Raw genomic sequence first — 121,818 nt, 5'->3', positions numbered from 1 at the left:
TTCCCCTCAGAAGTGATCTCTTCAAGGTCAGGTTGAGAGACACCAACAGAGCAACATAGGTGAAGCTGTTCCTCAGCTAACTGCAACAAACCAGGTCTTGGGGAAAAAAACCAGAGGGGTTAGGTTCTTGTTCAACCAAACATGTAAGCATATTTTTATGCTCCACTCACATAAAATCAGGAACATGCTTCAGACCTCTGCTGAATCTGGCATGCAATTTTCCAGCAAGGTTAATACCACACCTCCTGAGAGCACAAAGTTTCTTGCTGAAAAATGTTGGAAGTCAGAGCACCTGATTTCAGGCCAATGCAGTTAGGACCTTTTGCAGACTGTGACCTGCTCCTCACCCTGAGGATAGCAGTGGAAATACTTCACCTTGATGATGAATGCCTAAACATTTCTTAAATTTGACAATGTTTTGAAGATGCCTTAGGTTTTGTACTAACAAGTTGTTCAACTGTTTAGATAATTCAGAAAGGAGGTTTCTCTAATGGATTTTTAAACTGGATGGCTGAGGGAGCAGCTTGACATTTTCCTTGGGGAATTGGTGATATCATAAACCACAGGCTTTGCTGTCATGGTCTGTGGAATTGTTATGGGAACAATCAACGAAATTATTACAATATATAGGTGTTTAGAGGTAGTGGACAGCTGTGTTAGCAAAAAAGGCAGAAAATGATTCAACAAAACAATCTGTCTGTTAAATAAGAATGGAAAATTATAACTATTATTTTTTTTTCAATTACAGGGAACCTTTAGCCATGTCATATGTACATTTGGAAGTGTTGATGTGAAATGTGTTTCTTCTCTGATAGTGATAATTTTTGAATTCTCTTAAGTGTTTCAAGCAAAGCTGTGCTTTAAGACAGAGAATTTTAAAGTGGTACCTAGATACTCAGGTATGTGTTTTGTTTTACAGTACCGTCAGTGTCTTCACAGGTTTCTTAGTTGTGGTGAGTGATTTCTGCAGTTAAAAGAAACTTTGTAAGGAAAAATAACCAAAACCTGAATTTGTGTAAGTACAAATATATAACAAAGCTAATCTAGATAAATTATGTAAATTGTTTAATAAAAATGTTTACCCTCTGTTTCTTGGACTTAGTCTGTTACGTATACAGTTACAATTAAATCTTCGAATCCCTCTGTAGGTTGTTCAACAGGTTGACAGCTGGTAGAAGAATGAAATAACATTTCTCTGTGCCAGAAGGCATCTGAAAAGCTCTACCTAAGGATCAATTTCAGCTGATGGTGCTCCCAGTTTTATGCAAATGTTACACGAATTTCTAGTAGACAGATGTAAGAGCTTAGATATGATTTTCAGCTAAAATACTGTGAATACTAAGATCAAAGTCTTTAGTTTGTTTTTCTGAAGCACTAAACACTAGCTTCAAAAATTGAGATCCTCCTCTGGGTTCTTCATTCCCAAACTAGCTGAAGACTCTTGTTGTCTGGCTTTGCCTTCCTGGCCATCTGCGGAACGAGTCTGGTTTGCTTAAGTCCATGAAATGAATGTGACTGTGTAACAAGACTGACTGTACCTGCTGCTGAAAGACAAGCACAAAACCAATGTCAATGAAGTGTTTACTCTTCTTTGGAAGGGATTTGTTTGAAACTGGTTTCCACACAAAGCTTATGCAATTCTAAACGTCCACATCTTTTCTGTGATTTCAGTTTCAGTTTGAAATTAATGTCCATCCACACTGTGCATGCTTTTAATCTGGTAGTTTTGTGTTATAGACATTCTCTCAGTCTTCTCTGGCTGTAAAGAACACGGCTGTTTGACAGGAAGGGTGTTAGACTGGTGTTTCTGATGATTTGTGTAGAGCTTTTTAGCTGTCCTGTTTTCAAAGTCTATGCTGCTTATATCAGTATATAACAACACCAACGGAATTGATAAAACTTTTTTTTCTAGATATATTGAATGTTCACAAGTGAAACAGTCTGTTTTCTGCCCTCAAAGGTCTAAATGACAAACCTTCAGTCGATGTTGTCATACCTTGAATGCATTAAAATTAATTTGTGGCTTTCAAAGCAGCCTGTTTGTCCACTGTAACTACATTGATTTGATGGAACTAAATTTCATCACAGTAGTGTCTGCTGTATGGTGACTAGCACTGTATTAAATCCACAAACCCAGACTAGGGATGGCAAGGAAATGTCCTGGTTAAGTGAGAGGCCCTCGCCTGACCTCTCACACCCCTGACATTGGTGACATTCCTATGGGGCACTCCAGCACCCTCTTCTTCCTGCCTTTTTGTTGAGCATTACCTCATGGAAACTCATCCTCCCTATTTTTCTCCTCCCTTTAGGTGCTTATTGCTTTGGTTAAAATGAAAATCTAGCTTAAATTTCCTAATGACATTTTACCTGATACTTTTCCTAACATTTATATTGAAATTGAATTAGAATGCAAAGCCAGTTGAACAAACACGTCCCTAATTCATTATGAAACACACTTAAAGACGGTTTTATTAAATTATATGTTATTCCATGCAAACTGACCAATTCAAAGGGAAGAAATAAATGCAAACATCTAAAACCCCCTTCTATTATGCTATTGAAGGGAAAATGTGCTGTGGTGCTGTTTTAAACAAGCTGAAGGACTAATTACCATCAAATAAGATGCAGAAGGAATATTTTTAGAACAATGGACTCTAATTAGTCCATTGCTCTTTGAAATAAATCTGAGGACATCATTAACACATCTTATTCCATTAATTGTAGCTGCTCTGGGTTTGGTGCAAGTGGGTTGGTATCTTGTGACAGTTGCATTGCACAGAGGGGAAAAAAAAAAAAAAAAAAAAAAAAAAAAGAGTATTTTTATTAGGGACAGCTGGCTCTACGTCTACGTTGAAAGAGAAATTTGGGCGTTACAAGGAAGCCGCTGGCTCGGGGGTGTTTCGGCCCGCCGGCGCCAGGCCCCGCTCCGCGGAGCCGGAGGGCGAAGCGAGTCCGGTCCAGGCTTTCCCGCCGGCCCCGGCCGCAGGGCTGCCTCGGCGGTCAGCTGCAAAGCCCGGAGCGGGATCGGGGCGGGGGTCGCGCCTGGAGCGGATCGGCTGGGGCGGCCCCTGTCGCACTCCGGGCACCCCGAGTCCCGCCTCCGGCCACCGAAACCCTGGAGAAAAAAAAAAAAAAATTAAAAAAACCCACGCCACAGTAAAATACATGAATAAAGAACCAGTGAAAACCTTCCCGCGACCCCCTTTCCCCTCAGCCGGAAGCTGGCCCGGGCCCTGCCCGCCCCCCTAGCCCGGTGGGTCAGGGGGCGCCGGGGAGGGCCGGGCCGCGCTGGCCGCTCGCCCGCGTCGCTCCCTGTGCCTGTGCGGGGCCCTAATAAAGCTATTTTGAAAGTGACCCCTCGGCCAGAGCGCGGGGAGGGAGCAGCGAGCCGGGCGCAGCTGTCCGGAATCATGACTGAAGATGACGGATTCCGTGGTGGTGGAGGGTCACGTCAAGTTGAGAGATGGAAAAAAGGTCCCCGCTCCCGGCGCCCCTTCGGCCCGGCCCCGCGTCGGGCTGGGGGTCCCTGACCGACGCCCCCCCTCCTCAGGAGGGGAGAGAGCCCGCCCTTCCCCCCTCGGGCCCTGGCTAACCCCTCTCCTTTTGCCTCTCGTTGCAGTGGAAGAGTAGGTGGCTGGTGCTGCGCAAGCCCTCCCCGGTGGCAGGTAAGAGGGGGCCCGTCCTGGGCGGGGGGCACACGCACAGGCTCCGGGGCGTCCTTGCCTCCTCCGCCCGACGGTGAGGGAGCGGGCTTTGGGGCGTATAGGGCTGCCCCCGGGGCTAGCTGCCGCCGGAGATCGCCCTCGGCGGGGCTCTCCTCCCGCCGTCGCTGCTCGCCTTTTCTTTTTTAATCGGGGGAGCGGGGAGTAAGTTATCTGGCGACGGAGCAGGCGGCCAAAAATAGGAGGCGGTTACCGCCGGAGCCCCCCGAAGGCGAGGGGAGAGCGCGGAGAGGAGCCGCGGGGCTCCGCGTCTCCCCAGGGCCGGGCGCTCTGCCCTCGGCGGGGGCGGTCGCAGCCCCGGCGCCCCTCGGGGGCTGGCGGCGGCCCGGGCTGTGGCGCCGGGGCCCTGCGGCCGGTGTCCGCCGGGAGGAGCGCCCCGGGCGTCGTGTCCGACGTCGGGGCGAAGGTTTTAAGTAGCTTAAAGGTGCTGACTAAACCGGTGGGAAAGGGGGCTTTTCGAGGCACAGCTGTTTGGTTTTAGTTCGCGTTTAAAATGCCTTTTTTTTTTTTTTTTTTTTTAATTATTATTTCTTCAGGGTGATTGGTGGCTGTAAAAATAGCTGGCATTGTAAGCTCGGTAGTTATTTTCGATCAGTGTTTTGACATAAAATATCACTTCAATTTAAAAATAAAATGACATTTTGAATTAAAAAAAAAAAAAAGAAATCATTTCCATGCTTCTGAAGGGGAAATTGAAAACGTTGTTCAGAGTTGATGTTTTACTGCTGGAGAGGGAAAAGTAGGTTTCAGGTTTCCCCATCTGTTCATAACAGGGAACACATTTGGGCCCCAAAGTTTATCTTCCCAGGGCTGAATGTTGCCTACACTTAGAAAATGTGACTCTGCATTGCTGCAGAATGGATGGTGGCATCTTTTCCAGGTTGTTGCTGGTAGACTGAAGGTTTTTAGTAATTGAAGCTCTTCGGACCTAACTCTTTCTTACTGGAGGTGTTACAGTTACGTGTCTTAAATGCCTGTATCCCAGCTGAATCCGTTAAACTTCTCTGCATATACAGGCATCTGTTGATCCTAAAGCTAGGTATTTAGACATGTGAATATGGGCCTGGTTTTCTAACATGAGTAAGCAAAGTTTGAAGGGGGACAATGAGGGAACTTGTTTTGAGAACTTACTGATAATGTAGCTTATTCCTCAAAAATAGTATTTTTATTCTAGCTAAATCAGCAAGGTTTACCAGAAGAAGCCTCCAGTCATTTGCTTTTCTCTGTCTGTAAACCATAGTCGTTCTTTCTTCAGACACACAACTGTATTGCAGAATGCTTAAATATCATACTGGCAGCTGTTTTTGCTAACAGGTGCATGAAAACAATTGGGAGTCCATGCAAAGCTCCACTTTAGGTAGCAGACAGTTCAGTCTTTCAGTCATTTTTCACCTCTTTGGAGATTTGCCAGTCCTCTGCCCAGCTGAGAGCCGCAGGGCACCTTGCCAGGGCTCAGGGCACCACACCCCAACATTCATAAAATGGTGCACAGGGGGCTTTCTCTTTTGTGGTATGTAGGTCAGCTTAAGTTGTGGATGTTACAGCTTTGATATTGACCAGTCATTTCATTTACAACAGAGTGCCATGTGGTAGGAACCAGGGGGAAGAGGAGTGCTCTTGTTATAAATGCAAAAGGTGGGAGAGGTCCCTCCCCTTTTTCTTGTCTTTTGGGTTTGCTTGTAAAATGTGCTTTTCCCCTGGGACTGTGGCACTTGAATTACTTTCTTCCATGGCATAGTTACTGTAATAAACACCTCCAGGAAGGGGTTAAAACCAAATGGTGACACATGGAAATATTTAAAAAAAGAAAAAAAAAAAGGTGTGACACATAATGATTATTTCACGGTGGCTACTGTGTAACATTTAACTAGGAAACCTGAGCTGACACTAACAATCTGGCAGCGTGGTCTGCTCGCCATTTAGTAGTTGAGTAATCTGTGAACTACTGTAAGAATTTCATTTGTGGTTCAGTATGTTCTAATGGAAATATAGATGACAATAGCCTCTCGGTCTTTGGCGTTTGTGATGTGAGCAGCTATCATAGTGTAACTCCTAATGTTCAGAATTAATGAGTCAGTCCCTTCCAGACTCGGGAGAGTATCTGAAAAACCACTGGATTATTGAAAAGTAAAATAGGGAAGACTTTTTACTTGCCTGCTTATTTCTGAGCCTGCAGATTACCCTTGAAACATGCCTTCAGTGTTTGCTCCCTGAAAACAAGGGCTGCGGACTACCTGGGGGTGCAAAAAGGAAATGGAGTTCTTACGTTGACTTGATCAGACTGACCCTGCAGTCATCTAAAGCACCTTTGCATTGAAGCAGAGTACTGAGAAATGTGTTATGTTCTATGTTCCGCCTCATCGTCTCTGACAGTTTTGTTTCTTTTAGACTGTTTGCTCATGCTGGTGTACAAGGATAAATCTGAACGAGCAAAAGGGCACAAGGAGAGGAGCAGCATGACCTTAGAAGACATCTGTGGCTTGGATCCTGGGCTCTCCTATGAGGGCTTGAATCACACGCTTGCAATCATCTGTCTCTCTCAAGTTGTGATGCTGGGATTTGAGAACAAGGAAACAATGTATGCGTGGGATGTACGAATCCGCTACAGTTTGGGGGAAGGTAACCTTTATCTTCTCACATTTTTATTTACCCCTCCTGCCCAGGGGAAAAAAGCAAAGAAAAGCCTAGCTAAAATGCAAAATACAGTTAAGGAAAAGACTGTCACTCACTTGAGAATGAAGAGACTGGTCTTCCTCTTACAGCTTAAAGCAGGTGTCCCTTATGATAAGGTTTGGTTACAGTACTGCCCAGCTAACCCCGAGAGCTCTTAACTTAGTTTTTGGTTTTGGCACTGAAAGTGTGTAGCTTTTAAGCAAAGCAATTACACTTCTACTTCTAGTCCTGCAATTTACTTGGAGATTTTGACAGGATTCAGAGGAAGCCTGAATTAAGAGAAACAGAGGCCTGAGTAGGACGTGGCTAGTTCAGTCCCAGTTTTCTGAGCTGCCTACTGTGTTGCATTGATAATGCTTATTGCTGCTAGTGTCCCCTTTCAGGAAGAGACATCTTGTAATAGTCATCAGACACAGCCTTTCCAGCTAACTTCACTCTTATGCAGCCTTTTATTTTATTTTCTTGGTTATAGCAGCTCTAAAATGTACAGTGGTGAGCGGAGAGTGATCGTATTGGTAATCCATAGTATCTGTCTTATGTTTGTTTAGTCATAACTAGGGAGGGAGAGTAGGTGTGTGGGAGACACACATTAGCCATCTTAATCATTTGTTACATATGCTTTGCCATCTGTTGCATTTGTGGACTCGTTCCTCTGTAGTACATACATAGAAAGATAGCCTGGGAATTTAACAATAATAAAATGTAGAAGTATCAGAAGAGAGATGTATGGATGTACTGCTTGGAGCTATCAAATGTGAAGCCTTGCATAAGGGGAAGGTTGGGGGGGGCGTTTCTGAACAATACAGGCATGAGTAGCTGGAGTAGTTGGTACACTTTGATGTAGCTGTATTGTGTTCCGGTTCTGTTTCTTTACTAGATTTGAGATCTATGTACAACATCGACTTGTCCTTAAACCTGAAAGAGAATTTGAATTAGGCAGGGTAGGTATGGTTTTTTGTGGTCTTGCAGATGCTGTACTGGGATGGAGGAAGTATTTAATCTCAATCTGGGCGTGAGGGTTATGGTTGTGGTAGGATGAAATGCAGAAGCAGCGAAGAGGATTTTCTAAAGAAGGCTGTGAGTGAGGTAGGAATAGAGCCTATTGGATGATGATGTGTGCAGCCATGGAGTAAAGATGGAGCAGGAGAGCATGTGTGTGGAGGTGAAGAAATGAGGAAGTAAGAAAACAAGTGTAATTGGTTGAACTGGCAATACTTTGTAGAAGGTTAATTGCAAAAAAGCTTAGGGGAAGGAGCATAGACCAGAGTATAGACAATTTTTTCAGGGTTTCATCTTTCAGTGCAGGTTCGGTTAGGAGAAAGTCAAAGTTAATCTAGTTTGAGTAGACAGAAATAGAAAAAAAATGAAGACTTAGATGAAGAGAGGATAGTGACTGTTGTTTTTTCTTAAAGCGTAGTAAGGGTGCTTTGGAAGTAACGTGGCTGGATGATAAAAATAGACTATGGACAGATGACCTCAGAGTCTGGGAAGCGCAAAAAAAAAAAAAAAAGTGAAAAGAGTTGATGCTGTTCTTGAATGAGGACCACAGAATGGAGGTGTTTGCACTGGAGTTCCCAGTGTTTTCTCTCCATTTTTAGCAGATGAGGTAGATGTGATTCCTGGAATCAAAGAACCGGGACTAAAGGAAACAGTGGAATTAAGTGAGTTTAGGTGTAGGTCAAGAATGAGACAGAAGAGTGCTTGAGCCCACAACTCATTCTGAGGAAGTTGGCATGCTGCAGGTCAGTGAGTAGCTGTGAAGAAGAAAAGATTAACTGAAGGAAATGAGGAACTTAAATAGTACCTTTTGTTCATGGGTATATTCAGCTCTGTATCTTACTAATTTTTTTTCCCACAGTAGGAGAAGTAGATGGCTAGGGAGAATTTTGGAAAAAATTCCAATTTACCAGGAAAGCAGCATATGGCAAAAGCTTCATGTCCAGATCTGTTTTTTTCCTCTGCTTTGGCTTTGTTAGCATTTGGATATGCTGTTTTTTTAAACAGTGGTCTAGAATCTGAGCTGCAGCTCTTTGTTTTCAGCAGCTGGTGTAACTTGCAACTGGTTGTGTGAAGGGTGTGCTCCATTCCTCATTTATGAAGCAGAAAGATCCCTGATCCTTCTGTGCCCATGGTTTAATTGCCAGCAAAGTACTGGGCACAGTTAACTGGGGAGAGGGGTCCAAATGATATTAAAGATTCCTTACTGTACGTTATTCATCAAGATAGTTTTGGTATCTTTTTCATAGTTCATGTTTAAGCTAGTTCTGTAATAACAGCATGCCCAAAAGGGGACATTGTGTGACTATTGATTTGCTCCCTAGCAGTGCTGCTGGCAAAGCTGTAAGTAGAGCTGTGGTTAGTTAGTTCTATCTCTGTCTCCTTGCACATTTCACTTGAATGACTTTGTGGCTAATTCTGCTGGAGCCTTAGGGAACTTACCAAATGCACGTCATAGATGTGGAGTTGACTTACAGCTAAGATGGGAACTAATATAGCAAGTATTTAGATGAGAAGCAAGACTCAGGCCTAGCTGAAATTCATGATGCTTGAAGAAGCATAGGCAAGAAATGTGGAAGAGTGGTTTTAAGTGAGACTACCTGGAAGTTACCATGTAGATTTCATAGGCAGGTAGCTGTTTGTATAATCTTTGATGGATAACGAAAAGGTAAGCCTATGTGCTGCTTGATCATTCTTCTCCACTGAAAACCTCTGGCTAGAAATTTAACAGTGCTGATGCTTCTCTGTGCCAAGACAGATTTATTTTTTTTTCCCCTCCTTTTTTGTCTAATCACAAGAAACTAGAGGAGTAGTGGAGGTCAAAACAGTTGAGAAATAAGTACTTGCTTACTTAAATTGCTCCCTTTGAAACACTGTGAGATTTGAGGCCTTGAAGTGCTCCCAATAGCTTATTATTCAGAATGCAACAGCTCTGGAGGAGAAGATGGGAGACCGGCCTAGAACAACTGCTACTTTAGGTAAGGGCTTTTGCAATATAGGGGATGCTGGAGTTTGGATTTGAACCTGAGTTTCGTAAACTTGAATGAGACTGGTGTTTCCTTTTCCCCCCACTTTTTTGAAGTTTAGGCTGTGAAGTATGAAGAGTTAATTGACATCTAAGGGTGTTTATTACCTATGAATTGCTTAATTTCCTAGTAATTTTAAATGTCTGGGCATCTGCTATCACCAACTCTCAAAAGGTTCACAAAGGTGGGAAAATGTAATTTTCCCCACTTCACTGCTAGGGAAGGAGTGAAGCAGTTCATTAAAGGTTGCAAATGAGTCAGTGACAGAACTCTGATTAGAACTTGCCTGCTTCTTTGAGCCTTGGCTCTTGGGCTCCTTGCACACTGTGTTCTTTATGTGTGTGCATGCATGTAGGAAAGGGGAGGCACAGGCTGTTTAGAGGAGACGGAAAGAAACTTGTGTAGTGATGCAAGGATGGAAGAGGTAACTGAAGCGTGGGCGGGATAACTCACTAATTTCAGATAAGAAGTAGTCTGGAAGACTTAGGATAAATTAATGTAGCTTTACAACTTAATCATTTGTAGCATTAAGCCAAGATACAGTTTCTTTCCAATCCTAAACTGGCGTAATAGAGAATAATAGCTTATAGCTACTCACATGGGGCTATCTGGGCTCTACTTCGAATCTTTGTGCTAGATCCTCATGGTGTGGGCAGGGGTTGGTCTGCATACAACTGAACAGAATGACTTATGTAATGTAAGTCATGGTACTGTCCTTCTATTTTCTCTAGTAATTCTTTTTTCTTCCTTATCTGATAGTTCATAGATTTCAAGTTTTTGTAGCACCTGGCACTAAATTAGAGAGCGGGCCTGCTACCCTGCATTTCTGCAATGACATTCTCGTCCTTGTAAAAGACCTTCCTCCTAGTGTCATGGGGCAATGGAAGCTATCAGATCTGCGTCGGTATGGAGCTGTCCCAAATGGATTCATCTTTGAAGGGGGTACCAGGTGTGGCTTCTGTAAGTACAAATGGAAACTGTCTTCTAAAAGTTGTTTGAAACCTTTTGTAGAAATGTAAGTGCTAGTCTTGTTCAAAGCGGAGATTGCAGAACCAGCTGCGCTGCTTTGTCATCCAGGCAGCCTCATATCAGAGGGTCTGTTCTACCGAGTAGATTTCTGCAGGCTTCAACCCTGCAGTATTCAGTAAAAATCTGGCTATAGAGTCCCGACTGAACATTGCCCTGTGGCTCTCCGGAAGATGTTTAGTCAACTGTTGCTATTGGACATGGAGCAAAAATAAGGTAATGAAATTTTATGGCTCATCATGCAAGAGATAAGGCAAAATGGTTTAACATTCAGATTATTAAATTATGATTAATTATTTTGTTATTTGCAGAGGGAAAATGATACAGAGCTTTGAGGTTACAGGTGGCATCAAGGCTTTCGCTGTGTAAATACTAATGACTAAATCCTGTAGAAGACTTCTAGCTCCTAAAAGCTAGGAACTTCTGTCTGTTCCCTTCCCTGTTTGTAGCTTTGTTACTTTGTTGGACCATGAGATTTGTGGCGTTAAAATGAAAGCTAGCAAGCAAAGTGAAGCTAGTTTCTGTAGCCTAGTAGCTAAGATACACCTTTAGATGGGGAGAAATCTCTGGTTCTAATGTCCAGTTCGGGACTTCTCACATTCTCACTTCAGATGAAGTGCAAATCTCCTGTACAAGAGCTGAAAAGGAAAGATAATTAATGCACTGGTATAGTAACATCTACATCGTTAGAAAACATAAAGCTTTAACTTCAAAAGCAGGGTTTGAAGCCATACTGAATTGATGATCTGTGAGTGCAAGTGGGTATGCAGAGCGCCAGTTTGGATGTGAAGTTCTTTGACTTGCATACTGAAATGTGAAAATAACGGATTTCTTCAGTTTCCAAACTGAAAAAATAGAAGGTTTCAGAGTTGATCCAAATCTAAAGATATTCTTCCTTGGGACTTGTGGCAAAATTTGGGGAGAAAGGGGAAAGAAGTTATTTTGACTGTTTTGCTCTAGTGAGGGGTTTTCATTTTTTTCATTTTGTCTATTGAAAAATACAGAGCTGAGTTACAAAGATATTAAGTATGGACTCAGCTGTTGTATCCTGATATGTGATTTAAGACACTTGTTTTCAGTGGGGAAGATTCTGATTCAAGTCTTTCCCTGCTTAATTCAGAGGTTGGGGTTAAAGAAGGGTTTCCACCATCTGAAGGAATGGGTCATAGGTGTAGCCTGTGAGGAAACAAATCCATTTTCTTTTAAGGTTACTCTGTTTCAGTTTAAACTGAAAATATTAATCTGAAATAACTTTCTGTCAATTTTTGCTTAGTTGTTTGCTAGTACAAATGAATGCTGTAATTTATTTTGAAAGATCAATGGTGTTTTAGTGTAGAGAATTTGCCGTAGCAGTTGCGTCATTAAAGTGTGGATGAGACACTGCTGATCTGGTTATGCAGCAGCGTTACAGAATGTTAATTATTACGTTTCTGCAATACAATAAGAAGCTAATTTTTTTAGAATGAGATCAGAAAGAAGCTTCCAGTTTGGATGTCACAAATGCCTAAATATCACAGAATGCTTGAGGTTGGGAGGGACATGTGGAGGTTACCTTGTCCAGGTCCCCTGCTCAAAGCAGGGTCAGCCAGAGCAGTTTGACCAAGACCATATCCAGTCAGGTTTTGAATATCTCCAAGAGTGGACATTCCACAACCTCTGTGAGCAACTTCTTCTCGTATTCTGGTGTATCAGCTGTTCCTCCCAATTTTGTATCTTCTGCAAATTTGCTGAGGGTGCTCTCTGTCTGATCATCCAGGTCATTAGTGAAGATGTTAAACAGCATTAGCCCCAGCGTTGACCCCTTTCATACACAAGTAGTGATCGGCCTCCAGCTGGACTTTGCGCTGTTCATCATAACCCTTTCAGCCTGGCAGTTCAGCCAGTTTTCAGTCTGCCTCACTGTCACATATCTAGTTCTTACTTGCTCAGTTTGCCGTTGAATATATTATAGGAGATGGTGATGAAATCTTTGCTAAAGTGAAAGCAAACAATATCTACTGCTTCATCCACCAAACCATTCATTTTATCAAAGACTATCAGATCGGTTAGGCATTATTTCCCTTCTATGAATTCATACTGACTATTCCCAGTCAGCACCTTGGAAATGGCTTCTAGGATTATTTGCACTATCAGCTGCCCTGGTCTGTGGTCACCTGAATCCTCCTTCTTGTCCTTCTTGAAAATAGAAGTGACATCTGCTTCCTGCCCCCCCGCCCCGACCTCTGGCACACCATTCTGTACCTCAGTCTCCATGACCTTTCAAAGATAATAACAAGTGTCCTTGCAATGACACTAACCAATTCCCTCAGCACCTGTGAATGCATCCCGTAAGGGCCCATGCGCTTGAGTATGTTCAATTTGTTTATATTCTCCTTAACCTGCTCTTCTTCCACCAAGGGAAAGTTGTTGTTTTCTAGATTTTCCCACAAGTTTCAAGGGCCTGGGATTCCTGATGAGGGAATTGAGTCTTGTCAGTGAAGACCAAGATGAGGAAGACCTTGAGTACCTCAGCCTTTTCCATGTCCTTTGTCAATGGGTTCACCATCTCATTCAGCAGTAGGCTGAGGTTTTCCCTAGTTTTCCTTTTGCTGCTGATACACTTGTAGAAGCTGTTCTTGTTTCTTTTCACATCCCTCCCCAGGCTCAGTTCCAAGTAGAGTTAGGCTTTCCTAACCCCATCCCAGTGTGATTGTACAGTGTGTCTGTATTCCTCCTGCACCACCCTGGTCACCCTACTTCTACCCTATGTACTTTTCTTTTTATGTTTGAGTCTTGTATGGAGTCCCATGTTCATCCGTGCAGGCTTTCCTGCCATGTTTGCTTGGCTTGAACTTGCAGGAGGTGATCCTTGAGAATCAGCCAGCTCTCTTGGAACCCACTTCTCACAGAGACTGTATCACGTGGGATTTTTCCAAGTAAATTCCTGAACAGGCCCAAGTCTGCTCCTGCAGACTGATTCTGGGAAATGGGAGTGAAGATGTTATGGGGTCCCTAGATAAGCAGTTAAAAAAACCCAAACTGGAATAATTTTCCAAGTGTATTGCCTAACTGGAGAGGACACTAAAACATCACTAGAAAAGACGAAGTGGTGGTAGTGTTGCCCTGCATGTCTTTTCTGGTTGCCATACTTCTATGGAGTGGGAAGCTGGGCTTCCTGGCCTCCTTCAGCTTGCAGGGCTTCAAATCTTTGTTTTCCTCTTGAGGAGCATTTGACATGGGCAGAAAGAAAGCAGCCCACTACAAGGCCTGGAAGTTGCCTCACTGTGTAACCAAGCATGCAGATATCACCAGGATCAGAAGAGAAAAATGGAGTATGTGGCTGTAGCCATGGGGAGCACAACTGCAGGGACAGACCCTAGATGCTGGTCACTGCTCCTGAGCTTCAATGCTTAGTTCCCAAGTGTAGACCTTAATTGTATAAGAAAGCCCAGAAATAATGGGGTGTATAAATAGCCGTTTTTAAATGTTCTTTAGTTAAATTGTGGAATTTCTTCTGTAACTTCTTCTAGATTTGATGCAATTGCTGTGCTCCAGGAATTGAAACTGTGTTGGGCTTGCTGAGTGGCTGTATCTTATCTCCACATTGCAGAAAACCTAAATGGTTCAATCTGTGGGCCAGGGTGCCAGATGCATACAGAAGGTGGATGGATGATACAAATGTGAAACTGTACATGATGGACCTTGAAGCACCTGGATTACCCATGTTATGCCTTTTTTTTTTTTTTTTCTCCCCTTAAGCTTACACTAATTTCTGGTGCAAAATGATACAGGTGTAGGAAGGAACAAATATGATCCCTGTCTTTCAAGGGGAACTTTTCTGGTTCCAGGAAGATATTCTGCATTTCTTGATATACCATTAATTAAAATGGTCTCTGAAGTTGTGGTGAGGTGTACACAAAGAATCTGACTTCTGAATGACTGTCAACTGTTTCTGAAGGTCCAACACAGTTCTGAACACTGGTGTTGTCATGACTCTCTAATCCTTTAGAAAGAATCTAAGTGTGAATTAGGCTTAAAATGTGGCCTTGAGTTTTGTAGATCTTTTTATATCTATGATCTTTTTAATGTTTTTAAAATTTGCAACCTAAATTTGTGTTTTATCCTAGATTGTTGTGGTACCAGCATGGTCCTTTAGTGTCATGTTCTCTCTCTCTCCGTGGTGCTTATCTCCCTAATGTCTAGAGCATTTATTTATGCTGTCTGTCACTTTTGCTATGTTAAACAAACTCAGCTGTTTATCTTCCTGGTAAGATACAGGAGCACATCAGTAGCTCTCCTGTGTACCTGGTTTTTTAAGTATGAATTAATTTTATTTTTTTTTTGTTGGTTACAGGTGACCAGAATTACAGACAAGTACTTTGGAAAGTGTCCCACTACATTGATGAGCATCATATTAATGTTTGGGTTTTTTTCTTAAGAAATGTCTGTCTTGATAGCTGAGAACCTTCAGTTGCCCTGAAAGGGTGTTTTTGTCTCTTCCCCTGCATATGTGTGTTCAAAGGGAAGAACAGCATATTTATTTTGGTACAGAATAACCTGCCATGGTTGGAAACTCTTTACATAGTTAGTGCAAATTTATCTTGTTAAAGGAGCTGATGCTCTTAACTGAGCATTTAGACATATCTGCAGGCATAACAACATTTAAATATGGGTTTAATCTAATATTTGATTTAATACTGCCACTAGAAGAAAATGCTTTTTGTAAATAGGACCTAAATAAAAATACAACTCTGGTTATTCTTAACAGAAAAGTATTGGTAAAGGGAAAGACCATCTTTCATCAGGTGTCTGACTCTTACCTCATTCCTCTGAAATCCTTGAGGAATAGGACAAATAAGTAGCATTCAGGAAAAAAACCTGATATGTTATTACAGAAGTTGTTTTAATTCTTAAATGAAAGCACTCTCCATTACCCTGTCATAGAAACATCATATAATTTTATGTAGACTCTATTATTAATGTTACTTTCCTGTAGGTTAAACCATATCTTTGCTCACATTCTTCCTGTGAAGCTCTGAATGCAGAGGATTAGTGAATTAAGTTTTAAATATCACTGTATTAAATACCTTACTGAAAGGAACTGGTGATCTGGTGGTTGGATTGCCATTCCTCTACATAAAAAAATCCCATGAAGCCCCAAACAGAAGCAGAGCTTTCTTCTTTTGGATATTTCTGTGGTAGAACTGAGGTCTAAAAGGATATGAATCTGTTTTAGCTTTTTGTTCCTTGCTTCCTCAAAACAATTTTCATAAATATAAACCACTTAATTATGGTTTTGAATGAGTTGCTCAGTACAGGGTTTGTTCAACTCCGAAGGCTTGGTGCTCGATCCAGGTAGCCATCTGAGATAATGGTGAGATTTCAAACATTAGATCTAGGTGCGTTTTCAAGATGGTTAACACCAGTTTATTCTTAAATAGGAAAACCAGCATTTACATTTTGAACTTCTCTTGCTTTTAACATCGTAATTGTACTGCTAGAGATTAGAAAATCCTTTCCTCTGCTTCTGACAGCTGCAAATAAGTTCATCTCTGGGGCAAAATTTGGCTCCCCCTGTCCTCAGCCTCTCTGTACTGAAGCTCGATCATGTGTACCATTTGCAAAAAAAACAGGCACCTGGGCCTAGGAGTCAATTAAGAGGTTTACTTAGAGGAACAGGCCGGAAAAAAGGAGCCTCTCACTTTCCTAAATTGCTAGCTCAATTAGTGTGCACTGATTAAAATGACTGGTTGCCAGGAGAATCTTGACTTTTGGAGATCAGTGTGAAAAAATTCAGGTAGGGTAATAAAATAAATAAATAAAAAATGTTAATAAATAAATAAATAAAATGTTAATACTATGAGAACTCAGGCTCTCCAGTGTTCAAGTACTTCAGGATTAGCTTCCAGAGCCCAGTTTGAAGCTGCTTCATGCTTTCTGACAGCATCTCCTAGAAAAGAGGAACTTGTAGGACCCTTGGTGCCCTTTGAAAGAGTGAATTATACTGCGGCTGCTAGTTGCAGGATAAGCAGGAGTATTTCTGTGATTGTTTTGGTGAAATTAGGTGCTTCTTTCTTTCTAAGACTTCTGAAAGTGGCTTTTAAAAATCATTCTGAAATGGTGGAAGTGGCTACCAGCATATCTGCAAGGGACAAAGGAGGAGAAGAGTCATATAACAAATGTGAATTTATTTGAAAATTAGAAGCAGCAAAGGTGGTTGAACTGGGGCAGTATCTGGAATTTCTTGAAAGATTCTAGGTTGTGTAGATTAAAACTTCTGTTTATGTGTGGCTACTGTTCTGTTGCTGTCTCCTACTTAGGCCTACTGCAGACCACATCTTCTTTTAGCTTCTTTTTAGTAGTGAAGCCCATGTCTTAGGTGGCAATAATAGGAACGCTCGTTGTCATTTTCACCAGAGAGAAGAGCAGCCTGAGCAGCGTGTGATACCTTCTAAAGTGGGTTGCTCAAGGCCAGGATTGAGACATGCTGGTTGGACAACATATAGCCATGGACTGAGCTGCCATGGTTCATACCTGTCCTGTAGCTAGAAGACTTCAGGCTCTAGCATTGGCTGGCACCTGTCAGGAGTAATGATTCATGGGAAGGGACTGACTCTTCCTCTCTTTCACACACAGTACAGAGATTTAAGTAATTTTTTTGTTATCATGCATTTGAGGATATGTTTGCCCATGGGTTACCTTTTTTAATATGATGAATTAAAATAAAACATTAGCAAGATTTAATAATCCTTGGGAGTTCTATGAAATTGGCAACTTCTCTTGAATGTTTGCTTTACTGCTAACTGTCACAGAGGACTGGCTTAGCGTTTTAGCCTTGTGTAGGTGATTGCAGGCTGCTTTTCACCAAGTCTCTTACCCCATGGAGAGAGTGAGTGAGTAAGCTCGTCAGTCTAGTAAACAGCTGCATGGTATTACAGTGATGCATACCACATATTCTTCGGCTTCCAAATGCTTGTGCACCAAATCTGTTCCAACACATGACTGAGATGTGTGATTTCTAATAGTGAATTTTTCAGCTTTCTCAAGAAAGCAGAAAAGAAATGTAGTTGCTGGCTTTTATGTATGCTTTTAAAACATAACTTTGTTAAGCCTTACCTGTTCGTTCATCTCACGTCATGTCTTTTGCAAGGTTGTCCAGACTTCTTCCTTCCCTTGCAATCTAGCTCTACCTAGCAAAACAAGAAAAAGACCGTTTCCTGTGAGAGTCGATCAGTGATTTGGTGATCATGTGAATAATAGAATCTACAAAGGAATATTTCATGCATATGTGTATGTTGGATTTGTGTCCATGTGCACATGTGTGTACACTGTTTGCACTAGTTATATAAAGGCTGTCACATTTGTCTTTGGGATTTCCAAATCTGTGATAGTTCTTTGCAGAAATCGTCCTTTGAGTTAAGCAGCCGGCTTGCATGCACACATTTACTTTTCTGTTTCCATTAAAGTCAAAGGCTTGTAGAGCCTCTTAGGAGTTTAAGTAAGGCTTTTGACAATAGTGATAAAAGAACAAAGAGGTATGTACAGAAATATTTAAGGGAATCTTTTCCTGAATGGCAACATCGATGCTAGGATTCCACTGAATTATCAAGCCACATAGCATATCGCTGTGCTTGAGATATGAATGTCCTCTGTTATGTTGTCTCTATATCCTGCTTGCTTATTGTGCGTGGCTTGGGAAGGTCATGTGTTCAGTGTCCAGCAAAGCCTTTTGTTGCCCTGCTCCTTCAAGAAAGGCATGGCTTCTGGCATTTGTGTGATTTATAGGGGAAGAGTTGTACCATCTAAGATTAAGCAAACTGATTTCCTGAGACTCCCTCTGCTCTGTGGGGGGAGAATAAGGCAGCTCAAAGGAAGAGCTGAGTTTCAAATCATTCCTGAATACATAATTTGTATCTGGCTTTTTCTCATACAGTGTTCTCTGACTCTTTGGCATCTCTAGGGGAGGGGAAACGGGACAAGACTGTGAGTGAGTCACCACTGGAAACCTTCATACCTGTCAGGCTGTGTGATTAGTGTTGCAATCTCCTAGATAGTCTTTGATTCTGGAGCCAGGGTGTGTATATGTTCCATTAGGGATCGTGGGACAAACTTGTGTTTAAAAACAATACTAGAAAAAAATACCACAGGAACGCACGGTTAAGTAGGCTTTACTCTGGTTTCTGTTTCATGAGCTAGCATGTATTCATCTTTTCAGTTGCTTAAACATAGCTTAGTGTTCTAATATTTGTCTATCCTGAGTCTCAAGTAATATATTTGAGACCTTGTACTCTAGAAATGATTGGCAAGCCAGCCCTTAAGTATAAATTTAACTTCTACCAGTGAGTGAATTCTAATTCTAGTTGAATTTATAGCAGCTCACCAAATGAAATAGAATACTAGGAGCAGGATTTCTGTTTCTTTGGCTGAAGAAGTTTTGATCAGTAAGATCTGAAGAGGAACAAATGTGGTGGAGTGACAAATTGTTACGAAGATGCTGCTGACAAAGTTGTCTTGAATAGATTTAAGCAGAGCAGGCTGTGACATAAACTGAGAACGGCAAAAGAGTGTGGGTCAGAGTATGCTTTTCCTAGAGTGGTCAGTTTACTGCTTGCTGGCTTTATCTAATTTAGTAAAATAGTTAATTTGGTTTGTGGTCCACTTTTTATTATCTCCTTTGTTTGAAACCCATAGCCCTTTGTCAAGCAGTCAAAAGTGTATCCATTGCTTAAGTGAAATGTGAATATCCTGTGGATATGACAGGGCATGTGTGGAAAGTGATGGGGATGCAGGCATTCTGGTTGAGAGCAGCTATGAGTAAAATTAGCAAAAATACGTATGCAACTTGGAATTGTCTAGAGATGTGCAAAAGTCAAACTCGTGTCTGGATTAGGGGCCCAAGTGACTAGGAAAGTGATATGCAAAGCCCTACTGTAGGTCTAAGATTTGGTATTGTGATTTTTCTAGTGTGCATGGCTCTGCTGAACTGGCAGCACTTCTTCAAGGCCTATTTACTAATTTATTTTCCTTTTGTGTCTGGTTATAATTTTTTTTTTTTCCTGAAGTCACTGGTTACTGGGGTGGTCTTTTGCCTGATGTTTTAAGATCATAATTTTTTTTCTTGATTTAAATAGTATTTGGACTGACAGTTCTGGAATAAAGTGTTCTGTGGAGCACTTCTAGTCTTGTGTATTGTCTATGGAGCCATATATCATGCAGCTCAGAACTTGTTTGTTTATTTAGTGATTCTCATGCTAATTTTGCTTGGGGCTGTTCTTAATGAATGGAAAGCAAAATATCAGAAGAGAGCACAGGGTAAAGATCTGATGACAACCTGTGGAGTTGTGTTACATTCTATTAATAATAGACACATAGGACTTGGTCTAGGAAAATTTATACTGTAATACAGCAATATATCCAAATCCTAATTCAATGGAATATAAAAAGCTGCTCTTGGTTAAAATTGGGTAAAAGTAGAATTAACTTGGTTTATTTTGATGAAGACACTTCAAGTATCCCTGACACTTGCATAGCTAAGATTTGATTTACAAAATTTTAGGGGTAAGTAGGAGTGAAAGACCCAAACAGCTGTTGACCATACAGCTTGTATTTTGGCATTGCTCGAAGTGCCTGAATCTCAGAAAATGAGCATAAATTGTTAGGTAGCTATTGAATTCATGTGTATGTTTGTGATATAGGGTGTGTATGCTGACCTGAATTTTTTTCTTTTTATTTCTTTTCTCTTGAGAACATACCTTGTTGATTTCTTTTCACGGCTTGCACTTAATACTCTCTTGATTGCTATATTATAAATAGCTTCAGCTAAATATATTTCTAAATACAGAAATTATATATAGAAATAATAAGGTGAAAACACGTATTTATGTTGTGCTTTCTTGCAGGGGCTGGTGTTTTTTTCCTTTCTTGTGCTGAAGGAGAGCAGATCAGCTTTCTGTTCGACTGCATCGTCCATGGCATCTCCCCGACGAAAGGCCCTTTTGGTTTGCGTCCAGTCCTACCAGGTTAATATAGGGAGTATAGAGTACTGAGCAAAGCAGAAACTTGCCAAGTCTAGCACTTATTGCGGTGATTGTAAGAACAGCTTGCAGGCACTAAGGGTGTAGAAAGTGCAAAGTGGCTTTTCATTCGGAGATGTCACAGTACAGATTTGTCAGCTGAAAGTACCAAGTTTCTCCCTGCTGCTCTGGCTCATTCATATTTCTGGTGATATTGCTAACTTTAGCCTTCTATTTAACAGTACTAAAATATGGCAATTTGAATTGAAAAGAACCCTAACCTTTAGTTCTAAACTTACATAGTTCAACTTGGATCCACGTCTGCATTATGAGTTTGATAATTTAATGGAAAACTAACTTCTGGGGCATTTTGAGTTCATCCAAAACACTTAGAACTAAGTCTTGACATCCTTAGAAAGCTTTGTCAGGCCTCCACATCACACTTAAGTTTTGTGGCTTGAGCTTCTTTTCTGATGTGCAAGGATGAAATTCCTTTTCCTGTTTCCTCGTAAATGCTGCATGTGCTGTAATGTTCAGAGAGGACATTAGATGACATCATAGTAAGCCCTGTTGCCTTTTGACTTAGGCAGATGAAGAAATATAATATTGCGTTGGAATTAATGTGTCAAACAGGGCAAGAGTGTGGAAATAAGCTTGAAGAAAAATACCCGAATTGGCAGTGGGATATAGCGGGAATCAGCTGCAAGAATGGTGAAGGATGAGGCGAGATTTGTGGGAAATACTTAGAGTTTCTGTTTAAGTGTTAGGCAGTTAATAGGTGTTTGACAGGGTTTTATTGCTGTTACAAGATCAAGATAATTGCAGGAAGGAAATGTGATGGAAAAGATTAGATCTGGATGTGAAACTTCTGAAAATAAATTATGAAAAGTTAGTTAAGGTAAATGCAGCAGCTACAAGGCTCACTTCATCTCTTCTTTCCCATAGTTGTAACACCTAAATAAATAAAATAGTCAAGCAGAAAAGTGGGTAATAAAACCTAATTCTTCTTCTACGATGATCTGTGTGTGCATTCAACAGAGTCTTTAAAAAAAAAGGAAAAAAAAAATCAACAATAGAAACCCAGAAAAGTGCCAATATTTAAAGCTTTGCTATTGAATGCATATTTTTCTGTATATCTAAAACTGTATTACACATATACGACTCCTAAATCTTTAATTTAACAAAAATTTATGCCCAGAAGAATAAGCCTACAAGCAACTATTCTGTTGCCTTTTTATTTTTTATTTTTATTTATTTTAGATGGCACATTCTTTGAAAAATCTTTTAGAGGCATGTAGAAGTAAATCTGCCTTTGCATCTTGGTTATCTGGCGTTTGTGAGTTGTTATACGTAGCCACGTAGCACATTCCCTTCCCTCCTTCAAGAGCTCTGACCTCACTGAAGTGCATAAAGTGGACGTGGACAATCCTGGGGATGGTTTGGTGATCTTTGTAAGGGAAGACCTCTTTTCTGAGGTCTTCTTCATTTGTCTTCTGTGCTTGATGGACTTGCTGCTGAAATGAGGTGAAGATATATTCAGCTGCTCGACTTCACCTTGTTTCCCTGGACAGGAGCGGTGTTCTGTCGGGAGCTGTGCTCACGTTCTTGCAGACTCCTCTGCAGCGCTTTTCCGAGCTACTTGGACCCCTCTAACATACGTTTTCCTCCATCTTTACCCTTGTGTCTCCCAGTTTGTTATTGCCCCCTATGTACACATCTCTTCATAGAAAATTTTTATTTTTTGTGTTGTCCTTCATTTATTACCCCATGTAGAAGCTTGCACAGACCTGTTTAAGGCACGTGCACATGTACGATACTAGTGATTCATCCATAAACTAATTTTCCTTATCAAGTATGCTGTTACACAGAATGTATTGTATTGCTTGAAAAGGTCAAGTCTCTACCAGTTGCGTGCTGTACCTGGCAAGAGTACTGAAATTCACTCAACCTTTTGAAAGCGTTAGTTATTAAGTAGATTAGTCATCTGCACACCTCAAGTAACTTCATCAAAACTTCCAAACTGGGGATTCTACCAAGAAACATCTAGTCAATGTTATTCATATTTACTGCAGTGCAGAGTGCTACACAGCCTCAACTGTGCTTTATATTTGCAATGTTTTTTTGTAGCTTTTATAGGAAGCAGCCTTCTTTGGCTGCTTGCTGTTGCCTGTACCTTTCCAACTTAAACATGAAATATGCTTGAATAACGTTTAGGTATTTTCAAGAAAGGAAAACACACAAAGGGCAGCTGTACAGGGAAAGGAATATAATGCGATGGAAAAAAAAAAAAAAGTCACATTGACAGTGTTCGTGGACGCCAACACCCACAGCACAAGTATAATCCAGAGATGTTATGCAGTCAACATCTGCTTACTCTGTCTTTGGAAAAAGTAATGAGTGAAGCCGGTGGCTTCATGTACAAACAGCTCTACTATGAGGTTAAATGGAGTGCTGAAATATTTAAGTGTTAGTGTAAAATTAATAGAAAATGGTAGAGACTGGTTTAAAGAGGACTGGAAAATGACCAGTTTTCTTACTTTTACTTGCCATAGGGAATCTTTAAACATATGTAAAATGCACAGTATCCAAAAGGAGTTTGTAACCTGCATGTGCCAGCGATGTTTGCTCAAGTACAATATTCACATCATCTTTTCAGGATTGTAGTTTTAAGGAAATAAAGTATATTTTTTTAAACTTGGTGTTATAACCTAGATATATGATTACTCTTTGCATTTTATTATGTCATCTATAAAATATGTGATGAAAATTCTGTGCGTGCAGTGGAACTCAAACTAGACTGACCATTGCAAGGTATCAAAATCTGGTCTAATCTCTTAGAGCTGACCTGCTTTGAGCAGCAGGTTAGACTACAGAATTCCAGAGATCCCCTCCAACCTAAATTATTCTGTGACTTTTTGGAAATGGGTATCAAATGAATATGAATATTCCCGTGATAAAAATAACTATGTGTACATCCAAAATAAAATGGAAAAGGAAAAGAACATTAGGTGTTTTACAGTTTACTACTGTGTGGTACTTATTTGGGAGTCCATTAATTCTGCAAAATTGTACCAAAGTGCTCCTATTGGTAGCTCCCGTTAGCAGATTGGAGGTTTTGTTTTGTTAAAGGCTGCATGATCAGATCTCAAATTTAAGATCTAGGGCATTGAGTGGGAATGCAAAGGTAGTGTAGGTATCTGTGGATGTTTCTAGGATAATGTAGCATTTTAAATAAAGGACTCAACTGAGTGACAGGGTATCTTTGGATGGCTTGTTTTCCCCAGCTCCTAGTTGGAAGATAATTGCTGTAGTCGTCTACTTGCATAGTCTCTGTTTTTTCTTTTTTTCTCGAGAAGATATTTGGAAAACAGACCAGAGAATTTTGTGTTCTTGTCTTGACAGAAGTCTAGGTATTGGCTTAGTAATGAACCACTGATTGCATGGTTTGTAATCTATACTTAATTTGCATGCATATTATTTGGGAAATGTTTGTTTATCAGGTGTGTGTTGAATTCCTTCTTTTCACTAGCAAGATTCATCTTGAATGGCAAACATGAACACAGCAAAGGCCCAACAGCTGATGGGTGCTATCTTTGATCAGTGGGCAGATCAGTACTCTCTAAATCTGGCTAAGACTATGGGACAGTCTCGTCCTGCAGACTGGAAAGACCCCAAGTGTAATGTTGATAGTCTTGATGCTCTCTTTTAATTTTGGAAGCTTTTTCAGGCTGCTTTGTGACTGACTGGAGAGTGTGCAGTGCTGCTTGCTGAGGCTCTATCTGATGCTCTTTCTTTTTGTTGAAGCTTGATACACCTTTGGCCATTGCAAGACAGCTCTGTGGCTGCCTTCTGCAGTATCTGTACCAAGTGGATCCTCCTCAAACTTTTAGGACATCTTTTCATTCCTCCAGACATCTTACAAGGTGTGGAGATGTTAGCATGAAGGTGAGGGTCCAGGCCTGATTTGCAAATGTGCCTACAGTTACAAAAGAAGAAAGAAAGGACAGATGTTCAGCCTAACTTATCTAACTTTATTTAATGAAATAATTAACCATTGTTGCATTTTAAAGATGCATATAATCGAGCATAGCTTAGGTAGCTGCTGACTTAACTTGATACAATACATTTTTTCCTGACAGGTGCTTACTGAACATGCCTGGAGCGTTGAAATACTGTGACACTTTATTCGTATGTTACCAAAGTACTCAAAATCTCCCACGATGAGCAGCTGATGTGGCTTTAATGAATATCCACCAACATAATATAAAAATAAAATCACCATCAGAGGCGTTTTTAGTCCAGCCAAATTTGATCTAATCCTTCCCCTTTGCCCCAAAGCAGCATTTAAGAAGATTTCAATGATTGCCTCACGAAAGATTTTTCTTCATAGCAAGGGATCCATTTTTGTTTGGAAAATGATAAAACACTTTCTTAATTGAAGGACCTGAGTGAATCCCAACTGCCTCGATTTCATGGGAGTAAATCACATTATAGGATACATTTGTTAAGAGTTTGGGAAATGAAGGTACTAACTGCTCTTGGAGTTGTTGGAGCTACTGTAGGATGTTGTGTGGGCAGAAGCTGTCTGAACTTCCTTGGACAGCTGTCTAATACCGGTCACGCTGCTTCTGTCCTCCTGAGTTAGTAATATGGCAAATTACAAAGCCTCTAAATAGCAGTGTAGTATCGTGCATGCACAAGGTATAGGATGATGCCAACAAATCCAACTTTACTGTTGAAAATCCCCTTGTTTTTCTAATTTTTTTAGGTGATACTTGTACACTTGTATGACAAGAGGTCATACGTTATGCCCTCCAGTAAGGACTGGTCTCTAAAAGGTGGCTGCCAGTGACTTCAGTCCTTAGTCTGATCTTGTAGCAAAACCTCCTGATTACTGCTTGGTATTCTGTAACCAAAAGTACCGGTATAAGAATCTGCTGCTTCTGGGGAATAGTACTGTGTGTGTTTTCTGTAGAAGTCTTGCTTATTAGCAGAGAAAACTAAAGGCAAAACAAAGACTTTAGTAAGATTGATGGTCAATTATTTTTAACATCTGCCTAAGACTTAAAGTCTATATATGTTTGGCAGGTTTTGAAGCTGTTTCTCTGGATATTTACTAGTACTTGCTGAGAAAGGGTTCTTCTAAGTAATCTTCCACAAAACTAAGCAACGAGAGGTCACAGCACCTAACTATGAACCCAGTTTTATACACACCTTTTATACGTAGGCAATCCTCAAGGGGAAATTTAACCAAAAAATTATCAGTCCTGTTGGACAAAGAGTGTGCCTGGAGATTTCATGGTGTTGGGTAAAACCTGTTGTGTTCTGTAGCTGATAGGGAATTTAGCTTCTAGAAGCAATTGAACATGTGAAATGCAAACTTGCTGATTTGCTTCAACTTCCCTCCTACCTCCCCATCTTGTATTTTATTATAGGCCATTTTTGCAACATCAGTTGTTTGACCAGGGTTTTTTTTATCTTTTGCTGACTGTAAGAGGGATATCAGTTACTAAAAAACTAATAGTTGTGTATGTGCCCTAGTAATGTGCTGCAAATTTATATTTATCAAGTAATCATATTTTGAGGAAAGTGGTAAGATCTTTCCTACTCACAGTTCTTTGCTGTGGGAAGGGTGAGTGTCTGCTGCATCTTGGTTTGAATAATTTGCTGATCTGTTATGCCAACTTTATGCTCAAAGTGTTCATAGAACATTTTTGTTGAACCTTTTTGGACATAAGGGCATTTAGCTAGATACAGCAGAGTAACTGGAGCAGAGGACATTCAAAAATAGATTCAAGTAGCAGCCTGTAACGCTGTATGCCACTGAGCAGATCCTTGCATAGACCTGTCTGGGTTGCACCATAGGTGCTGGTGGCCAAATCGTGTATTTTCCTTTGGCAGAGGTCCATTTGGAAGCACTGGGGGTTTCATTTAAGCAAGCAGTTAACAGGTTTGAACTAGTCAATGCTTAATCTGAGTTGTATTGCAGGGGAAATAGGAATGGAGACCTAACAACATAATCCATATCAAACGGTGATCTTTTCTGTTCTTAAAGTTAAGTTTGGAAGGTGTCAGACACTGACATCAAGCACTGTTTGAGCTGGGAGGCACAGAGGCCACAGACCCTGTTTGCCACAGGCGTTGTGGCCTTGTCCCTGTTAGAACTTCTCTGATTCCAACATACACTGTTGTAGAAGGACTGTGTGTGTCTGGCGTGTTCTGCTAATCTTATCCAGAGTGCAGACTGCTAAAGAAGGAAGCCCCCTCTACTTGAGCAAGAAAGTTCAGCATTGTCACTTCTGTTTCTGTGACATACTCGGATCTATCCAGGGCAGATCAGAAAGTGAATATGGTTAAGGAGGATAGATGTGGCAGCTTGTTTCTCAGGTAGTTAATAATGTAGAGACTCCCATGGATGTTCAGCTCACCTGGCAATGCTCCTTCCCCTGACTGTGAGCTTGCTTTGACTGCTGTGTTGACAACATCAAACCCAAGTCTTTTAAAATTGAAAGACGTGAGGTGAAAATGAAACTTTTCTTCCATCCTTTCAACTGGTTTTTAGCTTACTAATTCAACCACAGCCACGTGTAGCCTCTTTCATCCTTTTTTCCACTCTTATTAAATGATTCAATGATTAAATGTTTTTGTGGTGTGCTACTACTATCCAGTTGATCAGATATATAAGAGCAGCAGTTGTGAGGAAGCTAATCTTTTTTATCTGTCATTAATTACTTTGCCTATGTAATTAATAAGAGCTATTGAAACTTCCGATGATGAACAGGTTAGCAGTCCATACCCTTTGCAACTGCTGAACATGACACAATTGTCAGTGCTGTTTGAAGAAATCTGTAAGATTTCTCTTGAGGTAATGGTTATGATCACTTCCAACACCTGGTTTAACTGTTGTGCCTGGCTGAAAACAGAATGGTTTAGAGGAAACTGGCCTGTTTTACTGATGAAAGTTCTTCTGTATTCTGCATAACTTTCGGTCTTTCTCTTTCTGTTGGAATAGAATGAGCCTTCTTCAATGAAGTAATTTCAGCTGGAATGGCAAACTCGCTAAAATATATGGGGAAAATCCCTGACAGTACGTTGTAGGAGTGGTTTTTACCATTCTAACTTGTCTTGTATTAAATATAAAGACAGAGCCACAAGGTTGCTTATTTCATCTTTGATTTCTGAATTTAATGACCTTCTGAACATCAAACTTGAAAGAAATGTCTTTGTAAATAGGTGATCTGGACTGGAAGGTATCAGATAGTTTAATCACCATAACTCTGAGTTTATGATGTAGATTTGTAAATTTGTAGGATGAAAAATTTGGTCTTTCTCGATGATAAAATTCCCAATGAGTTCAGTGAAGTCAGGACACATTTTACAGGTCACGTACTAGTTTTCAACTCCTAGACCTGCTGGATGCTAATTATCTTTGTAGCTTTTGCCTTCAGTTCTGTGCTCTTCGAGTTTCTGTCCCTGATGGTAACCTTACTGACATTGGGTATAATCCCTGAAAGTGTTTGACACTTGAAATTGTAACTTTCTATGTAGCATTTCTGTAGGATGTGCTTGAAGGCAGATTGTCCCATACATTTTCCAATCAACATTTTCCCTTTCTGTAGTAAAAGATCAAACAGAAGAATTCTTAAGAATTTAAGAATATCTAACATTCTTATCTAACATAAGAATAGGTCTTTTTTCTCTTCCCTTCTTTTTATGTATTTTCCATGTTTCTTCTTTTTTATTTATTTATTTTCTATTTATTTTTAAAGATCCAAGTCCAAACCCAGCCTATTCAGAAGAAAGATTGGCTCACGAAGCTTTGCAATTAGAAAAGCGCTTGAGCTTGCTGTCCCATACAAGTCGCCAGGGCAGTGGAGGTAAGAAGTTATCTTTAATAAAATAAAAATAAATGCTGTTCCTTCCTTCCCAGGCTTTAGAAATGAGCATCTGTATATAATTATAAGATGCTGAGCTTAAAAGAAAAATAGTAGTTACATGGTCAGGATACTTGATTTGGGTGCTGTTGCTTGTGGGGTAGTTCTTTAACAGCATTGTCTTAAATCCATTGGCATAGATTGGAGTTTTTCAACTGAGCAGAGTGAGTTTTGGATCCAACACTATTAACACAGAAACATATTTTAGTATGCTGAATCCTACTGAGTTTGTGCATATGTAACTTCAAGGGAACTGTCTGTGTCAAATTTGGTATCTGCCTAAGTACTTGACTCACTGCAGCCTGTGAGATGGACTGACTTGTATAGTTCACACATCAGGCTTACAGCAGATTTTTGCAGTGAAACCTAGGACTCCTGTGCTTTGGTTCTGTGTTACTGTTCTTGCTCTTTGTGGTGCTCTCTGTGCATGCCCCTTCTGGAGTTGTTTGTGTATCGAAGTAGAATTGGTGTCCATCACTGGATTTGTACAAGGGCCTATGCCCTGAGCTGCCACTTGAATTGTTTAATATAGCAGGTTAGGTCCTCAAAACGTCTGCTTTGCTTTTGACTCTAAAGCCTACAAGCCTAAAAATGCCCCTATGAAGATCCTCAGGAGCTTAATTATGTGCTACTATACATGTCCATGGCTAGTCTTGACCCTAGTGAGTAATGTCGTGTATGACTAAATTCCACTTCCTGAGGTCTTTCTTAGTATATAACTACTAAGTTTGACTAGACTGACGGAAAACAAATGAGACTTGATAGAGAAGCGAGCCTGTGTGGTGTGGTTTTTTTTTTATTTTTTTTAATTTTTTTTTTATCCAGTCACTCTGTTAGAAAATCTGGCCCCAACTCTGTATACATTCTCTGCTTGAGATTACTTGAATTTATGATCTTATTCTCCTAAGAATGTTATAATTGTCAGAGCATGAGGAATCCCAGAATAAGATTTTCATATTCTGTTATTTGAGTTTTGCATAGGAAAATTAAGTATTTGTGTTTATGGGAGATATTATAACAAGAAAACTGTCCCTGTAGCTTCAGTGGGAGGACATTTGCCTGAATCTGGAGATCTAGGTTCTGCCACTGCCTTGGAGAACATGTAGCTCTACATAGTTAGAGCATTTTCTTCAAGACTGTGGGAGGGCTTTCCTTCCAGAGTTCAAAACTGACTAAAATATTTGTCTAAAAGAGAAGTGATTTCAAATAAATTCCATAATCTTATTTTTTACATAAAAATAGATGGTTTTGTAAGCAGAATAACTTTGATTTAACGGGTATACTTTTTCTTCTGTGCATGTTGCTGAGAACTACACTAATATTTTTGTAATTCGTGCCTTCTGTCTAGACAGCTGTATAATTTAACCTCAGGAGTTACACTTCTGCAGGCCTCACAAGCCAGTGTCATGCAATGGGCACTGGGGGAAAAGAAAGAGTTAGATTTCACAGGATAAACTTTGCTATTTTCTGATCGTATATATCAAGAATTACTCTGTGAAGAGCAGGAGAATTGTTCTAAAATTTTTGCTCAACAACTGATTATAGCAATAGCCTAGTAACACGAGAAGCTCAGGACACAACTTGCAGTGGACCCTTCTCCTTTCTACCCCATTTGCCAACTTATTGCCCAAGGTTTAAAACTAATAATATTAATTAAAATTAATACCTACCAAATGATCCTGCTGTTGGTCTTTGTTTTCACATTGATTTTATCAAGAAGGAAGAAAATAACATTGTGGACTATGTGTGTCGCTACAGGAAAGTGATTTTTTGTTTGTGTGATGTTTGTGTTTTATCCTCATGCCCTTTCATGCCAGTGTTTAATGTTTTTCTTCCATATTCTGTCTTGGATAGCAGTAGTTACCTGTAAAAGTGCCCTTCTTGAAAGTATTAGTGCAAAATAATCTTGCAATATGTGCATAAGTGAATCATGGAAGATCTTTTTGTATATGGATATGTAAAAAAATTATAATATTAATATTCTCATTTTTGTTTGTTACGCTGATGTATGGTTGCATTTTGGGATGGATATTGTGGAGAAGTACAGTGTAGGAGAGCTCAGAGGAGAGAACAGGACAGTCTCAAGTGTGATTTTATTTTTGTGGTCTCTTTAACATTCACTTTGATGTCATTCAGAGAAGATTTAAATAGAAAAAAGTACAAATAAGATAATAATTTGGTTGGTATATGGCTTTGGCTTACAGTAACAAGTTTTTCTTCAGAGCATCCTCAGCTATTCTGAGCACAGGACTTCGTGACTAATCCCTGTGATATAAAATAGGAGTACCTAAACCAAAACCAATTATCTGTACGGAAGTAAAATGCAGTTGAAAAGGGGAGATCTTAGTACATAAGCTCTAAAAATTTAGCCCTGAGTGCATTATGTTCCACTGCGTGGTAGGGTTATGGCAAGGCAACGTACTATTTGCATTTTATTTTCCCATGGGGATAGGAATTATTTCAGGATTTCTGGCTTTCTGACAGAAGTTCCCCTTACAAAAAGCAGATGGAATCTCAGGGTCCTTTCTGTTTGTACGTACTTGCCACGCTTCAGTCTGTTGATTGTGTTTTAAACATAGGTTGATGTGTTTCCTTCTTTTCTAGGAGATGATAGAAGTCTTTCAAGCTCATCTTCAGACACCAGCCACTCGGATGTTAGTGTTGGGAGCAGATTGACAATTTGGCCTGAACAGTCTTCAGCCAGCACTTCTCAAGAGAGTCATGGACTGGCAGCTGCAAAGGGCATTCATCTTGGGGAAGAAAAGACCCTTCCAGAAGGGGCACGTGGCACCACTAAACCACCTCCAAAGCCCCTCCTATCCAGACAGCTACAGGAAATAGGTCGTCAGAGTTCTTCTGACAGTGGAATAGCTACCGGTAGTCACTCTTCTTACTCTGGAAGTTTCTCTTCCTATGCTGGGAGCTTGGACATTTGCCATGGTGATGAGTTTGGGTCATTGCTAAGCTTGCCATTGAACTTTCCTTCGGATCAGAATTTATGTACTTGTCCTCACAGTGAGCCCCAGAGAGGCTTGGGATCAGAGTATCAGGTTCCCAGCTCTCTCAGACATATTTACGATATACCCAGGAGTTTGTTACAGGCAGCTTCTAAAGATGTGCAACCGAAGAGTGCAGGTTCCACGCTACCCAAGGACCAGGCCCTGTCATCTCAAGGTGCTAGTGACCCAAAACTGCTATTACCACGCTTGGAAGCACGGAGGGTACCTGAGCACAGCCAGGACAGAGGGAGGCCTTCATCCTTACTCGCAGAAAGCAGCAAGGACTCAACCGATGAGACATATATGGATTTTGTTTCAAGGCGGTCAGACACAAAACCACAAGGACAGGTGTCAGACTCCAAAAGTAGTGAGTTGTCACCACCTAGTGGGGCCTCAGCTGACCCCTATGACACATGTATCCCCCACCTTGGGATGACAAGAGCTCTTTTTTCAGCTTGTCCAATCTGTGGTGGACTAAAGGTAAATACCTAACACTGAGCAGATGCTAACAAGCCTTTCTTAATATAGCATGGCTAATTAATATGACTTAAGATGCAGGTCATAGGTACTATTGCTTCCTTTATAATTTGAACAGGTAATAACTTTTGTGTTGTTTATGCTCAAGGTGAGAGACTTAGCACATGGTTTCCTCAAAATCTGTTCCTGATCAAGGAAACACTGAACAATATAGGCCATCAATCATTATTTTTAAATTGGCCAGTTTTGGCTTTGGGTGTATGTGAGTGGTTTACAGTGACAGGGATAGAAGCTTCACAGGCACTGAGAAGGCTGAATTTGTTATATAATAGTAGTCTAGCATGAAGGACATTGATCTGTCTTGCTGCTGGTATTTCAAAGGAAGGAAGGTCAAATAGTATGTGCTGCTCTTAAGGTGACCACAGTCAATATTTTTATTTTATTGATTTTTTTCTTTCTTTATCATTGTAGTTTGAGCATGCCTTGCATAAGAAGCCAGATTAGCAAAACTTCTCACTGGGGAAAGAAAAGATAGTCAAGTCAGCATGGCAATCCATAGCAGATCAACTAATCCAATATTATAAATGACCAATGACAGATACTTCAGAGGAGGTAGAAAAAAACTCACTAGTGGTCTACTACCAGGACAGTATATTTGCAGGAAAAATTATTTTTGATCACTAATCATGTAAAGACTTAAAACCTGAAGTATGGAGATTCATATGCCTTTCTAAACACATTTGCCAGTATCTGTTACTATGACTTTGATAGTATCATAAATTCTCTTTGAACCCTGCTAAATTCTTGGCTTTTAATGGCAGTAAGCTTTATACATTAATTGTACATTGCATGAAGAAAATGCATCTGTTTTTATCCATTCTGTAGAAGATTTTCTTTGTGACTGTGTTTGCTAAACTAGAAGAAAGTAAAGCTGCTTGTGTTGATGAGCTGTTGAAGGCTGGGAAGGTTACAGAGAGTGCTCAAGTTAGGGAACGTGTGAAGTAGGGATTCAGCAAGAGAGACTTTTGTTTGAGGAATTAAATACTGCCGTTGAAGTGTGTACATTTTAGTTGAACATGTGAGATTACATAAATCACTGCTATGGAAAGTGCCTGAGTGTATAGTTATGAAAGAAAAAGTAAAACATTATAAACTTGAGGGATTATTTTCTTCTCATGAGGTGTTTCATGTGTCTTCATCATTGTCTGCCTTCACATACCTGAAAACTAGAAAATGTTGTCCGCCTGAGGTGTTTGTATAGCCTCCGAAACAGCACCTCGGATGTTACTTTGTCATGTACTTGCAGCATTTGGGGGTAGGGAGACACTGGTGTGGCTGGCCTTATAAAGTTGTGTCTACGCTGATCAAGAGGATAAGTGTTCTTCCAAGACCATCCTTGCCAGCTGTCTGCACCAAAGGCCCTCACCAGCCCTCTAGCCTAATTCTGAAAGCTCGGCTGGATGCAAGGGCCTGAGATTCAGACTCCCACTTCTGTTCGTGCTGCAGTGCAGGCAGTGGGGTGCGCAGCAGTGTATCTGCTGCCTGTAGTTAGAGAGAAGTTGGGGAAAATGCACAAGACTGATTCCTAGAAGGGCTCTGCTCTGGGATCAGAAAGCTCCAAGATGGCTTTGTTATAGGCAGAGAGGAAAGAATTAGTTAAGGTCCAGTTAGTTTATATGGTCTAAAAGTTTCTGGATTACGTGAATTGTCAGTTTGGATATGAATTTATCCAAGTTTACCCTGGGTATCTGTGGCAGACAGGAAGCTGAAAGTGAGTATTCCATTGCATATCTTTAAAGCCATTAAAGGCTAAATTATGTCACTTTAACTGCCCGTTGACCCCAACAACATACACACCCACATCTTTTATTGCAAAATGCTGTCAGGTTTCATGGTGTTTCTAGTTGCCCTAATAACACCAGTTGGCAAAAATTTCAGGTTTTATCAATATTTAAACAAATTTAGTGAGGGAAGCACTGGTGCAACCCTCTTACTAACTTATTTTAGCATGAGATGTGCACATCTGCTTCTTATCTTTTTTTTTTTTTTTTTCTGACCCATTTGTAAGCAGTCAGGAAAGAAGTCTCATTAAAGGGAATGGTTCATGGGTTTGTTTTTACTTTTGAAAGAAAAAATAACCTTTTGATACATTGTCCTGAACTGTTAAGATGAGTTATTTTAATGGATACAGTCTTTGGCTTTTCTCATGATGAATACAGTGAAAGCACAAGTCCATACGCTGTAGCTAAAAAATAATTCTTATTCCTTGCGCGCTGAACAGAATATGTTTAAGATGCAGTTAGGGCCAGGAGGAGCTGATTTATGGATTAATGAAGACATCAGGTTTTCACATTTATTCAAATTCATGTTCAAAAGGCTTTAGTGTGCCAGTGTTTGGAGTTCCTTTGCAATTTCAAGTTAAGCTGTTAATTAAACCGCGTTGATAGTTTTTTAAATGCCTACTATTTAAAGTGAGTGAGTGACCCAGTAGAGGAAAGTCTTCAGCAGTCATAAAGGATGTAAGCATTGGTTTGTTTTCTGCCCTGTATGTAAACTTTGGCAAATTGAGGTTAGCTTTGGGCATGTTGTCTGTATGTGTTGGAGTTCAGCATGCAAAGAGTTGGAGACATGTTGCAGGATGAACATATGCACATGTGGCAGGCATGGTGGCATTTGGGATTGACTTGGTTAAGACCCACCTGCTCCACCAATGACAAGGGTGATGATGAACATAGGGAGCACATACCCTGGGAAAGTGCCAAGGTTCAAATGGAAAATAGGGCAAGGAAGCTTTCTGTTTCACTCAGGATGAAGAATAGAACCAAAATGAAGAAAGTCACTAAGTATTGCTTCTATTATTTCTATATGTGGAATTTCATATTAGACATTGGGGATTAATAAGCAAGCATGCAGGGTGTTTTGCTTTCTGCTGTATGTTACTGTAGTGTGCTCAAGATGTCCTTCTTTACAAACTTCACAAGGTGTGCCTTTGCTATGTAATTTTTGCCTAGGTGATTTCAATACTATAGATAATTGCAGAGATGAAGTCTTTGTGTATTATAAGTATATTTTAAGCTCAGAATGTGCATTGTTATGGGATTTCTTAGTAAGCTGTAGAGATTTATTATTAGAGTTTACTTATTACATTTTCAACTACTTAGCTAATACTAATTTAATGAATAGAATTTCACTGTACGCTTATTGCTCTGTAACTTCATTTGATGCTGTAGTTTGAGAAATTATGTCAACCTTTTTTATAGGGTATCTTTTTTTTTTTTTACACCGCCATTGTTTGTAAATTTTCTTAGAAGTCTGAAAAATAAAATTATTTTCGAACTGGTTTTGTCCTTTTCCATCTGACAAGTACTGGTTTTAGTTTTGCTTTGCTTTTTGTCTCTTGACCTTCATCTTCTTGCAAGTTGAATTAATATGGCATGATTATGGCTGTCTCTTCATACTACCTAGTGTTATACTCAAATCATTCTTGACAGCCTAAAATGTGCCTATTAGTAGGAATTACTTTTACATGTGTCTAGCTCACCCTAAACTCATATTTATGTCAGTGTGAGTTCTTATGTATGTAGAAATATAGCCTTGATTACTGCCTTGATAGTTAACTTGCCATGATAGAGGAGAAAAGAAAGTGTCAGTTTGTGTGTGGCTGTTATCATCAATCCTGTATTAGTATTCAGCCACCTACTTTAGTTGCTCATTTAAAAATATCAAAACCTCCTTGGAGGCAATGGTCCCAAATTAGGAGCCTGTCTATCCAAATCCTCTGTGAGGTATTTGTATAGTTCCTGCTACCGCAGTAACTGTGTGCCTCAAACTTGGAATCTCCCAGCATATCTCTAGTAAGTGGAAATATGGGAATGCTGTGGTCACGATGCGTAAAAGAGTTCAGGGGCTTTGTCATAGCAGGATCCACAGCGCTGAGTGGCTAAGAACCCTTCCCTACACATATGGGGAGATCTGGTACCTGCCTTGGGGGATGTGGATCTTAGTTTAAATGTGGAGTTGCTTTGATTTCCTCTGTTAGTCTGTTCTGTAGAAACGGCTTTGTTTTGAATTACAATGGTAAGGGAAGGCGTGTGCGTGTCTGTACTGTGGTCCTTGAGCAGGCACTTTACTCGGTGTATTTAATCATGCAGCACCATGTCCCCGCAGGGCTTGTTAATCACATGCAGCCTTTTGTGAGTGCAGAGTCTCTGCGTACATCAAGAGCTACAATGAATATCTGTGATTCCATTGTGCATTTTAGCCCAGGGAGAGACTGAGCCTAGAGAGGTCTGTTTTGTGGTCTTGCCTGGACTGATTTAACTAAGGTCATGAACAGCCTGTAACTGGGTTGGGAATATAGCTTGGTCTTCCAAATCCTGTACAAACCCCTTAATCTCAGATTAAGCTGGTGTGTCTCCTTTCATTGTAGATGCTGCTTTGGAAAGTCATAGAAGAGGAGGCCTATAAGGTGTAAACTTTTATAGCGAGATTCAAGAAATAGCTGCAGAATACCTTGCCACATCCATGTAACTGAGAATGTTTTCTTATTTTTTTTTTTGGCTTTTAATCAGGTTCTTTTCTAATGTAGTATTGAAATAGACACTAAAGAAATCGCAATATATTGCTCTGTTACAGCTTTAATGTAGCTATTTTTTTCCTGTTGGAGCCATTACCTCTTTCCCCATGAGACTGAACAACTTACGTGTTTAACTTGTAGTGTGTTTATTTCCCTGCTTTCTCTGAAAGTATAGGAACACAATTATTCGTAATTACACACCTTTTACATCTCTTTTCAAATATTTATTTATATTTTTTAATTTTACGGTGTTGATGTGTGATGCCATAGCATTTTATGCTTCCGCCCACCATCAAAAAAGCTGCAGGCTGTCTAAATTCTCAGTTGAGAAGGATGCATTTGTCAGCTTCTACAGCATTGTTTCTACTCTAATCTCAGAGCTCTGGGCAGTTAGACAACACACACACTGTCAAAAATATAACAGCAACAGTTTGCACCTCAGAGGAATCTGGAAGTCAGTTGCCAGTATTATTGACCTGAGTGACAGTGAGTTTGTGAGGCTCTCGTGTGCTTTAATGACCATTGATTCTGGGTATTATTGGCTTCTGGCATGAATTGGAAAACTTGCATTTGTGCTCTCTTCTTTTAAGATTTGGTGCCAATTGTTTTTCTTGAAGTCCTGACTGTGATACATTAACCTGCAGTGAGATGCATCTTCCATAACACGTATTGCCACTAAATGAGGTGACTGTACTGGACAATGATTTAGCAACCTGGCATTTTACTGACGTGACAGTTATTGTAAAAGGCTCTGAAATTTTTACAATAAACTAGTGTTATTTGGGGGCTTTTTGCAGATTCAAAGGCATCTTTAAAAACACCAATTCCCCCACAACATCTTTCTGAAATAGAAAAAATCAATGATCATTGCTGTCCTTGACAGTGAAATGCAGTCATTCCTGGAGCTGATTGTGCTGACAAAAGCACACAGCACTGTGCAAATCTAAGCTTGGCGCAAGAATATATTTTCTAGCTGAAACTGGCAGAGGAAAGGGGCATAAAAGAGGTGGGTGTGGTGTCAGGCTTAGAGCTTGATTTGTTTTGTTTTCCTTTTTGTAGTTTTGCCAGGACCCCAAGTCTATCACAGAGTTAACTCCCATCCTCTTACTAAGGTGCTGTTGGGTCTGCTTATGCACTGTGTTGAGATGTTGCTTATCAGCATTTTACAGGGGAAGGGAGATTTTTGTTCATGGGTTGTTTTTTTTTTTTTTTTTCCCCCTTCTCAGTTTACCACTGTTATTTTGCATAGTATTATAATGCTTCTTGGCAATAGGCTTCACTCCCAAATAATCAAGAGACCCAGCTTCCTTTTACTTTGCTGTTGCTGGTAAGAAATCATACGAGTGACCTGTTTTTTTCCAAGGCTTTGCTTGGAGGAGGTTACTTAATGGGTATGACTTTGGATTTGAGACATCACAGAAAATACAAAACGTGCCAACCCTGCCCAAACTGTGCAGATCTGACTTGCTTTTGGCCCTGTAGGAGGCTGCCTTACCTCTTATCTAAAAAATAATATTGAAGATACTCTCCATCTGTCGTGAAAGAATCCCTACAGCATTTGTGCTAAGAATAAATGTTCTAATCTAAATTCAGAATAATAAGAATTAAGCTCTCAGCACTTCTTGGGGTCAGGCACTAAGTGGAACAGATAATCTATGGTCTGTAATGGGAAAAGAAGTGCCCACCACAGAAGCACTGGTAAGTGAAGTGATATTAATAGTGTCAAGAGAAGAGAGCATCTTTCCTACATGAAGGAATGTAGACAACGTAGCTCAGCAGAATTCGTTCTTCTGTACTAAATAGAAGTGTTGCTGGATTGCTTTTCTGTCAGAGAGCCAGTGAAGATATTGAAAATTGCAGCATTGACCTTTTATACCCATCAGAAAGAACAAATGGGAAAATCTACTTCCTCCCCCAAATACAATCAAGCTGGATAATAGCTTTTATTATTACTACAACTGATGGCTACTTCTTCCGCTGTTGGGAGCAATAGCTTTTCTGAAGAGAGAGAAAGAAATGTTTTGAAGGAGGAGCAGTCTGACGACAAAAGCTGGAAAAAATTACTCCTTTTGGAATGTAGGGTTTGTGGGGTTTTTGGTTTTGATCCAGTTGTAAAGAGACTCATCAGATCGCTTGGAACATGGCCGAAATGGGAAGATGGAAGGCTTTTTTTCTTTGTCGTCTTTTTTTTTTTTTTTCTAAATAGAAATCTGTTTCTTTCTGGAAAATTCTACAGATTCCTATAAAGTGTTAGCAGACAATTTCTATCTTCATTTTCTACAAGGGAGAAAGTAGAATTCACCTGCAGAGGAAGAAACCACAAAAAGAGTTTAGGAAAGCATGGATTACATTGAGCTGAACTCAGAGGGAAGCGAATAACTCCAGTGGCAGCCCTGAATTAACATTCCTAGATTTGATTGCCATGTGGTTCATCTCCTTCTGCAAGATCACGAACAAAGTTACTTTAAAAACCCCTCAATTCTTGACTTGCATTTCTGCATAATGTTTGTAATATCTACCGACATTATATTTTTGAGATCATGCATTAAAGAAGGCTATGCAGAAAATAATTCTGTTTTGATTAACAGTCACTGACATCAAAGTACTTGTGTGGCTCAGAAGGAATTGGTGAGTGTCAGTAGGATAGCAATCATTTGGATGGGATGTCTGGAGGGTTGACAGCAGCTCACTGTGAGCAGATGAGAGGATTGAAAATAGATGCTCAGTAGGGGTGACCTTTCCTACCAACGCTTTTTGACAGAGCCACTTAAAACTGGAAGTATGCAAATTAGAAGGATGAAATGTGTTCCAACAAACTTACACAAACTGAGCTTAAACATGTCCAGAACCCATGACAAGATGTATGAGTGGAATTAGTTTTGGTAATTCAAGGTGCCCAATGTATTTATTGCTTCAAGATATCTATGGAAATACTCTCAGTCTGGCTGATAATATCCCATATGGACTTTTAATCAGATTAGATCCTTAAGGTATCAGTCATTTAGAGGCTCTGATGTAGGAAAATTCTTACTGTTTCTGATACAACCGTGCAACCCTATACCAAGTTGTATTACTTTGTTCATAAAGAGCAGATATTTTTTTCCTAATACTGGCTTAGTAAAGTTTAATAACATGGTAACAACATCTTCGTATGCGTAACGTGATTTTCGCATTTATTAGCAAAAAAATGGCAAGTGTAGCAACAAATCTACTGAATAGAAAATCGTTTATTACCTGCTCCACAAAAAAATACACTGAAACCAATTTAAGGAATGAATCTCTGAAGAATGTTTATATGTTTGGAACAGAATGAATGCTTCCCATACGCAGAAGAGTTAGAAAGTGTGGGTAAGCCGTTCTGGTATAGAAATGCCTGCCAAACGGTTTTCAGGATGGACTGGTTTAAAGTTGCCTTGCTATTTTATGTATTGCTTTATTATGCATAGTTATGAATGCTTCTGCTGAAATGCTAGGGAACTTGTCTAAAGAAGAAAAGAAAGAGAACTTTTTAAAAGTCCACGTAGTAGATGGGACTGCCAAATCTACCTCTCCTGCAATTGTACAGTCCCAATAAAAATGTCCCACTGAGGTCAGCAGAAGCCTTGTTGCAGACTTCAGCAGGCTTCCTCTGACACTCTTAAAAGCAGGGCCACTGAAATCAGTGTAATTAAAACATTTCCTTCATAAGAGAATCGGGCTGTGTGCGAGTTAAAAGAAATAAGATGGATCTTTTAGATCTAAGATGGAGATTTCAGTCCCTGTCCCATAGTAGAAGAGTGGGGGTTGATTGCTCTGGACCTCAGGAAATCCATACAAAACTTTGGTGCTCTTGCCCTGCCTGCCTTTGTGTTGGATGCATTTTACAAACCTGTGTGCTGTGCTATAAAGCTAGTTGTCTACTGCAGACTCCTGGCAGGAATTCGTGATGGCAAAGTGCAGATGATGGTGTTTTGGGCCCTGTCTCACTTTAAATACAAGGAGAGTCCCAGGGTGTGCAAGAGAGGTAAGAAGCTTGAGATTTGGACTGGTCTAGGAATTTTGTGTTATGGTTTTATTATTGTGGCTCTGACCAGCTTACCTCAGTCTAGTTGTATAATATCTGTATCTGGATAATATTTACTTCCCAAGGTTATTGTCAGGGCTGATGGGATGGTGTTTCAACAGTACTTTGGATGTGGACAATTCTATCCAAGTGCTAAAGATTATGTTAAATGTGATGTTTTCCAGGCTGCAGTGAGAGAGACAGAAAGTTGTTTGCCTTTCAAGTGAACTGTGGACAGAAAAGAAACTCATTAGTGATTTACTAAAGAAGAAAATCGACCTGTCAGCATGGAGCAGCTGCTCTACAATTTATTTTTTTTTATTTTTTTTTTTTTTGTCTTAATGCTGGGAAGTCTATCACTGATTTTTATAACTTCAACAAATAGTTTGAAGCAGTTTTCTATTTAATGAAATATCACAGAGCAGTGGCACTGAATACATTGTTTCAATGGATTTTTTGTGTGTGTGTGTGTGTGTGTGAAATTGAGTTTGAAGAACGGGGTCTTTCAAGAACTGCAGAGTTACTAGAAAGAAGTTACTAATGCAGGAACCTTTACACTCAGTGGATTCAAGAAGTCTGCAACTGAGGACATGGCAGCTGAAAGTCAGTTCTTTCTAAGCATGGGATTAGCCTGAGGGTTGAGCAATTTTTTAGCATTTAGGAAGGAGCAAAAGAACGTGCTTGAGGATATGACTGAAATTCAAGCCAAGTTGTAACAACAAAGGAAGAAAACAAAACCGTAACTGTATTATATTTTCTTAATGTATTTTTTTCCTTAAATCCTTATGGAGAGGCATATTGCATCAAATCTAATTTTGCAAATTTTTTTTGATGCAATGATTTTTTTTTTCTCTTTAATTTTTGTTTTTAGGTTAAAAGCCATTTTGCCTGAATAGGGAATAGGTAAAACTCTGAGTTCTTCCCCAGTAAGAGGTGTGAAAGCAAACCACAGGGAACTTCTGGAGCAGTTCAAACTGTCTGAGGATCTGCAGTTAAGTATTTCAGCTAGTCAATTGTCCCATTTTAAGAAAATGGATACTTACTGTTGAGTTTCCTTGATTCTGGCTAAACTCAGCTCAAAGTGTAGGAACTCTGGGTCAGAACCAAGGTGACTCAGTGAAATCTTAAAGATGCTGCACCTGACCAACTTGAGCAAATCTTTTTTACAGTGTAAAAAAGGCTCTTGGTCCACTTTTTTAGCAGTTGCACACAATCTTTTCTGTTCCATTCCTAGATGACATTGTGGGAGGAAGGCCTTCCTTGCTTTCTGGCCATCCTTGCTAGTGTAATAACATTTTGAATCTTGAAGTGTTGCTTGAAAATCTGTGGCTTGCTTCAGGGAGTAATTCAACTCATGGGTGTAGGACAGAAACGTGGGGAAAAATGTTATGTGGAGCCACTGTTGTTTTTCCATCCCTTCTGCTTCAGCTCCAGTGAAGTTTGATGCATTGCTACGTCTGTGATAACACTTGATTTTTGTGTGTGTGTAACAGTTAAACTGAGCTTCCTTGGATGGGATGGGGGATGTTAAGATCAAAATGAGTGACTGTTAATGTGATCCATGTGGTAAATGACAGCCAGGATGGGATGAGTGAATACCAGAGCCTTATATACAGAATCTAGGTTGCAGTGAAGTGCCTTTCCTGCACACAAGCTCTGCTTGTATGCCTTTCTTTTATGTATTTCCGTGTTTCCTTTCCCAAAGCAGGGTAGATGAAAGAAAGCAGTCCTCCAGACTTTCTCTGAAGTAGTTCAATCCTTCACAAATCCGAAGGGTAGATGGGAAGGGGCTTTAAAGTTGACTGTGCTCCTAAGTCTTGTCACATGAGGATATTGGGCTATTCGCAGTATAAACTGCAGCAGCCAGCTGTCAATCAACTGAAATGACTGTTTCAACAGCTGGGAATCAGTGGGACATGAACTCTGGCTGTGTTCCCTCTCCCCTAGCCACATCCTCTGCAGCAGTCTGGATTCTGTGGTATCCTCTGCTAATTCAATGCTGATTGGAAGCAATTTTGAATGTACAAGAAATTTGAGCCTGGAAAATATTAAGGAAATATAAACCTTTTCCAGATCTGGTTTATTACAAGGACGGAGAAGTGCTAAGTGGACTATATCAGGGCTAGTAACTGTATACTTGAATCCTCTGTAGCACGAGGAAAACATTTCCAGATGAAGTTTGCCAATTCATCTCATTCCTTGAGACACAGAGTCAAGCAGAACACACGTGCTATGGAGATAACTGCTATAGAAAGCTTTGGAAAACTACAGAAATAATTATACCTAATAATTTATAGCAGTGCTCTCCAATATAGGAGAAGCCTGTGAGCAGTCCCCATGCATAGTTAAGTATCTGTATCCTTTGAAGCTGTGCAGCTTAATTATAGTTTCATTACCTTTGACAAACCATAATTTCAGTGATGGGCTGGGGACAAAGGAAAACACTTGTCTTAATTTTACTATTTTGAGCTTTGTCTCCCTTATTTGCCCTTCTAGTTCCACCCATTTCGTTCTGATGATGATAATTGATTAACTTGTTAATAATTTTTTTTTTTCTGGGAGAAGTTGACTAACCTTAGCTGTAAATGTGAGGTTGAAAAAGAAGGGAAATGAATGCAAAGATCATATTGAGAGGCTTTCATTTTTATTCTTCATTGGCTCATATTTAAGCTCACTCTAGTTCTTTCCCTGTGTGGAGCAGGATGCACAGGTTATAACAAGGATTCTTTTCTTCGTGTCTTTATGTGGAATGGGCTGGAAGGAAGGAATCAAATAACTAGTCTAATGTAAATTGGCATAGCTCCATCAGCTGCAAAACAGGCTCAAGTGTATTTTTAGTGCAAGCACAAGCTAAGCTCACGCTGTGGAACAACACTCTTTGGGGAAGTAGAAGGAGGAAAAGACTTTTCTTAGGGCAGTCCCTAGGTGAATGTTTCAAAATGGTAATTACAGCTTAACATAAACTTTCTCCATCTCTGAGAATCTGTAGAGGTGGGTTTAATTTGTCTCTAACATTTGAGATTTCACTTTGCCAGCTTTTGAAATATTTTCACGTTTGAGCCCTTCTCTATTTATTGTTTGTCACCGTAGCTGTGGATTTGTACTTAAACTCTTTGTTTGCAAAAAAGCATCCCTTTTCTTCATTAATACATGACTTGGATTTTAAATCTTGTTGCAAGCAGAAAACTTGAGTAAAAGGGGTACTTTATACAGTTTTGTATAATTGGTGGAATTAATTTTCTGTTAATCAGAAACTTTTTGACAAGAACAGTTGTGATAAGATACTTCTCAGTACAGTGGCATAAGAGGTGTTTTTCATTGAAAAGTGTAAAATGTCCCTTATGCATGTTGGTTGAAACTCATCCACTTTCCTCATCGGAGAAGGAATGTTTCAGTGACCAGAAATGAATGGATTATTGGACGTTTCGTCTTACATGTCTCTTCTAGTGTAAGTTTGCCATAAATCCCTCCTTTGCTAATCAAGAGAGCAAGGCTGCCTGAATCCCTTTGTGAGTACATGAGTGCATATGTGTAATATTAATGATTGTCCTTTTCATTTATTTTCAGTCTCTCCAAGCTTCCTGCTAAACAGGACTTTTGTATTGACTTTTAAAATCCTGAAATGGGCTAACACTCCTACTGCAGCACAACTCTGTGGTTTCTACTGGGATGTGCTATTCTAAGAAAACGTAGAACAACACTTCCCATTTGTCAAGCCCTCCTAATTTCACCGGTATTGCGGCAGTACTGAGCTGCTCAGTGGTGCACAGTCAGTCTTGTGAACTTTAAAATACAAAAGAAATGGGTCGTGTGAGGTGTTGCATCCAGTCTATGTGCACCTTTCCTTCTACATGTTGGGCAAGAAGAACGAGATATGAACACCACACTGTCTGTTAGCTGCACAGCAGAGTCAAGTCTGCTGTTATTCACACCTCTTTGGTCCCTATCTGAGCCTTTTTTTCAAGGTACGGTAGTTTTTGCTGGAATCTCTGCCTTCAGTGGTTTTTCACTTAGTGCAGAATGAGTGGAAATTAACAGATCTACTGTACAAGGAAGCCCAGACTAGCAAATGTGGGGAAACTGAGTATATTTCAAATATCAAATGTTCTTGTAGTAGTGTAATGCTACCCCCTGTTGGAAATTAGAATGTACAGAATATATGGCATTGAAGCCTCTTTGAGTTTGTGTGCATTACTTTGTTTCCATTGCATTTGATAGGACATTAGAAGTGCCAGTCTCTATGTAAAAAGAAAAAAAAAAAAAAAAACCACCAACAGGTTTTTTTGGTGTAAATAGGAAAGATGTTTTCCTACCAGTTATCAGAACTAAACTCAGTTTAAAATAATCTTCTTTTCATGTTAAAATACAGCTGTAGGCACAGATGCCTGCAATTTCACTCTTTCTATAAGAATACAAATACATAACCTATTACAGTTAATGTTGATTTTTATTGTTCATAAACATCTATCTATTCATAAAGGCCTTGCCACTTCTAAAAGAGAAACACGTCCTGTCTTTTTGCTTGGCTAAAGCTCCTGTACACAGTATTAGTCAGCTGTATGCTGAATAACAGCAGTCGTACTCACCTGTGCAAATGTGAATGGTTAAAGCAGTGCTGTGGGTGCACTGCTGAACCTTCAACAGTCAGAACAAATGTATGTTTGAACTCTTTTGCGTAAGCATTACAGCTGGAGTTTCTGTATATACCTTAGGAGAGGTGGTTTAAGTAACAGGAGCCTCGCTGAACAAGGCTCTGCAAAGGGGAAAAGGGGATGTAATGTTGCTATGAAAACACCTCTAGAATGTTGACAACGCTATCTTAAATCAGAAAATCTGTTTGGTGTCTTATCCTTAAATTAAAAATTTTTGTAAACATCCAGAACAGATCTTCTGCCACTGTAAATCCGAACAGCTCAACTGAGGAGTTAAGAATATATGATACGCTGAACTTTACGTTGTATCAGGGGTATCTGCCTTGGGTTGTAGACCTCCCAGTTGGAGAAAAAGAAGTTATCACTTCTGAGCTGAGTGTATATAATGGTTTATTTTAATGGCAATTGTCTAAGGAGTCATTCATGTCCTGAAGGGCAGAATGATTGTTATAAGATATATCTCGTGAAAGATGAGGCAGTGAAGGCTGATGTTAATACATTTTATTATGTATCTAGCACCAAAGAAGAAAATCTTCTTTACTTTGAGGGTGGCAGAGCACTGGAACAGGCTGCCCAGGGAGGTTGTGGAGTCTCCTTCCTTGGAGCTATTCAAAACCCACTGGGGCATGATCTTGTGCAACCTGCTGTAGGTGAACCTGCTTTAGCAGGGTGTTGGACTAGATGATCTCCAGAGGTCCCTTCCAACCCCTACCAGTCTGGGATTCTGTAATTTACAGGTGTGTTTGTTCAGGGTTCTGTGCTCTGAAATCAGGAGATGCTGTGCCCCGGTTGTCAAGTTTGATGAATATACCCTGTGACATTTGCATATGGTGTTTTTATTTTTTGTGAATTGATTTTAATTCCTGCTGTCAATTCTGGGCATGTTTATCAAATACATTGGATTAAAATTGGTCTCAGAGGCAATTTGCTATGTCTGGCTTAGCCATTTTAGCTGAATTCCTCCTGCTATGAAAGTCCTCCTGTATCATGAACTGGGAATGGAATATGTTCTGATCATGCTCCAGTGTCTTTGTGCTGTGAGGTCTGTCAGGAAGCTTAGATGAGATCGTCTGTTCAGCAATATTTGTAATCATTAGCGTCTGCCTTTTCATTTTAGTTTCTTATACAGAACTACCTAGAGGGTTTACTACTGCAGTATCTCTCTCTCTACAGCTGTCACTGTATCTGTCCTTACAAAACCTCCTACTTTACCTCCTAAGATAATTAACTGCTTCTACCTGTGTAGAAACTAGTGCTTCTGATTTTTACCTGTGGTTAAGTAGGACAGACTCTCAAATTCACAGAAGTATTTAGTACGCTTGTTTGATCTGGAACCATCATAACCATTTTTTGAAGAACCATGAGAAACTCAAACCTTATGGAATTAGTTTTAAAAAGTGTAAGACAAAACCAAGATGTGTGTTTGAGGCACGTTGCAGAGTATCTTTATTTTATATAGGTTTCTTAAGTTGTTGTGATTTTGGGCATTTCTCTGTAACCACAAGCTGTCTAACTGATATTGGTGTTAGGATAGTTTATGATGGTGTTGTGTGCCTTCAGACTTTGCCATGTACTTGGAGTGAGTGTTACTGCTTTCGGCCAGCTGTATGTACCCTTGACTTTGTTTTTTGTCTAGAAAGTATGCAAGCTTGACTTGTTGTAGTGCCTGGAAACAGACGAAAACGTTACTGGTGTGTTTACACCAGGTGTTTTGTACCCATTGGATGGTATTGCATAGCTGTTTCCTAGAATTCTGTCTGAATACTTTTGTACATAAAGCGATACGTACGTGATCTTAAAAGGATGTTATTTAGGTTGAAAAGTTAAGCCCCTCACTGTTAAGGAACTAACAGATTTACAGTTGCTCATGCCGTCTTGACTTTACCCACACACGTATCCTTCTCGTGCAGTGAATGAGGCAGATGTCCTGTGGAAAAAATTGTATGTGACCATGTAATTGCATTACAGTCCAGTTGTTCAGCAGACTCCTAGTGTGACTCTTTGGTATGTAGTAATTCTAGGTCTGGTTTTGAAAACCAAAAGGCAAGAGCAAATCATGTGCCTTGTTGCTGTGTCAGCTTCCCCATGCCCATACATTATCAGTAGTAGAGCCTGAAATGTGACCCTTCGGCATTGCAGCCGAGACTCCTGCCATCGGAATTTCAGGGCTGTTGCTGCTAGCTGGCAGCTGGAGATGGGTTTTATCTAGGGTGGAGGCTGGGCAGCTGGATCCAGGTACTGGCTTTTGTGGTAGCCATGGTGGAGGACTCGGCCCAGCTTTTCTTTCTCTCCCTTGAGGACAGTTTCAGAGTATGCTAAAGGCAAGGCTTGTCATTTTCGGAGCTAATGGTCATATTCTGATGCCAAAGGTCGCATTCTGGATTGAGTGACAAATGGCTCGTGGCTGCGGATGGCTGGGAAGCTCACAGCAAGAAGCAGAAGGCCCATCTCAACAGAAGTGTATCAAAATCAGAACTGAAGAGTTCCTCTGTAAAAACATGAGAGAGAGAGAAGATGGTACACACATCTGGACTGGAACGAACAATACGTTTTGTTCTTTCTCATCTCTTGTTTAAACAACACCTGTAACTTATAGAGGAGTTAACTTGTGGGATAATCTCAGCTCTTTGGAGATGTATTTTAATGTGACACAGAGCACGGCTTGCCAGTGCCGCTGAAATCGCCAGCTTCATGCTTCAGAAAATAGCTGATGTTTGGTCTTGGCTGAGTGAACTGAGATGCTTCTGAACTGACTTCAGCAGTCTTTCTGTAAGCCGACAGTTGGCTTGCGACAGATGAAGCTGAGTAATCAGAAGTTTGTGCCTGAAATTGGAGCCCTGCACCTGAAGCATGCCATGGACAGGAGTTTCTGTTTCATTTGGAGTTGTTACGAAGGATCAGAGAGTTTAATAATTTTGTGTCTTTTGTTCAGAACCGGATCAACTGCTGGGCATTGTGAAACAGCCCATCAAAGCAGATGACCTTTAAAGGTTGCTCCATGTGTTTGTATTTATTGACCTTTCCTGGGAATATTTTTTTTCCCCTGTGGCAGCCTAAGCATTCCAGCTTTAAACTTTTCTGGTGATTTGCTCCAAGTGTTAGTGTTAGTCTTTAATCCTCATGAGGAAAGTACCTTAACTGTCAATTTCATTAGGGACTTTTTTTTTTTTTTTTTTTCCTGAAATATCTGAGTTTTGCATAACTTTGGACATGTTCAAGACTTCCATTTTCTAAAAGCAATTGACACTTTTCTGTTTTTGTGATGCTGATTTCAAAATCCTCATTCAGGATTTCTCATTAAGTCCTTTGCTCCTTTGTGAAGTTGCTGACAGTTCGAGATGCTGTTGTCATAAACTATATAATGCAATTGTAATCTGCTGCCTTCCATTACGTACAAACTACGTGAAGCAGTCAGAGGGATTGTGATGAAGGGCCACCAGCTATATACAGCTATATACAGCAGGCATGAGGGTGTTTGTTCATTGTTAGAGAAGTCTGCTTCACGGTTTCTACTTTTGAGGGACCTTCCTCTGGATTTTGAGTCATGATTTTGATGATTTGCTCTTGAAACACTGAATGTTTTGATCCATGGCCTTGGTACTGCACAGTAGCTTTAAATTAAAGGAAGGGAGAGGAGAAAAGAATCTCTGAAAATTAGGCAGCTGACCAATTTTACAATCCATCCTCTCTGTTTATGAATGCATTTTTGGTATGTGCGGAATAAAAATCTCTAAGTGCAAATAGTTGCTTCTATTACTGTTGATTATGAATTCTTCTTTCGTAACAAGAAGAATCTGGGAGCCTCTCATTTATGTTGAGCCTTTCTTCTTCCAGTCTGAGGACCCAGACTGGGGCAAAACTTCATACATGTGCTTAGACTAAAGCAAATGACACCTAAAAATCATAGAGTGATTTGGTTTGGAAGGGACTTTTAAAGGTCATCTAGTCCAACTCCTCTGCAGTGAGCAGGGACATCTTTAGCTTGATCAGGTTGCTCAGAGCCTGTCCAACCTGGCCTTGAATGTTTCCAGGGATGGGCCATCTACCACCTCTCTGGGCAACCAGCTCCAGTGTTTCACCATCCTCATCGTAAAAAATGTCTTCCTTATACCTGGTCTGAATTTATGCTCCTTTAGTTTAAAACCATTACCCTTTGTCTTATCACAACAGGCCCTACCAAAAAGTCTGTCCCCGTCTTTCTTTAATTATTGAAAGGCCACAATAAAGTCTCCTCGGAGCCTTCTCTTCCAGGCTGAACAACCCCAGCTCTCTCAGCCTGTCCTCATGGGGGAGGTGCTCCAGCCCCCTGATAATTTTTGTGACCCTCCTCTGGACCCGCTCCAAGTCCTTGTCTTTCCTGTACTAAGAACTCTAACTCTTACTAGGTTCAGAATAATGGAGCTATAAAAAGCTGCCAAACTTAGCTGAGCTGAAAGAAAAGCTTTATTTCTAAAGATACACAAAGGGAATTACATAAGCTGCGACTGATGAGGTGTGTCTGAAATGTTGACAGTTATCAGGCAAATGGCATTTCATTCCTCATGCCAATGGTGATGGAGCCCAGCTCAGCATTACAATCTACAGAAGCTGATCTACTTTTTCTTGGAAGTGTGGTTTCCTCCTTTTTAGGAGGAAAAACATGAAATAAAACTGTTTTGGTTCTTTGAAAATACATGCTTTATATGGAACAGCTATCTATCAGTTCCTACCCTTAGAACCAGTAATGGGAGGGATTAGTCTTAAGACAATATTTTCCTTCTTTCTTTACTGTCCATCTGACTCGCAAGCTCCTGGCTCATTTTTACACCACAGAGATGAGCTTACAAAGGAGTTGTTGTGCCTTTTGTTACTATGAATCTGGCCAATCTTCCAAAAATAGGAAATTGTGGAGTACAGTATCTTTGCTCCTTGCTGTTGAGCTTATACTGAAAGGTCTGGACTTTGGGCTGATCTTGTGTCCAAAGACTAAAACTCCTGTTAGCAGCAGTGGAGCAGGATTGGGTATGTAGTCCATGGAAAGTGATTTGAGTATGTAGAGAAAGGTAGACATACTGCTCTTTATATGGGACAGTATCTGTGTCTGGTAATTTTTTAAAATGAGAACTGATCTGGTAAATTATGTATTTATTGAAAGTTTCAATCACTTTAAATTTCATTGAAATAAAATGAAACTTCAGAAGAAAAAAAAAAGGGAGAGAAAGACAAATATATACCAAATATACATGGAGGGGGAAAAAAAAATCCCATTGTAATTGTAAGAAGTATTATGTACTATGATGGTTATTTGCACACACAGAAAGACTGTTTAACTGTTCAGGGCAACAGAGCTAATCTATGAATAATGATCCAGCATATCAAACTAGTGGGTTCTCCTAACATCTATCATTGAACCCTACCCAAGATATTTGGAAGCAGAACATCAAAAATGAATGTCATCTGACAGCAGCCAGATCACTACCAGAGCTAAAATAGCCCTGGACACGTAGTTCATGATGTGTGATACCCAAGTGCTACGTATCCGTTTACTGTGGGTGTTGTAGTGGTGAGGTTGCTTGAACTGACAACCATGCATCGCATACTTCAGCACCCAGCTCTCGGGTCACAGATAAAAGAATCTACATTAGAAAGATATTTAACTTACATTTATGAGTGATATTATGAGATATGCAGGTCTTAGGTACTCGCTTTGTTAGTTATTGTCTAAATATCATAGCAGGCATAACAAAAACATATTATTTGTGTGAGGTCATTTACCCCTTTTCTTCTTTGGTGTACTCATATGGCAGGTTGAGATATGTATTATACTTTGCATTTGAAAACCATGCATTTACATTTGTACATTGTGCCATAACCATTAAAAAAGTTTCTCCTACGGACAAAAGCATGTATTGTGTGAGTTTTGTAGAATTAAAAAAGATAGCTTTTAAGTCTCTGATGCTGTTCTTTCTACTGAGTTGCTGCAGCAGTAGACACTGTAAGTTAGTGAAGCCTCTGCCTTACAGAGGACTGCAGCAGGAGGCCTCAGAGTTGCAGAAATAATAGAATATGATATACTGAAATGGAAATTAAGAAAACAATCTTATAGACTGGAAAAATCACTTGATAACAAAAGACTGGTTTTATTTTTATTATTATCTTAGACTCATTTTAGTTATTTGTTGTCTTTCATCTGTTCTCTATAATTTCAATATTTTATCAGTGTCCCACGTCTGATGTAATTTCACTCATCTAACTTCTGTTTGCCTCTGCATCTTTCTTTGTCAAGTATAATCTCATCTTCTAATAATGACTTTGAAAGTATATTTATTTGGTATTATCTGTCTAGCCTTTATCAGTTTTCTCATCTTACCTAATTTGTACGTTTTGTGAAAATCTTTTTAGAATTTATTTTATAAGAGTGAGTAGGAGTTCCAGCATGAAATAAGACTTCATTGTTGAACAAACTGTACTTAACGTTAACAAAATGATCTCTCTTTAATTTTCAGTTATTTCCATGTCATATATGATGCACAGAATAAAAGGCAAATGATGGTTTGAATTCATGCTCACATTCAGAGGTCAGAAAGCCCCACTGACTGATTTTAACTTGCATTAAGCAGCAGATCACCAAAAAGTTTCTGCAACTGAGATGTTTTTAAAAGTTCCACACTGCTGACTTTTTAATCCTCGTTCTTGCAGAAGTGCTACAATTGTGCATCGCTGAGAGGAGGGAAAACCAGCAAAACTTAATTTACAAGTAAATCAAGTAGTTATAACTTGAATTTAGAGGGGGAGCAGAGCTGTTTAGCAAGTAGGAGCTATTTTGTAAATAACAACTTTGCTGTATGGTGAGAAGACAACCAATAGTGATAAAAATATTCAGTTTATTCTTTGTTTCTTTGCATTACTGTGGCTTGTAACATCTGTAATGATGAAAGAGGACTCCTTTCTGGGAGATTACGTATAAACAAAGAACCAAAATGCTGTTTGTTCTTCAAAGAGCTTTCAATCTCCTTTCAGGTTTTCTGCTCTCTATCCTTTATTTCTATCCATGTTTTTGCCATAATTTAGGATATTCTGATGCGTAATGCCTTTATGGAAAGAGAGTTAAAAATATTTTTCTGACTTGCTATCTAGTTTCATGCATCAAGCCCATGCCCTGAATGACAGCAAGGCTGTGCAGATTCGTGAATCTAGTGACAAAGGTGAGGAAGATAAAGATAATTTTTTCCCCTCTCAAAACAATTTTTGACTGATTTTTGTGAACTAACATACAGTTACCGCCCCATGCCCCACAAAAAATGGCTTTGTTTTTAAGAGCAAAAAAGTTGCCAGAAAGTTGAGATCTTTTCTTATTAAGAAGATTTGGTTTGTATGCATTTCAACATGGCAGTCTGCCACTTTCTATTCCATTAAGTAAGCTAGCAGATGCTACCTTCAGAGGCAGCATAATCTGCTTTACATCTGCAGACAACCAAAGTCAGGGAAACTATTTTTTGGTATTCTGTATTAGTAAACATCTAAGAAGTTACTGGGGGCAGGAAAGAAAAAAATTTCCAAGCCTGCTATAAATAATAGTGACAAAAAATTGATAGAAATTCTGTTATAATGGAAAAATATTGTTACCTAATTATACAGAATTCTGCCTGTAACGGCCTCCAAAATCCTCTGTTCTTTATCTGTGCAGATACTTCTGCATATTCCCCAAATGAAAGCAGCAACTTCTGTGGTGACACACAGTAACTATAGAAACAAATAACATCGACTATCGTTAAACTAATAAAATGCTCTTTTTCTGAAATGCTGTGGGATGCTTTTTCTCTTTCAGAAATGAAGTCTTGGCCATGTTTCTGATTTCCTCCCCCTCCCTCTAAACAGTTGCTCAAATTCAGTGTCTCATATTAAAATATAGAATCATAGAATAATTTTTGTTGGAAAAGACCTTTAAGATCATCAAGTCCAACCATTACCTAACACTACCAAGCCCACCACTAAACCATGTTCCTAAGCACCATGCCTATACATCTTTTGAACACCTCCAGGGATGGCGACTCCACCCGCCCACTCCCTGGGCATCCTGTTCCAATGTTTGACCACTCTTTCAGTAAAGAAATTTTTTCCTAATATCCAATCTAAATCTCCCCTGGCGCAGCTTGAGGCCGTTACCTCTTGTCCTGCCATTAGTTACTCGGGAGAAGAAACCGACATCAGCCTCAGTACAACCTCCTGTCAGGTAGTTATAGAGAGCAATAACGTCTCCCCTCAGCCTCCTTTTCACCAGGCTAAACAATCCCAGTTCCCTCATGTGCTTCTCATAAGACATGTTTTCCAGACCCCTCACCAGCTTCATTGCCCTTCTGCTCAGCTAGCATAAAAGCTCAAGTAAATACTGAAGCTGTTGATTCAGTGTTTGCAATAGGATTGGGCAGAAACATGTTGTATGTTGCTATTCCACTGTTGGAAGTTGTTATGTGTTGCAGATTTCAAAACTGTATTTAAAAACCAAAACACCTTACCCCTCCCCAATTGGTCCAAGTAAGGTCTTTTAATGTATATTTTATTGGCTGAAATAGAATCAGCGTAATGTTCTCTGATCTTCTGGTTCATTGCAAGGTGCATCAAATCCAAAGGAAGCCTTTCTACTTAACTGAAATTGGATCTAGTTGCTAGCTCTGACAGGTTTTTTTTTGTGATGGTCACATGTAATGAGCTTTATATTTTAATGTTTGCCTTAAGAAAATGTTGTGCAGGAGTTAATATGACCTGAACTTCTACATGGATAATAAATAAATAATCTATTTTGGTTTATATTGAGAAATTTTGGGAAGTCAACCCAAGGCATGTATGGGGGAAGATAGATGTAATGTACATGTAAAGTCCTAAGTGCATCTGAAAAACCACCACTTGGTAAGAAAGCATAGGAAATGGAGCATTATCATGTCACAAGTCTGTGTATTGGGGTGAAGAGAATTACCTTCAGGTGTCAATATAAAATGGAATTTCAATGCTTTGGAACTGAGCGGTGTTATTGCTCAGCTCCAATAGGTATATAGTGTTTTTCCAGTTCAGAGGCCAGAAGACGCACTTATATAGATAGAAAAAGAATGGATGTGATGACAAAGTCTACTCCTCACCAAGATCATAGAAATAAGAGACCTCTTTAGTAGAGTGGTGATCAGTATCACAGACCAGACTGACTTCACAGCCTACCTTGATGTTGCCACTCAGGAGCAGCTTTGAAGCCGTCTCCACAATGTCTTCCAGATCAGCTTTGAATAGACAGTATAGCTGGGGGGTAACCTGGCCTGCAAGCATGATTTGGAACACGCTTACTCTTAAAGTGTGGGTGGGCACTGGTACTCTATGCCTGACTGCTTTGGTGTGCCCCAGCTGCCGTTGTACCACCATGGGTACGAACAATGTGAAACATCTGAGATGGCAGAAAGCTTTTCTAGAAAGTCCCTGATGTCACAGGTGGGATTTGTAGGCAGTCTGAAGTCAATTTAAGCTCTGTGTTGGTTTTATGGAGCGGAGTCAGAAGCACAGCAGGCTTCAGTCTGCTTGCAGCACCTACCATTTTAAGCAAATATAGGCATGGCCTTAATTTACATCTGTTAATCCTGTTACTCCAACTGCATATCATATTCCCCTGAATACCATATTTTCTTGCTTTTTGCTGTTTAATTCAGGACTGATTCAATACTGCTAAGCTTCACCGTGCCTGCTACAGTTGTGGTAAGACACTGAAAGCCCTTAGTTAGCCTTTACAAAGGTACATGAATGTTTAGCAACTTAAACATGTTTTGAACACCTTCAGGTCTACGTACCTTTGTGTCTATTCTGGATTTTAAAACCACTTGTTAAGCTCTTGTGATGGTGAGGTGATTTCTCTGCTATTCTTCCTATATTTTGTGAAGTTTCTATTTCTTGTAAAGATTTTTCATTCTAAAACTTTCTGTTTTCTTTAGGGAACATCAATATTACAGTCTGGAGTCTTACCAGCTATACCAGGTAGGAGTCATTTAGTTATTTGCTTTGTTAAAGAATAATGTTTAAATCTCAAATTGTGATGAGAGAAACAGATTTATGGAAGCAGAACTAAAGACTATATTGAGAGGTATCCTGTTTATGGTTGGTTTTACTGCTGCAATTCATGACTGACAATTATGAAATACATTGTAATCTGTGGTATCTTTAGTTGCAAAGATAAATATATTTGGTTTTCCCGTTTTTTTTTTGTAATCTAAAGAGGTTCAAAGTTGTCAGTTTCTATATGAAGTTGTTCAGTGCTTTTTATACTTACATAGTTGAAGAATGTCAAGAAAGCATTCTTTTTAGCCTATATTAAGACCAACAGGAAACTTGATTTATATGCTCAGTGTGTATACCCAGGTTCTAAATAACATAAAACCATAGGAATGGATTCTTACCAGAGGCAACATGGAGACGCTTCTCTCATGTCACTGGAGCTCCCGATTGACCAACAAATTCAGTAACAGGAGGAAGCTGAGTATCTGGCCTGGAAAGATTATTTGGGCAAAGGTAATATGCTGACTATCTTAGCATTGTAAATATCAGTAGAATCTGTTGGTCATCTGGGTTGCTCTCTCTGATGTAGCCAAACTGGTCTGGCAACTTTTGTATCATCATTTTACTTCAACGATAACATTTCATAAGCATTTGGTTTTGTGTACTGTCTCCATCTTAGTCCTTGGCAAGATCTATGCAAAGGAGTTGTTTAGTGTCTTAAACATCTTTATATTCCTTAAATTGTTTACCTGATTATTCAGCAGATCCATTAAGTTTCTCAGATTGCCTCCTTCCAATAGACATAAAACAGCTCTTTGCGCTTGTGTTTCTTTTTTACTTTTGAAAACCTTGGCAAATACCTAAAGAAGCGTAGCTGATTGATACTCGTGTGAACAAAGCTAGTAAGGTATCTAGGATCAGGGGGTGTCTCTGGAGAACGTTATAAACAATTATATTCCCTTGTCTGTCTTAGCAGGATTAAATCCAGAAGCATTTAGGAGATCTTGTTCCTCATTATTCCACTTCAGTCAGTGGAATTACTCTTGATTTGTAGAGGTGTAAGTAGAAGCACAATTTGGATTATTAACTCTAATTTTATCTTTCTTTCTGGTACTCAGGTTTCTAGTCCTCTAATCAACCCAAGGAAACCAGAGCACTTACGATTAGAATGTGTGTAAATACAGGGGAACTTGGGTCTATAACTGCATGTGGTGGGCACAATATTATTTCTGCATTAATTTCAGTGGCAAATTAATTGTAGATACAAACAATGTCTGACAAAAACTTAATCTCAGACTATGCATGCAGATGAGGGGTTAGCTGTTTTGATAAAACCAATCATTAAGCAAATTGGATATGTAGAAATACAAGACAGATTTTTAGATCAACAGAAAGGGAAGATAAAAGACTGAAGAAATTTGAGTGGGTGGGTTTTCCTGTCTGGTACACTGGGAAAATATTGTTTAATAAAAGAACTGAATACTTATTGGAATAAGTATAAGTCCTTTAGGCAAATGCAGTGTCTACAGCCAGTTTTTAGCTGTCTTTGTGGTGTTTCAGCTCTCAAATGCTCTCATTGTATATTGTAGAAATTTATTCTTCAATACCACACTATTTTTCAGCATACAAAAGAAACCCAGGTTTTCTCTGTCTCATTGCGTTTTTATTATCCTCAGATATTTCCTTTTAAAGTATTGTCTTTTATATGCGTAAGCAATTAAAGTATAACTAAACTTAGCATTGCAAAGCTTTCAAAATAATACTGTAGCCTTTGAATGTTTTTCTTACACCATCTTTAATCCAAGCCATTAACTGAAGGTCCCCGTGTGCTGAGCAGTCATTCAAAGAGTTCTGTTGGACTAAAGGAGCAGCATTAGAACTTTTACATGTATCTCTATTTTGATCTTTTAATCCATTGTTGAGGATAACATAAGAGCACGCTGATTTGAGATAACTACTTTAAAAACCTGCCTTGTGCATGTACGTGGCGAGATACCTCTACTAGCATGAATGATTGTACAATGACCCAATGCACAGTTATTATGTTTGCTAGTGTAGCAGGCCTCTTAGTCATAAATGCATTTTTTTTTTTTTAATCACAGAAAAGACTGTATTGTATTTTCATTCAAATACACTATACTAATGCAAACACACTTCTTCCAGTGCTACAGGTGCCCACATGTTCTGTACAATATTTTTGCACTTGAATGCCTCTGTAGCAAGAAATGGAGTTAAAGAGTCTTGACCAATTGTTTAAATATTTTTTCAGTTTATTGGTAGTGAATGTGGCTGATGATACTATCTTTCTTTTATATATATATCTCTCTCTCTATATATATCTGCTGAACACTAGGCTCGGCAACTTCAGAGAAATGTGTCTAATTCTAATGTCAAGCGGAAAAGTGTTAATGCGGCGACAATTCTGAGTTGTATTACTAGATGGAAAAACACAAGTTGGCGTGAATAATTTAATTCTGATTTAAATAATTTGTTTGCCTTGATTATAAATAACTTTGTAAAGATTGATTAGAAGGAGAGGCTAAATTAGATTGCTTGCATTTGTAGGAGGCAAGTGTTCCCATTGTTATCATGTAGTACATTTGTAGTAGAGATCAAGGTAAAGGATTCTTTGGAGTTGTATGACGTGGGAATGCCTGCTTTTCAGTATAATAGACTGCATTTATGGTTATTGTGGACCTTAAAATACCATGAACCAGGATAGATGTTCAAAAATATGATTCTGCTTTCCTGATTTCTGAGACTGCTGGACTCTGGAGGCAGCTAGGTTTAGTGCATTTGGTCTAAGAAGTTGTCATGGGACGAATACAGAGTTTCTCATGAATGCTTAAGAAATTCTGTAGCATCACCTAGTGGATGCAATTTCAGAGATATATATGTAGGTCCTTTTCTCAGGAGCTGCTTATGTCTTTTGAATTAAGGGATCATGAATGAGATGCACATTCACTGTTGACAGGTGGAACCAAAAGGCAGCACATTCCTTTACAGAATGGTGAGATGAAAAGCTTGTCATTATCTTGATTATTTTTCTGATACTGTAAATCAAAGCACTGTAGGAAAAACAGGGCTTGTCTAGCTCAAACCTCTGCCCTGAGGTTAGGATGTACTTCTGTGTGTCTGACAGGTGTTTGTTTTGTACCTTTTGTAATGAGAATCCTTAAACCACTTTAAATCATCTGAAGGCCTTTGCTATTCTTACATTTAGAATGTATTTCCTAACAGTTGCAGAGTTTCTCGCTGTGATTTAGGCCTGTTACTTAAATCTCGTGCTCCTCTCTAGTTCATTGCCACAGCTTAGATAGGAATCTCTAGCCCTTACTTAATGTGTCTTCATGCTCTCCTCCAAATTATTTGGATTTTCTCAATTGAGTAGAACTCAGTCACAGCTCTCCTGTTTTATCAACGATGTTTAAACCATGAGGTTGTTCTGTGGGAAGGGAAAAAATGCCACTATTTCTGTCCTCGGTTGCCAACCCTTCCAAGTGAACTGAGCAGTCTGAATCCCAAGACTCCTATTTAGAGAAGCTAAATTGAGAGCTGGAATGAGTTTACAGGAGTGCTTAGGGTCCCTCTGCAATCTCTGGAGAAGACATTTCATGCAGGCTTTATGCACCATAGTTCAGAAACTTTTGACCTTCCCTTTAGCTACAGGGAAGCTGATTGCCGACGCATTCCCGAGAGCCAGACCCAGTTTTGGGCATTTCAACACTCAAATTAAACATCTGTAGAGGGAGGTGTGATCTCCCTGTTCTTCTGTGCTGCAGGCTCTGGCAAAAATCAAGAACTAAACGGGAAAAGAAGTTAACAAATATCTTCCCATGGAAGTAGCATACTTTACTATTGTTAGGTTTTGTGACTTTTAAATTACCTTTTCTTAATTTTTGTCCGTGCAGTTCCATTTTTTCCATATTTCACAGGAGCAAATCCATTAGCATTGCAATAGACACTTCTGGTATCTGACAGCGTCTTTGCTTGTAATGCTAAATCTACACAATGCTTGATGGGAAATGTTCTGAGAGATGAATTAAGGAATAAACGTAAACGAATGTTGTGGATTGGAATTAAGCCGAAATGTCAGTTGAATGCTGACTATGAACATTGGATCTCTATTAAATTGTTCATAGGTAGATAGGGAGACAAGGTAGGGACATAAAGAGAAAGAATAAAATTAAGGATGTAACAGGTGATGGGTGCTGAAATTTAACTCAACTGTCTGACAGCTTAGCTTTTATGATGGAAAACCAGGCTTTCTTTCACACATTTTAAATTTTTTTATTGCTAACCTGTGCAGCCTGATACTTCTATTCCAAGCTTAGGAGTAAGCTTTCCAGGAATCAATTGAGAGCAATGAGAAAGAAGAATCTAGGCCATACTGTGCTGGTTGTTGTTGCTTAGGTTGAAAATAATTTGTAATTCACAAAGTGTTTTTTTGGGAAATGTGTTGTCAGCTCTTCAGATGTAGGAAGACAAAGTACACTATGATACTTTTATTGAGCCAGTAAAGGGCTGTGTGCCGAACAGTGTCTGCCATAAGTGTGTCATAGCTCATAGGGCTAAACGCTGTAATAGAAGAGCGTTATTATAATGAGAAACTGTTTAATAACACCCTGCCATAATATGGCATGCTCTTTCTTGATTGTGCTTTATTTTATAAGTGCACTCAAAATAATTCTGTACAAGGAAAAAAAATGGGAGCTTAGAAAATGTAAGCTGATTAAAATACATATTGCTTTTGCAAGCTAAACCTTGGCCTTAACAACTATGCGAATTACCAGGGGCCTGACAGCAGGGAAAAAAAAAGTCACTGTGGTGAAACCATATGCTAGTAAATGATCCACATGCTGCTGCTTCACCCTCTGGGCTGAGTAGATCCAGCAGTTTTCCCTGGTTTTGGGGTGACAGAAGGTGGTAAGTCTGTGGCACAGTGACCCTCTAGTCCTGCCTTTTCTGTATTGCTGATTTGCTTCCCCATGCCTTCTCTGACACGGAAATCTGGGGAAAGTACATATCCCAGCCTTCTATAACGCAAAAGTGAGGCACCTTATTTGCAAACACATAGTGATTATTTCAGCTTTTTTTTTTTTTTTTTTTCTATTAAGGATGCATATTATGAGACTTTATTTCTTAGCTAATGTAGATACTGAACTTCAGATGCATCAAGATTTTTGGAGCGAATGTATGTAAAGCATCTTTGAAGGTGTATTTTTCAAAGAATAGACACTGATTTTCTTGATAGGGAAAATAGTAAAGAAGCTTAATGCTTCTGCATTTTTAAGGATGGGAGTCTGGGCTGGAGTGGCTCTATGGCATGGGTCAATGAATAATAGCTAGAGGTAGTTAGATCCTCCGTGATTCTTTTGGACATGCTAAATAGGCATTTTTGTGGAGCAATATTTGAACAGTCAGCGGGCTTGAGTGCATTTCTAATTTTGAGTGATTCTACTACCTCTGAAGTTGACTGTTTGAGAGATGAGGCATTTCCGAATACAGTCAAATCTGTAGAGCAGGTGAGTGTTTTTAAGCATCCCCTTCAGCTTTTATATGTTGCAGATAATGCCACTTGTATAGCAGAAAATATATGAAATCACTTTGAAAAATGAAGAGTAACAAACTTGGGAAAGTTTTACAGGGCAGTTATATGGCACCAGGAAGTCTTTTACATTTAGATGAAAAAACCTCCTGGTGTACTTGCAGTATTTCTCCTGTCAATCGGTAGCTCTAGCCTTTGGATGCTCTTTTAAGCAAGGTGTCTGTTTTCAGAGGAGGAGAAGGAAATGTTGCTTGGCTGAGTTGATCAAAGTACTTCATAATAACGGTAGTTTAAATTCAACAAGAAGCAAGAATTTATTGCAGAGCATAGTGTCTTTTTTCTGTCCTGACTCCTTGGCAGCAAATCTAACATCCCAGACCTGCAGAGTTTGTGACCTACTCTGTGAAGGCAAAGCAGAGGCTGGGCAGTAAGGAGTGATCACCTGGTAAATGCAGTGTAGTGTTGCATGTGTCTGCTCACTGTCCACGTAATGATAAGTGACAGGATTTGAAACAGTAAACTGGGCTCACTTTATAGCATGTATTCCAGCTTCCTTCTCTGTTGTTAATTTTTTTTTCATGGCGCTCTCTTGTAGCACATGTGCTGTAAACTGTGCTTATTTTTGAAGAATGGGCATAAAGAAATGACTATGAAGTTAGAAAAATGTTTCAAATAGTGGTTGTCTTCATTGAGCTACATCAGACGTTTGAGTCTAATCATATGTAATAATGCAAAATATTCTGCAGCTTATTTTCATTTTGTCACATTTTAAATGCCTTCTTCCTCTTACACATTGAGGAAAGTAGAACAGAAATAACTCTCTTGATTAGCTACTCAGTTCTAACAAAGGCTTGAGTGAGTCAGCTACACAGAACTGGATGGCAGGGGAAACAGAAAAAATTATTCTTAACAAACCCTTGTAAAATGAAAAGAATGATGGAAGGCAGCGTCTCTCTCCTGCTGGATGCTTTCTATGTTCACAAATTTATCTTGCTAACTTGCTTTTTGCATTCCTGCAAGTGTTATCCTAGGATACAGAAATGAGAAACAAACCAGTTTATATGGCAGCTGTAGAGAAGAAGGACGAAAATATCTAAGTCGACCTCTGTTGACATGTGTTTATATGATGCAGTTCAAAGCTTCAAAAAAATTACTTGAGAGACTATGTAAATATTTATTGCCAGATTTGACAATTAGGAAAATGCAACAGGTCAAATCTGAGCCATCAACATAGTTCTTTTAAACAAGCTCCAAATGGGAAAACTTCAACTTGACCATAAATGGATTGGAATATCTCATTGTTTTAAATCTCCTTTCCTGTCCTCTGTGCTTTTCACAAATCCTAAAAATGTTGCTTAAAAATTCACGTTTCCTGTGGAATGATTTCTGTTGAATTATATTAAGTTTTTGAGGGAGAACCGCCCCCCCGACTAGTTTTGTGATAAAGCTGTAGTCTTTCTTCAAAGTAAGGTGAGGCTTTCAGCTGCATAAAGCCTATTCTGATATTCTTAATAATGCAGAGATAGGATGGTCTGAGGTGAGAAAAAGGAAAATCAGTTACAGTGAAAATATATCAGCTACCCCAGGGCTGTCCTATTTTTGCATTTATTTTTATCAGCATTCTTGTTAAAAAAAAAACTTCAAATAATGTTTTTAGTGGTTAAGTCCTCACAAGAGTATGTAAAGGTTCTACAATCTGATCTCATTTGTTAAAATACAAAATCAGTTTGTCAGTGTGGTATGCTTGAAAATGGATTTTATAGCCTTGGGTTACCCTATGTATGCTTTTATGTACACAAAGCTGACAAAAGTAAAGGTTTTGGTTCAATTGTGCCCTTCTGAAATAGGTGTTTATTACTTGTTTAATCCATTGTCCTTATTAAGTGAAATAATCTGTAGTTTTTATTTGTATTTATTTTATAAAAGTGTAGGAATAATTTTATAAACTTAGAAATTATTAGATTTAGAAAAAATTGTATGAATGTATACTTTATACATGGAAAAAATTTAAGAAATTGCCATTTTCTTTAGGTTCCTAGGTCACGCAGTTTTCTTAGATATTTGAGACTGCTATTTATCTCACAGAATTTCTTCATGTTGCATAAGAATTATGGTAATTTCTGGACACTATTTTAAAAACAATTTGCAGAGAATTGTCTCACCTGTTCAAAGACTATTCATAAGTTTAGAAGAGAGTCTTCATTTAATACCTGATCCCCAACACACAGCAGCACATGGCACAGCTGCCCTGTCACCAGTGGCAGGGTTACTCATAAGCACAGCCTCCTACTTTATTTCTGTTAAGTACCATTTACTTGCACAAGAAGTTCCCTCGAAATTATTCATGTGAGGATGTAAATGCCACTCATCTTGATTAAGGTGCCCACAGTGACAACAGTAGAGGCAAGACATTCATGGCTGGATAGGGATAATGCTCACTGAACAGGGAGGTATAATGCTGATTAGTTTGCTGTTCAAGTTCAAGGCAGTTCAAGACAACTGTCTCTGCAAGTAAAGTAGTATTCACCACAAACAGGGAGGCCAGTATTCTGAAGTTTTATAGAAGGCATCCTTTCTTTCTAAAGAAAGAAAACAACAAAATTAGATTGTAGTGCCATAATCTCATGATAAAGAATTTAGGAAAAAAAAAAAAATTGCTTAAATGAAGAACAATTACTTGTGTCTTTTAATTCTTATTGAAATTTTTTGTAATGTTTCATAATCATCTAGTAAAGATGCTGATGCACAGCAGATATCTAATAATAGCAACAGGTATTTAGATTTAATATGAATATCTGTCTTTGAAAACAGGTGGTGCTTCTGTCATGGCAGCTTCTGGGTCTTTGAAAGTACATAGAGGGCACAGTCTCCAAGCTGGTAAGTGTAACTGGTTACAAAGTATGTGTGTGCATGTAAATTTAAATTAATTTAAACTTAATTATTTTAAACTGCAGAAAATGTAAAAGATAATGTATGACTTGATTCCCTATTGTAAGACTTACGTATTTCTTTGGGTTTTTTGCTTTGCAGGGTTTTTGTTAGAAAGGCATTGACAGATGGGATAAGTTTAGAAGAGGCAGTGACAGATGAGATAAGTGTCAGAGCATAGGCAGTAATCTTATTTGCAGCAGTAAAATGCTGCCAGCACTTTAACAAAGGGCACCCACCGATAAAAAACCCACCTCAGGCCACGAGAAATCCTGTCACCTGGCAATGACATGGTGGGGAAAACCCCCACCACATTTAATGATACTTCTTCATGATAGTAGAGAAAGAAACAACACCAGAAGATAAAATGATGAGTGTTTGTCATTAAAAATTAATCCAAATATGTTCATTCTGTGGGCATAGCTCTTTAGCTTGCCTTGTTTGAACTGGGATAGAGTCTGAGATGATGAGGGAACCTGGGCATCTTTTTTCAGCTTAATGGTTCTGGAAGCACCAGTGATGTTGTGCAACCTGGCTTCTTCCAAAGATGATGATTTGCACTTGGAAAGCAAAGATATCTTTGGAAGGGCTAGTTTAAGCGTCTTCTACAGAGCTTTGTCAGAAATCAAGAAGTTATCCATCATGCTGGAGGTGGAATTTTAATAAGTCTTCCAGATGCTCCCAAGATCACCCACGCACTTCTCCCTGATTCATGCATTCAAGACAGCTTTACTCCCTCATCGATGTACAGCAAAACAGACTGTTGACTTCAGTGGCCTTCAGTGTGAATACTCGTAAAACTGTCCTAATGTTTATTTCCTTGATGTTAGAAAACGCTGGCACTAACCACTGTTTATACTTTCTGGCATTATTCAGTATGATTATTCAGAGTGGATGGTTACAAGTCAAAACCAGAAAATCATATGCTTTGTTTTCATTGTGCAAATTCCTAAATCCAAAGCCATGGATGGTGTTGCTGTATTCTAGGTCATAAAGGGGGTTATGAGATGCTAACACTTCCTGCAGAACCTGAAACTCCTACTAGTCCTGAGGAACCTGGTGAGTAAAGATCTTTGGAGACAGTTCTATTAGAGGACACTAACATTTCCTATTCCTTTTTCAATTTCCTTCTTCCTTGTGATCTCTTCTAAATCTTTATTTTTGAGGTGGTGCCCTTTGAATACGATAGCTTTATGTGCATGCTCACACACACACACACTTACCTTGGGTCTGTGTTTATGGTGTTGGTTTTCTTTCTGTGTTTTTCTTTTTTTATCTCATGTTTCTGAGAATGATGCCTACATAGGGTACAAAATACGAATAACTAAAACTCGCTGAAAGAAAGGCTAAAACACCAGTTCCAAATACAATTTTCTTCTTCCCTCCCCAATTATGCTATCTTTTCATTTCTGTTCCCTCCACTGCATTTTCTGTTTACTCTTCTCCTGTTATGTGCTTACCTAACTTTTTTTCTTCCTACCTTTTCCCACTTTCTCTTCAAGCAATCACGATTCTTTCAGAATGTTTTAACTCTGCATTTTGGTCTGTTTTTCTCCCAGTTCTCCCTCCATAATGATCTCAAATACTGGTCCTCTGACCCCTCTTGTAAGCATCTTCTGTCTCAACACCCAGAATGTGTTGAAAGCACTGTCTTTGTCCATGGGTCTCTCTGTGTGCCTTGTTTTCTCTGTTGGAGCTTTCAACTGTCTTGTGCTTTTCAAAGAAACCTTTCTCTTCAAACAAATACAAGCCAGTTTTTAGTGTCTAATGAGGGTTTTTTTTTTATTTGGAGGAAAAATGAAAAGCAAAGTATTTCTATGTTTACAAATAAAGCACAGTTTCTGTTAAGACAGGACAGACTGAGAACAGAAGACTTTTCCTTTCCTTCCATACCAGTTTGCCCAACTTTGTTCTTGGTTTGTTTTTTTTTCTTTGAGTTGAGTTATAGCAAGAATATTTGATTGTTGCCAGGGGTTTCTGTGTTCTATGTGCTGCTTTTGCAGTTTTTGCACGAAGCCCCACCAGTTAATACACGTGCGGCGTTTTAGTTCACAGGAGAATCACTTGGCTTGTGTGCATCAGGTATGACATTCAGCTTCCTGAACCCATTCAACTGTTTAGCTCTATAGAAAAGTTTGCTATTTTCATGCTAGCTAGCTTTGAGGAGACATCACTTAAACTCTGCTACATCACTTTAACAGTGTATAGAAAGACTTTAAAAATTATCTTTTCCTTCATGACTATTCATGATTCTGTATCAGTCCTTATGACTGTCATTTGTTTACAACTTTTACTATTTGCGATCAGGGTTTTCAATGCTATGGTTCTGCTGAATCCCTTTTGGCACAGTCAGGCCTAATTCCTTTGAAATACTTGAGGCAGAATAATGGAGAATAATTTCTGAGAATGACATTTGATGAAGATATAGAAATTTCTTCTTTTTAATTTTTTTTTTTTCCTTTTCATTTTGTTCCTAACACCTGGCTTTGGGACAACAACTTGAAGTCTGAGGGTCAGAAAAATGTTCAGTTACTTTGTGGATTTTCCTGTGTTTTCTATACGAAAATCTGTCAGAAACTTCCCAGGCTTTTAAAATTTTGATCTGCATAGTAGACTCCTTTGATTTAAATAGCTTAAGCCTGGAGAAAGTCCATTACCCTGGAACCTGCCCTAACCTCTGACTATTCTTAATGTTGCCTGACTTTGTATGAGTTATCCTTGCTGTTCATAATAGAGCCCAAGAAGAAGAAAAAATCCCCTTAATGGTTATTCACAATTGCTGTTGGTTGGATGTAAGAAGTCATTCTCTCCTGTGCTATGAAAGACTTGATCCCCTACAGCCTCTCCATTAACTTCTCATCAGTGTCTGTATGGGCAGAAAAGCAAAGCAGTGACTTGGACAAATGAAGTTTTGAATGTGGGGACAAGGAGGGGCTTAACGGGACAACTTCAGAGAAAGGGAGAACCTGAAAGTGATACCATTTTTCCTCTGCACTCCTCTGTCCCAAACTGGCTTAACAGCAGAAGGTGTTTAAGGGTAACAACTTCAACTAGACTGGACAAGCAGGTGATTACTAGCCTGCTGAGTAGGACAGTGAGAATGTAACTCAAAGCATCGCTCAAGCTCAGAGGGAATAGAGGTTTCTATTTGTGTCATCTGTAGCCCAGGTAATTCTGGGAAGTCCCTTGGTAGGGACCCCTTGGAAGGGGTTGAAAGCCGGAATGCCTGGTTGGCCAGTGAATGGAACATTAACCTTCTACCTTCTCTCTTAGTTTCACTTCTGACAAGATTAGAATAATTAAAGGTAGGGCTAGAAGAGGTCTTCAGAATTCATCCAGTAGACAAAAAAATTGTCTGTAAGTCAGAATTGCTTTATAGAGAACCGTTTCCTGATAGGTGTTTATCTCTTTTTTTGAAGTTTCTAGATGCAGAAATTCTTCAGGCTCTGTGGGATTTCCTCTAGTGTTCTTGTGATCTTTCCTATTAGAAAGGTTTTCCTGCTGTCTAATCTACCTTTTTTTCCCTGCAATTAAGGTCTTTTATTACTTAGTCTGCCCGCATTTGGCATCATTCTTATCTTTTTCAACTCAGTGCAGGGAAGCTGTCAATGTCTCCTCAAGCTTGTATTCCCCAAACTTGAAAAAGTTCTTCAGTCCCTGTTTTCGGGACATACTTTCTGAACTTCCAGTGATTTTGGTTGCTCTCTTGCAGGTGATAGTTCACATCTTCCTAGAATAGATTGCTTCATATAAGGCTCTACTAACCTGAGTTAGAGCTGAAAGCCTTGCGAGGGAGTGTTGCATACATTGCTTCTGTTTGAAAATTTCTGTGTTGTATTTGCTTTCTGTCACAACATCGTGAGATCACTGGCTGTGGTCTGTGGTCTTCTGCATAGGTCCCAACTTGATCAGTCTCTCAGGACTTTTTCTGTAGAAACTTTAGTCTTCTCATGTCCCATGTACGACTGAGGAATGTACGGTTTGGCAAACACAGTAGATGTTCTGAATGTTTACTTTCAGAACATTTGACAGAACAGTGCGTTTTTATGAAATGGATCATTCGTCACTGCAAACAGTGTCTATAATAACATGTTGCTTATTTCAGAAGGAGCAGTAGGTTATTCAGCTGATGTCCCTACATCAGATCGACCCCACAGTGAGATAACCACCTATGTTAATATTCCTGTCAGCCCTACTTCCAAAAAACAGCTTCATTACATGGAACTGGAACTTCAAGAACCTAGCACAAGCCTAAGAGGTAAGGAAGTCTACAATACTATTTAAACAGCAAAGAATGCAGTAATGCAGAATGTATGAGGAAATCTTAAATTCTTTACCCATAGGCTCTTCCTAACAGAGGAGTTGAACCCTGGTATGTTTGTGAGGCAGTTCTTGTAATTGCCAACTGTTTTGGAAAAGATTTTTGCAGTTCTTGTAATTGCCAACTGTTTTGGAAAAGATTTTTAAGTAATGAGGTTCTATAAGATGTTGCATCCCTCTGACAGGTGCATCATATCTGTACTTCTTCTAAAGTGAACATTTCTATGTCTGTGGAGTTTGACAGACAGTATTTTTCTCCATGTTCTCTAGATTTCCATTGCACGTATCAGGATTACATTTGATTTTTCTTTCTTGGCTTCAGAAACAGGTCTGTGGGTGTAGGTATACAGGGCTTGCTCCTGAAGATACTGACTCTGGAGCCATGCAGCAAATACTTAAGAACAGAGTGTTCTTCTATCTGCCAGTGTTCATCCTCCACGAGGATGTGTGAAAGTACTGCAGAGAGGAAGCCAGCCCAAGTATTTGATTTTATTTTTTTTAATACTTTTGTCTGGATCTCGGCATTTTACTTCTAATGCTTAACTTGGAGAATTAGCACACAAGCATGCAATGTAGCTACCATATATTGTCATTTAGAGATGCATTCCTCCTTACAGAAAGCCCCTAATCAGGATCTGGCATTTAATTGCTCACATTTGGTATTGATGGGTTTTGCAGGTATAGTTTTCAGCTATTGAGATTTTAATTTTTATACTTTTAATTTCAGAAATTTTATTATCTTTGAAATGCTAGCACTTTTTCCATTGTTTTTTTTTTTTTTAAAGTTTATGTGGTTTCTCCCAGACTTTAATGTAGTTCCCTGTGTAACATCCTGTTAGGATGTTAAAGCAATGTTTTATCTTCATTTTAAAGACAGTGAACCAAGAAATTAAGAATGAATTCCATAAACTGACATAAACTTTCCTCAATGTCAGCTACCCTCCCAAGCTCAACTTGTATGACTTTGAAGGTACCTTTCATGACCATAAATATTTTATTTTTTCATACTGAAGTTTTCCCAGCACCTATACAAAACTATTTTACCCCTGAGCAGACTGGAGCAACTTTTATCTCCTTAATGCCAATTATTGAACTAAATTGTCATTCTGTCTGAGGCTGAAGGTCGTTGATCTGGTAAAGGTTCACGGAACGCCTAATCCAGATAAAGAAGTATCCCTGCCGACTGTGCTGCTGAAGGTGTTTTCTTTTCAGATACCAAATGTTGTTCATATACTGTCTAGTAGCCTGCTGATGAAGCCTTCCAGAAGTGGGAGAGCTGTGTTCAATTGTGCCTTCTACTGGCAGGAGTGGGGTGGAGATTCAAACCTGGGGCAGAAATACAAATGGTTCATTTGCTTATTTAAAGAAAACCAGGTAGCTAAAATATGTAGATAACAAAGGTTTTGAGGTTTTTTTTTTAGCTGTGGTTATCATCTTACTCCTTTTATAGAGCTTGCTTTAAGACCAGACCAAGATCATGTAGGAAATCTGTGGAAGAAGTGTCTCAATAGCTTAACCCTGGGTCATTTTTACCCGTAAATATGAGGTGTACAGTCTTTTACAGGATTTCATTTGGTATTTCAGGGAGCGGATCATCCCGATATGCACAGATTGACATTGCAGCCACCGAGACAGCCCACAAAGTGGGAACGCAGCATGCTCAGTGCCGGGAGGAACGCTTGCAGGAGCTAGAGCAGAAGAAGAAAGGGGCTCAGCAGTGACCTGTCTAGGAAAGAACGTTTTGCTCACCATAAATTGTTACTAATTTATCTTCCAAAAGATTCACATTTATAGTAAAAAAATACCCATACAAAATGCTGCCATTGCTTATTGCATTTATACCAGATTCATTCCAGTATCTTGATTCCTATTTGGAAAGCTGGTAGCATAAGGGGTGTGTGTGGACTTTCTTTTTATTTTACTTTTGTTGTAAAGTCCAGGGTTTTTTTCATAGGCAATAACAGATTAAAGTTACCTTTTTCTATAATTCTAAAATCCTGGCGAACCTGGAACCAATTCCAGTGTTTGTCAAATGGTGGCATTTTCTTTAAAAATAAAGAACTTGAATGTGTGCAGATAAGGGAATGTGCGTGTGTGTGTGGTAAGTGTACACATATGTTTGCATGTGTGCATATGTATGTATGTAAGCACACATAACTGATAAAATATATGTATATATCTGAGTATATAAAATATGTAAAACCTCTGTTAATATATTAATGGACTCTTACAAAAGCAAGAAAATTCATTGCCTGATTTTTTGCGGGCACAGTTTTGTTCAATTTATATGCTTATTTATGGACATGCTTATCTTTACCTATGGGTAATTCCGTTTTATACCTCACCAAGACTTCTGTGGCTTTGGCTAAAGTTGCTCAGATTTAAAAGCTGCAGTGTCAGGGATGCATATGTGTATGCATACAGACAAGAGCACACACAAACAAGTTAGTTAATTTAATTATGTCTATAAAGCACTGTAATGTGAAGGGACTTACTGAGTACTTCTGTTCTTAAAAACCCTGTGTCAAACCATAGGCTTTGATTTCATAGTGGCTGAGTACCTGTAATTCTTAGCAATTTTCCTGGAGCTGAACATACGTATAACTTTGAAAATCAGGTCTCAGGTTTGTCATACAGAATATCTTAAAATCAAGGTACTAAAAAGAAACATTCACTTTTAAAAACTGAATCCTTTATTTATATGTCCAAAACTATCCCTAATGTAAACCAGCATCAAAAGCAGATCATCCAGCTTGAATCTAAAACTTTCATTGAATAATTCTCTACTGTCCCTAAATAGCATAGAACCATTTCTATGTAGGAGGATGATATCTTCAGGGATGCTACAGAATTGAGGCACAACAGGATGTTATGTTGTGATATAGGTTTATCCACAAGTCTGTGACATCTCGCTTTTGTATAGTGAGATTGTATGATTCAAAACTTGACTTAGTTTCTTGTGTTGCATTGTCTATGTAATTCTTGTGTTCTATGTATTTGTCCTGATACAAAATGTTATTTAAATAAAATGTTATGGCAGTGGCACTAACTGCCAGACTAACAAGGCAGGGCACTTACGAAGAAAACAAAATTTTGGCCTGCAATAACATACCAGCTTTGGCTTCCAGAAGTTATTGGGAGTGATATCTTGGGTATTACGATTTTTTGACTGTGTCCTCTTAAGATACAATATCACAGGCAATTCTGTTTTTCAGGTATGCATTATAATTTATATTTGTGAGTGGAAGTTTTGTGCCAGTGAGGGTTTCACTAAGTGACTTAGAATGAGAAGTAGGTGTTTGTTTTTGAGGCAGAATTTAACCTATAATTTATTTCAATGTAGCCTCAATAGTAATGTAAGACACCTGAAATCTCTCAAATAAATAAAAATGTGTTTGAGAGTTGACAATTGCTATTGTCATCTGTCCTGTGCTAAGATGTACTTTTGTGTTTGTCAGCCTAGTCTATTTCTGAAGGGAAATGAAATATTTCTTTTGAGATTCCCAGTTTAAAAGATTTGTCTTATTTGACAAATGAACAGTGGTGATCTGCTTTGTAAACACAGATTCAGTACATCTGGAATGGCCTGGACTTATAGCTCCTTGGGACCGGGTTTATCTAACTGAACTCCTATTCACAGAATCACAGAATGTTAGGGGTTGGAAGGGACCTCAAAAGATCATCTAGTCCAACCCCCCTGCCAGAGCAGGACCACCTAGAGCAGGTCACACAGGAACGTGTCCAGGCGGGTTTTGAATGTCTCCAGGGAAGGAGACTCCACAACCTCTCTGGGCAGCCTGTTCCAGTGCTCTGTCACCCTCACAGTGAAAAAGTTTTTCCTTATGTTAATGTGGAACCTCCTCTGCTCCAGCTTGTACCTGTTGCCCCTTGTCCTGTCATTGGACATCACCGAGAAGAGCGCAGCTCCATCCTCCTGACACTCGCCCTTTACGTATTTATAAACATCAATGAGGTCACCCCTCAGTCTCCTCTTCTCCAAGCTCAAGAGACCCAGCTCCCTCAGCCTTTCATCAGAAGGGGGATGTTCCACCCCATTCATCACCTTTGTGGCTCTGCACTGGACTCTTTCAAGCAGTTCCCTGTCCTTCTTGAACTGAGGGGCCCAGAACTGGACACGATATTCCAGATGCAGTCTCAATTCAATTAAGGATCCTCCACTGGAGGATTTGCAGGGTTAAATCTCTTCTATGTGTCCATCTATATTTAATATTCAAAATGAGCATAGCTTGCCTGGTGCACCGAAATGCAGCATTTTCCATCATGAAATAATGAAGCTGCAATATTTCTATTGTAAAAATCTATTACCCAGGTTTTCTACAAAGGCTGCCTTTCTGTATATTGCTCACAATTGCTTGCATTGAATCCTGGACATGAAGCATGGCTAAAGATTTGACACAATAGTAAAGGTCATCAGATATCTACTGGCTTTACAGGAGGGGTCACAATTTTAAAAATATGTTTTCCAGGTTGAATAGGGTTGTGAATCTGTGCATGCACATGGTTCTCTGTGCACATGTATTTGTGTGTGTCACAGTAACTTCAGCTAGGATTAGCCAGATGTCTGTATATAAATCTGTACTTATAGCCTTTGTTAATGTCAACATAATTTTCCTATAAGGTTTTCCACAAATTAAGTATTTTACTTTTTAGGCTTCTGTTTCTCTTTTTTTACGTCACTAGAATAGGACAAATAGAACAGATGACTTTCAGTTATTTTTAAAATTCACTTCATATTCTCATGCTCTAAATTATGTTTAATTTAATTGAAAATTAATTAAACATAATTTAATTATGTTTAATTTAATGTAATGCTGAAGCAGAAGGACAAACCTTACTGTCACATCTGTTAAAAACTTGTTGGTTGTTGGTTTTGGAGGCCTCCTTGTCAAGTTATAGGCCTGACATTTCTGTTAAAGAAACGGAAGTTTTCTCATTTGAACAACAGGAGCTCACAGAAATGGAAAACATTTTTTCCTAAATAAATAAAATAACGTACCTTCGACTTCCTGTAGCAAACCGGAGAAAATAGAATTCAAACCGTAATCCTATGAGCAGGCTTATGCTCCCCATGTAGCTTCCATGGGCTAACTCTAGTACTGCTGTTCATGTACAAATAGTTAGGGGTTTATTCATGTACCTTGCATAAAACCTGTGCATGCATAAGTGATCTAAAATGCAGTTTGTGATTGCTATAGGATGATTCCAGATTCAGAGCTCTTTGCAAAAATAACAAAAGGTCTCCCACACTTTTGGAGATAAACGTGACTTGTAACTTCTGCTGCTAAAAATGAAGTTTTGCTCACTTTTAATTTAGGGTTCTGCCAGAGTCAGATCTCCTCCTGCACTTACCAGGGATATTAGGAAACAGTTACCAGAAGAATAAAACAATGTGATGTGGCTGATACTTCTGTAAGATGTTCTTGAAATACTTTAACATGGCAGAAGTGCCAGTTTGGGGGCAGTGCTCCCAAGTGATAAGAAAACACGCTGTCAGCAAATGCAGTGTTTGGGCATAACCGGCAGTGTGTTGTGTACATACCTCTCTCTTTCTGACAGTCCTACTCAGTAGGTTACTGCCAAATGTAACCTCTACTTCAGTGGGGTTTATGGCGCTGTTCACAAGCTGTTATGGAACGCTTTTATATGCAAGTATTTGGGTGATGGAATTTCTCCAAGTTAACATGTGCTGCAGGATGGAGAGCTGGAGTTTGGAGGCATTTGATTGCCCAACAATGCAAAGAGTTGTCTGGGTTTCAATAGCACTCCAGCACCTAGTCATGGAAAATGCCAGTAGGTGTCTTTAGGCATCTAAATGTGTGTGAAAATCTGCCCCAAGAGTTGTTTTTAGCAAATAGCTTGGAAAAATTCTTCGTTTCCCCCTCTGCTGTAAATGAAAGAGATTTAATTAGTGCAGCTTGGAAAACTATACTCGAATTTGAATTACGAGTGATGACATTTTTTTATGAGATGCTGAAACATGCACCCTTTGGTAAGTACCTTTTCTAGTCTCTTTGGGACAACACACATACTATTGCTAAAAGACCACAGGAAGAAGACACAGAGTTTCATGGGTTACTAGCCCCTCATTCCTGTTTTAGAATTATGCATTTTTTTCAGATGACAGTGCTGTTATATTTTTATGTCATCATTTGTCTGGGAACATCCTCAGCTCTCATTCAGCCAGTCATACAAACTTTATTTTGCAAACTAGGTTGAAAGGAAATGTTAATTTAACATCAAATAGCAGTAAGAACAAACAAAGCAGAGTAAGGATGGAAGAATTAGAAGTTATTGAAAGGAAATTTGTAAGTAGTAGCTCTGCTAATGTGTCTTTTCAGTGTAGGTGAGTGTAACTAAGGAAAAGTGCAATTTTTAAAAATTTGGATGGGTTCTGATGAGTTCAGTTTTATGCTTTCCCAGACCAGCTGTATCAGCTGAATATTCACAAGTCCATGGAGCCTGATGGGATTCATCCCAGAGTACTGAAGGAGCTAGTGGATGTTATGGCACGATCCCTTCACCACAGGTATTGGGAGTCTGGGGAGGCCCCTGCTTAATGGAAGCTAGTCAATGTTATTCCAATCTACAAAAAGGGTGTAAGGGAAGACCTAGAGAACTACAGAGGTGTTAGTCTAACCTCAGTTCCTGGAAAAATTATGAGGAAGATAATACTGAGTATCATTGAAAGGCATTTAAAGGACAATGCAATCATCAGGCACAGTCAACATGAGTTCACAAAGGCAAAATCGTGTTTAACCAATTTGATATCCTTCTACAATAAGGTCACCTGCCTCGTGGAAGAGGGGAAGTCTTTCTGGATATAGTCTTTCTGGATTTTAGTAAGGCTTTCGATACTGTCCCTCACAGCATCCTTCTGGAGAAGTTGTCCAGCTGCGGGGTGAGTGGGTTCACAGTGCGCTGGCTGAAGGGCAGAGCTCAAAGGGTTGTAGTGAATGGGGCTGCATCTGACAGGTGACCTGTCACCAGTGATGTTCCTCAGGGCTCAATCCTAGGGCCAGTTCTGGTCAATATTTTGACCAGATCAATGATCTGGATGCAGGAGTTGAGGGCACCATTAGCACGTTTGCTGATGATACCAAACCGGGAGGTGCTGCTGACTGTCTTGAAGGACCAGAGGCCTTGCAGAGGGATCTAATTAGATTGGAGCACAGGGCTATGACTGACTGGATGAAATTCAACAAGTCCAAGTGCCGGATTCTGCACCTAGGACGGAGTAATGCCGGGCACAAGCATAAATGGGGAGAGCAGCCCTGCAGAGAGGGACCTCGGCAGGTCGACAGAGGCTCAGTAGGAGCCAGCAGGAAGCCCTGGCAGCCAAGAGGGCAAACCGCACCCCGGGGCACATCAAACACACCATAACCAGCCGGTCAAAAGACGTGGCTGTCCCACTGCGTTCAGGGGTGTGAAGGTCCTTGAATGCGTCCAGACGTGGGCAGCAAAGCTGGTGAAAGGCTGGAAGGAATGTCCTGCGGGGAGTGGCTGAGAACACCGCATTGGTCTAGTTGGGAGAAAAGGAGGCTGAGGGGCGACCTCATCACTCCCTACAGCTTCCTGAGGGGGGGATGTGGAGAGGGAGGTGCTGAGCTCCTCTCCCTGGGATCCAGTGCCAGGACATGTGGGAACGGTTCAAAGATGCATCTGGGGAGGTTTAGACTGGACATTAGGAAGCATTTCTTCACCAAGAGGGTGGTCAAGCACTGGAACAGGCTTTCCAGACAGGTGGTCGATGCCCCAAGCCTGTCAGTGTTTCAGAGGCACTTGGAGAAGGACCGTATGCTTTAACTTTTGGTCAGCCCTCAAGTGGTCAGGCAGTTGGACTAGATGATCGTGATAGGTCCCTTCAAACTGAAATTGTCCATTCTGTTCTTAAATCCAGCTGGTGGCTGGTCACAAGTGGAGTTCCCCAGGGCTCAGTTTTGGGGCCAGTCTTGTTTAATACCTTTATCAATGACCTGGATGAGGGGATCAGGTGTTCCCTCAGTAAGTCTGCAGATGACACCAAGCTGGGTGGAAGTGTTGATCTTCTCAAAGGTAGGAAGGCTCTGCAGAGGGATCTGGACAGGCTGGGTCGATGGGCTGAGGTCAATTGTATGAGGTTTAACAAGGCCAAGTGCCAGGTCCTGCACTTGGGTCACAACAACCCCAGGCAGCGCTACAGGCTTGGGGATGAGTGGCTGGAAAGCTGCTCAGCGGAAAAGGACCTGGGGGTGCTGGTCAACAGCCGGCTGAACATGAGCCAGCAGTGTGCCCAGGTGGCCAAGGCCAACGGCATCCTTGGTTGTGTTAGAAACAGTGTGGCCATCAGGAGTAGGGAGGTGATCGTGCCCCTGTACTCAGCACTGGTGAAGCTGCACCTCGAATCCTGTGTGCAGTTTTGGGCCCCTCACATCAAGGAGGACATTGAGGTGCTGGAGCGTGTCCAGAGAAGGGCAGTGAAGCTGGTGACGGGTCTGGAGAACAGGTCTGATGAGGAATGGCTGATGGAACTGTGATTGTATAGCCTGGAGAAGAGGAGGCTGAGGGGAGACTTTATCGCTCTCTAAAACTACCTGAAAGGAGGTTGTAGGGAGGTGGGGGTCGATCTCTTCTCCCAAGCAACAAGCGATAGGACGAAAGAAAATGGCCTCAAGTTGCACTGGGGGAGGTTTAGATTGGATATTAGGAAAAATTTCTTTACTGAAAGAGTGGTCAAACATTGGAACAGGCTGCCCAGGGAAGTGGTGGAGTCACCATCCCTGGAGGTGTTCAAAAAACATGTCGATGTGGCACTTTGGGACATGATTTAGTGGGTGTGGTGGTGTTGGGTTGATGGTGGGACTTGCTGATCTTAGAGGTCTTTTCCAACCTAATTATGATTCTAGGATTCAGGGTAGCCTCATTCTGAGGCTTAGGACAATGATGGTCAGTCGGTTACAGATTAAAAACAACTCTCCTATGGATTTTTCTTTGAAAGGCTGGAATGTAAGTGACAGGAAAATACATGTATTTCATGTTCTGGATTCTGACACAATAAATAGCTTTAGAAGACAGTGGGTAGGTTTAGAGAAGTGCAGCTGCCAAGTAAACTTCGAGTTTAGTAAAAACTTTAAGGTGAGTGAAAGTTAACTTTAAAACTTACTTGCTTTCAAACATTTGTCTACATCAGAGCATCTAGAAATAATTCAAATTTATTATCCCACTGTGTACACAGAGGCGTATGTAACATCACCATTTTACTGAAATAATAAGTGTCAGCTTATTTGAGGAATGTACAGTGAGGGGGTGGGATCAGAAAGCAGATGTAGCATGACAGTAATTTGTCTCTACATTACATTATGCTGTTGTGAAATCCCTAAAAAAAAAAAGCCCTAGCATCTGCTATTGTATAAGTTAAATTTTACTCATCTGTGGGCTGAGCTGGCAATTTATGGATAGTTCATATACAGAAAATAGAGCAGATTGCACGCTCAGAAGGGAACCTGGCCTTTGGATACTGAAGTTTTGTTATGTAATGAATGGCTCAGATTCATCACACATTGGTGTCTCTGTCAGCTACTGTTGGAAGATGTACCCCGTGGCCTGCCTTTGGCTGCTGTAACGCTCTTTGTCCTTTTACTACCAACAGTCAACAGTAAGGGACACAACGTGGCAAGCACAGGAAAAATTCATATTGGGAATTTGATGGAGAAGTAGGTAGGTGTCAGCAGAGAGCTGGAAAGCAACAGTTGTCCTTTGCCAGCTATTCTACTGACAGAAGAAGGGCAGCTACAGGTGACAGGAGAGTGTTTGGGCCAGTGCTGGAGATTGCCGGCTGAATTGTTGGGTCTTGTAAAACGTGTGGTTGTAGCAAGGAAGTGGAGTTTCCTGGAACAGGCTGAAGTTGTGTTTGTGTCCTTGGTCAAACAGAAGATGTGCTGGCACTGTCTGCCAGGAATGGCGTGGAAACTGTGGGATGGTTAAATGCCAGTGTCCACTCTGAAGAGGCAGACTGTCATGCTCCATGTGTGACAATGTGTGTCTCATTGTCCTTGTGTCAAGGCAAAAAATGATTCAAGTTTGTACTGTATATACAGTCTAGATCCTGGACAGAATTATCCTCCATGTTTGGTCTTTCTTCTCTGTGGGAAGTGTATGAAAGTTTAGTATGTATGTTGGGTGAGGGATGGGCCCTGTTATGAAACAGAGAGCACCCTAACTTGACACGAAGGTGCACGTGATTCTGCGTTCAGCTATGCCAGTGTTATTTACAACAGCTGTGAGATGGATCAGGTCTACTGAAAGACCAGGAACTGGTCTTAGCTGAATTTTTGCCATCTCTGTGCTTTTTATGGTGAATGCATGATATTAGTGACCATAAGTGATAGCTGTGGGCATGCATGTCCTGCGGTGACCGGACTTGAAGTCCCAGGTGGGTCGCTTTGGAGCTTTGCTGACACTAGATACTCTTTTCAGCATGTACACCTCTGGCCCAGCCCTCCTTTACAGTGACAACACTTAACGTGTTTAGCCCCCCCCCTTTGTTGCTGTCTACCTGGTTGGGGAACTATCAAAGTGTAGGTTGCAGCCTGCAGCTGGTCTCATCTTCAGTCTGGACTGTGACAGGAACCCTGTCTCTCTGTATATCAGCATAGTGCTTGTCCTGAGCAGTGCAGGAAGAGCCAGACGCAACTGGATAACAGAAAACTGGTGCCCAAGCAGCAAGGTTGTCAATGTGAAAACGCTGACCTACCTACCTACCTACCTACCTACCCCTGCTCTCAGTCTCTGCTGTGTCACTGGAAAGCTATAAGTGGCCAAAGCTGAACAGGATGAGTTGCTTGGTTCCTTGGTTTGAAGGAGATGAAGAGAATTGATGTTTATTCTCACTGTGTGCTTGTGACTACATATGCTCACTCCTGTTTCTTCTGTAATCCTGGACTTGTACTGTAGCAGTACTTTGATTTGGACTTCTGACTGCCATACTTGGGTACACTGGCTGTTTTTTTTTCTTTCAAAGATTCTAGCACAGCTGGTTATACATGGCAGTAAAATAAGAAGGAAAATTATTCCTAAAAACTTCTCTGGAAAATCATGGTCTTATCCTGAATTAATTACTCATGAATGAAAACTTTGTTTCGCATTTCTGCAAAGCTCATTCCTCTGCAGGGGAATGAGGGTCAGTTTGCACAAGACCTGAAATGGTCAATCAGTGGTAAGGGCTTAGTGACACCAGCAAACTGAGGCTAAGGCAAACATTGTCCAAGACATGCATATCCCATATAGATCGTGGTTATTAGCTGCTTGAAGGAGGGCTTGCAGAAGGGTAACTCAAGTGTTTCGGGCCACATTTACCTGTGTGGAAGGTGTTCAGACTGTTGGAATGTGTTTTTTTTGTGTCAGAATCTGTGTCAGTTTGGTACAGATTTGGAACAGATTGGGAAAAACGAATAGCCTGAAAAATTCCTAACAAAAATCGGGAGAAATTTACTGCATTTCCCACTGCCAGTGTTCTGCTGTTGAACTGAAATGAGCAGTAACCCTGGATTCCTAAGCTTTTGCCATGGAAGTCTCTTCTTTCGGAGATGTCACTTTTTGCACATAGTTTGTCTCACTCCCCTTTTGTTTTCTTGAACTTCAAAATGGAATAAATACTAGATTGTCAATGGCCCCAGGAACTGGTATGAATGAAGACTCTACACTGTGACTGGGCATATTTGAATTGTAAGCTGGAGTCCCAGCACTTGGATCTGAATAGAGGCTGGAGAATGGGCTCTTTCCCCATTTACTTAATGGTTTTGGTTCAGATGTCTTCTTGAGGTAGAACCTGAGATTTGAATCTTGAGGTTAGACTCATGGATCTAATGCCAAGCACTGCAAATTACTGGGTTTCATACACAGGTTTCCAGTTCTCTGTGTTTCTTCTTGAAATAATGTAATTCCCTTCCCTCTTTAAAGTAGGTTGCCTGGAAAATTATAACTGCAGAACATTAAATAGCATTTTATTTTAGTAGGACGTTTATTTCAAAGTGATTCAACACTCCTTTTGCCCTTTTGAAATCACCAAGTTTAAGTTACAGTAGACCACTTATTGACAGGCAACCTTTGAGACTAAAAATGGTTAATTTTGTTAAAATGGATATGTGCAGCTTTCTGGTAAGTCAACACATCTGTGAAGTAACAAAATATCTGCACATTATGTTAATGTATCCATTGTTTCTAGGTTCACATGTTAAGAATTAATATCTGTGTACTGTTTTGTTTTTGGTTCAGGAGAGTGCTCTTTTGTTGAGTGGTGGGATAATACACATGAAGATTTGGATATGAAAGTGCATTAAGGGCTCTTGATAAAAGCATTTAGGTTATAATGGTTGCTGTACCAAATATGGCTCAACTTGAAATATTCACTGTGGATGAAAGTTTATAAATTTATTTTGGCTCAGCTGGACAGATTTTATGAACGTTTCCTCTTGATGACCGTGGATATTTGTAAAATAAATCCATACAGTCAATTTTTCAGTAGATTAACAACCCACTTCCCAATAGGTGCTACGTGAACGGCCCGAAACACCTGGTAACCCTGTGTGGTATTTGGAAATGGTGTTTAGAAGCTGTTGTTAGAGAACAGCATGTATATGGAAAACACAGTCTTTGTCTTTCACAGCTCCCTGTTCTTTGTTACAAGGGTCTGTTTGTTCTGAAAGCAACGGTCTGTTCTATTTATTGACTTCTATTTCATGACTTTATTTACTTCATCTATTCCCATTAAATGCTATGAAAGAAAAAATATATTTAAAAATTATTTTAGAACTGCTTGTGTATTACTTACTGGTAGATTTTTGTGTGTGAAATGGCACCTTTTTAAACAAACAAACTCGAAACCCAAGCACCTCTCCAAAGGAGTGCCAAATGATGACCAGGAAGGTCTGTGGATGATGGATATGTTGTGATCCAAGCAGGCGAACTGTGTGTTACCTCTGTCTGGGTTAGTCCAGAGCTGAACGCTGTGCCTGGGCTTTTGACACGTGATCCTGGGTCAGGGCCTGCAGAGGAGCTCTCGGCAGCCTGGCTCCCAGTGCAGTGCTCTGGTTTCTGGGCACTGTGGCATGCGGCGTCCTGGCTGGGCACCTACATTCTTTCATGGAGTGTAACTAACTGCACTAATTCACCTAAACTCAAATAATTAATAAATGGAAGAACTGCAAATATGATGAGTTAGGGCCCCTGCCAGCTCCCTCTAGGGTCATCAGGGTGAGGTACCTGCTGTAGCAGAGCTGCAGACCCTGCGTGCGGGGATCTAGGCAGCACACGTGTGTACGCTGGTATGTCCCTTTAGAAGAGAGCAGATTTAGACTGGATATAAGGAAGACACTGTTTTTTACAGTGAGGGTGGTGAACCATTGGCACAGGCTGCCCGGAGAGGTGGTAGAAGCCCCATCCCTGGAAGCATTCCAGGTCAGGTTGGAGGGGGCCCTGAGCAACCTGATGTAGCTGAAGGTGTCCCTGCTCACTGCAAGGGGGCTGGACTAGATGATGTTTGAAGGTCCCTTCCAACCCAAACTCTTCTGTGATTCCATGACTCTGTCCTAGGTGAGCTGGGAGCTTGGGAGCTGCCTTCTGCTCCCCAGTCAGGGCTTGAAGCCCTTTGATGCCAAGACCAGCCGTCGAGGCAGCCGCATCCTGGAAGCTCAGCTGGTGTCTCTGTCTCTTGCTTTCTGCCACCTTCTGTGCAAAAGCCGCATTACCCTGGCGAGAGGGAGCCCCACAGAGGGAGCCTGACGCACAGCAAGCAGGAGAGCCCTACCAAGGATCCTGCTTCCATCAGCTCCCCAGCGCCCAGACCTGTACCTGCAGGAACCGGGCCACTACCGGGAGCTGGGGCTGGAAAGTCAGATGGCACCTCAGCTTACAAAATGTAAATGACCTCCACGTGGTGAACTTAGCTGCTGTGTCTATTGCCTCATTCATAAGGCACCAGCGTCCCTTGGGAGGGGAGAGGGGAAATCGTTACAGCAATACATCTGCCGTAGTGGCTGTTCCTTTTTTGTCGTGGTAGAATAACGCGATCTGAGCTCCTCTACCAGCACGTAGGACATAGTGTTTATTTTAAGAAAGACTGGATTATTTTGGTCGTATTTAGTATCTTTTGTATTTATTTCCCCTCTCATTTCCACCCCCAACCTATTTAATAAATAAGATCTGTCCCACATGAAATCACTGACACATTTATTTAAATTGAGGTTCTTTTTCAGGGCAGAATTTGACACACCAAATAAAACATAAAATGTTCTGATTTTTTTTTTTTTTTTCCCTGAGAAACGAGTTCTTTCCTGTTTCTTCTGCTCCCACTTTTGCATTTTAAACAGTTTCTCAGATTGGTTTGAAACACTTGGTAATTGAATAATTACAAAAGGATCAGAAAAAAATACCAATTAAGGAAGAAGGTTCGACCACTGTTTAAAAGCTGCTAGTTCTTTCCTCTTCTAGTGCAGTCTCACCTATGACTGCCATTACTCAACTTCCGCTAGGTACAGGACCGTAGGCATATTTCATTTATACCTTTTTTCTTGGCTTTGAATTTTTGTTTCTAGTTACAGAAACAAAAGCTATTTTTTAATTGTTAATGTCTCAAAGACTACCCGCTCTCGTTATTTTGGCCATATGAATTGTCTTCAGAGGCTTTGAAACTGCGACAATTAACTGACTTGTACATGTACTGATGGGTGTGAGGTGCAGACTATAGAAACAAGAGTGAAATCCGACTTCACAACTCACGAGCCTGTGCAGGTTCCCCAGATCTCAAAAAGCAAGGAAAGCCCCAAAGAGCCTTGACAAGAATGGGGACTATTTCTCACACCTCCTCTATGCTGTTGCAGGCTAACTCAGCTACAGACTGTTTCAGGGGAAAGCTGGATTCAGGGGCTGCAACCACAGCTTTTTAACATTTTTTTCTCCTCTAGGTTTGTGTGAACAATCTTTGGGTCTGATGACTCATTAACAACTGTGTTAAATATCTAATGTGAGGCGACTGTGCTGACCCCACTCTCCAACCTTTGCCGATGATCTGTGACTCGTTCCTGATTTTGAATTACTGTGACATGTAAGCATTTCGTCAGCCTCTGGTACCCTGAAGCGCTTGCCAAGCCTTCTCTCTGCTGGAGCCTGCCCGGCCTTTGAGCCCGATGACTGCCATGGCGCGGTGGGTGAAGACATGGCACAGCCGGCGCCACACGGTACAGCCACCGCCCCTGTCTGCAGCCTGCGCTGGAGCAGCTCTGCCCTCGGAGCCAACCATTAGCACGGCTGATCTGACCCTGGTGATGTGTTCCGCGAAGGCAGCCCCCTGTGCCATGCCAAAAGGCGTCAGACCCTCTTCAACGAGCGTATTCTATTCCAGGCACGCGCTGAGGAGGAAGCCCAGCTTTCTGCGCCGCCCCCTCGCGTGGAGCGTACAGCTGCTCTGCCCGCCCTCACTGCAGGCTGAGGCGCTCACGCCCTTTCCCTTGTGCAACAGCTCTCCCCCAGCAGCAGCATCTGAACGTGCTCGGCAACAGCTCCTCCGTTCCTGTACAACCCAGCCAGGACGGCTGGGCAGGAGCTGCTCAGTGCTCGCTTCGCTCCTCTCCTCTGCTGATGCATTTAGTGCAGGTGCTCAAATTCCTCACCCAGGAGCCACTGGGGTGGGCCTCTCCACATCCCAGCCACAGCCACCAAACACCAAACCCACCTGTGGCACGTGGATTTATTTCTTACTCTGCCAAAGGGAAACCCGAAGGACGCGCTGCAGCCTGCACCTGCCACACATAGTACCGAATACACTTCTGTTCTGCACTCGCCTTGAAAAAAAGGATGATGAAGATAAACCTGTAAGACAATGCAGCTAGTGCTGTGTTAAAGGCTGAACAGCCCTTAAAGTGATAGCCTGGGGAAGAAATGGTGTGTAGCATCTAAGAAAAAAACAAACCAGTTTTCTCATAAATGGGTTTTAGCTATTTTTGGGTTTACATTTTTTAGCTTACCACCCAAAGGGCTCATATACCATAAACTACATGAACAGAACCACCTCTGAAGTGACTGCTAATGTAAATGGCAGCCTGTGTTTCTCATGATTGACTGATGCTCTGGTATATAAATAACTGTTAGCTTACATTAAAATAAAAAAGGAAAAAAAACCACCTTATGGCTTCAAAGTAAGATACTCAGGATCTCCAAGTAAGTCTGCTACCACAATTTTGGTTCAGATCTCTTGAACATTATGAAATAGTCTTTATGTACAGGATCAAACTACTTTCAACCCACCATGGACCCAAGAACTGGATAAATAACCTGCAGAGCGGCTGATTCTGACTGAACGGATCTAAAATCTCTCACGGAACACGTACGGCAAGCGAGGCTCGAGGGCAGCTTCCTCATGCAGCCCACTACAGCGCTGCACCGTGGGAGTGACCGAGCTTCTTAACCAAGCAGCTGTAATGATTTACCTGCACTGGACCTTTGCTGTAACCTGGAACAGTTTCACGTGAATCACTCCTTAGACATAAAGGGTCAGCATTATTATTATGGAAAATTTCAACCCTGATGGCTAATGTTTGTCAAAGTTCTGACAGAAAACAGAAAAATCTGGTCTCGAAAGGGAAAGTGACAATCATCTTTACTGGGGATTGTACTGGAATACGTGCTCAGAGAGAAGCTGCTTTAGAAAGCCTTCTGCCTATTCAGAACATAGAAACACATTCTTGTGATGCAAAACTACCCCTCCTGTCTTAAAAACTAATGTGTGAGTGAACTTTAGTTTAAAGGAATGAGCAACAGGCTTAAAAACCATGTCCAGTTACTTCTCAATAAATGAGAGGAAAGAAAAAAAAAAGCCTCACCAGTACCTTGTTTTGATTTTTTAATGACTAAGTGTAACAAAACCAAGCAACCGTGAACAAGATTAACTGTACACATACATTCAGTAACTTCAGACGTGTTAGTCTATAACTACATTGTATGAAGTGACCTCAATACCTGTTTCCTCTTTACTCTTCCTCCCCCTCTCCCATGAAAGAAAGATTCATATACAGTGCAGCTTGGAGCCACTGCTCAAAACCAGCAGAAATATTTTCGTTTCCTTCAGCAGGAAATGTGTTAGGCCAGGCACTGATTTAACTCTGGTTTAACTTCCTGTACCTCAGTGTTTGCTTTCATTGATCAGAATACCTTTCCTGACTACCAGGTTAGTATTTCTTTTACCAGCAGGAATCCTCTGGGAGTTCACCTATTTTTCCTTTTGACATGACTGATTATTTCAAAGTCTGTTACTTGATTCGGATGTAAGGCTTATAGGATCCAAGATGCCCAACTTAAATTTATAATCTAACCATTTAATTTGATAGTGCAAATACAAAACTGGCAATTAAGTGGACCAAAAAAATTTTCTTACAGGACAATGCTGTTCAATCCTTACTATTTCAGAAGGACTCCTTGGTAAATCCTGTTCAAAACCCACATTATCTCTTTTGTGTTCATAGATTGATCCCATGAAGGAGAACAAATTTTTATAACTCATTGTGTTGAAGACCTTGAGAGATTCTGCTGGATAAGTCTTGCAAGTGCTTCTTTACCTAGCAGGAAAACAAAACACAATGAACCACTTTTAGTAAGACAATGAATTATCAACGTATATTCAGATTTTGCTATCAGTGTATGTGACAACCGGAAGAGCAGAAACCAGGGAGATTTCAGGCATTTTAGGTCTACGAAAAACAATTATGCATACCCTGTACTAAACATGGAGCACAGGTGTGCCTTAAACTCCCCCCACAGAAGTCATTCAAATTGCATGGAAAATCAGCACTGGATAACCTACATACCCTCTGCTACTGAGTTAAACTTTCAACATGTATGTACGGTGGATTTGATTTATACAGACCTTATATCCCAGCTCTTTTGTCTTTTCTTCCAGCATGGCATATTTCTCTTTGTTTCTGGTTAGATGGTCCTTATCTCCAGTTCCCTCTACATGCTTCAGTTTCTGGTGTGAAATCTCTAACTGTTTCTGATAATGATGGTGTTTCTCAATTTTTGCTTCAAAGTGTTTCAGCTCTTCCTACAACAACAAATACACACAGCTTCACAGCATCTTCCTTCCAAGGCTTCCTCTCTTTTTTCTTGCCAAAACATCCCTAATGCTACCTTACTAAGTCAAGCACAGAAAGCTTTTTCAGTTCCTTGCTTCTTAAGAATGTCTGGACAAAACATTATCATCACCACCCAGACACCAAATTTTGAAGGCAGGTGCTGACAATGTCCCACTGCACAGTCCTCAAAAGGAGACTGCTGATGGCTGTGAGGTGCTGGGAGACCAGCAGTGAATACCAAATTAAAGTTTATACCCATGAATAGTGGACTGGAGGGAGGGAGACACACACACAATTTTTAAGAGAAGCCTCTTTTCAAAATCAGGGCCTGGATTTGACGTTTTCTGCTCAGACTTAAATGTTTTCAGTTTGCAGTCTGCTATGATGTATCTGAAACAGGATGAATTCATTAACAAACAAAAAGCCCTCCTAGTTTGCCCCAAAGACAGCGGCCAGACTAACTGTGGTGTTCAGGGACGTATCAGAGACAGTCCTCAGATAACCTGGTACCCTGCAAGGGGGATCAAAGAACAACTAGTGTCTCTACCCTCCCATATGAAGGCTGGTTCTTTGGCCAATCAGAAGACACAACTTCAGCTGCTCAAATAAGGCTGAAGTGAATCAGCACGTGATTTCTTTAATTCTGCTTTCACGGACTTTTTAAACAGGCAGATGTTTCCCTGTGATTCTTAGTGCTTTACTTTTGTTAGGATGTCCCAACATTCACACTAACCAGACAGGTTTTGTCTGGTGAAGAGGGTTCGCATGAATGAAGATTTCTACTAAAACAGTAAAATTAACAAGGAGACATGTGTTCTTGCTTATGGAATGGAGTTTTTCTTTTTCACTGTGGCAGATATGAAGGCGAAATTTACCTCTCATGCAATCATACAGTCCTGACCAAAATGTCCCACTGAGGTCAGCAGAAGCCTTGTTGCAGACTTCAGCAGGCTTCCTCTGACACTCTTAAAAGCAGGGCCACTGAAATCAGTGTAATTAAAACATTTGCTTCATAAAAGAATCGGGCTGTGTGCGAGTTAAAAGAATGGATTTTTGACATCGAAGAGACAGATTTCAATCCCTGTCCCAGGCAGCTGAAACTCTCTCACTGCCTTATCTGGAAAAGAAGCTCAAGGTGTGCCTAGCCATGTCTTGGAGGGTAAGACAACATCCTAAGTACATGTAACTCCATGAAGAAGCCCTCATGAGTTACTTCTCCAGGCTATCAATCAAAACCTATTCTGATAAACAGGTCAAGTCAGATGAAAAAAACATTTTCTCAATGCAATTTGAATTAAAAAAACCCAGCATGAACCCCATAAAATTAATTCCCGTAATATTTCCTTTAAAAGCAGTTTTTATCATGGTACTTTTGGGTCAGTTCAAGACAGCTCCCACACAGGAAGTTAGCAGTGCAAGAGGTGGGCATGAGAGCGAAATGGTTGGGTATATAGAGTACACTGCTTCCCAAAGAGGTAATTACATTTAGACATTGGGTGAGAGAGGGAACTCTGGGGCACTGGAAACAAACAAGCAGGGCCTGATCTTTCAAAGATTTAAAACATGCAACACGCTTTGACAGGATTCACAATTTTCATTTTGCTGATTATAACAGAACCATGCCTATGACTAGTTACATACATGTGTCACTATTTGAACTATTAAGAAAGAAGCATGACTTTTCTTTGGTGTCTGAAGAGCCATACAGAAGTGGCTGCACTCAGAGTAACATGGAGTGTTTCTTTACGTGGGAAAATATCTTTCCATAAAAGATCTAACTGGAATTCTACTTACCCGAAAAGATTCAAGTTCTTTCTCAGTGAAATTGGCTGATTTGGCCATGTCCCACAAATCAATCACTCTTGGTTCTTCAAATTCTAAACAAACACACACCACTAAATGAAAACCCGGACTCAATGCTTTTATGCCCAGCTTCTATGAAAGATGAGCATGCTTTCTCACATACATACACAGATATATTAAGTGCTGCATTACTAACATGTCTATTTAGACAAAAAGGGAGAAAAATCCAAGTACTTGACACTATAGTATTGCTGTAGCATATATTTTTTAAAAAGCAAAAAATCCCCAAGGAACTGAATAATGGCATTGCTTGCCGTGCATGTTGTCTCACTTACCTGCTCTCCTGGGGCTGAAGGTGTAATATCCCTTCTCACGTGGGCATGGAAGACAGAACTATCCTCTTTACAGGCTGTCGCTATCCTTTCATTGGGCTTCTAAATAGAACAGGCTGGCTCTATCTCTTCAGCCCACTGTGGTCACACCGTGTACTGTGATCCTGTGCCTACATCTTATTACTTGCCTGCTGATTTTTAATTTTTTAAAAATGAAGTTAATCCCAAATAAGCAGAAAAACCACCGTATCGTACCACTGGTTGCGTCATATCCCTGGTGACTGACTTTACGCAAACGCTCAAACCCCTGATTGATGCTTCTTAGCTTGTCTTTGAGTTCCCTGTGTTTGTTATGCAAGATTTCCTCTTTCACCAGGTTCTCTTCAGATGGGTTGATAACATTTTTGTGGATATCTGTTGAAGGAGGAAAGTGTTATTTATTGTAGGCCAAATCCTGACAGGTCAAAAGCTCCAGAAATCCCTCAAATCTGAGGTTAATAAAAGATGGTAAGCTCTTAGCATTTGAGTTGAGTGTAAATAAAGCATCAACACCACACTTTAAGAAGCAGTAACTTCTTTTGTAGGTCAATAATAAGATCAGTGGGGGGGCTGCTATAACAGAAATGGTTTTTAACTACTACTGGCCACCAGCCAAGATTTTAGTAACGAAATATTCTTCTTTTCCTAAGTTAGCAATATCCCAAGGAAATGGGATAGGGATGGTTGATGAATTCTGCACCCTCTTCTCCGGGCATTTCATGAACCAATCAGGACATGTGATGTTGAAATGACTTCCAGTAGCTTCCAGCTTGGATTCTACAATGCAAACATCAAACTGCCTATGAGCTTTAGAATAATTTGGCTCTAACAATTTTAGCTAGGATTAGTACAGCAAGCTGGATTCAGATCCTTGATGCTTTAATACACCTCAGGCCCAGTGCCCAAGATAGTTAAGTATATCCTCTTGGGCTCCCAGCTGGTGAGATAAAACATGCATGTTCTGCAGACTTTAGGACCACATTTTGCAGCAGTGGATCTATGCTTGCTGCATAATTACAGCCATCGTTGCTAATCTGATGGTATCTTCCCTGCTTGAAATGCAGGCAGTCAGGAAACTGAAATGGCAACATTTTCATTAGCTGGCAAGTTCTTTGGCAGCTAACGCAGAACTAAACCCAGCAAGTATCTGGAAATGTCAGCATCTGCAAGCGGTTCTGACAGAAATGTCAGACTTCAGGAGTTTCAAAGAAAGCTTGGAAACAATGGAGGAAATGGGCAGAGAAAAGACTCGTGCTGATCTCGAAACAGAGAAATGTTCAGGCACCTTCTGTTCTGCTCACGGTCTCCAGCAGAATATTGTATTCACGAATCTTTTCTTTGTGATGCTTAAATTCTCGCCAAAGCTTATCCAACTCCTCATCAGAGAACTTCCCAGAGGTCTTGGCCTGAAAGAAACATGAGCTCATTATGCTTTCCAGGCCAAGTGCTTTTAAGTGCACTCAGCTGCCAAAAATTTTTCCCACATTTAGAAAATTATTAAGTCCAGCTTTTCCTTAAGATCTTTCATTTTAAATCTCTTTGTATTGGTATGAGGTCAGGATTTAGACATCAACAGATACGGTGGCTTTAATCATGTCAAAAGGAAGTTTGCCTCACACTTACAAAGCCTGACTTGCTATGGACTACCCAGTGAAAAGTATCTGCCATTTCTATTCCACGGGAAACAATTTCATATAGAAATAAGGGCCATGGAGCTCCATCTGCAACTGCAAGAGGACTGTTTGCATAAGGGTTGTATCCTGATATTAAGCGCAGTCTTTACTTAACCTTGCTCTTACTGGCAAGTGAAGATTTTATCACTGCTGTGCATTTGCTCCGCAGTGATTTGTTCCTCACCAGACCACTTTTTAGCAATTAGGGAAGCACTTGTCAGACAGCTGGAGCACTACCCACAAATCTGGTGACTTATTTGCCGCAATGCATGATCAAAAGTGAATGTTTTTGATACCTGTTTAGCCCCAGCCCTTTCTTTTGCTTAGGGAATTTTTCTATCTAATGCACTTTACTGCTCCCCAAAGCACATGACATCATGTCCCTTGCCAGAGCTGTATCTAGTTACAGTAATATTTTAAAACCTAGCAAATCTTTTTTCTCTGCTTTACTATCGCTGCTCTAGACTGGCGTAAGAATTCTTTGCTTTACCGGACTACTTGTTTCCTAAAACTTGCATTATTTATTTTTTGAAGATTATGACTTCACCAGTTTTAACTTCCCAGAGTAACTTTTATGCACTAATGCAAATCCTGGAAATTTTCACTTGAATACCAGGTTGGGAAAGTCCTTTTATAACACACCCCACTATAAATTTCACTTTTAAACAGTTTATGAAATAGTTCTATTTTAAATGCATCTTTTTAAAAAGCCCAGAAACAACAATAAGGAAAAGAGGAAAAACACCATAGGTATAGTACCACACAGTGTAAGAGTCACTCAAAGGCAAATCGTAAGTTCCGTGACATTTGAGGGAAAACTCTGTTTGCCCTCGGTGGACCCAGGATCTTACTCTCCATGCACACTGGTGCATGTGTTTTCTTTGGCAAAGAGAACCTGACACGTCTGGTGACCTGGAGGCAGGTGGGATGCCCTCAGGGCACAAAGATGTGAGCTACAGAGCACAGCAGCTTGGCCAGGACTTAGAAGCAGAGTAGCAGAGCTATTCAGTTCCAAGTCTCAGGGCTCTCAGAAGCCACAGACAATGGTTCAATGATGAAACACTGATTTCCTACACTCCAGTTCCTGGAAACCATACTCACCTTGCTCCATAATTTTTCCAGTCTTGGATCATCTAGCGTATCACTTTCTGTACCATCTTTAATGTAGTTGGTATCAGCTAGTTGAGAGTCCTTCTTTCCATTCATTCCGTATTTAGCCATAATGACTGCAAAGGAACAGAAGATACAGAAACATTAAAACCAGCTATGGACCTATGGAAGATGAGATTGGCTACATCCTTGACTTGCAGCTCACAGTGGAAATGATACCAGTTTAAGACACAGAGGTCCCACAGAGGCCTCTTCTGAGAACAACAGAGGCAAAGGAATCTGTTAGCCTCCTGCCTCTTCCTACTGACCTCTAAAGTACTCATGTGTGCTCAGTGTCTGGAAAGAAAACCTGTTATTTAATGGTTCAAACACAAACATAGGTGTCTAACCATGCATGTATCTGATGCAATGTTTAAACTCCTTCTGCAAAGATGTACCTTACCATTTAAGTTGCGTCTGAGTTTGGCTTCTTTCTCTCCATCTTCATCTAGCCCTTCAGCCTTCAGTTTTTTCCAGCTTAGTTCATCTTTTTCTTGTATTTTTAGATCACTGTGCAACTCTGCCAGTTTCACAGCAGAAAGATGAAGCTAACAAGAACAAAGAAAGGTTTGTATTCAGTTACGTGGAGTCACCTCTTGCTGCAGTGTTACCTCAGAAGCCAGTTCAATGAGGAAGCAGTATGTCTAATAAACACAGACCCAGAACTCAGTATTATTTTTAAACATCAGAATGATACTGAAAAGATTCAGCCATTCATTTGAGTGTCAGCAGGTTATCTGAAAGTAAGTAGGAAAAATATAATTATTTTGAGCTAATGCACTAAATTCCTATTGACAGCAGTTCAGGAACCTATGTACCTTACTGTTTCTGCTTTCAGCTTAGACTGTCCTATTAATTAGTCTTGTGCTACTGTATATAATTATTTTAATTTTTAAACTAAGTTTTTTTCCTGTATCTTGCACTTGGCTTACTGAAATAATTTGTTAAAACCCAGAGTAGTTAGAATCACAGGTAAATATAAAATTTATAGAACGCATTAAAACTTCTGATCCCTGTAATACTAAAGCAAAGGAGCAGCCCTATTGTTTTCTTTACCACCTACTTTTGGGCAACTGCTTGATAAAAGTTAAGCACTTAGTAGGAATCACTTTATTTTATTTATGATTTTCAGTATGTGCTAAAGTCAAAAAAAACAGGAAGGAATTTTGCTCATCCAGCTGTGTGTTGCAATGCTGAATTGCAATATCTATCTTTTATGTCAAAACAAGGAGTTCCTTATTTTCAGTACTATCTCCACCATTACCAAAATGAAGGAAAGCGAGTTTGGCACCGGCACACACATATTTCAAAGCAGGTCTAACGGGCATAGTTCTCCTCTTATTTCAGACCCTGCCCAGACATACTGAAAAATCACTTTCTGAAACACAGGCTGGGTGTCAGTTGTACTCAAAAGTGAAATTTAGATGGTGGCAAATTTAGTTCAAGTAGGTGTTGCCTTTCTAAAATCTGGCTCACACATATAAAATTTACTAAAGCTTAGATCTTTACTCTGACAGAGTTAACTTCATTTTACATTTCAGCATCCTAACGTAGATGATGTAAAGCACCTCAAATTTGAACTCCAGAAGATCCAGGTATGAGAATGAAAAAAGACTGTAATAGGAAAAATAAGAGGAAACTGACAATACTATCACAGAATCACAGAATGTTAGGGGTTGGAAGGGACCTCGAAAGATCATCTAGTCCAACCCCCCTGCCAGAGCAGGACCACCTAGAGCAGGTCACACAGGAACGTGTCCAGGCGGGTTTTGAATGTCTCCAGAGAAGGAGACTCCACAACCTCTCTAGGCAGCCTGTTCCAGTGCTCTTCACCCTCACAGTGAAAAAGTTTTCCCTTATGTTAGTGTGGAACCTCCTGTGCTCCAGCTTGTACCTGTTGCCCCTTGTCCTGTCATTGGACATCACTGAGAAGAGCCCAGCTCCATCCTCCTGACACTCGCCCTTTATGTATTTATAGACATTAATGAGGTCACCCCTCAGTCTCCTCCAAGCTAAAGAGACCCAGCTCCCTCAGCCTTTCATCAGAAGGGGGATGTTCCACCCCCTTAATCACCTTTGTGGCTCTGTGCTGGACTCTTTCAAGCAGTTCCCTGTCCTTCTTGAACTGAGGGGCCCAGAACTGGACACACTATTCCAGATGTGGTCTCACCAGGGCAGAGGAGAGGGGGAGGAGAACCTCTCTTGACCTCCTGACCACCCCCCTTCTAACACACCCCAGGATGTCATTGGCCTTCTTGGCCACGAGGGCACACTGGTGGGTCATGGTCATCCTGCTGCCCACCAGGACCCCCAGGTCCCTTTCCCCTACGCTACTCTCTTAACAGCTCAGTCCCCAACCCATACTGGTCCATGGGGCTGTTCTTTCCCAGATGCAAGACTCTACACTTGCCCTTGTTGTATTTCATTAGATTTCTCCTCGCCCAGCTCTCCAGCCTGTCCAGGTCTCTCTGAATGGCAGCACAGCCTTCTGGTGTGTCAGCCACTCCTCCCAGTTTTGTGTCATCAGCAAACTTGCTGACAGTGCACTCTGTTCCCTCATCCAGGTCATTGATGAATATATTGAATAGTACTGGTCCCAGTACCGACCCCTGAGGGACTCCACTAGATACAGGCCTCCAACTAGACCCTGTCCCATTGACCACAACTCTCTGACTTTCCTTCAACCAATTCACAATCCACCTCACTACCCGATCATCCAGACCACACTTTCTCAGTTTAGCTGCGAGGATGCTGTGGGAGACGGTGTCAAATGCTTTCATTATAGTTTATTTCTAGTCTCCATGTTGTTTCTTTTCCAGCTGTCAGCTCGCAGTTGGAGTCCCATTATCACACACTGCCCTATCCCTATCCCCTCCTTCTCCCATCGAGGGAAGGAATATTTGAATACCTTCTTTTGGCACATTGGGAGGCAGCGTTATGGCAGGGGTTCTAGTTTTTGACTAAATACAGAGATCTCCTGCCTCTAATTCAATAGTTCAGGCTGGGGAATGTCTATCCAGGACATAGGAAATCCAGAATTAATATTAACTATATTCTTTCGCCTGAAAGAACTGAACCTTTACCAGCCATTGACCCTAACTTCTATGCTCCACAATATTCAGGAGATGAATATAGGTGTGCAGTGTGCTCCTCCCCTCCTGTTGGAGATGTTCTGCTTAGGTGTAATTAAGTATTTCCACTGTAATTAAATGCTCTGTATTTTCACTTTAGTTATTTTTTTTTAGCTCAGAGTAAGAGAAATTCACGTATCACTGTCAAAATCAAGGTGCTCATCTGGGGATGGTGACACCGGTTTGCTGGTCCTCCCACATGTGACTACATCACTTAGTAAAAATGAAGGTGACAACCACCAAGGTGGAGGGTTTCTTAGTCTCCTGTATCCTGGGAAGATCAACACTTCCCATAACACAAACATGTGGCAGGAGAGGGGAAAGAGATACCTCCTGAGAGAACATCTTACACAGCACCGCTGCTCCCAGCCGCCAGGGACAGCCGCCAGGCAGCGGGGCTGTGTGGGTCCTGCTCTGAGCTGCCCGTCAGGGCCAGCCAGGCCCGAAAACCAAACAGCCACCGCAGCCCAGAGGCCCAACACCAAGCCGGGGCCTGTCGAGCCGACGCCGGGCCGGACAGCCTCGGTTTCTCCTTACATACAAGTCCCCCGCTCCAACCGCCGCCCGCGCCGCTTCTCCCGCTGCACCCCATCTCCTGGGGCGGCTGACGGGGAATGAGCGTCCGAAGCGGCCAAGCCCGACGCTGGGTTCCCCTCAGAGCTCTGCCAGAGCTCCGCCTCGGAGCGCCGCCATCGTCCCGGCTCCTCCCGCGCCGCCTCACTCACCCGCTGCGCCTTCTCCCAAACCTGGTTCAGCCTCACCACCCGGAACTCCCCGGCCTCCCGCCGCTTGGCGCCGGCGGCCGCCAACCCCTCGTTGGCCTCCCGGGAGTACTTGCTGGTCCGGACGACAGCGGCAAGGAGGAGCGCGGCACCGAGAGCCGCCAGAGCCCGCGGCGCCGCCATGTCGCGCTGGACGGAGAACTACGAGTCCCGAGATGCCGTGCGGCTTCCCGCCCTCCGGCCCCGGCCGGGCGGCCGCTGAGGTGCGGGCTTCGTGCCCTCCTCGGCGAGGGAGAGGGAGGTTTGTGGAGGAAAACAGGGTGAAAATCCAGTTTAGGTGAGAACTTAGTGTCTAGTTTGGGGTCTGGGTAGCGTGAGAAGATTTAGGTTTGGGCGGTTTCTCTTCGAGTGGCTTCGTGTCATTCTCCTGAGTGTTTGCTTCACAAAATGTGGAAATGTGCTGAATGTGGCAGGTTTTGTGACTGTTGGTGGTTTTTTTTTTTTTCCACAGCCTGTAGTGGCTACAGAGAAGACTTTCCCGCTCCCTACGTGTCCCTCAGCGAGGTGTTGCTGTCAGCTGTGTGGGGAAAAGGGAACACGATGGTTTAAACACCAGCCCTTTGAGTGAACAAAGTTTTCAGATACTAGCACGGTGTTCAAGAGTATACAGAAAAAGAAAAGGCAGCTCAGGAAGGGCAGAAGGCCGGAATGGGGACCACTTCCCCAGCACTCCCTATGAGGGGAAGAAGGACTCTGTCCTCCCTTGGAGGTGGTAGGACACCTCTGCCCAGGGCAGCACATAGGGTTTGATGGTGTGGGGAGAAGGAGGATTGTGGGGAATGTAATGATGAGTAGATTGGGTTGTTATTGAAGGGTTACGGGAATGGCTCTGAGGTTGGTGGTGTGTGCTGAGAGTGCAGCTCCTGAGCAGGATGCCCCGTCCTGCATGGTGCCAACCTCCATTTGCAGTGCTTCCTTCTCAAGTAGACAGCCAAGAAGTGCAGGAGGCAGTGGGAAGTCTTTGGAGGGGATTAAGTCAAGCTGTATTAAGAAAAAAACCCATGAGGCTGTGAAAATGCCCAATATTTAATCCTCAGTTGGTATATATCCTCCCCGGCTTTAAACAAAATTGCTAAAATTGAGTGCTGCTATGAAAGAAGTGCAGGAGATGCAGAGCACACTCCATGTGGGTGTTTCTGAGGGGAAGGCCGTGAAGAAAGCTGTTCCTTCTCTCGTCTTCTTGATGAATCCTTCTGCACACTGCAAAGCTTGTGTAGTATGGGATCTTCAGCATAGCTGGGCATCTCTGTGTGGAGTTTAGCAAGGTAGTGGTGAGGTTGTTTTCCTGAGCCTAGCTGGTGGTGGAGGCAAAAGTTCACTTCGGATCTCATGTGTGACCTTGAGCAAATTAAAGTGTAGCTCTGTAGTACTGTCAACACCAAGCCTTCAGGCATTATAAATCAGTCCTATGAAAACAAATAGATTGCCTAAAGTATAATGAGATTTCTGAAAATAATGCCTGGGAAGGATTTTTACTGAACTCTTATTTTTGCCTTGTAATATGAGCAATATAAACGTCTTGTCTTTTCTCTTCCACATTTTCCTAAGTCAGTGCAGAGATAGTCAGTCACATGAACCTAGAAGCTGTTGCTATAAGACTAAGAAGTGGATCAAAGTATTGCAGTATACATTGCATGAAGAGAAATTGAAGTGAGCATTGAAGTACACATTGAAATATAGAGACATGACTGGAAAAGAAGCCCATCAGCCTTACCCAAATCTTGCAGAGCTCCCCACATCAATTTTAGGATTTAAGACTTGTTTTAGTCTTAGTATTACAGTGTATATATGTATTGTCGAGTCATTTTGGAACAGATGGTTTTGTCTTGTCTTTCATTTGAAGTATTGATTGAGTTTTCAGGCTCTCTGCAAATAAATTCAACCTCCATGCTGTATAAACTGTTACAGGTTCCTACTGTTTTTCTTGTATTGAGTGTAGTTGGGCATAGCTTTATGCATTTGTTTGCTTGAGTTTTTGAGCTACACTGGGCGAATTTTTAGGAAAAGGTACAGGATACAGCACGGGATGCTGGCTTGTTGGATCTCATTCTCCAGTGCCCTTACATCTGTGTCAAGTGACCACTGCTTGGTATTGTTCTGTATGTCCTGGCCCAAGTGCTTCACCCCCACAAGTAAAAGACAAAATAACTGTATGGACTTCTGTGTAGAGACTTTGGATTTACATTGGTGTTGATGAGGCCAAGCTCATCATGGAGTGCACCTTAGTGTAAATCAGAAACATGCAGTGGGAGGTAATGGGAAATCAACTCCATCGTTTACCTTTCCTGCATACTTTGGGTCAAATTCTTCCTTCATTTTTCCCTAGTGCAGTTGAAAAGCAGCTCAGTTGAATCCCTGGGACTGTGCCAAAAGTGATGTAAGCAGTGGAAGTGCTTAAGCTTTTGCGGACTCTATTGTTTGGATTGTCCAGAGGGCTGTAGCTGAGTTGATGGACCATTGCTTTTTGTGTATTCATTCTTTATTATCCTTATCAAAAAAGAAACATTAACAAAACATGATGTAGACCACTTTCAGAAGCATGTCTTCTCCCCTCTGCTCACTTGAAAAACAAAATTAGAGAAATTTAGAATGAGGTTGACATTGCAAAGCAGTAAAAAGATCAGAGAAAGTCTTAATTAAAAGAAAGACAGAAGAAAGTCTGATGGAATTTATGGAACAGTGCAGGGTTCCTGGTAGAATAAAAAAGAGGCCTTTGAAGCTTGTGTTCAGAGGCTTGAATGTGATTTAAATTACATTCTTCTGAGTACAATGTCAGGAGATCTTTTCCTTTAAGAGTCAGTGTAAGAGCTGGGCCAGCTGCTTCTGGTTTCTTCAGTTTCACCAAAACCAGTTCATTGAATTTACACTTTCCCATATTCTATATACAGCTAAAATTTTTTGTTGGTGATAGAAACTGCTGAGCATTTCAAACACTGTTGCAGAGCTCTGGAAATGAGAGCAGTTGCGGCCTTTCTCATCTCCGTCTTCTATCCTAGCAATATGGTCTGCAGGCTGAGCCTAGCCAGGCAAAATGCAGGGCGGGTGCGATAAGTGTGGCAAGTTTGCACAAGGGTGCTGCTGGCTTTGTCCAAATATGCCCTCACTCGGTCTCTCCAGGGCCCTGCTGAGGGTGTACTGCAGTGATGTCTGTGAACTTTTTGTGAACAATGACCTCAGCCAAAAGTCTGCCCCAGCTGGGAAGTGATGTGTTAGGTGTTTCCCAGGGTGCCTTTCCCTTCCCTCTGGGATACCATGGATATCTCTGTGTAGTAACATGGCCCTACAAGTTTTAGGACTTGTCCAACGCCCTGCTCCTGGTCAAACTAAATTTTAGCAAAGAACAGCACCATTGCCTATTTTTTGTTCCATGCAAGTAAGACTGAGAAGGTCAAATATGAATGCTTGTTTTTGTGACCCCCAGACCTCTCTATAATGGATTATTTTCTTCATACATAAGCATTGGTAAATTTCCCACCAAACCCATCACCTCCTCCCAACCACAACCCTCAACCTGTGTATGAAAAAACAGTTCTACAGGCAGTGGACTAACCTTTCTACCTTTCATTTTTCAAATCCTGGTCCTCATTCTAGCTGTGCCAAGAGCAGCACTCAGGTGAATCAAATCTGAGTTAAAATTTTAGGAGACCTGCTTGCTCTTCCCATCCAGTTCTTTCACATTTCCTCTGTATGGCTCATTATCCTATTAAAAATGCACTTCAACGTTTCATTCTTTAGGACTCTACTTCCAGAAGTGTAAACCTAACCATAACAGTAACATTATACAGAAACAGATAAAATAAAAAAAACCCAACAACCTAATTTCTCTTCTAAGCCATGTTTCTCATTCTGTTTCTGCAAAGCCAACACTTAAGAGTTTCTAATTTGTAATGTGCAATGAATTGTAGAATCCTAGAAAGGTTTGGTTTGGAAGGGACCTTAAAGATCACCCAGTTCCAACCCCCTGCCATGGGCAGGGACACCTTCCACTAGACCAGGTTGCTTCAAGCCCCATCCAACCTGGCCTTGAACACTGCCAGGGAGGGGGCAGCCACAGCTTCTCTGGGCAACCTGTGCCAATGCCTCACCATCCTCACAGGAAAGAACTTCTTCCTAAGATCTGATCTAAATCTACCCACTGTCAGCTTAAAACCATCACCCCTCATCCTATCACTGCACTCCCTGATCAGGAGTCCCTCCCCACCTTTCCTGTAGACCCCTTTCAGCACTGGAAGGCCACTGTAAGGTATCCCCAGAGCCTTCTCTTCTCCAGGCTGAACAACCCCAACTGTCTCAGCCTGTCCTCACAGGGAAGGTGCTTCAGCCCCCTGATTATCTTTGTGGCACTTCTCTGGACACACTCCACCAGGTTCACGTCCTTCTTATGTTGGGGGCCCTAGAGCTGGACGCAGCACTGCAGGTGGGGTCTCCCCAGAGCAGAGTAAAGGGGAAGAATCACCTCCCTTGACCTGCTGGCCACGCTTCTTTTGATGCAGCCCAGGATAGGACAGCAACACCAGTTGCCATTCAGTTTGTGTTTGAAAACTCTGAAAGACAACTGTATCTCCACAATTCCATTGCCCTTTCAGGTTTTTGAGGTATGCAGCATCTGTGAATTTAAGTTCATAAAGTTTTATTTTCCCCCTTTACTCCTAGCCCAAGCCTGAATTACATGATTTATACTTTTATCAGATTTTAGTATAATTATGAGCTCTTTTCATCACTCCTTCCTTCTCTTTGTTTCTGAGGGTGAGAACATCAACAAATAGTGCAAGTTCTGCTTTCCCAGTTCTCTTCTTTCCTGCTCTTGTCCTTAAACTTAACCCCAGCTTTAGCCTTAAATACAAATGAAACATACAGATTATCCTTCCTCACTGATCTCTAGTTTTGCGTATATGCATGATCCACCAGTGAAATGAAATTACTGATACTTAATTTCCTGAAGTATAATATATACTATAGGAAAGTCCTAAGTTGTGTTATGCAAACCTAGACCTATTTGTAAAGATATTCCGTTAGTATATTTTGCAGTCAACAATGCACTCTGTGCTGCTGTGGTCTGAGTAACTTGAATTCTGCTGACTTTCTGCCTATTTCACTATATTTAAAAACAGAAAGGTCTTATGGATATTTAACAGAACCTTAAACATAATCTCGGGACCACTATAAAGATCAAAAAAGTGAAAATAACTGTTAGTATCTGTAGACCCTGATTTTATCCTTGGTTTTGTAAGTCTGCAGTATCCCAACAGTATATCCAAATCATAAACTCATATTTTCCTTTCCTTTAATGTTAACAAGACAACAGTACAAGCTGAAGCCTGAGCTAGGTGACCCATAACTGTTCCAAAATTGATTTAATTACTTTAATATGATATACCCGTGTCTGCACTGAGAACTGGGCGACAAATTATTGCCTACTACTTCTCCTTAACCTAACACTAGTTGTAAACCACCATGAACCAGCTCCTTAAACACTCCCTTTCTTGTCTGTGCCGGTAAAAAGTAAATGTACATTTGTCTTTTGGTTCTAATTTAAATAAATGTAGGACATTTTTATGTAGGGGTGGCAAATAATTTTGAGACTACATTGTCTGGGGTTTTTGCTTGTATGTTTATAGTCTGCTTTTGAGGTCATGCTCCCTTTTAGTTAAGATAGAAGCTGCCCTTTGACTGATCTTTTATCTTCATTGAGATAATATAATAAATACATACTTTGTGCTTATCTAAGTTGGACAAGTGTGTCCAAACTGTAAAAGCAATAATAACTGGCTCTTGGCTATAATATGTATGTATAGTTATAGTTCCATTCACAAAGATTACTACAAAACTCAATGAAAATTTTGAGAATGACCAGCAATTATGACTCTTAAATTTCTTGATTAAGATTAGTTATCAGGCACCTATTATATCTGTGCTATAACTATGCTTTTCCTCATTTAGAAGAAGATTGATCTACATCCAAGCACTATTTAGTGCTTTAGTAAATTAACCACATCATAGTAAATATCTTGGACAGGTGCTCAATCAAAGACTAACTTTTCCTTCCTTATCCATTTGGAAGAGAAGCAATAGTATAATGCCTGTCTAAAGAATGTAGCAGCAAACAAGAAAAGCAAGCTCAGATACCATCTAATTCAAAAGTCCCCCAGTTACAGATTTCTGTACAGTTCTGCTCTCATCTATGAAGTCTAGCATTTTCTACTTTCTGGATTTTTGGAGTGGTATTTTTTTAGTAGTCAGCCTTATATCTGTAACAACCCCACAACTTTGTGGTTATTAAATATTACAGAATAAAAATAGAAGAATATATAAATGGGTCTCCAAATAGTCAAGATTTGCCTGTAGCTTCACCTGAGATACCATGTTTGCATACTAATGCTAGTCCTGGTGCATTGCCTGTTTTTGACAGTGGGTAGATAATACCATTTTGGTGTTAACCACTCTTAGATTTCACCTCCTGAACATCTTGACTTTTTCCCTTGGCCTTGCATGTTAAATAATAGAATTTAGCCAAAGCTGATCTAAGATAACTGTAGATCCTCCATCCAAGGGTTAGAATCAGCTGTGTTGTTCTACAAGAGAATAATACAGGCTCTCTAAATGTCAAGATTTGGTCCCAAAGAAGTGTAAGAAATGTGATGAGAAGGCAAAACTGGCTTGAAAGCATCTGTCTATCCTGTCATAATGGTAAGGGCAAACCAAATCTTCCTGTGGTACATATCACAGCAGTTAGGTACGGCCTCGGTCTGAGCCACAAAGGTACCTTAACACTGTGTATGATCTTACTGGCTCTACTTGCATCTGCAGGGTTTTATTTGTATTTTGGATTAGGTCTTAATAGTTTAAAGGTCCATGCTGATAAAACACTCTTGGGTTAATGCCAGGAATTGATAGCACAGGAACCTTCCAAATCAAGGTGGCTTTGGAGATGCTTCACTGTCATTGCTCAGTTGGTGACATGAAACATTCTCTGTGTCTGGTGTCTGTCTCTCAGTATGGTTTTGTAAACGTGGAGGGATCCTATTTCTTCTTTTACTTTCTTTTAGTAACAGAAGAGAAAGCATTGTTCTGGATCTTATACATTCATTTTCACAGAGATATATAGTTCTGTAAACTGTAATTCACCTTAAATTAAAGAACATTTATTCAGGTGTGCTTTACGTTTTCCAGGATGAAACAGTCAGAGATATGTATCTGGACTAACTGAGCTGAAATCTCTTATCAAACCCTGTCTGTCAAGGGATTAAGCCTGTTCCGAGTGCTATTCTGTGAATCTCAGACCAAGGTCAGAGTCAGCTTTTAGACATGAATTTTGACTGCTGCAGCAGGGCTAACAGAACCTGGATTCATCTGATATTCCCTTAAGGAGTCTGCGGTAGCTCACTGTGATGGAAAGTCACAGTTGTCTGAAGAGCACTTTACACACTCATTCCTCAAATGGCCCAGAGGCTTACAGCTGTACCTGAGACATTGTTGTAAACCCCCCTTCTCTGTGCAAACTCTGTTTTCAGCTCAGAGGAGCAGCCTTCATCACAGCATCTGCCCCCGTGATTGTCTGCAGGGGTGCCTCTCAGTTCCCTGCCCAAGCAAACCCAGATAGGGTGTCCTTTTCCAGCACTGGAAGTTTTAGGTCTGCTTTGTTCCACCTCTGAATCACAGGATTCTGTTGTAGTGTGGACGAAACCATTTTTTTTTTTTTTTTAATAATTTTGTCCATTTAAATTAAGTTAAGATATGCAACTGTTCTGTTTTTCTGAAATAGCTTATTTATTTTCCTTGGATTTAATTCTGTTCATTCAAGCAGGAAGTTAAACAATGTCAAGCTGAAGAAAATGAGTTACATAACATGCTGAAAAGATGAACTGGGGAAATGTTTGTTATTACATTAACTTCTTACCTATGTCCTTAATGTGAATTACTGGAATGTCAAAGAGAACTAACCAGCCTGGAATTTATTTTTAAGTATGTATTTAAATATATATTCTCATTCTTCTATGCACTTAATTTTAGTGAAAGAAAAAAGCAAGTGTTGCTCTAATATTATTGCAAAACATCTCTCTAGAGTAGTTAATTCTCATAAGTGGTAACAGCTTTCTATTGCCATTATCTTACTGAAATTACCTCCTTAGTTAAAGTGTATGAAAACCAGCTTACGAATTCTGCCCTTCTAGAAATGATCTTTGCGGCTGATTAAAGTGAAACTTGACTTGTTTTGGGAAGAAACAAAGTACTCACTGGCATTCTTTGTTGTTGGTTTTAGTGCTGCTGACTACAGATCTAAATGGCTTCTGGCTGCTGTGGTGAATCCAGCTTTCCTCTTTATCTAGTTCCCAAGATGTGTTTTTATAGGCTCTTTCTTTGTAAGTGTGTGTGGGGATAATAAGGATTTTGTAGGTGTAATCTTGACCTGTTTCAGTGAGACAGAGTTTAGGTACTGAATAAACTCAAGATTTGAAATGGGAGGTGGTTTCTCAAGCACTCAGGATCCCAGAAATCAGCTTGGTTTTATAATCCTGGAACCAACAGGGGCTTTACAGTTGTAAGATGACTTGCATTTTTAATATTAAGCATATAGGGTTTTTTTTTAAAATAGAATTCGGACTGTAAACTATTAGTATAAAATGAAAAAATGAATGTAAAATAAACAAACGAATTGCTAACAGATATGTCACCTGCCAGTGAAATGCAGCTCTTCTCTGAGATAAAGCCCATCAGTGCAACTTATAGTTGGGTCTAGTTCAATAAAAAATGCAACAGCAGTTTAATAAAGCAGAATATGAAATAACAAAAAGGATTCTGAAAAACGCCAAATGCCATGTCTTTGAATACCAGGTATTTAAGTGCTGTATTTTTCTCTCATAAAACTATTCTGAAAATTGTAACTCTGTTCCTCCTGAATGATCCTTTCTGGAATTCAGCAGTGCAGTGTAGAAACAAACCTGACAGATGTGCTCTTTTACATCAGTTTTCTGTCAGGGCAACTGTCCTTTTTTGTCAGGAATTTAGTTAAGGGCTCCTTAAAAGCATTAGTGCAGTTTAACTTCTCCCCCAAAACTGTAGTACAGCAATCCTGATGGCTTCTAGACTGCTGATTGTCACTGTGTGATGTGACAATAGGAGGTCTTCAGTATTGAGTAAATGTACGTGTGTGTTCATGTTCATCTGTGCTGTCACCTTGAATCATTTCTGCCTCTTGCTTCTCTGCCTCTCTTGCTGCTTCTTCCTCTTCCCATCTAACTTTGGCTATGCCATTCGTTATTGACATACCTTCATGAGCTTCCTTCATTTTTTACTTCAGTGTTCACATCACAACTTTCTAAGTATACCTGCATCATACATGCTTGCATCTGTTTATTTTCCTCCCATTCCTCCTCCGTTGTGTATATAGCTTTCAGACTTTACCAAGCAATATCTATACCTTTCAAAACTTATTTGAACTTTTGGCACCCTTTTCCTAGATGTGCAAGGAAGAGTTGTATGTCGCAGTTCTGCATTATTCAGATGTTGCTCAGTATTTTTTTATATCTGTTGAGATATACAGAAAACATTTTATTTTCTGGTGTATTTGTTATCAGAACTCTTGAAGAGAAGTGGAGATATTTTTCAAGTTACAGTTAGACGGGGGGACTGAATTTTTGGTGAGCAGCCTTCAGAGGTGGCTTGGCGTTTTGGAGTATTACAAGCTCTGATATGAGCACTCGACGTATAAAAGGAGTAGTTTTCCTTCTCATTACTCTTCCTGAAGTTTCAGCTGTTTAGGCAGAAGAAGGGCCATGGGAGCTGTAGAAAACTGAGTCAAATAAGCAGATGGGATCTTCTAGTCCAGCTGAAAGAACTTCTCTTCCTGTAGAAGGTTCAAAGAGAAGATCTCAGAGCTAGAAAACATGTACATCACCTGCTATGTCTGAGATCTTAGTGTTTCCCAGTGGGCGCCACAGAGAAATTGCTCAAGGAGGGAGAGACTGCAGTTGAGTTAGGACTTCGCCAGCCAAACACTGATTGCAGGGTATTTTGTTATCTTTATTGGCTGTGAGGCATTCAAATGTAAAAAGTCTTAAGTAGCAGTGGCTGAACATCTGCTCAGGAGGAATGAACTCAAAATAATTGTAGAGGGAGAAGAGGTCACACCAGTCTCAAAAATGAAAGCAATTCTTATAGTTTTGTTAGCTTGCAGTGTTATGAGAGCCTGAAAAATAACTTATGAGCTAGAAGAGAAGACTTGCTCCTTGCTTGAATTACACACTATCCAAGTAGAGATGTGCTGTGAAGAGAGAGTGCAGGTAGGGTTATACTAGAGCAAGAAGCACTGAGCATACAAATATAAAATGAATGGTGAGCCTGAGCTACAGAAAGGATGATGAAGTGACTTCCTTTGCTATAGTCTGGATTATAAAGCACAAAGAGAGTCAGAGAAACCTGTACTAGCTGATGGCATCCTGCTGTTGTACCCATTTGTTTCAGCTGGATTCTGATGCTTCTGCAAGATGGACTACCAACAAAAAAGAAATCAGTGTAATTGTCAAGAAAATTGTTTTCTGGGGAAAAGTGGTTAAATTAAAAGAATGATTCTGGATAGTGTTAAATGTAGCATAGCTAATATCAAGCACTACAGATGATAAATTTACCAGCCAAAAATATAAATAAATGGAAATCTAAATGCAAGCCACTTAATCATTTCTATTTGTTTTTCCTAGATAGCATCCAAAATAAAAACTGATCATGAAAGATGGAAAAATAAAGTGAACAATCAAAAATCTGCTGCGCTTGGGAGCGAGTAGCAAGATCTAAATGTAGCTGTTCATTGGCATGGCATTAGGAAGAGGGTACTCGAAAGGAAATGGAGGATGTCTTCAGGGTCCCCAGAAGAAAGCTGAATGTCTGTCTGTATTCACCTGTGCTAAAGGACATGTTGCTGAAAGATATGGCCAGTGAACTTCCTTGCTCTAGCACAGCAGTGGAACTTGAGCTGGAAAAATGCTGTTGTTTTTTTTTACATCCCTTCAAAAGACACTGGTGATCTGTCCAATTAAACCAAATGCTAGCAAACTTAATTTCTCTAGTATTGTCTTAACTGGCACGTATCTATAAACATTTCTTATACAGAATTAATGAACAAGTGAGCAGTGTTCACTGTGACCTTGTTCATAAAACCTTTTCAAACATTCTCCTTCCTTCCAGGCTCGCAGTTCTGTGTGCTTGGTCTGCACAAAATGGTCTTGGAAGGGAAGCACAGGTAAAAATTCTTGGATATTTCTGAGAGAATTAGAGTTATTCCTTATCCTGCCCTCCCTGCACCCAGCTGGTTATGTAGTCCTCATTTTCCATCACATTCTATAGACCCTTCTGGAACCTAATGCTAAGCAGATACTGTTTCTCTTGAGATGATGGTTAAAATTCATTGACCAGAAATAAATATTGAGCAGCAAGGAAATGTTGCAGTCGATAATTATCTGAAAGAAACAATCAGAACAAAATTGTGTTATGGAGTGTGCACTGCTAAGTGAATTGCAGTGGATTGAAAAACTATGGCCATGGCCAAGTAAGTTAGTTGTGGCCCAAGATTCCTATTCATCCTCTGTTTTGGGCTGCATGTTTTCCAGAAACAACTTAAAATGCCTTTGAGTATTTTGAGCAGAGATGTATTTCTTAAACTTTTCTGGCTGTATAGATTGTTTGCGAGTGCGTTCTCGAACTTGAATGGAGAACAGAAAGACTCCAGTGTAGGAAACACCAATATGTATAAATTGGAATCAGACTTGATTAGATCCACACGTGTTGCCTTGGAGTTGATTCTGACCTATTAAAGTTCATAGGAGACTTCCTTCCTATCACTGCACCCTAAAGATGGCATAAATCAGTTATAGAAAATGGGTCTTTGCCACTTTTTTAAAAAAAAAAATTAGGAGTTAGTGATAAGATTTGACTCTTCTTGAGCCGTGAGAGTCAGATATGCATAGTCATGGTTAACAGTTTAAAATTACATTGCCATAATTACTTTTAATACCCTATTTAAATTTGTTGCAGCACTGACAGTGTCTGTCAGAAAAAGACCATCTGTGAGAAGGAAAAGGTTAGTCATTTTTGCACTGCATAGCTGGCAATCATAAAAGAAAGATAGAGATGCTTATCTTTATTTGTCCAGCCTTGACAGCTGGACAGAAAAGCTGAGTCATATTAACTGACTATTGGCAGGTAAAACAGATCAGGTCAAGCACATTCCATGGAATATGTCAAGTGCAATTAATCTTCACAGAAACTGTAACTTGATTTTCAACAACACTTTGACATAAAGGTGAAGAATTTAGACTGCTTTAAACTACATTCATGCTGTCATTTATATATATAAAACCTTTATTGCAATAGTTTTCTTTCAGGTGTGTGGCTGGTCCAATATTTAAGAAGTTTTTATTATCTCCAAGTTTTTTACCCATAAAAAAGTTGTAAATGTGTTGGTTAAGCTATACAGTTTGGCTAAGTTATAGGGATTTCAGAGAGTACTTTATGTGTTCAAGGATGGGATGATTTCTTTTGCTTTGCACATCAGTTCTGTAGCCTGGAGGACCTTGGTTTTGCCATGGGGAGCTTCCTGTCAGTCCCTGACCAGCATTGCGGTCTCTGCTATTGCTGTGTGCCTCTGCAAACTCTTACATTTTATCTAAGTCACTAAGGACCTGATTGAAAAGATCAGTCAGGGAGAATCTGTTTACTTACATGGGTTTTGGTTAAAGGTCTGGAAGGCCCATGCCTGCTCCCAGTGAAGGGACAGAGGGTTGTCTCTTACTCCGAAAGAGGGCAGGATGTGGTTCTGCTTTTTTATTTTAATAAAGAAGCAGTAAAAGTAAGGTAGAAGAGGACTGATTAACTGATGGTGCACAGAAAGAAACGCTGTCACTATTAAACATGACCAATGAAGATGAATGCAGATAATTATAATTTCTGCTGTGAATAACTTCATCAGGAGAAATGTAAAGAGCCAGAGGGACTGGCATCGTGTCTACTGCTTACTCTTTCTGTTTAGCTACTACGCCTAACATGCCAAACCCAGCTTTGGATCTAGATTTTGGAGGGGTTTGGAGGTGAGTCTCCGGGTTCTGAGTTCCTTTCAGAAAGATCACCCAGTGTACCTGAGGCTGTGCACACGAAACAAACAAGCAAATAAATAAAGGGGAGCCCTCATGAGATTCGTTTCTTCAGAGTAGTCTTTGGCCACAGGAGGGCAATACTGTTCTATAATAAATTTGACATGCTTTATTCACTGAAAATCTGGTTTGCAAACAGGTACGTGAGGGGGGAATGGGATTGATCCTGTTTAACAGTCATCAAAGTTGTATTGATCAGAAAATGGATTTATGCCTTCAGCTATGTTTGCAGGTGCTGACCAGCTAGTCCTCCCAACACTGCTGTGAATATCATCCTCCTTTTCAGAAGAGCAAATTGCAGCACAGAAAGTGAGATCTGTGCTGACATCTAAGGAATTACTGCCGCTGCATCCTTGGTTTAGACTGATGCTGGTTTATGCCCTCCTTCCTTCCACACTCTGAATTGGAGGCCAGAACCAAGAGGTGACACAAGCAATACCGTAGTGAGTGTGGCAGCCCCTTTATGGCGCTGGTGGAGGGTTCTTTGTCCCTTGTCCTGCAGCTGTTTCAAACTGAAGTAAGGAGAGTTTTAACTGGAAATGGTGAGAGTCTGAGAGCATGTGACTCTCACTAATACTGGTAGGAGTGGTATCTGGGAAGGGTGTATCTTATTTTTCTCTTCTTCCTTAGGAAAGTTTATGTATTTTCCTCAGTGGCTGAGGGTACATTCTTCTTTACTAGGACCCAGGCACAGAAGCAGGACTCTTATTGGGTTATTGATTCATGCCCTTGCTCTTAGCTGGTCAGATAATCTTTCCTGTAAAGCCCTCTAGGCTTATTAGTTAGAAGACTCTCCAGAGAAGCAAGCGTTGTGGATTTTAAATCTGTAACGCAGATGAGAGAGTTGAACGTGCCTTCTGTGCCTCTTAGATGAATAGGAGATACCACTGTTGGGTCTCTTGAAAGCAAATGGAAACATCAGTGTGCTCTCTATGAAGAATAATCTGCTAGGAGTGCTTTGAGACTAGTGGTTTTAACCTTTAAAGGGAGGGGAATACTTGGTTTACACAGACTGAGAGTTTAGTGCGAGAATGATATTTAGAAATGTGAGTACATTTGAGTGCTTAATACATCACTTAACATACTTCAAGTACTTAACCATTAATATGAAAGTAATTTGTGGAGTCTGGGTATCTCCTGAGTTTGGAGACAGCTGAACTCCCCAAACTAATAAGAAAGAACAGGAAGCTTTCAAAGATCCAGCTCTCTCATCTGTGTTATTAGTATGCCAGGAATGGTCTTCAGGAAAAGTTGAAATCATATTAAAAGTTAGGAAGGCATATTTATGAAGGATACATTGCTAGCTTCCAAGTGAACCTTTTAGGTCGACTGGAAATGAAAATGTTTCAGAGAACGAATGCTACTGAACGAATGCTGCCCTTTTAGCTTCTATTTCTGAATGAAGGCTCAAAGAGGTCCCCTTCTGAAAGGCAATTCTTCTGAGTGGTGTTTTTCAGTCTGTAGTTTGCACATTACTTCTGATGGGCCTGCAAATGCTAAGACCCTTGTCTTTAGCTTCTCTTTAGAAGTTGCTATACTTCCACTGAATGTATTTAAGGGAAGAAAGAGCATTCATGTTAGGTATGTCTTAAATATCAATTTATTTATTTTATGCTTTACATTTAAAAGTGTGTTTTCAGTTTCATAATCCAGAACATTCCCTTTTGTTTTGCAAGGATAAATTTTGTTGCTTTTATTTTTAAATTTGTCTAAGGGGAACTGAAACAAATCTGACAGTTTCGAGGTGCATGCATTGGCAAGGAGGTAAGGAACCCAAGGAAAATGGCAAGTCCTTTGCAGTGCTTGTAACCCAAGCTGGCAATTATCACCTTCCGAACTACTGGAGTCGTTTTGGGAGCTGGTATCCTCAAGTGCTCAGAAAACGCAAGGAATTCCTTCCTGTGAGTGATAACCAATATCTCTTTGGCAAAGTGTGGGCAGTGATGGTATAAACCATGATGTGATGAAGTTTTCCCAGGTAAGTAAGTTTTTTTGGGGGGAAATCTACATTTTGCGATTAAACACTTAGGTAAGACTCCTTTTATTTCATTTTACACATCACTTAATTTGTAAGTATAGCGAAGATAAAACAAGGGGAGCCATTCACCCAAGTCTGCTGTACACTTTTGTATTAACTTAGGTAAATCCCTTTCTCACTTTACTTCACAGTCACTTTTCCTACTTGAACCACTACATTAAAAAATCCCATACTTGACTTATCCTTAAATATTGAAGAAGAATTACGTTAGTGGTTCTTTGAATCTTTGAGTGTCAGTTTTCTAACTCTTAAAACATATGAAAGCGATCGTATTAAAGATGATTCTGATAGTACTTCTTCCTGAGATTTTTTTCTACTCTTTGCCACACATGTAGTGTATTCCTAGATAGACCTCCACATGTTTTCTGTCACAAAAAGTTGCTCAGCAGCAGTCACGAGCAGTCAAATGTCAACTGAATGTCAGAGAAATGGCCCTTATAAACAAATCTATTAAGGTGTTCGATAGCCTCATGCAGAAGCAAGATAAACTTACTTTGTGACCTTTAGGACAAATTAGCCAAAACAATTAAAACCACAGAAGATAATGCCCTGCATGGTGACGAAGAAGATGGCCAAGAATTGGTAGAACTTTTCTGCTTTATTGGTGTTTATAATTTTCTTCTACTTTTTAAATAATTCACAATGATTATTACTTCAAATGCCTGTTTCTGTCCCACTTCTGAATGTTAGTAGGCAAACCCTATTTTTTTCATTCTTTTAATTTTTTTCCCTTTAATATAATCAACCTATTTTTCTGGCTAATCATAGAAATATTTACTGATTTAGGGGCTAGAAGAGATCATTAGAATGGGTTCATCTGACCTCTTGTACAATCCAGACCAGAGAACTGAACCCATAATCCTAGCATAAATTCTTCTTGAGATGGAAAACATGGCCTTTAGGAAGACACTACATTTTGTTCCAAGACTTTCAGTGACAACAAACTCACTATGTTATCTGGTAAGTCTTTGAAATGCCTAATTATGTTCACTTAAAAATTGCATCTTCTGTCTAGCCTGGATGTAATTAGCGTCAGCTGGCTGCTATGGGATCTGGATATGTCTGGTTAGTTGCTCATGAGAGAGTACCTGAGAAGAACAACAAAGACTAACTTGTCTTGTTGCTCCTGGACCCTGATGCCTTTAGCAGCCTAGCTGAACTATCCATAAATGGTTTTGGTCTCAGCTTGGAAAAAACACACCTAACTATCTACACGTGGGTTTTGAAGGTCTGCGTTTTGAAGGTAGGTGGGATGGAAGAATTAGCATTCACAAAGGCTAACCTTAGCCGAAAGAGTCCAAGTGTGCCTCTGTCAGCAACAAAAATAGAATGGTACTTCCAAGCACCCAAGTTAGAATATTTAAAGTTAGGCTTCTGATTACCCAGAGCCCTGGAGGACCGTGTAGGGCCCACATTGTACTCTTCTGAGAGGTTTAATTTTGCTCCCTCTTTCTTTAGTAACACTTTGGCTACATGTAGGGGACTGTTTGAATCATAGAATCATTTTGGTTAGAAAAGACCTTTAAGATCATCAGGTCCAACCATTACCCTAACACTACCAAGCCCACCACTAAACCATGTCCCTAAGCACCACACCTATATGCCTTTTGAACACCTCCAGGGATGGTGACTCCACCACCTCCCTGGGCAGCCTGTTCCAATGTCCAAGCACTCTTTCAGTAAAGAAATTTTTCCTAATATCCAATCTAAATCTCCCCTGGTGCAACTTGGGGCCATTTCCTCTTTTCCTGTCATTAGTTACATGAGAGTAGAGACCAACACAGCCTCAGTACAACTTCCTTTTAGGTAGCTGTAGAGAACAATAAGGTCTCCTCTCAGCCTTCTCTTCTCGTCCAGAAAGAATGGATATTGAAGGATCTGTCAATAAATAAAAAGATATTTAAACCTGAATTAAGGGTTGTTTTCTTGCCTCTGCCAGATTAATTCCTCACTGGAGACTGGTAGGTGGTTGTTTACTCTTGTAGGTGAGAGAATAGTTGTATTGATAGAAGTCAAGCACATTAGACATCTATAATAATCAATTAAACAAACTAAAATCACCTCTGACCTCAGTCTGGAGAGATGCTGTGTGTCCTTTGTTAGGCCTATTGTTCTTAGTGAATAATTTAACCTTTTTTTTTTTTTTTTTTTTCAGGGTTTTATTGTCATGTTTGTATTTGTTTTATGCTTTCATCTCATTTGGTAATGGAAAAAAAGCACATTGCGTGTGGGACTGTTCCTGAGTGCTAGAGACATGATAGCACTTTGTCACTCTTCACTCACACAAGCCAAAGTGGTATTCAATCTGGAAAAAAACTGGGGCATATGAATTACAATTTTTTATTGTTACAAAGAAAAGTGCACTTTAGTCAGTCAGCAGTTCAACGCAATGAATCAACTTAAGAGACCAGAGAGGTTTTCAAAAATATGGCCAGCACATACTGGAGGGGCATGATTTTTCTTTTTCTCTCAGCCTTCCCAGAACTGCTGATATTTTACAGTAAAAACTTCTCATGTCTTCTGTTCAGTCTTTAATAGGATGCTTATTAAATCTCATGTAGTAGCTAAAAGATCCTGAGCAGTGATGTCTTTGGCTATCTAGTGTATTGCTCCTAATTCAGTCCTCCTTTTGGCTCATGCACAGAATTTTACTGGCTGACAACTGCTGTCACCACAGGTAGACAAAAAGAACTGCTGTAATCTGAAGTGGAGGAAAATTGTGCTGATGGTAAAATCTTCTTGGCTGTTTTATGGTCTTTCAGGGATGTCATGAGAGTCTTAGAATAATAGATGCTTCAATCAGAGTTGGAGTTAAGGAGAAATAAATAGAATTGGCCATTTGAATTTGCATTGTAGAAATTAAAAGATGCATGTTCTGTTGCCAGTTCTGTCACTGACCTACTCTTTACCTTTAGCAAGGCCTTTCGTCATTTTTCTTTTGCCTAGAGTTGTCAGTTTAAAGGGTGAGCCTTTTGGGATTGCAGCCCTCTCATGTTATGCAATTTGGTGAGGCCCATTCCTTTTTTTGTGGATTCTAGGTCCTTCTATAAAAAAAAAATGCTAACAGGAAGTTCCAAGGCTGTAGAGACACGCAACTCTGTACTCCTGCAATTGATTTTTTTTCAGGTGTTATTATGATCACAAGATGTAGCTAACGGATCCAATGCCACGCCAAAGGCTGCTCCTTGGTGATATACTGCAATAAGAGGTCCTTATTTCTATTTGTTAGGTAGTTATTCCAAGAAGAAGAAGAAAAAAAAAGCTGCTTAAGTTTTTAAACCTATTATGCAGTATTCTAAAAGGTCAAGTTGCTGTTCTTTTTAAATACAGTTTAATTGAAGATGAACAGTAGCCTGGATCTTTTTCAAGTGTAATGAAGCAGGCTATTGATATGCACCATGTGTCCCTGATTAAAATCAGAAGGCTAGGAATGTTCAGCCAATTAGGCAATTTGTGAGACATTGGCTCAATTAGTTTGGACCATGGAGAAGCAGGTACAGAGAAAGATATTTTGTGTGTTCCCTGTAAACAAAAATAGAAACTACAAGGTGCTGAATGATGTCCAGGCTAATAAAGCAAATTAATTGGCTGAACTCTCTTATTGCACTTTATTTGTTCCCTAGAAAGATTTGTCTGTAGTATAAATTTATGGTGTATTTAAATACAATAGTAGGGAAACACAGAGTATTTTTTTCATGAAGCGAAATAACTATTCTGCTGACATTAGGTTTTGCAAAAACAGTTTCAGAACATGGGGAAAAAATGAAGACCCAAAGACGTTGGTGAAGTTCCTTGTATGAGATTGTCAGCAAAAATCACTTGCTTTTATCTGTGCTATGATATAGACAAGGAATTCCTATTCTTGCTCTCTCTTGTTTGCTTTCTGGCTGTGCTGTGTATGGTGTATCTGTAGACGAAGATTAGAAGTTACTCGTTTTAGCTTACTGAAAATAAGCAAAAAGGGGCAAAGATAGGTCGTCACTGGAACATAATATAAAAATATATTTCACCAATTAAACATCCTGCAGGATCTTCGAGAACATTAAGGCGCTGATCTCTGGAGACAAGCAGAAGGTTTAGAAGTGTGAGGGTTATGTATGCAGGAAAACCACAAAGTCCTCCCAGCACAGAGGGTTTAGGAAGGAGTCTACATCATCTCCAACAATCATGTTTGACTTTATTGACACCTGAATTATTGCTTTGAGATATTAAGGAAAAGACCAGAAACCAAGAGTATGGTTTAACATCTGGAAAAATCCTCTAATTTTGTATTGGGAATGTAGCAGTTTCTGAACACCTCATTTTACAAATCTACCTAAAAGCACCACCAAATTCTCTAGTTAAAACTATGACTTATTTAAAGAAGCACAGATGTGGTTAATAACTCCGTATATTTCAGGTTCCAGTTTTGTCTTTCTGGTTTTATCAGAAATTACAGCTTGTACAGACCCTTATGAAGTACAAAGACACATCTAGGGAAGCAGTATTATTTTGCAAGGATATGCCTGATCGTGTATCTACCCAAAGTACAGAAAAGTCTCTCAATATGTTTGGAACATCAGAATTATCTTTTTTAATACATGTATTTTATTAGAGAAAATGTAAATGATTAATTAGTTCTAGTACACACACACTGGTTGTTCATCAGATTTGCCAAATTTGTTAGAGCTGCAGTTGCTTCTAAACCAAAGAAAATACTGACACTGGCAAGTAAAGATGGCAATTCAGTCTCGCCTATGAAGAAGAAACACCACATTGCAGATGCTTTAACTGAAAATTAAACCTTCATGCAGTCTGCTTAGCTGGTGTTACAAAATGTGCTTCACAGCTCCTGAGTGATTGAAAAACAGGTTGATTTAATCATGGACTCAGGGGCTTTATTCACATGAGCAGGGGAATTAAAGTTCAGCTACTTTGTTGTGGGCTAAATGTTAATCCCAAGGTGACTGGTACTGAGGTGCCTAAGAGATAGTACTCAATTACTGAAGGTGATGAAGGTTTTTTGGCAGCCTGGTGCCTATTCATTGCATTTGTGCTGAACAAGGAAGCAACTGGAACAAAAAAATAACAACCATGAATCCTTCAGGGAATGTATCAGGTCAGAATTACAGAGTTTACTTCTTTTGCCAGCCAAAAATTTTTGGTGGAAAGTATGATTCTTATAACAAATGCAGTTGCATGCTGGAGTCTGACAATACCTATCAGGTATTTATACAGCTAGTCGGGGCAGCAAATGTACGAACGTTTACCTACGTCCCAGTCCTGTCCCAGCAAATTCATCTGGAGTCCTTGGCCATCTGCACAGAGGGTTGTGTGGCTTTCCTGCAGCTAGCTGCTCTGTGCTGGGAAGTTTACTTTAAGCTGTAGTACGTGAGAAAAGTCAGTTTGTGAGGAAAGCAGAAGCCCTTACTTTACAAGAGCTGTCCTGACCCAAGTACAGGGCATAGCTCTCAATTCCTCCTGTCGCACTTCCACTGTATTTAAAATAATGAAGTGCTTACTAGACAGTGGCAAATAAGTGTCAGTGATTTTATAGCCTAGTAGCTGTTTCCCTGAGAGAGATGAGTGCTAGACTCCAATCGCTGAGTACCTAATAGAAAATACTGGGAACGTGTGCTGGGTCAGGGTCTCCTTTTTCCAACAGAATTCTAAATTATTCCTTGAAAAGCATAGATTTAGTAAGAAGGGCTGAAGTCCTAATTTTCTAAAGAAATTGTTAGCTGTGTTAAAAGTATCTTCACACAGGAGTGGGGAAGGAAGACAAATTGCATATAGATTAGGTGAATACTCTGACAGTCAGACCAGTGAGTTAACAGAGATTGAGTCCTTCTCTGGCTCTCTTTTGTTATTTGACCGGTTTTATTTGAGAATATCAGCCATACTACAAGTGGGATAGGAAGGGGGCTCTATTACATTGTGAGTTGAATGGCACTAAGAGCTGAGACAGGTACTTACCTTCATGAGTCCATCAAGACATAGGCAGTTCCAGCCATTTTAAGCACCCTCAGGATTAGATGGAAGCTGAGCAGGAGTTTTTAAGGGGAGGGGATTTTGCCAGAAGGCATCTCAGCCTTTTTATGGATGCAGTCCCAAAGCAGACATAGGGAATCTGTTACAAATTTATGAATTGTTCCACAGGTTTCAAACTTCAGCCTCGTACCATAACCATTGCACCACCTTCCTTTGGTAGCACTGAAGTATAACTCACAGTATTTTGCCTCGCCTCCCCGTAGTAGTGCTGGTGATGGGACCTTAACTACTCTTCTTAAGTATTCCACAGTGTATTACTCTTATTTTTTAACTGTGTCAGTATTATGAACCTGCATTTTCTCTTTGTTCATGTCCCTGTGTTATGCGAATTTATACAGTCTGAATCATTCTTTCTAGATAGATTCTTCCTCGGATGCCTGGAAGCACTGATCTCTATCCTAATCTTTGCAGTGGGCCAAGAAACGCTCACTGATTCTTAAGTGACTAAATATTCTTTTTCAGACCACCACCATCACCAAGACGTTGTTTAGTTTTCTTGCCACAAGGGGGATGTGTTGTAACTTTACATGGACGTTTACGTTTGGAGCTTTCTGGACATTCTTTCAAGACCCAGCAGGTGTAAAGAAGAAAAGATGATGCATGTTCCAGGAATGCAAAATCATAGAATCCTAGAATGGCTTGGGTTGGAAGGGACCTCAGACATCGTCTAGTTCCAACCCCTCTGCCATGGCAGGGACACTTTCCACTCAACCAGGTTGCTCAAGGCTCCATCCAACTTGGTCTTGAACACTTCCAGGGATGGAGCATCCACAACTTCCTTAGGCAACCTGTTCCAGTGTCTCACCACCCTCAGGGTGAAGAACCTCTTCCTTGTATGTAGTCTAAACCTGCCCTCTCCCAGCTTCCAACCATTACCCCTTGGCCTATCACTACCTGCCCTTGTAAAAAGTCCAGCCTTCTTGTAGGCCTCCTTCAGGTACCGGAAGGCCGCTATAAGGTCTCCCTGGAGCCTTCTCTTTTTCAGGCTGAACAACCCCAACTCTATCACCCTGTCTTTGTAGGAAAGGTGTTCCAGCCCTCTGACCGTCTTGGTAGCCCTCCTCTGTACTTGCTCCAGCAGCTGCATGTCTTTCTTGTGTTGAGGGCTCCAGAGCTGGATGCAGTATTCTGGGGGAGGTCTCACCAGAGCAGAGTAGACAGGCAGAATCACCTACCTTGACCTGTTGGCCACGCTTCTTCTGATGCGGCCCAGGATACAGTTGGCTTTTTGGGCTGCAAGCACACACTGTTGCTTATGTTCATCCTGTCATCCACCAGCATGCCCAAGTCCTTCTCTCCAGGACTGCTCTCAATCCACTCATTGCCCAGCCTATATCTGTGCTTGGGATTGCAAAATGTTAAATTACAGGCCATAAACAGAACTTTGGAATATATTAAACAATACAAATCCTCATGAGATGTTCCTGTGTCTTCCACAGAGTATTCTAAAAACTTGTAAAAATATGCCTTAGTTGGTAAGCTACAAGAACTCTCTACTGTAATTTGCTAGTTGTATCCCACCTCTGGGTAAGCGCCTCACAAAATATACTCATGAGGTTTTCCTGTTCCCTCTAAATGCAACTGTGGTATTTGAGGATGTTAGGAAAACTCACTTTACTAGAATGCTACCTGGTAATCCCAGTCTCTGATTTGGGTAGTCACTGGTACTCTAACTTCGAAGGCTGTTTGAATGCTTAGATATGTTCAGGTATTAACTTGGCTCATTATTTTTCGTATTTCCTGGGCTGTATAAGCCAGTACTGGCTCTTCCCATCCACCATTTTCATTTCGATTTAAGATGTACATTAAACCATGTCTTTAACTGGTTCCTCCCTATTCAGATATCAGAACATACCTTAGCTTTGAACCATTAATAAATTAAACATAATTAAAAATCAATCCCACAGCATTGTATAATTTACGGTGCCTGTGAGGTTCTTACACAAACACTGTAAATCAACAATGTAAATATTAGATTAGATAACAGGAAATTTAGGCAGCCTCCTCCTTTACCTCCCATCTTTTGTTTCCAGTGCCATGGAAAGACTGTGGGAAAAAGAGAAGAGCGACCACATTCAGTGGTTAGGAGGAAGAAGCATGCAAAGCAGGTAAACACACAAAATACAAACAGACACAGTGGTGAACGTGTTGATATATGATACGCATTGTTCAGTCTGCTGTTATTGTTTCCCTGGAAGGCGCTAAAACATTGAAATGCTATCTTCCAAGTGAGGATCAAATCATAATTTCCTAAATGTACCTCACAGCCATGAGCTTCACAGGCTATGAATTTAACTAGGAACGTGCACCAGCACTCACCTGTTGATGATGAATTTGTATGACTGATACACTGAATACGCAGAAGATCTTTTTGTGTTTTAACATATCTACCATATCTTTTGCAACTTGAATGATGTTTCTCCGGGACTAGAGTCTTAGGTCCTTTGGTAGCAAGTGCTATATGAAGCTTTTCCTACAGCTGGAGAATTTGTGAGGTCTTTCTGTCTTGCAGATTCTATAGATGAAATTATGGTTCATACTTCAAGAAACTGTTCTCCTTCTGCCCATCTATTTTTTGTGATGGCAGTAAGAGCATAATCATCTCTGAAATGTCAGCTCTTCTTTTATCTTGAACAGAAAAGTTATCAATAGTGCCACAGTTCATTAGGGAAGATATAGACGATATTTTCACATAGATCTTATTTCCAAAGGAAATCAGTCATAAAATAGACATAAAGATTAAGAATATTGAAATTACAATTTCCTGTTACAAAACTAGATAAAAACACTAATCAATGCATGTGTTTGAAGCTCTGTTACTGGTTCACACCATAAAATTACTAAATTATATCAATAATAAATACTAGAGTATTAAAAACTGGTTTTACAACTACATGTCAAGTACATATCCCAACTAGCTTCAAACTGTCAATTTCCTTTTATATTGTCTGCAGCTTAGAAAGTTTTTCAAATTTTTGTCATTGACCCTAAAATCTGTGGAATTAAATTTGTATTTTGGCAGAAACTTGTATGTTGCTTATTTCCTCAAGCTTATGCTATTCTTTGCATATGATATAATCATGTATTGTGTCTAAATTTTGTGTCACCAGGAAACTTCATTGTCATACTTTTCTTTTGGTTGATGTCATTTGTGAAAACATTAGCTAACATCAGTTCTGAGACTGATTCATTAAAAACGCCAAAAAGTAGAATCCTAACATCCCTGTCAACACTTTGGCTTTCTCCAATTCCTTTCTTATCTTAGAATTTTTGCCTCAATGTCTAAATCTGAATATTAAGACAGTATTGTGGCCTTTGCACCATATTCAGTGCTTTACTGAAAGATTAGATCTGTTACGTATGTTACTGTGAAATTTTTGGGTCTTAGCTCTCAACCCGAGATCACCTTTATTCTTTAAGGCACCTGACACCAAATGCTTTATGCTTTACTGTGACTGTAGTCATAAACTGAAGTGTGCTTGTGGTTGTTTACTGAAGCTAAAATGTTATTCAAAGGAGAAAGTGCAGCTTTCTCTTGTAGAAGCTGTAAGTTCAATCTACCAGATAATCATGTGTTTAGGGTTATGATAACAGATGCATAGAGTCTATGAGTCACCCATATTTTTTTTCTGTCAGATCCAAAATTACAGCGCTCTCTTGATAATTTGTACTCCGGAGTCTTGCCTCCAGAGGAAAAAGGTGAAGGAACAGCATCTGAAAATTAAATACCATGTGGAGAACATGTCAATTCATCTTTCCTGTCTTGGAATTACAGTTTAATTACAATCAAAGAGCCCTTCAACCTAAATTGCAATTGCAGATTTTACAGCCACATCTGATGGTTCATGTCTTGCAAGTAGTTTCATGGAATGATTTGCATCAGTTTATACCCAGTTTGGTAATAATACTTTTCTAAGAAAGGGCTCCAGCTGAGACGACAGGCAATGTTTTTGAAATCCCCAGGGCTTCACTAGTTTGAATTTATTTCTTCTCCAGTTTTCAGATATGATATTGTCCCACAGCTGTGCAAGCCTGATAGCAAAAGTCTGCTTTTTGCTTTTCTTGGTCAACCCCAGTTGGAAAAATCTGAAACTAGTTTTAATGAATTGTCATAGCAAATGGTGCAGTTTATCTAGTCAAGCAGGTCATGAAATATGCACACTCCTTCCATAAGAAACTTGCATGATTCTTCTTTGGACAAAATGATAGTGGGATATACCAATAATTGTATTATACTGACAGCAGTCTTGCCCTACATCAATATAATATAGGTTTAGGTTTTTTGTGATGAGGGAGTTAGCTAGGAAACACTATTAAGTTTTAACTACTTGGCCAGCTGGAACTATTTCAGCTCTGGATTTGGGGTCTTAACCCAAATTGGGTACAGCTGGAAGTGTCTCCCTTTTTTAAAAGCCCAGTTCCCTTCTGTATAATAAAGAAAAAAAATCTCTGAGCCAGAGAAGGCTAGAGAACAGGAAAGAAAGCATAAGCAGGCTTAGGTAGAATTAAAAATAAAAAGCAAGAACAGTGACTATAGCAGGTTGGTTTCATGTAGCAATTAAAATAGAGATGAATCCAGATTTTTCATCCTCAGATACAAAGGAAAAGCAAATCTTTGCTTGCACATATTACAAAATCAATTGTAACTAATTTCACCCAGCTAATTTGAGAATCCTTGTTTCTGAAATTAGGGGAGAGAAATCCAGGCCTAAATGTTTTGTAGTTTCCACTGCACTCTTGGTTTTGTCTGAATGTGTACTTGCATAACAGCATCATTTAGAGAGCTATCCTGGTTATATGAAGGGCATTGTGTTCCTATTAAACTCATTATGCACCGGTATTAGTGAAACAGAAACAAAGCCTAACCTTTGTCTTTTCCTCATCTTCAAAACTGGCCTAACAGTTCCTTTCATAATGGTTGATGAGTAATGACTCATTGGTACTTAGGTAACACTTCTGGGTCCTCCCAAAGGAAGAATAAAAGAAGTTAGCCCCTGAGATGCATTTGAATTTCCTCTGTGGTTTAACAGTCTCAAAGCTTTTTTATAAATATTACCAGTTGAATGCTTGGAACATGGGGGATTATAGCCTGTTTGTCTGAAGACTGTTCCAAAAGAGAGCTCATGTGCCCAACGTCTTGTCTCATTCTCTCCAGGCTGGGAAGACACTGAGATACCCCAAATCCTAACTCTGTGCTGCCCAGCACATAGTGCTTGCTTCACATGCCTTCGCAGCAGGTGTGCTTTGTGGCCCACCTGGTCAATTTTGAAGTCAAAATGAATACATTTTCTTCATCTCTGCTTTCAAGAAACATCTCCAAAAGGATTAGTATCATCAAGATCACCCTAAATGACTACAAGCTGATGAGCACAAACATAATATTATTTGGAGACTCAATTTTAAGATTGCTTTAATAGCTTCAAGCTTATCACATCCTTTCGGAGCTACTTGTTGTATACCCGTACACAACAAACCTAAGTGCTGTCCTCTTTCTTCTCCCACCTGTTTATGTGAATGCCTCTTTACAGCAATCATCTTTTATACAAAAGCAACACGTTTCAATGCCCTTACTTCAAAGTGAATGCTGCCAGAGAAAGCAGACCAGTATGAATGCTTAGATTGTTATGGGGAATGCTGGAATAAGGAGTTTGGCTTAAACCCAT

The 121,818-nt window shown here is 40.3% G+C and overlaps 2 protein-coding genes across 3 annotated transcripts; one reads left to right on the top strand and one right to left on the bottom strand.

Annotated features, from left to right (window-relative positions):
* Positions 1 to 3,420: 3,420 nt before the first annotated feature.
* On the top strand, positions 3,421 to 69,641 carry DOK7 (docking protein 7). 2 transcript variants are annotated; one of them, XM_086464504.1, is made up of 12 exons: positions 3,421 to 3,474; positions 3,620 to 3,665; positions 6,111 to 6,341; positions 10,178 to 10,378; positions 20,323 to 20,442; positions 28,206 to 28,313; positions 30,975 to 31,849; positions 55,064 to 55,106; positions 63,484 to 63,549; positions 64,588 to 64,659; positions 67,706 to 67,858; positions 69,505 to 69,641. In XM_086464504.1, the coding sequence occupies exons 1-12, from the start codon at positions 3,421 to 3,423 to the stop codon at positions 69,639 to 69,641; spliced, it is 2,106 nt and encodes a 701-aa protein (XP_086320630.1). The 2 variants fall into 2 exon arrangements, with proteins under 2 accessions (XP_086320630.1, XP_086320629.1); XM_086464503.1 differs by having other exon boundaries at positions 6,096 to 6,341.
* A 15,157-nt stretch (positions 69,642 to 84,798) lies between these two features.
* LRPAP1 (LDL receptor related protein associated protein 1) lies at positions 84,799 to 95,071 on the bottom strand. The gene is made up of 8 exons (XM_086464257.1): positions 94,892 to 95,071; positions 91,439 to 91,583; positions 90,988 to 91,112; positions 89,499 to 89,619; positions 88,430 to 88,588; positions 87,834 to 87,916; positions 85,832 to 86,008; positions 84,799 to 85,523 (listed from the first exon to the last, which is right to left on the bottom strand). Exons 1-8 carry the CDS (start codon positions 95,069 to 95,071, stop codon positions 85,458 to 85,460), a joined length of 1,056 nt encoding a protein of 351 aa, XP_086320383.1. The 3' UTR covers positions 84,799 to 85,457.
* Between the last annotated feature and the right edge of the window lie 26,747 nt (positions 95,072 to 121,818).

The sequence above is a fragment of the Leptosomus discolor genome, chromosome 4 (genome assembly GCF_034619465.1).
Source record: "Leptosomus discolor isolate bLepDis1 chromosome 4, bLepDis1.hap2, whole genome shotgun sequence".
Classification (NCBI taxonomy): domain Eukaryota; kingdom Metazoa; phylum Chordata; class Aves; order Leptosomiformes; family Leptosomidae; genus Leptosomus; species Leptosomus discolor.
The sequence above is the reverse complement of the archived record's forward strand: the minus strand, read 5'-3'. Positions and strand labels throughout refer to the sequence as shown.

Bases quoted from the DNA above. Each gene is read 5' to 3' on its own strand.
- DOK7 (XM_086464503.1), top strand. From the start codon at position 3,421: ATGACGGATTCCGTGGTGGTGGAGGGTCACGTCAAGTTGAGAGATGGA. The intron at 10,379-20,322 runs GTAAGTACAAAT...GCTTTCTTGCAG, and splicing joins GGGTACCAGGTGTGGCTTCT to GGGCTGGTGTTTTTTTCCTT. The intron at 63,550-64,587 runs GTAAGTGTAACT...GCTGTATTCTAG, and splicing joins AGGGCACAGTCTCCAAGCTG to GTCATAAAGGGGGTTATGAG.
- LRPAP1 (XM_086464257.1), bottom strand. From the start codon at position 95,071: ATGGCGGCGCCGCGGGCTCTGGCGGCTCTCGGTGCCGCGCTCCTCCTT. The intron at 91,584-94,891 runs GTGAGTGAGGCG...TGTTCTTGTTAG, and splicing joins TTTGGGAGAAGGCGCAGCGG to CTTCATCTTTCTGCTGTGAA. The intron at 88,589-89,498 runs GTGCCTGAACAT...CTCCTTCAACAG, and splicing joins GACCGTGAGCAGAACAGAAG to ATATCCACAAAAATGTTATC.